Here is a 139,033-nt window from a genome sequence, read left to right on the forward strand (position 1 = left end):
AAACAAGCCGTGCGCAGAGCATAAGGAGAGCCGATTGTCTGTGAGAGGAATCTGGAAACAAAAGTAGTGGGATGTGCTTGTGGGCGGTAACTTGAGTGCGACCAAGGCCGGGCCCAGGGTTACCGTGAAGCCTGCATTGATTGGCACAATAGGCTTTGGTAGAGGCCTCGAGGCTGGACGTAGTGGGAGGAACCTGGGGAGAAAGCACGCCTGGGGTAGGATCAAGGACTGCCCGCCTGGCCGAGGTTTGAGAGGGACCTGGGATATTCTTCCAGATTCCGCTGCAGCCCTCCGCGTGCCCTCCGCCCAGGATGAACACTTGGTCCCCCTCAACGCTGGATTCTCAGCAGGACTCCCTATTTCATGGTGGAGAGCTCTGGGTAAAGTGGAGCATACACAGAACCCCCTGCATCTGCAGGCGCGGCTCTCATTCTTAGCCATACCCGTCAGTCCTTGCGAAGTTTAGCAAATCTTGCGTACTACTGCAGGTAAGAAACTCCAAAATTAGACTGCAGGATGCCACAGGAGCTCAAACTGAATTAGAAAGCATCCTTTCTCGAGTAAGAGGAAGCATTGTAAATACGCATAATTCTGATCAGCTTGCAAAACCAGTGTAATTCCAAGTGAAATATCAACATGCTTAAAAAAAAAAACAAAACAAACTTGGAAAAAGCCAATTGTGTTGGTGCACAGCTTTCGTCCCAACGCTCAAGAGGCAGGAGCAGGTGGATCTCTGTGAGTTTGAGGCCAGCCTAACCTACAAAGGGCAGCCAGGGCTCTGTAAACACAGGGATAACCCTATCACAAACAAACAAACACAGAACTTGGAAGAGATCTCCTCAAAACATAGAAAAGGAAGGGTTAGCGAGATTGCTTGGCAAGTAAATGCCCATGCCAGACAAATCTGACTGTCTTGAGCTCGATCCCAAGAACTCAGGCAAAGGTGGACTGAGAGAATTTACTCTCAAATTACAAAGTTATCCTTTACCTTTCAACATCACACACACAATAAATCTTAAAGTCAAAATGGCACATGAAGGATTTGAAAGACTCTGGACAGCTGGACAGTTCCTGTGCTCTGGAGCCACCACAGGGATCCCAAACGAGCTCCTCCCTGAATGCTTCAGACATGGCTCAGTGGTTAAGAGCCCTGACTGCTCTTCCAGAGGTTCCTGAGTTCAGTTCCCAGCAACCACATGGTGGCTCACAACCATCTCTAATGGGATCCGATGCCCTCTTCTGGTGTGCTTGAGGACAGCTGCAGTGTACTCATATACATTAAATATTAAAAGGCAGAGAGACCCTGTCTCAGGGAAGACAAACACAGACAAAGCAATACTTTGTCTGAAGGCCAGAGAGAGGCACCTACAGGAGCACCTGGCTCCCCATACAGTTGGCCTCTTTAGGAGATAACCACAGGCAGGAATCCCAAGGTGGAGGACTAGGGTCCTTCAGACCTCCTCACAGATGTAGGGCACAGACGCCCCTGAGCCTTGTCTTTTCTCAGTGACCCCAACGTACATTCCAATAAGGCAAAGGCTAAGAAGGGAGCAGCGCCAGTCCTTCAGCCCCTACACAAGAACCAGGTTGAGCACTACCTTCTTTGGAGGGGCTGGGGGATGCTTCCCAACCCCTTTATCTCGGCATTTATAAGGCTCACCCTGTCTGGGTCTTAAAGAGCACGGCTATCTTGCTGCACAGGGAATAAACGTGAGAAGGTGAGTGTGTGCCTCTCGAATGCCGCCGTGCAGGGAGGAAACAGCTCAGAGCTGGGGTTGCTGTACCTCAGCAGGAAGTACCCCCAAACGCTTCATTACGGAGTATCAGACATACAGACATACGACAAAGGGAGAGAGTGCTTCTGTGAAACCCCTTACCCCCACCCCCCGCACAGATTCTGCCTCAGGGACCTATACACTGCTTTACCCACCCCCACCCCACACTCTGTCCTCCGACCCTTCTATCTCCAAGTTTGTGTGGCGTAGTCAAGCCCTTCCCACAAAACAGTCCAGCATACACATTTCCTTAAATCCAATTCTTCTGTCCCAATACAATTTGTACAGAGTATATTTGTTTGCTAGGGCTACCAAAGCAAAGTGCCCCAGACTCAGTGGCTTAAAACTTCCTGCTTCTTGGGATAAGAGAGATGGCTTAGGGGTTAAGAGCGCGGCCGTTTTTTCCACAGGTCTTGAGTTCAATTCCAGCTACAAGCATCTATAGTGAGATCTGGTGCCCTCTTCTGGCGCGCGGGTGTATATGCAGGCAGAATACAGTATACATGAAATAAACCTTCTAGAAAAAGTTCTTTTGTGATCTAAAGGCTGGGAGTCAAGGTGTGAGCAAAGTCGTTCTCCTGAGGCCCCATGCCTTCTGCCTCAAAGGGTACTCTGTGTGTGTCCTCATCTCTGGTTCTTTTAAGGACACAGCCATAGTATAGAAGATTTAGTGCCTTTCCTAATGACTCCATGCTACCATAACCACCTCTTTAAAGGCCACCTCTTTATAGGAGAGAGAGAGTCCTCCTTTAATTTTTTTTTTAAGATTTATTTATATGACTCCACTGTAGCTGTCTTCAGACACACCAGAAGAGGGCATCAGATCCCATTACAGATGGTCGTGAGCCACCATGTGGTTGCTGGGAATTGAACTCAGGACCTCCGGAAGAGCAGTCAGTGCTCTTAACCGTTGAGCCATCTCTCCAGTCCAAGGCCACCTTTTTGAACATGAACAGGGGCGGGGGCAATCCACAGTGGAAAGCTCAGGTCTTCCAGGAGCCCAGTGAGCACTGACAAATCAGCCCAAGGTGATGTGCTTGGTGCCCCAGTGATTCTGTGGCCATCGACCACCAGGTGAGCCTCTTCCTCAAACATCCAGCCGACTTCGGGATTTAAATCAGACAGAAACACCAGGTTCCTGTAGATGGAGTGGTCACCCTGGGTGACTGCACCTGAGCCCTTCCCTGAGGTTTTCAGTGAGAGAGGGAAGCTGCCTGCCCCTCAGGTGTCTCCAGTACATGCCCTGCTACTACAGTAACCTGTCAGAGTGAGCTGGGGGAAGACTATACATGGTGTGCCTCAGGTGTCCCGGCGACAGCATAATTAAAATGACTTTTCCAGGGTTGGGGATTTGGCTCAGTGGTAGAGCGTTTACCTAGGAAGCGCAAGGCCCTGGGTTCGGTCCCCAGCTCTGGAAAAAAAAAAAAAAAAAGAAACTGAGAGTAAAATGACTTTTCCTGCATTCCCAAACGCACAGACGACTTTGTTGGCCGCGTTTTGTGTCCCTTCCGTCTTTTTCACTTGGTGTCTCTCAGTTTCCAAACCTGAACTGGTTTTTTACTGCTCTCAACTGTCCCTCCACAGTTTACCATACCCCTGCCAAATAGCTCTTCCCAGTGGCTCTTGCCCACCTGGCACACTCCAGGGGAAAGGGAGACGACCTTTCCCGCAGCTCCTTTGCCTCTGTGGCTGGTGGCTCTACCAAGCTCCCCGCACCCTCCTTTTAAAGGCTTGGATTCTCTTTTACTCCAGAGCCTCTCCCACATTTCTGCTTGCTCCAGGTTGCAGCCTGGCATTGAAAGTCCACTCCATCTGGCCTGTGATCATCTGAAAGTCCCCAATTTCTGTTAAATCCCAGTGCTCAGTGTAAGAGTATCAAGCAGAAATACTGGCTCAGAACTGTAATCCCAGCAACTGAGAGGATCATGGGCTTAAAGCCTGCCTCCACTACATACAGAGTTTGAGACCTACGGTACTTATGACCCTGTTTCAGGAACCATTAAATCGTTGCTTTCAGATTGGGGGGATCATTTTCGTTAACAATAAAACTTTGGAAAAGTAAAATAACCCCACAGAAAAGCTGTTCTTTCACTTACTCTGAAGAAACAGGATTGAACACATATGTGTTGTCAGTGCTATTGTGTCCTTTATGACTGCCATTGGCTGTCCCCTGTATGGTATTAGGACCCTGATATTTCCCATATTTTATCTATGCACTTGCTCATAGCATCATTATTTCTATTGTGATCAACACAGAGGATCGTGCAGCATTACAACATATACCCAAAGGTTCCTCTGATTCTTTTTTGTTTTGTTTTGTTTTGTTTTTTTGACCAGGCTGGCCTTGAACTCTCAGAGATCTGCCTGCCCCTGGCTCCCCTGAATGTTAGAATTAAAGGTGTGTACCACCACGTCTGGCCTTCCCTCTGACTCTTTTTTCTGAAAAAGATTTATTTATTTATTTTATGTATATAAGTAGCTGTCTTCAGACACAGCCGGAAGAGGCCATCAGATCCCATTACAGATGGTTGCGAGCCACCATGGGGTTGCTAGAAACTGAACTCAGGACCTTTAGAAAAGCAGCCATCCCTCCAGCCCATTCCCTCTGATTCTTAAGCCTATGTTAACAGTGATCAGTAAGCTAACAGTCATGGTGTCTCAGACATTTTATCCCAGCACTCGGGAGGCAGAAGCAGGCAGATCTCTGTGGGTTTGAGGCTAGACTAGTCTACATACACAGTGACTTCCAGAACAGCCAGGAATGCATACAGAAACCCTGTCTCAAAAAAAAAAAAAAAAGACATAAAATAAGGTAACAAGATGATGCCTGCTTGGGGTTGGAGAGATGGCTCAGTGGTTAAGAGCACTGGCTGCTATTCCAGAGGTCCTGAGTTCAAATCCCAGCAACCACATGGTGGCTCACAACCATCTGTAATGGGATCCCATGCCCTCTTCTGGTGTAGACAGCTACAGTGTACTTATATAATAAATAAATAAATCTTAAAAATGATGCCTGGTGGGCCTCTGCCCATGCTGCTCGCCAACTTTAGCTCCTGGCTTTTCGTATCATGGATGCTCCTGGAGAACAACACTGAGAGCTCCTCTCCTTTGCATGTCCAGTGAGTAACTATGTCGTGGCTGATCCATCATTTCCCAGTTATCAGACATACCCTCCATAAGCTCTCCCTTTGAAATACCACACACACACACACACACACACACACACACACACACACACACACACACACACACCTCCAATGCCACAGACCAAGTGCAAACCCCCAACATAGCTGCCAACCAGAAGAGGGCAGTGCAGCGCTGCCACCCTAAGGTGCAGGGTGAGGGAGCCCACACTCCTGAGCAGAGTAGACCAGGAGGGGGCGCCCGCCTCTGAGCAAATTCAGATCACGGGGATAGCATCCGCCTGTATCAAACGGGCAATAGAAAGGGGCATCTCGGTTTACAAAGACAACGAAAGCTGATTTTGTTCTTGACACTTGTATTTTTTCACAGTCCTACAGACATGTACGGTTTCCCAGGGTTGTAAGGATATCACCTACTAAATGAATTAAATGAATGTCTATTTCCATAATGCCGGTGCTTAGCTGGTAAGGAGGAAGTGCTGAGGCTGCCCTTTGCTTGCTTTTCCAGGGTACCTGGCTCACCCCTGTCAGCTAGTCCAGCCACAGTCTATCTTGACTTATCTGACATGAGACATTTTTATTTTTCTGGCTGTCTTGGAACTTGCTCTATAGACCAGGCTGGCCCCAGACTCACAGAGATCTGAATGCCTCTGCCTCTGGAATGCTGGGATTAAAGGCGTGTGCCACCACAACTCCACAGCCGGCTTGCCTCAGAACATCCTTATTTCCCATCTCAATAGTCTTCTCGGAGTTAAAGACCATGACAGAAGATAAGAGAAAGGAAAACAATGGAGCCACCTGCATTGGGAGCACAGAGGTAATAATCTCTTAGCATTAGCACAGTTTATGATACTTCCTTATGGCAACTTGAACTCTCCTTCGAGTTGGCATTTCTGAGAAAAACGTACTTGGTGCACATAATCACATATGGATAGATACTTTTTTTTATATTGATAGATAGTTTGTTTTTTTTTTTTTAATTTTTATTAGATATATTTCTTTCCTTACACTTCAAATGCTATTCCCCTTCCCGGTTTTCTGTCCATAAGCCCCCATCCCCTGCTCCTCCCCGATATGGGTATTCCCCCCATACATCCCCCTTACTGCCCCCCCATAATCCCCTGCACTGGGGGTCCAACCTTGGCAGGACCAAGGGGTTCCCCTTCCACTGGTTCCCCAACAAGGCTATTCTCTGCTACATATGCAGTTGGAGCCCTGGGTCAGTCCATGTATAGTCTTTCGGTAGTGGTTTAGGATAGATACTTTCATATACACGCATTGACATATTTGTTCTTTTTTATAAAGATTTATTTATTATATATAAGTACACCATCGCTCCCTTCAGACATACCGGAAGACGGCACCAGATCTCATCAGAGATGGTTGTGAGCCACCATGTGGTTGCTGGGAATTGAAATCAGGACCTCTGGAAGAGCAATCACTGCTCTTACCCTCTGAGCCATCATCTCTCCAACCCTGGCAGGTTCTTTCAATGTCTGTTCTCAGACCTTGAGGTTTTAGTTACCGACGTCCTTCCAGACACATTGGAAGATGCCTCTTCTTTTTCCCAGTGCATCAATAGAAATGGCACTGTTACTTCTAGCCTCTCAGAGAGCAACTGGCCTCTCAGCGCTAGCATCTAAGTTTTAGCATCTTAGCTCATGATGAGGGGCAGGGGGATGTATTACGGCTGTTTTCAATGTCAATTCGACACAAACTGGAGAGCCTCACCTGAAGAACTGTCCTGATTGCTTTGACTGATGTGGGAAGACCCACATGGGCAGCACCTTCTGGGGCAGCCCAGATACGAAGGACGCTTCAGAAGGAAGGCAGGCCGTCTGGCTTTTACCCCTTGACCACCTCTGGTGCAGCTGGGTTAATCTGCCCTATTGTGGCTGCTGCAGGTTCCCTCTCTGATATCAGAACAAGCTCTCATCTCAGACTAGGGCCTGGGGTTCATGAGATACCCACCTTGTGAACTGAGAGAGTACAGGGTATCTGACAGCCATTGTGGAGTTACTCCTACTGCAGAAGCACCCAGCCTCATGGAACAAGTACCTACCTGGTTCTCAGCTCTCAGGTGAGTCTCTGCTAGTGCTACTATTTTAAGCTGACTTAAATTCTTGCTTGCTTGTGTGCATGCGTGTGTCTGTGTGCCTTATCCCATTGGTTATGCCCCTCTAGAGAGCACTGTCTGTGCAGAGTTTAAGAGTGGAGGCAGTTTCAACAGGCGCGATGGCATTGCCCTCCTTCTAGGAGGCTTTTCTGCCTCCATTTGAACTTCCACAGGTGTGCTTGGGAATGCTGGGTGCAGAGAACAGGGCTGGTGTCATTTCCTACACATCCCAGCATCCTTTGCAACCTCGCCACAGGCTCTCTGCAGATGCAGGAGAAAAGCTAAGGAAGTTGATTCTCCTTCCAGAGGGCCTGGAACTCAAGCCAAGTTGGAAGCTCTGTTCCTATTCCTGTGGAAGACAGGCCCTGGGGCCCACTAGTAACTGTTTCTGATGTGTGGATGCTGACGTCTCCCAAATTCATATTGGCCTCCAACCCCAAAGTGATGGTATCGGGAGGCAGGGTTGCTAGGAGTACTCATGGTTGGGATCATGCTGATATGAGAGGGCCCTGGGAAGCTAGTTTTTCCTCACCAATATGGGAAGACTCAACGAGAAAGTTCTATGAACCAGGAAGGAGCCTCTTTGATCTTGGAACACCTCAGCCCCCAGTACAGTAGGCAGCATGTTTCTATTCTCTATTTTTTTAAAGATTTATTTATTATATATAAGTACACTTTAGCTGTCTTCAGACACACCAGAAGAGGGCATCAGATCTCATTACAGATGGTTGTGAGCCACCGTGTGGTTGCTGGGATTTGAACTCAGAACCTCTGGAAGAGCAGTCAGTGCTCTTAACCACTAAGCCATCTCTCCAGCCCGCATGTTTCTATTCTCAACCAGCCAGTTTGTGGTGTGTTCTTAAAGTTTTTTGAGAAAACCTGCTGGGCAGTGGTACTGCACACCTTTAATCCCAGCGCTCAGGAGGCAGAGGCAGGAGGATCTCTGGGTTTGAGGCTAGCCTGGTCTACAGAGTGCGTTCTTGACAGACAGGGCTACGCAGAGAAACCCTGTCTCAGAAAACAAAATGAAACAAACAAACAAACAAACAAAAAACAACAACAACAAAAAAAGCAAACACAAGAGAGACAAAGAAGCAGGGAGAGACACAGAGAGACAGAGACAGAGAAAACCTATATGGGTATTTTGCCTGCAATGTATGTTTCTATACCACATTTATGTGTGTTATCTACAGAGTCTGATTCCCTAAACTGTAGTGGCAGATGGTTGAAAGATGCTTTGTGGGTCCTGGGAATTGAACCCAGGTCCTGTGTAAGAGCAACCAGTGCGGGGTTGGGGATTTAGTTCAGTGGTAGAGTGCTTGCCTAGCAAGCGCAAGGCCCTGGGTTCGAAAAAAAAAGAAAAGAAAAAAGAAAAAAAGAGCAACCAGTGCTATTAACCCCTCAGCAACTCCTTCAGCCCCTGTGGCATTTTCTTGGGGCAGCTTGACTTATGACTTATGTGCTAAGTGTTTGTTTCATTGTTGGTGGTGTAGGGCAGAGACTCCTCTGTATCCTGACTCTGCTGTTTACTGTGACTAGGTTTATCATGTTTCCAGGTGTTCCCCTGGCATTTCACTGGCTTATTAAATTCTGTCCACAATGACAACATTGTCTCCTCCTCTGCTTTAAAGATTTTAATGGCATAGGCTAATGTAGCACATGAGCCTGGTCTGAATGCCCAGAGACAGAGGGCAGAGTAAGTTGGTTATGGTTCATCCAGATTATGGGATGAGAGAAAGCTACTGTACCTGCACTCCAGAAAACGTTAAGGGTTTGAGGGTTCGCGGCATCCCGACAAGCGGTGAATACAGTATGTGGACCCCAATCCAGATTTCATAAGAAAAACAAAAGTACATGCACTTTGGACAAAAAGGTGAAACCCAGGCGTGGCAGCACCATTTTACTGTGATCCCAGGAGTATGTGGGATGGGGAAATGGAGACAAGAAATTTTACGTTCTAGTCCAGACTGGGTGAGGTGTTGAGAGACTTGGGGAAGGAGAGGGGAGGAGGAAGATTGAAAAGAATACCTGTGTGGTGGGTGGGGCCTGGGGCCAAGTGAGTCTCCCCTTCCCTCCTTGTTCCTTTCAGTTCACTCTGGGCCTCCAATACCTAGGACGGACTGCACTTGCCTCCCCTGGTCTTCATGTGCCTTCAGAAACTATTACCTATTGTCCACCAACAAAACCATGACCTATTGTTCAGCCTCGGAAGGAGGCAATACACCATAAAGATCACAGGATCGAAATGCAGAAATTCCCAAAGGGCCCGCACAGAAGCACCCAGAACTAACTACCATCCCTATGACCTTGGGTCTGGCAGAGAGCTCGAATATACAAATTGTAAAGACACCAGCTGGTAAGCAGAACTAGCAGAATACAAAACCAGGCCTTTCTTCTCTTTCTTTCTTCTTCTTCCCCTTCTTTCGTTTCAAGGCAAGGTTTTTCTCTGTGTAGCCCAGGCTGTCCTGGAACTCGCTCTGTATACTAGGCTGGTCTCCAACTTCAGGTCTGCCTGCCTCTGCCCCCTGAGTGCTGGCGTTAAAGGCGTGTGCCACTACGGCCCTTCTTCTGCTCGGTTTTCATTCTGAGCTGTCTCACCTAGGCCTTTCAGTGATCCAAAAGTAATCAGGTTCCTGGAATGCAGCTTCCTGGGGATAATGTTGTGGTTTAAGAGCTGCTAAGGTAAAGGGAGGCCTGACATACATCTTTAGGGACACTGACCTTCCACACCTTGTTAGTACTGCTTTCCCTGTGACAATTCCACACGGTCCTTTGGCTCCCTCAGAACTCCTCCATGACCTACCCTCTTCCTGCTTCCCGCACAGTACCTGTCAGCATACCTCTGTTCTAGTTCCTGAGGAATACCAAACCCTCTAGGGCAAACAGTCCATTCCTGCATCTCCAGGATTTGACAAACATTTGAGAATAACTTACTGAATGAGTCAATGAGTGCATCTCTGAACCTTGCACTTCCAGGGGCTATCAGGTCTTGGAGATGCCTTCAGTGGGGGCTCCTGGTAGGAGTTCTGGGAGCAGTCAGCATTAGTGGTTTTGGCCCTGCTCCATGCCAGTCACCCAGCAGGGCATCCACATTGATGACTCCATTGATCAAACTGATTCACAATGCTCAGGCTCTTGCCTAACTAGGTCAGACATAATATAACCAGGAAATGTCTAGATACAGTAGTGCCTGTGAACTTCTAACCTCTTGGTTTCCAAAGGACAGTCCTCCAACTACTGTACAAGCAGCTCGTTCATGTTCCAAAACACTATTCAGGAGGAGAAGAGGACCTAAAAGGCTACTCTGTTAAGATTAACAGATGAGGCGTTGTAGAGATGGCTCAGTGGTTAAGAGCACTGAATACTCTTCCAGAGGTCCTGAGTTCAATTCCCAGCAACCACATGGTGGCTCACAACCATCTGTAATGGGATCTGATGCCCTCTTCTGGTGTGTCTGAAGACAGCTACAGTGTGTGTGTGTGTGTGTGTGTGTGTGTGTGTGTGTGTGTACAAGAAGATCCCGATGGAGCACACACACGCAGACACACACACACACACACACACACACACACAAATCTTTTTTAAAAAAAGATTAACAGATGGGCTGGGCATGGAGGTACACCCCTTTAATCCTGGCACTCAGGAGGCAGAAGCAGACTGATCTCTGTGAATTCCAGGCCTGCCTATCTTACACAGAGCGTTCAGGACAGCCAGGGCTACACAGAGAAGCTCTGTCTCAAGAACAAACCAGCAAGCAAGCAACAACAATAGAAAAACATGGAAGAGGCCACGGAGGAAGACGGGAACCCTTCCCTTCTCTTCCCTGAGGAATAGGGTATGAGACAAAAGCGTGAAACACAGCCGAGAGCAGGGTGGGCGCCATAAAGGGGCACATGATGTGTGGCCAGGGAATCTTTGCTCACTAGTTCATTTTTATTCTTGGGAGTCCCTTTTCTTCTTTTTAAAATTGTGCGCGCGCGTGTGTGTGTGTGTGTGCACACGCGCACGCGCAAGAAGATCCCGATGGAGCTGGATGTGGATGTTGGGAACTGAACTGTCCTCTACAAGAACTGAGCCTTTCTTCCAGCCATCTTCTCTCCTGTAAGCTGTTTCTGCTCCATGTATAACTTAAAAAGGCATACCTTTTTCACGTCCTCCTGGTAGTTGCCAGGATTTTTATCCAACCTGTACTATGTTTTCTCTTAAATGCCAATAAAAGTGCTTTTGAGTTTCTTTCTGAATTTTCTCTCTCTCTCTCTCTCTCTCTCTCTCTCTCTTTTCTTTTTTCTTTTTTTCGGAGCTGGGGACCGAACCCAGGGCCTTGCACTTGCTAGGCAAGCGCTCTACCACTGAGCTAAATCCCCAACCCCTCTCTCTCTCTTTTTTAATGAGAGCTCACTTTTGTTTTGTTTTGTTTTTTTTAATTTGTTTTATTTATTAAGTACACTGTAGCTGTCTTCAGACACACCAGAAGAGGCATCGGATCCCATTACAGATGGTTGTGGGCTACCATGTGGTTGCTGGGAATCGAACTCAGGAGCTCTGGAAGAGCAGTCAGTGCTCTTGACCCTTGAGCCATCTCTCCAGTCTCCTGAATTCTCTTATTTATTTTTTTTTCTTTTTTTTTTTAGGAGCTGGGGACCGAACCCAGGGCCTTGCGCTTGCTAGGCAAGCGCTCTACCACTGAGCTAAATCCCCAACCCCCCTGAATTCTCTTATTAATGAGATTAAGGACATTACAAGAGAACCCCCATTCCCTTGATAACATCTACATCCCTTTTTACTTTTCTAGACTATGTCTGCAACACTGCACTCAGCTCAGAAAGACCCAAGGTCTGGAGCTCTGCCATGAGCCTCGAGGCTCACAGCCTCTCCCTGCACACCCACTTGGCTTCAGAAAGTTACCTGGGTTCCTGGACACAACATTCCTTTCCCTGAAGCAGGCATGCATGACCCGCACTCCATGCGACCAGTGTATCTTCCGTGTGTGAAATTTCTGTTTCTGCCTCCTCGATAGTGGCTCAACTATGGAGGCCAGAGCTAAGTCTGAGACCCTGTCTCTGCCACAGCAAGGCTGACAGGGACACAGAATGTGAACTACGTTAACACAGAACCACAAGTCACCTTGGGGTCTTAGCAACTCATCAGATGGACTGGAGCTCAAGGTTAACAGAGCAGAGGAAGACGGACCAGAGAACACTGAAAGACTCAGTGCCTCGTGTCCACCAGAGCTCATTCACTAAACACAGACAGGTGAGTCTGGTGTGCCCCAGCATGGTCAGAGGCCTGGAGTCCCTGTGGCTCCTGTGCCTTAGACTCATTGCAAGGTCCCTGGACTCTGAGGGAGCTCCTTCAGGCATGGGTCAGGCCTACACAACTGTATCATCTTCATGCCAGGTTCATGTCCTTTTAACTCAAGCTAACCAGATCAGGAGTTTCCAAGAAATGCATGGATCAGGTCTCCAATGGGCAGGCTGGGGGAAACCCAGTTGAAATCTGTGGGCCTGTAGGACGGTGGCTACAACTTCTACTTCTTGCCATGGCCCGAGGTCTTTTCTGGAGCCCAACATTTAATTACTACCCACAAACCCAGCCTGCTGCTGAGAAGACAGCTTGTCCAGTCTTCACAGTGGTTTATGTGTGCTGACTCAGGACTAGAGGGCTCCGAAGGTCCCCCTCCTCGGGCCCTCTCCCCAGTCACCCCGGTTGTCCACAGAGGCTCGTCCTGAACTGAGTTCCCACTTTAAAGGAAAAGTTAGTGTAGGAAAAATGCTACAAATGTGGAAGTGTAATGTAGGTTGGATGTGTACAGGGCTTTGTATGTCTAGATGGGCAAATTATATCTTATCAATTGGATCAGAGGTTATTGTGTGGTGTGTCCTTTCATGTGGCGACTTAATTGAGTTCAAGAGAAGGTGCGGTGGCGGGACGCACCAAGCTTGCCATGGAATTGGGATCTGTATGCCTGGTGTGGTAACAACTCGACAAGGGAACTGTGAGTGAAAGCAAAGCAGTGTGGCAAGGTGCCACGCTGGAAGGGCTGGAGGACCACCCGGGTTAGAGAGTACCATGGGGGCCAGCATGGAGCTGCTGAGATAAATTAATGCTAGCTCCTATGGCCCACTGGAGCCGGAACTAGTGAGAGAGCGATCACCCCCCTCCCCCCGGCGTTTACGGGAACCGGTCGTGCCGCATTATTTTTTATTTACCACAACAAGGTAAAGAGTCACATCACACCTAGTTCATAGGATGATGCATTTTCCAGCTTTCAAGGAAGCTGTCTGGGAACCTACAGTCTTCAAAAAGGAGAATGGAGACAGCAGAATTTTCAAACACAGGGGTCAAAGATCCAAATAACAGTTTTGGTGAAACAGATTCAAAGTGCCACCTACTCACTCAGAAATCACTGGTCACCACGAACCTGTCCCCATGACCTACCTTAACAGAGACAGCCCCCCCCCCTCTCTCTCTCGCGCTCTCTCTCTCTCTCTCTCTCTCACACACACACACACACACACACACACACACACACACACACACACACCCCTACACCTTAGAAAGTGCAGAATGGTATCTCACTTTCCTCCCATTTAAAGTGAGAACCGGCAGACATATGTCACATTCATTGAGAGCTTACAATGGTGTCTAGTACAAGACGGCACAGCTCAACCAAGGCCACTGGTGCCAAGCCCCAGTGTGCTCAGCTTGGTCACTCTCATTTCCTCCCTTGACCCTAGCCGCAATGCCTGCCTGGCGCACACAGACACTACTCATCAGGCAGCCCATTCTTCTGCCTGCAAATGTACCCTCGGTCTGTCCCCAGCACTGTATGCCAACTGCTGAGGTCAGTGGATGCTTGTCCTTTGCTTCCAATCAAAGGCAGCCTGTCCACCAAGGCTGATGAAGCTCAGTGAACACAGCCTCCGGTTTCCTAGGTACAAGCCTCACCACTGGCCCCAATAGGGCTGCAGTGTCAGACAATATTCACTTCAGCTGGCCACAGACTGACAGACCCTCTGGACTTTGTTTTACCACCCCAACGAGTGAGGAACATGAGGAAAACACAGGTCCCCTTGTTCTCTTCAAAGCGGGTCTCTGGCTTTAAGCAGCTGCAGCTGTTTGCAGCTCCCATCCTGGAGTTATAGCAGGAGGCTGCCCCTGGCAGAGGAGCTCCAAATGTAGTTGGCAGGGGGTGGGGTGTCATAGCAGAGGAAGGACCACCCCCACCCACAGGGCCTTCCTGGGGTGCAGAAAGCAGGACCACTGGGAAAACCTGAAGGGCAAGGAGGGACAAGCCAAGTCAGATTGGTCTGAGTTAGAATTGTTTTAATAGACTTAATCGTAGGTAGTAAGACAGGGGACCTAGAGGGCGAAAGGCAATTGTGTAAAACTGTGGATACAAAGAAACAAGACATGCCAGAAAAGCTTTTTCCTAAATTTGTTGACTTTGACCAAAGACAGCCAAAAAGAGGGGGAGGGACATCTGCCTCTTTGAGTTTCTTCCTGAGCCCCAGAGCCTAGCCGGCCTTCCCAAGGCCGTGCCTGGAATCTCCTGCCTGTTGGGCCCTGCAGTCTGATCCGTCCATCTGCCCCTCCTATTGGCCCAAGTTCACTGGGAACAAGGCAGAATGCGCCCTGTACCAAATATTTGTTGTGATGGGTTTTGAGAAAAACTTCAAAATAACTAAGCACTGCTGAATGTAGGAGGAGGCTGCATGGGAGGAGGTTGCTGCAACTGGGCAGCTAGAGAGGACAGATGGTGGCTGAAACTCCTCAAGGGATAAGGGTGGGTGGGGCCTACAGAGTATGAGTGCGAGCCCGGAGGCCTTAGGGGCCGGTGCCGGGGCACACAGGATGGCAACGGGATAAGAGTCACCGGGTACAGGGGAATGTCCCTAGGCCTGCGGTCCGCCGCAGGGAGCGTAAGGGCTTGTAGACCTGGCCACTCCCGCAGCCATAGCGTCGCTCGCCTAAGTCCCTGAGAGGGCACAGCCTGTGCGCAGCCGCGCGCGCTCGCTCCCGCGGCTGGGCGCCGGAGACGCCCTGGGGCGCGCGCCTCACTTCCGGTAGGCAGTGATTGGGTGCGCCGCGCGAGCCCTGCCCTGTCGGCCAATAGGCGTTGTGGTGCGGTAGGGGGCGGGGCGCGGGCGCAGCCTGGACACCGCCCGCGGGCCTGCCGGACTCCCGCCGCCCGCCGGCGCCATGTGACCGCGCCGCCGCCCTCCGCGCGCCCGGCCCGCCCGCCCGCCGCGCTCCCGCGGCCCGGCGCAGCCCCAGGCCGCCGAGGGACGGCGGGGCCGGCGCCATGGCCGAGCGGGGCCGCCTCGGCCTGCCCGGCGCGCCCGGAGCGCTCAACACTCCGGTGCCCATGAACCTGTTTGCCACCTGGGAGGTGGACGGCTCCAGCCCCAGCTGCGTGCCCAGGTACGCCCCCGCGCTGCGCTTTGTCCGCGCGCACCTGCCCGCGAGCCGGGACCCCGAGCGCGCGCGGGCCACTGCAAGGCGAGGGCCGGGGCGGGGCAGCGGGCCTGTGGCTCTCCGGGCCAGTGTTCTGCCCCGCACCTTGACACCTGCGTCCGGGCTGGGCTGCGCAGCGGACCTCAGGCGGTCGAGCCCTCGGCTAGTGCCACAGCTCTCCTCCCGCGTGCAGCGGCACTGTCACACCCCAGAGGCCTGGGCCTGAGGCTCACGGGACACGCCACTGTCGCCTCTCCGTCTACCCTGCGGGTGAGGTCTGCTCTCTCTTCACCTGTCGGCCTTGCGTCGGGCGGGCGCTGTGGCAAGAGCTCCCGAGACCGTTGTACTCTTTGCTTGGAGCTGTTAATTTTGCCATTGCACAAGCCTGGCTTTTCTCCCCTGGGCAAGCGACCTTCTCCTCCTCGCCCCATGGAAAGGGTTAGACAAGATTTACTCACTGGGCGGACGCTGTGGCCACCCATCCCTGTGTGGACCTATGGCTTCCCATTCTACTGCCCAACTTGAAACTTTTGTGATTTCTTGACTTGGATCCTACTCAGGAGCTTCAGCTAGTGAAGGAAAAGAGGAACTCTAGATACCAGGCTGAGGGCGCTCCAGGCTTCCCTCTGGGGAGACAGGGAAAGTGGGCTTATCACCAAAGAGCCTTCCAGGCATAGAACTTGGACATGGTGTCCTGGAGGGGGCTCTGAGTAAAGAGATGCTAGGGAGGAGAGATACCTCTGTCACTGCAAGTGAACTTCCAGCAGGCCTCTGAGTGTGGTGTTGGGGTACAGAGGCCACTAGATAGTAGCTTCTCCCTTTCAGAATGCACAAGGCCCTCTAGGTCTGGCTGTGATTTTGGGAAGGGAAGGATGGATCTGAACACAATTCCTAGTCCGGTGGGGCATCTGGAGAACTGAGGCCCGAGGGTCAGTGTTTGCCTCAATGGGAGCATCTCCTGGCCCCCAGAGCTGGGCGGGGGATGGAGGAAGGATGTGTTATACCCTCACACTCTAATTCTGGCTCTCTACATCATGGCCCCGAGACCCCACTTCACACTGTCCCGTGTATTCCTTTAGCAGCCTCTGGGTTCCCTAAGAGAGAGCCCAGGGTCTTCCCTTTCCACCGTCTCTCTCCCTCTCTTACTCCCTCTCTCCCTCCCTCTTCTATCCCCCCTTTCCTTTAAGAACAAACAAACAAACAAACAAACCAGAATCTCATTATGTTGCTGAGGCTGTTCTTGAACTCCTGTGCTCTTGTGATCCACATCCCCAACACACATGAACTTCTTTTATAGTTAGAACTACAGACACAAGTACCTAAGACACACCCACCTAAGACTGAAGCATAAACCTAGTAAGGAAGGGGAAAGAGGCCGTTTCTTTTGTTTGTTTGTTTGTTTGTTTGTTTTTTCGGAGCTGGGGACCGAACCCAGGGCCTTGCGTTTCCTAGGCAAGCGCTCTACCACTGAGCTAAATCCCCAACCCCAAGAGGCCGTTTCTTAAAGGTGGAATGGCCTTGAATTTGTTTTGTAGCCCAGGGTGGCCTTGAACTCTCAGCCCTCCTGCCCCTGCCTCCAGTGTACAGGGATTATAGGCACGCTCAGTCATGCCTGCTCTGGCCTCTGTTCTTGTAGATCCTGGAAGACCCTCTTTCTACAGGAGAAGGTAGGGTCACGAGAGGCTGGTTGAGGGCAGGCTTGCACACAGGGAAAGATAACACTTCTGGGGTGAGCAGCAGCAGGTATCAGGGTGCTCTGGGCATTGGGTTGGACAGAGGGAAGAGGCTTTCTCTGGAGGGGTGAGGGCCTTGGTCAAGTGGAGCAGATGCTCTGTGTGAAAAAGCATGCAGTCTCAGGACAGTGCTGCCTGTTCTCTGACCTGTGTTCTTCCCTGCTCTGCTGCCAGAGGTGAGGCGCTCGCCCTCGTCTGGTCACTTGCTCTGTAGTGCTGTTCCTTGGGCACTGTCTGCAGACCGGATCAGGATTGTGTTCTCTGGTTCTTTTCAGTCTTCGCTGCTGGCTTTGGTCAGTCCTTTCCTGAGCTATGTCTGGGCTGGCGGCTGATGCACCATTGCAGCATGTGCTCCTCAGAATGGTAACACCTGAACTTCCGCTGAGGGGTGCTGTCAGGTTTTGCCTGATTACAAAATCTGCCGTTGCCACCTCAGAGACGGCCGTCATATGTATATCCCATGTGCATGCCCGTCTCTGAGGCAGGCAGGACCGCCTTGTCAAGCAGGAGGATTTAGGGGTGTGGGTGTGTGTTCTCTTAGTGTTACTATCCGGTTGCTTCCCAAAACAGTTGTGCCAGCTCCAACCCCAGCATCAGGGTGAGAATCCTCACTGTCCTGCATTCTTGCCAAGCTGATGGGTGTGAAATAGTGTTGTGGTTTCAGTTTGAATTTCTCTGATTATGAATCTAGACTGTACTTCCTTGTTAGTGAAATTCCGTCATGTCTCTTGCCAATTTTTCTTTCTCCTTTTTTCCCCCCAACTTGAGTCTCAGCAGTTTCTATAGGGGACAGCAGTTTCTGTAGGGGATAGTATTCTTTTTCCACACAAAACTGCTGAGATGCCCCCTTTCAATTAAGTGATTGCACGTCTCCCTCAGGGTGGGCCTGGTGCGTGGGGCAGTGAGGTGGGGGTGGTATCCACCCTTGTCATTTGGCACTGCCTGAGTTTCAGTTCTCTCCCCTTCCTTCCTTCCTTCCTTCCTTCCTTCCTCCCTCCCTCCCTCCCTTCCTTCCTTCCTTCGTTCCTTCCTTCCTTCCTTCCTTCCTTCCCGGGAGTGATGAGACAGCTCTTTGTCCTGTGGAGAGCTGGGTGCTAGGCATCCTGGGGCTAGTGGGAGGGAGGACCAAACTCCTGACATTCAGTGGTGACCCGGCCATGTTGATCCTCAGCCTTCCCAGCCACTGTTCAGCAGGGTCTTTAGCACTTTGGACCTTTGCCCTTCCCACTTGAACTCCTTTCTGGCTGAGGTTTACTAAGACATTGCCAAGCTCTGTGCACCTGCTCACTTCCGCAAGCTTCTGTTCTTATGGCTGCTGACTTCTCACCCACGTCTGGCTCACTCGAGGAAAGGTGGTGCTCTTGGTGTCTGGACAGCCGTTTCTGAGTGCTCGCCAGTGTAGGTGTGTGTTTGTGGAAGGCACAAACATCTCTGTCATCCCATCCTTCTTTGGTCCTCCATGATGCTGCCAGCTTGAATTCTCACGCAGTCCTCTCCCCAGAAGGCCACGTGGATGGAGTGAGGTCGTCTTTGGTGCATCCTGTGCTTTTTTTTTTTTTTTTTTGTCAGGAGACTTTCTCCTTTGTTGTTACATAGTATTCCCTTGTAAGAATGAACCCACATTGGATGTGGACTTTGGATTCTTTGTAGCTTGGGGCTGTCTTTTGGTTACTATTGTCACAGGGTTCACTGTGGACCTGTGTGGCTGATAGCAGCAGTGGAGGGGAGATGGTGTGTACAATTTCATAAGAAAGCTCCAGTTTAAGGTAAGGGCACACTCTTCCACTCTCCCAATGGTCCTGGACAGTGTGGTGGATTTTTCTTAGACTCCCTTTGGGGATGGTTCCTCCCAAGAGTTTTCCCACGAGCGGTTGCGTTTCTGAGGTGGAGGCTGTCTCCTGGATTCTACTGGGCAGGATCTGTTTTCCTCATGAGGCTGAAGTGTCCTTCATGCAGTGGACGTGGATGCACATTGCCAGTGTTCCTGCCCTTCTACACGGGTGCACTCTGTGATTTCACTTGACACTGGTCTCACTGTGCTGCTCATACTGGCCTCCTGAGCTCAAGTGACACTCCTGCCTCAGCTTCCTGAGTGGCTGGGACCACAGATGTGTGTGTGCCCAGCTCTGGGCAGCGGTTTTGACTTTGGTAAAGCCCGGTGTTGTATTTGCTTCTGTATCCTGCCTTAGAAACTTCGAGAGTGCGAATGGTCTTTATGTCTGGCTTTGGCACCAGCTGGGTTGATTGTGACTGTGGCTTCAGATGGGCTTCGAAACGCCCATGCAGTCTCCTGTGCTGTACTCAGCAGCATGCAGTTGTCAGAGAACGGCTCCAGACTTCTCTTCAGGCATGCGCCTGCCTTGGCTGAGGTCTGTGATGCATCCTGAGGAATGTGTGGCTTCTGCTGACAAGTCATATGTGCGTGTGTCAGACTCATTCCTTAATGTTCATATTGTGGACATCACAGTGAGAGCTATCTGCTGTTGCTCCAGTTTAAGGCGAAGACACACTTCACTCTCCCTGTGGTCCTGAACAGCATGGTGAATTTTCCTTAGACTCTTCCTGGGAATGGATAGCATCAAGAGTTTTTTCATATGCCGATCAGATACAGATATAAAGAAATGGAGTGTTCTATCACTGAGCTGTGTATCTGGTACCCAACTTACATGGGTTGGTCTGGGTCCTGCCTGAACAGCTGTTTTAACTTTTTCTTTCTTTTTTTTTCCCCAGACAAGATTTCTCTGTATAGTCCTGGCTGTCCTGAAACTCAGCCTGTAGACCAGGCTAGCCTCGAACTCAGTAAGGCACGTGCCACCACTGTCTGTCTATGTAGCTCAGGCTGGTTTCTACTTGTCCTCTCCTTGCCTCAGCCTTCTAAGTGTTGGGATTATAGATGAGCCTCAGTACCCATTGCCACGCTCATCGAGAGATTTGCTGTCGTTAAAGAGACAGTAGGAAAGTCAAGAGACTCATTCCATTATGGCCGAATATGACTTTTCAAAACATCATTAGCTGCAATGGCGAGGTGGCTCAGTACGGAGAGGTGCCAAGCCTGGTGGCCTGGGACACACACTTGATTAAAGGGAAAACCCACTCCACAAGTTGTCCTCCTGTCTGCACATGCCCCCCTGGCATAGACTTACAAGAAATGGGGAGGTGGTGTTGCTTGCCTTTAATCCCAACATTCAGGAGGCAGAGGCCAGCCTGCTCTACAGAGTGAGCTCTAGGACAGCCTGAGCGACATGGAGAAACCCTGTCTGGAAAAACAAAAGCCAACAAAAATAACAACAGCACCCCCGTGTGTGTGTGAGTGTGTGTGTGTGTGTGAGTGTGTGTGTGTGTGAGTGTGTGTGTGTGTGAGTGTGTGTGTGTGAGTGTGTGTGTGTGTGGTATGTATTCATTCAATCAAATCCTTGTCACTTTTTACCCTCCCACCTTTGTGTTTGTTTGTTTCTTTGTAACCTGGCCTTTCTTGTATAGGTAGGCCATCTTCTACCGAGCTGTCCCCAGCCCCACTGATGTAGTGTGGTAAGTTATATAGATTGTCTTTTATTCTTTACTGTAAAGTTTGTTTATTTAGTTTTAGGATTAAATTCACCACAATTCTCGGAGTGAAATCCCAGCATAGTCAAAGTGTGATGGCTTTTGCGTGTTGGTCTTTTAGACTGCGCCAGCCTTGGCTCAAGGTAACGTGCTTTGAGGCAACTCACGATAAAGTAAGACTTGCAGTCTCCTGGCAGAGAGATATGGTGCTTTGGTTTTTTTTTGGGAGACAAAGTCTCTCTCCGTGCGCCCCCCCCACTCCTCCCCCACACAAAGTCTTATGATGCAGCCCAGACAGGCCTGGAGCTTGGGATCCTCCTGCAGTAGTTTCCCCAGTGTGGGGATTACAGGTGGGCACCACTGTATCAGGTCTTCTCTGTACAAAGTCTAGCTTCTGACTTATAAAGCCCCCTTTCTCCTTCAGTTTTGGAAAGCTGTATTTTTTTTTTTTAAAGATTTATTTATTTATTATATATAAGTACACTGTAGCTGTCTTCAGATACACCAGAAGAGGGCATCGGATCTCTTTACAGATGGTTGTGAGCCACCATGTGGTTGCTGGGAATTGAACTCATGACCTCTGGAAGAGCAGTCGGGTGCTCTTAACCGCTGAGCCATCTCTCCAGCCCGGAAAGCTGTATTTTTATGAGAATGCTTGTCCTTCATCTAGAATATTACAGTATGTTGAGATGACGTTTATAGGGCTCTGTTGTTTTCTGCCTGCATGGGATGTATAATGATGTCTCCTTCAGTCTTTCAGTTCTGTTTTTGAGACAGGATTTCACCGTCTCCCTGCCTGGCCTGGAACTCACCCTGTAACTTAGGCTGGCCTTGGGCTCATAGAGATCTGCCTGCCTCTGCCTCCCAAGTCCTGGGATTAAAGGTGTACACTACTGTCTGGGAGGATGGTTCAGCCATTAAGAGCACTGTGTGCTCTTCTGGAGGTCCTGCGTTCAATTCCCACCACCACTTGGTGGCTCATAGCCGTCTGTACTAGGATCTGATGTCCTCTTCTGGCCTGCAGGTTTACATGCAGATAAAACACTCATACATTAAATAAATAAGTCTTAAAAAAGTACACTACCGCCCTGGGTTCGGTCCCCAGCTCCGAAAAAAAGAACCAAAAAAAAAAAAAAAAAAAAAAAGAAGTCCATACCACATACACAAATGTGGTAGTGTACTTTTTTTTTTTTTTTTTTTTTTTTGGTTCTTTTTTTTTTCGGAGCTGGGGACCGAACCCAGGGCCTTGCGCTTCCTAGGTAAGCGCTCTACCACTGAGCTAAATCCCCAGCCCGTGGTATGGACTTCTGATCCCTCTCATCCAAGGGTCTGGTGGCTTTTAAAAGCGGTCATGGAAGGGGTTGGGGATTTAGCTCAGTGGTAGAGCGCTTGCCTAGGAAGCACAAGGCCCTGGGTTCAGTCCCCAGCTCCGGGGGGGGGGGGGGACAAAAAAAAAAGCGGTCATGGAGATTGTGTTTCCCACCACTCGTAGTCCTTGGGTTTATGTCATTGTTTCTAAGTGTTTCTGCCTTCCTTTTTTTTTTCTTCCTGTTGGGGACAGAAATCCAGGGGCTGTGCATGCTGAGCACCCTTCTACTGAGGTACACCCCAGCCCCTTGTTCCTAGTGTCCTAAACACACAGCTGATTGCTTTTCCTTTCTTTTCCTATAAGCATTTGTAGGTATAAATTTTCTTTGAAGTGAGGCTTTAGTGCTTTTGTGTACAGCATCTCTCAGATTAAAGTATTTACAGTGTTTTCGTCATTCCTGGTTTAAGCTTATATAATATATTTAAGGGTCTTAATATCCAAGCACCTATTTTCATACTTTTTTTAATCCCGCTGTCTTCTCGTTTTCTGTGACTCCTTTCTCGTTTGTTTAATCCACATCCATGAAAGTGGTCAGTCTGACGCCAAGCCATTAAAATGCTTTTGGAATTCACTTTACGGCTCAGGATGTGGTCGACTGTCACGCATGGTTCTTTTGCGACAGAGGTGTATGTATCTGGCAGCGGAGAGGGCATGGCTTTCTGGGTGCCCACTGGGGCGACCTTGATTTGGTACAGTCCTCAAATCTGTCTGCTTTTGGGATGCTTCAGACATTAATTAACATGTAACCTGAGAAAGTGTTTCCCATTTCTCTTACTTTATGAGTCTTCGTTCTGTTCATCTTTGGAGTGTGTTGTTATATAAGTGTGCGTTTAGAGTTAGGACGCCTTCTGGGTGCTGTGAGCCTCTTAGTTATGCTTCTGTTTGTATGACGATTCGGGTGGTGGAGTGGCGAGAGAAGCTTTGGTTTGGGTGGTAGAGTTTGCCCGTTAAGTCTTCCTTTTCTCTTTAAGGACATCTTTTTATTCATTGTGTATGTGTTAGAGTGCACGTTGGTGCGCGTGTGGAGATCAGAAGATAGCTTGCGGAGTCGGTTTTCTCCTCTCAACTCGAGGGATGAGGGTGTGATCATTGGCCCTCAGGCTTTTCAGCAAGCACCTTAACCAACTCAGTAGCTCAGCTTTGAAAACAGAACAAAAGCAACACTGTAGGTGTCTCAGACACAGCAGAGGAGGGCATCGGATCCCATCACGGATGGATCTCTCTGGCCCCAAATTCTTCCTCCCCCTCCTCTTCTTCCTCTTCCTCCTCCTCCCCTTCCTCTTCTTCCTCCTTCTCTTCTTCCTTCTTTCTTTTTTTGAGACAGGGCTTCATGTATCTCAAGCTGGCCCAGAACTCACTGTATAGCTCTGGATGACCTTTAACTAAGGCAGCTGTGTTCACATCCAGGTGCTGAGATCACAGGCGTGCCATCTCACCTCTTTTCTATTGCTTAGTTTCTCTCCCTCCCCCCACCCCCCGCCTGGTTTTTTGGGTTTTTTTTTTCTTTCTTTTTTTTTTTTTTTTTTTCCCCGGAGCTGGGGATCGAACCCAGGGCCTTGCGCTTGCTAGGCAAGTGCTCTACCACTGAGCTAAATCCTCAACCCCTTTTTTTATTTTCAAGACAAAGTTTCTCTGGCTTTTCTAGAACTCACGCTATAGAGCAGGCTGGCTTTGAACTCAGAGATCTGCCAGTGTCTGCCTCCCAGTGCTGAGATTAAAGGTATTCTTGGTAGCTTTAGACTTAATCACTCCCCTTTGTCCTTGCACCTCAAGACCCTGGGGCCCTCCTTCCTGTAATGGAAAGACATCCTGAGGCTCTCCTCTGGGGAGGGTCTGATAACCATGAGGTGCTCTTTATCCAATGGTGTCTTGTCTCTTTCTCATCCCCCAGGGCCTAGTGCTTGCTCCAGGGACAGCATCTCCCTCAGGGCAGAGGCCTGGTAACTGACTGTGGCTTCTGGTATTGCTGTCATCAAGCCATGACTCACTGGAGGGAGGTATGTTGAGGTGGCTTTGTGGTTATCTCCTCGTTGTGACAGCTTGTCTGATGACGTGTCCTGTCGTATGTTTCTTTTGTGCTGGCCCCTGTTGGGGTTGTGGACTTTCTGGATTGGTGGTTTTCTTTAGTTGTGAGCATTCTCAGTACTTCTCTCCTTGGTTGTTGTTACTTCCCTTTACTTAGCTCTCAGTCCTGGAAGGACATGTGACAGGTTAGCTTTCCCTCTAGACATTTGATGTTAGTAAGGAGGTGTGATGGACAGCAAGCCATGGACCTCTGGCAATTGCCTGTTGTGTCCATATGCTGACACAGTTCTTCCAGACCTGTTCCTCTTCTCCCCGCTTGCTACACACTCAGCTCGCTGCATTGGTACCCTGTCTGTCTTATTAAGTCCACTCCAGGCTTGTCCAAGTAACTGGCTGTTGGTGAAAGCCGTAATTGACCACGATGCCATGCTAAAGAATATAAGTTTCACTGAGTAAGGGGTTAATCTGGATTATTTTGAAGGTTTCTTTGGGAGCCTGAACTGATGTAAGTTTATTGATGGCTTCAGGGTGGGCTTGAAGTAGGCAGAGGAGGAGTGTGTGGGGTTTGAGAAGTAGGGCTCCGTTGGAGAGGGTTACTGAGGAAGGCATTGTAGAGACTGACTTGGGTTGACTGGGCTGTGGGCTCGGCATCTCTTGACACAGCTCAGTGGGAAGATGGGTGCAACTACACCTTGGAGAGGCCCCGTGAATTCAGAATGGGGCTGGCACATTGCTGGGCTCTGCATGGCTCTGATCTCCTACCCTGCCCAGGCACCGCCTTTAGGACATGGGCCAGAAAAGTTGCCTGTGGTCACTTCTCTGTCCTGGTGTAGGGTATTGTGTGGTATACTCTTTTATCTAAGCAGGCCGACTCCTATGGGGCTTGGTGCTGTGACAGCTTCATTTCCCTCCAGTGGCTTCATGCAAAAGCTGTGGCCTGCACTGCCTTGGATAATAGGCATTATTGAATACCTCATGACCTGAGAACTAGGCAAACCAGGGTCCTGTCTATTGTCCCCTGTCCACCCACTGTTTCCTGGGCCTCAGGAAGGTTTACTGAAGCAGGTTGTCAGTGAAGCGGGGGTCAGGGTAAGAGGGGAGAGAGAGGCCTGCTGCTTCCTACGCACAACAGTCACTGATGCAGTGCTATGCTAATGGAGGTGGCAGAGCCCCATCGCATGGAGAGAGCTTTAGGGCTCCAGCTTCAGCTGAGGGCTGTGCCCTCCCTCAGGGGCAGATGAGAGGAGACCTGGAAGGAAAGCCCAGGGGCTATGGTCAGAGCTCCTTGCTCATTCTAGCCCGGTGCTCCAGGGCTGCCAGTCTCTCTGGGAGGTAGCTGGCTCAGGAGACACCTCCACTAACAGTGTGCGTGAACCTCTGGTTCCACTCCACAAATACCCGGTTGCCTGCGGTGGTACTGAAAGATTGGCCTTAAACATAGTATGGGATTGTATCTAGGGCTGAGTCCACTCTGCTGTGGAGGTGGGTGCTCTAGAGCAGAGGCGGGCTTTTACAGGCCTCTAGGGATGGCAGGTGCCATACGTGGCCTCTGGGAATAAAGCTCGAAGCAGCAGTCCTGGATTCAGGCAATGTTCCAAGTGCCTCCAAGAGCCTGTGCAGGGAGTCGGGTGTCTCAGGAACCCTTGGGGCTGCTGGAGTCTGAGGTTGCGGCCTTGGATCTCTTGAGTAGTCTGCTCTGGTGCCGAGGGCTACCAAACAGAGGTTTCTAAAGCTCCAAGAAGGAGAGATGGGCAATGGGAGGTCCAGAGAAAGCAGCAAATTGGCATTCTTCCTGCTGGTGCCCACAGGTTTGGTCGTCCATCCCTGCTGCCTCACTGTCCTGTCAGAACCAAGGGTACTCACTCCCCTCCTACTTACGCTCCTAGTCAAGCACTAAGGTCTTGAACTGGAAGTGCTTCGGCCCCTGGTCCAGCCCCAGGGGTATCATTGCCTGAATGGGGATCTGTGCCCAAGGTGTTGGGTTCTTCCTGCATTTTTATAACCCACATGAATGCACACAGGTTCAGTGAACTTTAGCCCTGAGAACGGGGTGCCTAGGCAGGACAGGCTTGGATCCCCACGCATCCCTCTCTCTGCAACACCTTTCTACTTCTGACATCTTCTTACTTTAGGCAGAAGAAACTATATTGTCATAGCAGGAGAATCTGAATTCTGGCAGGCCCCAACTAGCTGTCAGATCTCTTGTTCATCTCTCTGAAAGTTCCCAAAGTTCTGTGTCCCATCCAGCCTGTGCTTCCTGTAATAGTAGCTTTTTGTCAGAGCTGTACACCTACATGCAGAGTTGGCCACCAAAGTAAACAGTGTAGTGGGTGCCTTTGGACACCGTGGAGCTGGCCAGGGCCTTTGGAAGGTTCTTCTGGTAGGAGAGTGCCTGGAGGCCAGAGGCTCTCTTGTGCTGAGAGGAGGCTTGGCTGGGTCTGACCTCAGGCGGTACCTGCTGGAGCTCTGTGCACCTTTGCGATGGAGTCTGTGGGCCTTGTCCTTCTCCATCCTTGGCTCATCCGCTGGGGGCAGGCAGGCAGGCAGGCAGGCAGGCAGGCAGGCAGGCAGGCAGGCAGGCAGGCAGGCAGGCAGGGAGGGAGGGAGGGAGGGAGGGAGGGAGGGAGGGAGGGAGGCAGGCAGGCAGGCAGGCAGGCAGGCAGGCAGGCAGGCAGGCAGGCAGGCAGGGAGGGAGGGAGGGAGGGAGGCAGGCAGGCAGGCAGGCAGGCAGGCAGGGAGGCAGGCAGGGAGGCAGGCAGGCAGGGAGGCAGGCAGGCAGGCAGGCAGGCAGGCAAGGAGGCAGGCAGGGAGGCAGGCAGGCAGGCAGGGAGGCAGGCAGGCAGGGAGGCAGGCAGGCAGGCAGGCAGGCAGGCAGGCAGGCAGGCAGGCAGGCAGGCAGGCAGGGAGGCAGGCAGGCAGGCAGGCAGGCAGGCAGGCAGGCAGGCAGGCAGGCAGGGAGGGAAGCAGGCAGGGAAGCAGGCAGGGAAGCAGGCAGGCAGGCAGGCAGGGAAGCAGGCAGGCAGGCAGGCAGGCAGGCACTGAAAGTCCTCTACGCCCCACTCACCGTAAGTCTGTGCCATAGCCAGGTCTGCCAGGGGAGCTTCGGCTGTGGTTTAGGCTTGACCTGGGGGTCTGGGTAGACTGTCATGGACATTGTTCACCCGGCAGCTAGACTTGCTGTCTGGCTTTGGTCAAGGTCTATAGGGTCCCATGCTGACTAGCATGCTGCTGTCCCCATGCCTTCCTTACTCTGTGGTGGGACTGCCATTCCTTCAGCTCTGCTGGTTTCAAGCCTTTTGTCTTAAGGTCTTTTCATTTGGCTTTGCTTTGTTTACGTTGGGGTGTGGTGGCACACTCCTTTAATTCCGGTTCTCAGAGGTAGAGGCAGGCAGGTCTCTGTATGTTCAAGGCCACTTTGGACTAATAGGGAACCCCCAAGTCAGCCAGAGTTACATAGGGAGACCTTGCTGAAGAAAAAATAAAATAGTTTTTGTACTGTGCAGGTCCTGGGGACCATCTCAGGTCATGAGGGTTGTCAGCAGCTGCCTTTATCCACTGACCCACCTTTCTCTCTCTCTCTCTCTTTCTTTCCTTCTTTAATTGTTTTCTGTGTATGGGTGTTTTGCCTCAATGTCTGTGCACCATGTGAATGCAGTATTCTTGTGGGCCAGAAGAGGGCACCAGATTCCCTGGAACTAGAGTTACCGACAGTTGTGAGACATTATGCGGGTGCTGGGGATGTAACCTGGGTCCTCTGGAAGAAACAGCCAGTGCTCTTAACTGCAGAGACATTGCTCCAGGCCCTGGACTTGTTTTAACCACCAAATGCCTCTCTTCAACATGACTGGATTGTCACTCTTTGAAAAACTAAAGAGAGAATACACAGGGGTCGCCATACCCCAACTGTACACTCTGTTCTCTTCCAGCCTGGGCAGGAAGTTGAACCAAAAGTAGCTTGGGAGGCAGGGTGTGATGGGTGCATGCTTCTAATCCCACTGCTCAGGAGGCAGAGGCAGGGGGATCTCTGAGTTCAAGGACAGCCAGGGCTACACAGAGAAACACTGTCTTGAAAAAACAAAATAAAGAAAGAAAAGCAAGCAAGCAAGCTGCCTTAATTTGTAAATGTAAGAATGATTGAACCTCGGAATGGGGCAGCTTGTTTGTGGGTGTAGGTGGTGTTTGCTTTGGCTAGAGAAACAGCGAAAGGAGCGGATTTAGGGGACAGCAGAGGGTTGGGAGATGCTGGGCCTGGGGTCACACAGTATCTTGAGTGTTGCTATTAGAAGCAGGGAGCATGGTGCCTGGGCTGAGCTAGGCTGGGCAGGGCAGCCTTGGCCAGGGACTGTCCTTTGAAACCTGGTGAGGCGCTAAGAAGCCATGAGAGGAACACTGGGATGGTGGGCCAGCTCCCCTGCAGGACTCCTGGTTTTGCAGGCTCTCTCTAGTGGTATTGTGAAAACCAGAACTGTCATCTGCCTACTTGTAATGTCCTGCATAGTTATGCCTCAGTGGAGGTCTGGGGTTGGGGCAGGATCTCTGACTAACATTGGGGTGGGACCTGAGACTGTGCCAGGTAGGGAGGAGTGGATGCCGCTGTTCAGCTACTCCTGAGCACACACCCAGAGAGCATGGCAGACTGGCAAGGCAGAACAACTGCTGGATACATTTTGACTCATGTCTGGTATGTCAGGGGAGCATTGAGATGCTTACACTGGCAAAGGGATGCCCAGAGATGGAAAGCTGGGCCCTCACAGGCTCTGGCCTCTATCGTGTAAAAGGTCTCTTTCCAGGCCCCTGACTTCTCAACAACCAGGTGACACTTCTGGGAGGTGCTTTGAAGGCTGGTTTGGGGGACCTCCAGCATTGAGGAAGAGCGGCTCTGGACAGTGGAGAGCCTGCCCACAATGGAGAGTTATGTACACAAGAAGATGAAGGCAGCATCTTCCCATAGCTCATAGAGCAGTCCCTGAGACCAAGGTCCCGCAGGACGGAAGGGTGTCCTGCTCTTCTTTGAGCGTCTGGCCCTTGACTCGAGAGGCAACCCATGCAGCAATCCTTACCTTCCTTTCACTACATCCTGCTTTGCTTCCTGGAAAATACTTCTCCACCTCCAGAAAAGGGTAGTGGTAACCCCAGGAGGACACTACTTCCCAGGGTCCTTCCAGGTTGTGCGTGTCTGAGACAACCCCACTCAATGCACAAGTTACAGCTGCCTTTATGGGACATTGTGTCTTAGCCCTGTTACCAGTCTACATGGCCACCAGTACACAAAGGCCTGAGGCAGGGGACTGGCTGGCCAGCAGGAACAGCTGCAGCGTCAGCTGGGAAGTGCTGTGCTCTGACACTCACTACTCAAGGGTATGGGGAGGGGTTCTGCCTGGGATCATCAGAACCACACATGCTCTGCACTTAAAATAGAAGCCAAGGCTGCCTTGCCAAGTGGGATGTGCTCTGTTTGGGGGCTTCCTTTTATGATTCCTCCTCCGGCCTGGTGGGGTGAGACACCTTTCTGTGGATTGCGAATTGCCTTCCACACAGGGAAGACATTATAGCTAGATATCCCAATAAAGTTGATTTTGTTCAGAACTGTAAGAAATGCATGTCTGACTGGGTATAGGAGTTCCTTATGAGTTTCCCTTTCAGCATGGTCTGGCTGCTTTAAGGAGAATAAATGGGGACGGGCATCACTGCTTTCACTGAGGTGGGGCTGGCGTGAGGCGTCATTGGAACCACAGTCATGCAGTCGGGAGCATCAGGCATTGCTTCAGTTTTCTCCACCTGCATTCTCGTGGGCAGAGGGAGAGCAGGATGGAAGCTACCCTGGCCTATCTGCCGCGGTGCCGCTGGGCCACCAGCAGCTCTGCTTGGCTGTAGCTGGTACTCAGCAAGCTGTGCCAATCAGAGTGTCAGCTGCTGACACTGGGGTTTGTTCTTTGCGGACTCTGTTTGCCGCATCTGAACTTAGCTTTTCCTGTTGTGGTTTAAGCATTTTTTCCCTTTGCTGCTCCGTCCCCGCCTGGATGGAAGCTGCTGGGTCACTCCCCTGGAGGCCTCATGCAGCAGCAAGCCCAGGCCAGGCCATCTGTCCGTTAGGCTGCACATTTCACCTTTGCACTCTGGCGTCCAGCTGCTTGTGTGCAGTTGTTGCCTCCATCCCAGGAGCTCTGCTTGAGAAGTGCGGTCATTGTTCTCAAAATCCTCAGCCCTGAGCACAGCCAGCTCTGCCTGCCCACTCTGAGCGTGAGGGTCTTGGCTCCGTGGACATCATTACAGCGAGTGGGACGCCCTCATACTCACGCTTATCCACCACATCCAGGATCTGCTCATGTGGAGGTTAGGGGGAGGCAGCTGGGCACTGGGGCCTCCCTGGAGGGAAGCTTAGACATTTGCTGTGAAGCCCTTACAGATCCCACTCTGTGGCTGTAACAGCTGGGGCAGGACGTGCAGTGGGGTGTGGGGCCTAGCTGAGCCCTGACGGATTGTGGGGTCTCTCTGGCTCAGCCTCAGACAGGTGCAGGGGAAATCGTGGTCCTGCATTTTTTCCCTGGTGGCCCTGGAGTAGTGTGAGTCTTTTACTACCCAGTGGTTCACCCCACCCATCTACTTACCCCTCCTCCTATGTCCAAGCAGGAGCAGATCTGGGTCTTAACAATGCCCATCCTAAGTATCTTTCTGCTGCGGGATCAGGAAGAAATCCAAGACAGTCTCACGGTCCAGCACCAACATTCCCCCTATTTTCAGGGGATGCCTGGAGTGTGTGCACCTTCTGTTGCCTTTGGATCCACTTCCATACCCCACACCCATGGGCAGGGCAGCATTGCAGTGCCTTACCTCTGTTGACCCCTGACCCCTAGCAAACAACTGGAAGACACACACCTGGCCCTTCTTTGCTCCTAGCTTCTCAACCACCTACTGGTAATGTCGAGGCTCACCTGGTACCACAGGCACCTCCACTTTGTCCTCCACAGTGTCTTGTATCCAGCAGGTGTTGGTCTGTCTTACCAGGGGTACTGCCCTGGTATTGGAGGTATTCCTATATGGCCCCACATTGGAAGCTACAGTGTGGAACTGCTCTGTGGTCAACTGAGAGGGCCGGTCAGGCCCTGGGGAAACTGTCATTATGAACCGTTCTGCCTCGACTGGTGCCAGCCAATTGTGGAGGCGTTGTTAAAGCAGCCTGGGACACACCTGGGACATAGCTTTGGGTGACTCCTTAGAGAGCTGAGTATCTGAGTTATTCAGACCCTTTGATAAGACAGGAGCCTGAGAACAGCCGTTTACGGGTTTGAAAGAACGGTTTGGTTTGCTCAGCTTCAGAGGTTCCAGCCCTTGGCAGCTGAGAGGACAATTTAGAGCACAGATGTCTGCCTCATGACGGATGGACGGAGGGGAAGAAAGAGCACACCTGTGCTGCAGGCTCTCTCCTTTTCCTCCCTGTTCCACCTGCTTCCTGCTGCATATGGTACCGGCCTCTCACACTCTGTGTGTGTGTCTTTCTGCCCTAACACCCTCACAGCAAACCTAGAGGTACACTAGTCTCTTAGGGACTTTTCCACAGTCAGTAGGGAGATGTTGGAGAGTAGTTGCTACAATGTTGAAGGCACAGGAAACAGTATCCATCTCACTCACACAGTGTGTCCCATGCAGCATCCACCCCCCCACTCACACAGTGTGTCCCATGCAGTGTCCATCTCACTCACACACACACAGTGTGTCCCATGCAGTATCCACCTCACCCATGCACAGGGTGCTCCATTCTTTTTGATTGTTTTTGAGACAGGCTGTTACATAGTATGGTCTGTCCTGGAACTGAATATATTGGAGCTTGGCCTTGAACTCCTGGCCCTAGGTACTGGGATTACAGATGTGTGCTACCACACATGGCTTGTATTCCCATTATTATCTATCCTTTACCCCCAGTCCTGTAAACCGCTGTGGGAGGGACAGGAGGAAAAAGGTGCTGGCACTTAGGTCTAGATGTTCCCAGGATGGTGGCTCCCAAACTCTCACCTTCCTGGTTGGAGACATCGCTTGTGCTGAAGATTTTAGTGTAGCTGCTACAAGATGGTTGCTCAGGCCAGAGGCCTGCTGTGTGAGGCCCAGCAGACCTTGTAGGAGGGCTAATGAGGCGGCCCCATTGCCTGTCCAGCAGCTTAGATCCTTGTACCAGATGAACATTTCAGACACTTGCACTCGCAGCATTCGTCCATGAAGAGCGTGGAGGTTGTGGGTGACTTTGAGGTGAATGTGGCTTTGGGCCTGGCCCACACAGAGCCTGGCCTGTCTTCTGGTATGACAGTTGCAGGGCAGGGCTCCCTGCATAGTGTGCTGTAGCAGGACTCTGTGTATCTTCTTCCTTCCCGGGGCTTGTCTTCTATCCCTCTGTAGTGCCTCCTGAAAGCTGGGCCCCAGACCACAGATCAGCTGAGTGCGAGACTCCTGCAGCCTGCCTCCTCACGAAACCCCAGGAAGCCTGGTCAGGCAGACTAGAAGGAAGACAGCTGTCCTCACCACAAGGCCAACTGCAGGTTCGGCCGGCCTCTGTGCTGTAAGACCCCCAGTCTCCATGTTAACTGTCACTGACAGACACTTGAAGAAACATTTCTAAGGAGGAAACTTGTTTTCAGGTTTCAGACGTTTCAGTTCCTAGTCGCTGGCTTTTACAGCTGTGGGGAAGCAGAGCCTAAGGGCAGAGGGTGAGGTAGAAGAAGACCTACTCACCTCATGGAAGACAGGAAGGGCGCAGTCAAGACGGACTCTCCAGGGCCACCTCTTTCCTCCCACCATGCCCCCTCCTGTTAGAGTTCCATAGTCTTCCAACTTTGAATCTATCATTGGTTCATTGATTAGATCAGCACTCTCATGATCAGCAGTCACTGGAAATACCTCACGGGCACTCCAGAGCTGTGCTGTAATAGTCTTTCAGGCATCTCAGTCCAGTCAGGCTAACCGTTAGGTCAGGACAGTCAACCTCACAATGGCATGCATGTGTGTGACACAGGAGATAGGAGTAGAGGGAGAGACACCCCCCTTCTGTCAGCCGTCATGTGCACAGCACGTCTGCACACCTGGGGCGTCTGGGTTGTGATAGAAGAACGGGAAGGTCCCCGAGCTGAGGATCCAGGCCCTGTTGATCTGAGGGCGCAGCCTCCTTATGTGATGCTGGTGGCTCCGGTGGGATGGTAGAGCACATGGCCAGGGTAGTCCCACTTTGAGTTCTGTGTGTATTTCCGGCCTCATCCACAGAGCCCCTTTGGAGCTTGCTGCATTCCCAGCAGATGTTACACAAATGGCCCCTCCTTGTTGACTGTGCTGTCTTCTCTCACCTGCTGTCTTCTGCGCCCTGGTCCCAGGACTGAGTGGCACTATCCATCCCCCTCTCTCTACTACTTGCCTTGATGGGGCTGGCCTCTGATGGAGTGAGGTGGGAATGTATCGCCTTCTGCAGAAGCTGCCCTCCCTGAGTGCTGGCCAGTGGGGGATATTGAGAAGGCAGCCCTGAACTTCTTTTCTCATTAACCAGGGGCACCCATGTCCAGTTAAGGTCCAGGCACTGTGGAGAAAACTGAGCTGAGCCGGCGAGGCTGGCAGCTGCCCCAGGCCACACAGGTACATTTCTGGCTCCAGGAGGTTAGCAGGTGCCCAGGGTTCAGTGAGTGAGCCCGTAGCCTCTCGTAGAACCTACTCCCCTAGGACTGTCACACTGTGCCTCCCCTAGGACCGTCTCACTGTGCCTTTTAACAGGAAACCTCTCCTGAGATGCTCACTGCAGTGAGAAGTGGCAGAGCTGCATATACGGTCTTGACATGCGGACCCACACAGGGGTAGGCACCACCCTGCCTAGCCTCCAGGGTGCTGGCATGTGGCATTTCTCTGCCTGCAGGGCATGAGAACAAACAGCCAGCTGCCACCACAGGCCCAGCTCCCACGTGGCCAGGCATGCACGAGGGGGCTGTGCCTGGAACAAAAGGTCCTTCAGTTTTTCCTCCAACAAACACAGGGTCAGCAGGTTTGGGGCCCCCAGACTTCGTCCTTTGTGAGACAGAGCTCATAGCCTCTTGTGTGCCATCACATGCCTGCAGGAAAAGGGTGGGAGTCACAGTTCCTAGAGGGCTGCCAAGGTGCTCTCCACGGCCGGCGCCATCGGGGCCGTGCAAAGTGGCCGGCCATCCATCACCTGCTCTGGGCCAGGCTACTCTGCACACTTTGATGGAGGGGATCCTGGTCATGGCTGTGTGGAGAATGCTTCTGTAAAGTATCCCCTGGTGAGAGTTTAGGCAGTAGGGAATGAGAGCTAAGAGAGACTGGCCAGTCTCAGGACACCGTGGAGAGAGGCAGCGAGGCTGCTGAGGATTTCTCTGTCGCCGGCTGTCCTGTGAGAATCCGCAGTAATGCCCAGGGTGTGGCAGTACCCTTTGCATGGTGCCTTCTAGAAGCGCTGCCTGTGGTCTTTGTCCTGGGGACTGGATATGCGTGTGCTTTGGATCACAAACCCGAGCTGCTTGCTTGTCTCAGGAGCTCTCTGGGGCATCACAGCGGCAGGTGTGGCATCTACGTGCCACTTGAGCTGACCAGCCCCTGAGGTGATGGCCCTGCCTGCTTTGTCCCTCATTTTTCTACTTGGTTTGTTCTTCTTTCTTTCCCACACAGGCCTTTCAACTGAGTGTCGCCTGAGGCAGCATTTCCTTGCGTAGCCTGGGATGACGCCATGTTGCAGGGACTTGGTACTTCACCACTAGGAGCCTGTTGCATGAGGATCAGCCCAGGGGTTTGCTCCCTGCGCCTTGTAGACCGAGAGTAGCTCAGGAGCCTTCCCGGGCCATTCTGCCCACTGCTTGCCTCGTTTTCAAGGGTCATTGGCCAGGCCTTTGCTTGCTCTATATTTAGCCCTTACAGAGGACTGAGCAATGAAGTTCTGGTCACCAAGTTTCCTATCCTCTGATACTGGGTTCTCAACACCCCTGTGTGTGAACCTCCCATACCTGCTTGCCCTTTCCAGCACATTCCTGAGCATGTCTCCCCTCAGGGCCTTTGTCCATTGATTCCGTCGCTAGACAGTAGAGCCCCAGGGAGAACTGGTGATCTGACTGCAGTGATTTGGAGCTGCAGGTTAGAGCACCCTCTGGGCAGACAGGATGGGGGAGGGAGGTCCAGGGATCATCCAGAGGGTGGAGAGGTAAGGGCAGTAGGAACCTGGGGTGGACCTTGGTGGTCAGGACGCTGTTCTTCAGGCCTGTGGAACATAGTTTTAGCAACTTTGAGATGAGGGCCTACAGGGCCAGGATGGATTTTCTGGTTGGTTTTCCTTGGTCAACAGCCAAGGAGACCCCAGCTTTAAGATTCCTAGAGGAGCCAAGCCAGGTGCCTGGGTGCAGAGACGGCGGGGTTAGTTTCTTGGTCCCCATGTGAGTGCAAACAGACCCTGAGCCCTCATCCATTGATAGGGGATAGATGAGAAAGGATAGGTGGTTCCGGGACAGGTACACTCCAGGAACTCTGCAGTGAGCCTGTGCTGGCCATTGTCACTGCTCTGCCTGGGTACATGCCAGCTCCAAGGCCCAGGACTGCTGAGGTCTGCCTTGGCCTTTGCTGCAGCCCTACACCCTCCATCCCAGATGGGCTCACCTTACTGGGTAGACAGCTCGCTGAGAAGTCTTGCCCTGGTGATGGGTTTGTCTTCTCTCAACAAATTATGTGTCCCAAGTTTGCCAGTGGGGTGTGTGTGTGTGTGTATGTGTGTGTGTGTCCGTCCATCCTATACTCTCTTTCTGACCAGAGTCACCTCATGAATGAGTATGGTGAGTGGGAACCATGTGTGCCTGCACTCTAGGTGAATGAGAATGCGCTGTGAGGTAAGAGCCCTGTTTCTTGTGTGGCTGTAGTGCCCTGTAAATGGAAGGTGAAAACTATAGGCTAACTGTATTCACTAGAGGGTCTTTGTGTGTGTGTGTGTGTGTGTGTGTGTGTGTGTGTGTGTGTGTGTGTATTTTGCAGATTTTCATTTGTATGCACTTGTGTACATCTGTGTGCCATATGCACATGCAGGTGCCCATGGAGGCCAGAAGAGGGCATCAGATCCCCTGGAGCTGCAGTTCCAGGCAGCTGTGAGCATCTTGAAGTGGTAAATCAGGTGCCCTAGAAGAGCAGGTCATGTTGTTAACCATTGAGCTCTCTCTCCAGCTGCACCGAAGATACTCATTGGTGTACAGCCAAGCCCCTTTGCACTGTTGGTGGGACTGTAAACTAGCAGGGTGGTTCTTTGGAAGATAGTATGCAGATGCCTCAGAATTAAGCTTAGAATTACCCTTTGACCTAGTAATTCCTTTCAAATAAATAAATAGATAAATAAATAAATAAATAAATAAATAACAAACAAACAAACAGGCTGGGAGATAGCTGTGCATGTGTGGTCATTAGCCAAGACATTCACAGCAGCCAAGAGGCAGAATGGCTCACATGCCAGACAGATGACAGATAGACAAATGTGGCCCAGCTACACCATACATAGAACATTCTGTCACATACTATAACTTGGCTGAGCCTGAGGACAGTCTAACCAGTTGGTGAGCTTCAGATGCAGTGAGAAACCCTGTCTCAAAATAAAAGGTGGAGGGGTTGGGGATTTAGCTCAGTGGTAGAGCGCTTGCCTAGCAAGCGCAAGGCCCTGGGTTCGGTCCCCAGCTCCGAAAAAAAAAGAAAAAAGAAAAAAAAAAAGGTGGAAATAATAAAAAATAGCTGATGTTGACCTGTGGCCTCCCTATACCTGTCTGCACACACATGGACATGTGTACGCATACACCACACACAATAAACAAAGACACCTTTAATCCCAATACTCGGGAGACAGAAGCAGGCTGATCTCCATGTGTTCAAGGCTGGTGTAGTCTACAAAGAGAATTTAGGCCAGCCAGTATATCAAAATGAGACCGTGTCTAAAAACAAAATCCAAAATACCAATATAACATTGCCAATACATATGAGAACTTTGATGATTTTTCAGGAAAAGCGTGAATTGCCAGTTCAGTATCCACAGCCCCAAGTCCAAATGTTCAAGTTCAAAACACTTTGAGCATCCTGATGCGCCGGGTGGGATAGACCAACTAAAACTGTGAGCGCACCTTACCTTCCAAGTCCCATCCCCAAGACACCGTCTGTGAGCATTTGGGGGCGGGGGCTGCGTGTGCACATATGTGTGGGCATGCGTGTGTGAATATTCCAGAACGCTTGGCTACAGGCATTTCAGACAAAGGAAACTTGAGCTCTTCTCAGTTATGGATCCCTAAAGTGGAAGCCTGAAGAAGTCAAGCTGAAGATAGAGAAGGTGTTGAGGCCGTTTCCTGAGCTGTGATGTCAGGAAGGGCACAGACTCAAGTGGAAGGGCACAGGCTCAAATGGAAATGTACAGCCTCAAGTGGAAGGGCACAGCCTCAAACGGAAATGCACAGGCTCAAAGGGAAATGCACAGGCTCAGACGGAAATGCACAGGCTCAAACGGAAATGCACAGGCTCAAAGGGAAATGCACAGGCTCAAACGGAAATGCACAGCCTCAAAGGGAAATGCACAGGCTCAAATGGAAATGCACAGGCTCAGACGGAAATGCACAGGCTCAGACGGAAATGCACAGGCTCAAACGGAAATGCACAGCCTCAAGTGGAAGGGCACAGCCTCAAATGGAAATGCACAGCCTCAAACGGAAATGCACAGGCTCAAACGGAAATGCACAGGCTCAAGTGGAAGGGCATAGCCTCAAACGGAAATGCACAGCCTCAAAGGGAAATGCACAGCCTCAAAGGGAAATGCACAGGCTCAAACGGAAATGCACAGGCTCAGACGGAAGGGCAGGCACATGTATGTCACCCATCACGTGGTGGGTTCCCAGTGCTGAAGCTTGTAAGGCTCAGCATGGTCCAGATGGCACGAGGGGAAGCCGGGTTAACTACATACGTGTACACGTGGATGGCAGTACATCAGCATGTCTCTTTTTTTTTTTTTTTTTTTTTTGTTCTTTTTTTCGGAGCTGGGGACCGAACCCAGGGCCTTGCGCTTCCTAGGCAAGCACTCTACCACTGAGCTAAATCCCCAACCCCAGCATGTCTCTTAATGTACAGTATTCATGGGAAGAGAAACTGTTGATTGGGAAAAAAAAAATTGGTGATGGTGCCTTTAAGACCATAGAACTGGGGCCAGCGAGAAGGCTGCAGGGTACAGTGGCGAGCGACCACACCTGCTGACCTGAGTTCAGTCCCTGTGACCTGAGCTGGAAGCTTCCCTCTGACCCATTAACATGTGACTGTGGCATATGGATGTCCCCCATACATAAATAAAACTGCAATTTTATTTTAAATTATGTGTATTTGTCTTACTCTGTGTGGGTATGTGCATGTGAGCACAAGTTCCTGCAGAGGCCAGCAGTTGTCGGGTCTCCTGGAGCTCCAGTTACAGATGCTTGTGACCACCCTGGTAGGTGCTAGGAACCAAATTCAGGTCTTCTGCAAGACAGCGTGTGCTCTTAAACCGGAACCACCTCCTGTTTGTTTGTTTGTTTGTTTGTTTGTTTTAAAAGAACAGAAATAAATATAGTTTGTTATCCGATTCCTACCAGAGTTTGGAGGCCCCACCATCCAGTATGGCAATGCACATCTAATTGTGAGTTGAAATCTGTAACTCAGCTTTGTGAATGTGGAGATGGAAGATTTCTGTCTCTGCAGAAAGTTCCAGAAGATAGTGTTGCATCAGCACATAGTTCTCACTGCACACATCAGATGTAGTATGCTTGAAGCCAGAAGAGGGAGAGCCATTAAACCATTCTCTTGATTGATTGATTGATTGATTGATTGATTGATTGATTGATGTGTATATGTGCATCAGTGTGTGGGTTCTCTTGCCTGTGCACTGGGGAAGCCCAGAAGAGGGCGTCAGCTTGCGTGAAGCTGGAGTTACAGGCGTGTTTACACACATGCTGCTTATACACATGTGCACACTCATTGTTTATACACGTGCTGGGATCTGAACTCTGGTCCTTGTGATTATGCAGCACATGCCCTTAACCACCAAGCTATCTCTCCAGTTCTTATCAAAACAGCTCTGGAAGTACGGGACAGTGCGGTGAGACTCTGAATCAGATGGCTGCCTTCTAACTCCGCTCCACCTGCAGACAGCCAAGCAGGATGACGCATGCCTGGAAACCTAGGTACTCAGGAGGCTGAGGCAGGAGGATTGAAAGTTCAAGGTCTGCCCAGGAAGCTTAGTGAGCTTCCAGGGGTTACTTCCTGATATACTTTACCTTGATATAAAGTAAAAAAAGGATGAGGGCATAGTTCAGGGGTGGACCAGTTGTCTAGCATGCTCCGGGTAGGAGGGCACATAGAAGAAAAAGGCTTGTGGGGGGAATCTCAGGTGTGAAACAGGGAAACAGACTCAGGGTCATTAAGTGTCACTTGTCCCTAAATACAGTTTGATCTCATAAGATTCCACACACTTTTTAACCGTAGCAAGCTTGTTTTAGGATGTATATGAAATAGACATACGGGGGCTGGAGAGATGGCTCAGTGGTTAAGAGCACTGACTGCTCTTCCAGAGGTCCTGAGTTCAAATCCCAGCAAGCACATGGTGACTCACAACCATCTGTAATGGGATCTGATGCCCTCTTCTGGTGTGTCTGAAGAGAGTTACAGTGTACTTATATATAATAAATGAATCTAAAAAAAGAAAAAGAAATAGACATATGGCTTTGAAGACAGGGTGGTGTGTGTGAGTTAAGGGAGTTTCAGTGTTTTTAATGTGATGGATGACTAGGTGGAAGCCTAAAGCCAGTCCTCACCCTCATGAGCAATACACCCAGGATCGGGGTGCCATATCCACTGTCTGCTGGGGTTACTTCCTGAGTCACTAGTCAGCTTTTTGTGTCCTCTCCTGGCAGAAAGAGCAGTGGCTGTAGGCTCCTTATAGTCTCTAAAGAGACTCCTTCTTGACCTCGTAGGTCTGTCACCTTGGGAGTTAGGATTTCAACCTGGATTTGGGGAGAAAGCCAACATTTCTCTACTTAACTGGTATTCCCATGGCCTCCTAGCAGTCAGATGCCTTCCTGTGAGTGGTCAGGTCCAATCTAGGTCCAGCTCAACCTACAGGTAGCGTGCCTGCCCAGGCCATCCCTGGTCATCTAGGGTCCACAGTGTTTCTGTAACTGGAAGCCAAAGCGAAGCTTTGAGTTAGGCTGCTCTTCCTTCTTCGATATGTACTGTGGTAGGTGGACGGCCGGGTATGTGGTTCTTCATTTTCGGTGCTGGCTTCTACTTCTGGGTTCAAGTTGGTTGCCTGGGTTCTGTCCTTGCAGACAGAAGGAAGGGAGTGAACAAGGGCCCTGCCACCAAAAAGCGACATGGCTTACCTCTGCTTGGGTCTTCCCCAAAGCTGACCTGTTGTTAACCAGCTTTCCACAGAGGGGACACCGTCATCCAGCCGGCATGGGAGGCAGCCCACAGTTAGGGAAGTGCAGAGTTTGAGTACAAGCACAACCTCCTCAGGGCAGTGTGACGGGGGCTGGGGTGAGCTTTGTTTCTAAGCAAACCCTCCATCCTCCATGCAAAGAACATGTGCTGACTCATACATGAGCAGGCTGCTGGACCTCTGCCACCTCACACTATTCCCGAAACCAAAGAAGGCTCTAGGATTGGGCACCAAGCCCATCGGTTTTTTTTGAGACAGGAGATAGGGTCTCACACTGGCCCAGTCTGACCTTGAACTCTATTCTGAACTGATCCTTTTTTTCCCCTCCCTCCCTCCCTCCCTCCCTCCCTCCCTCCTTCCTTCCCTCTCTCCCTCCTTTTTTACATATTTTACAGAACACAGGGTTTTTTGCATCCATGTTTGTGCAAGTGCATGTAGAGGTCAGAGGTTGTGCTGGGTGCCTTCCGTCATAACTCATCATCTTACAGATCAGGCAGAGTGTCTCGTTTGAACCCAGAGCTCACCAATTTGCCTACTCTAGCTAGCTCCTTCCCTCCAGGGATCCCCTCCCCCTCCCATGGGCATCGAGTAGACTCTGGGGATCCAAGTGACAGCCTCCCCCTCTTGAGCTGGTTCTTTAGTCACGGGTGGGGTGTCGAGCAGATGCAGTGAAAGAGGAGGTGTGTAACACTTGGCACTTGGCAGATCCCCTGTGGATGTGGACATGTCCCACCTGCCAGTGAAATTGCATCTTACGATGATGTTGCCTTTAAAGTGCACAGCTCCTCACTGATGCTTCGGGAATGTCCTTACTCCTAAGTGCCATGCGACAGCAACTGGTTCCCTGACTGGTTGAATCCTGATGCCTTTTTAGAACATACCATAGGCCCACCTGTGCCTCTAGTCTCTGTCTTTTCAGACCTGTATTTTTCAGAGCTAATGGGCACAGTGCTGTCCTCCTGATGGTGGGCTCCGTTGTCCAGGACTACAGAAGTGCCTTACCCCTATAGTCAACCATAACCAACTTGCAAGTCCTTCTTAAACACATATTTAAAATTATTGTTATTTTCATTTTATCTGTGTGGTGTTTAGCTCTCATGTATGCCTGTTCACCAACTACATGCATAACTGGTGCCTACATACCAGAAGAGGGTGTCAGATCCCTTGGACCTGGAGTTACAGATAGTCATAGGCCACCTTGTAGGTGTTGGGAATTGAATTTGGGTCCTCTGGAAGAGCAACAGGCACCCTTAACTGCTGTCCCATCTCTTGAGCCCCCTAGACTGTGGTTTATTAGTGTTTATGGAAAGGACATCCGTGTTGTTGAACAGAGCTCATGTTGTGAGTGTGCGTGTGTGCGTCTTTTTGCAAACTCAGATGCATTTTCCCTGGGGTTGCAGTGCTGTGCTGAGAGCTGTGTGTGGCCTCATGGAAACTGACAAACTGACAAACTGACAAACCGACCTCTGCCTCCTGCCCCATGCTGGGTGTTGGTGCTTTTTGCTCTTTCTGAGTAGCTCTGGGGTAGTTTCTGCGTATGACTGTGACTTGTACTTAACGTCACTCGTCACTCGGGACTAATGATGTCGGTTACCTTCCTGTGCCGAGTCTCCTGTCTTTCCAGGCGAAGGAGCTGTTCAAAGACTTCACTCCTCTATTTTTTTTTTGTTTGTTTTTAATTTGTATTTTATGTGTTGCAGGTCTTTTGCCTGTATGTATTTCTGTGCCCCACATGTGTGCCTTGTGCCCAAGGATGCCCAGAGAGGGCATCCGAGCCCCTGGAGTGAAAAACGTCTTTTAGACCAGTTTCTCCCTGATCTGGAGTGTGCCGGTTGTTCTGGACTGCAGAGCCTGAGCTCCTCCTCTGCCTGCACAGTGCTGAGATTACAGGCGTGTGGCGTTTTTCATGGAGTCTGAGGATGGAACTCTGGTGCATGGCAAGCACTTTGCCAACTGATCCGGCTCTCTGTCCATAAGGCCTGTCGTAATAACAGTTTTGCAGAGGAAAGTTATTTTCATTTTGTTTTGTTTTGTTTTTGTGGTCTCAGACAGCTTCTCACTATGTAGCCCTGGCTGGCCTGAAACTCACTGTGTAGACCAGGCTGGGCTCAGAGTCACAGAGATCTGCTCACCTTTGCCTCCAAGGGCTGGGGTCATAGGTATGAGCCACCATTCCAGCCAGAGCCTTCCATTTTGGTGGAGTCCGATTTTACTTTCTCTGGTCATTCATCCCTGCTTCCCTTGCTATGGGCCGCACATGAGCAGCTCTTGGGGTCAGGGTGAGGAAGCCTGTTTTCCTGTAGGCTCTGTTTTCCTTTCTTCTCGTGGGAGGGGTAAAGTCAGCACGTTGACAGAGCCACACACCGTTCTTGTGATTCTACTGGGGTAGTACTAAACTGATAGGCTAGTTTGGGGAGAATTGGCACGCAGTCCGCAGCCTGGCTCTCCGCTTCCTTCTGTTGTGAGCTCCTCCATCAGCATTAGAGCTCCCTTTAAACTCACGTGCTTATTGTTGTGTGTGTTTGCATAGGTGATGGGGGCAGATGCGTGAGTGGGGGTCAGAGGACAGTTTCATGAAGCCGGTTCCTCCTGCCTCTTTTGTGTGTGTCCCAGGTCAAACGCAGGGTGCTGGGCTTGTGCAGTGAGCACTTTCCTGGCCAGCTGAGCACTGGAGTTCTAGCCTGCATTTACTTTAGATACAGTTTCTCTGTTTGGAGGTCATTTGAGCGGATGTGGTTCACAGTTGCTCTTTATAGGCAACCTGGTCTGTGGGAGCTTGTCTTGACTCTTCTGCATTCCTCAGATTTCTCTATGCACAATCCTGGTATCTGTAGACAATGTTGGTTTGCTTCTCCCTTCCCTGACCCCATGTCTTTGGTTACCTTGCTTTGCCTGTCCACCTGGGCAAGGCAGGGCCACGTGAGGCACAGGGGTGAGAGCAGTCAAGCCAGCCCCCATCCTGTCTTTAGGGAAACAAGTCTCCACGAGTTTCCGCTACTCCCATGACAGGTGCAGACCGAGGGATTCCTTCTCTTCCTGTCTTGCTGAGAGGTCTAGCATGAATGTCAGAACTGCCTGGTGAGCTCCTGCAGACTACCACCTTCCTCCTGCGCAGTCCAAGAGGCTGCACACATGCTCAGTTGTCGCCATAGCAACCGCACTTGCTGCCAGCTTCCTGTGTCAGTTGTAGGCTAGCTAACAGTCAAAGAATCAGCCCGAGGGCTCAGCGTTACAGGGATTGCTTTCAGTCTGTGGCGCAGTGCGACATCATGATGGCAACATGGGTGTAATGACAGCCGCACACCTGACAGTCGGCAGCACAACCAAAACAAACCTAGGGAGGGTCTGCGGGCCACAGTCCTCCACTGGGGCCTCCTCCTAAAGCCTCTACTACTCAATAGGCACTAAGCCTGAAATACATGGTCCCCTGAGGAAACGGAACCAAATTGAGGGTACAAATGTTCTTTTCTCATTTAGCTTATTGATATGGTAAATTAAATGATTTCCAGATGCTGAACCAGCATTTCATTCCTGAGCATCCCCACTGGCTGTGTGTATTAATGAGTGTCTTTGTGTCTTGCTAGATTTAGCTTGCAAAACCAGTGGGAGAGCTTTGCCTCTGTGCTCATGACAGACCCTGGTCTCTAGTGTGCGTCCCCTTCTCTTCTCACCTCTGTCCTGCACCTCATCTTCTATCTTCTTTTAACAAGGTCTGGCTGAATAGCCCAGGCTGGCCCAGGTCATCTTATCTCGGCCCCCTGAGTGCTGGTACTGTGGGCGAATGCCAGTCACCACACCCAGTTTTTGTGGATTTCTTTTTGGTGCTGTTTCTGTCAGTGTTGATAGAAAGAGGCGATGCTAATCCCATGAGCTGAGGCAGCCCTTTCTCTTCTGCTTTCTGGAAGGTTATGTGGATGTGGGTTTTTCCCTCTGCCCTGAGCTGGGGATGGAGTCCTGGGTGTCAGGCGTGCGTGCTCAGCAAGCTGTACTCCATGCCTCTGAGTTTGCTGGATTTTCTTCTTCAGATCATTTGTGCCTCATTAACTTGACTTAATATACAGCCCTGCTCTGTTATCAGTTTCAGCTCGTTAGGCTTGGGAGGCTGAGGGCAGTAAGAGTTGTTACATTTTATCTGTTTGTGGGGCGGTATCCAAGGTCTTTAGTGCTCTTTTATTCTGATAAAGAGAATTTTCTCTCTCTCTTTTTTAATCTTTGTTTGGCTGGAGGTTTTATGAATTTTCTGTCTTTGCAAAAGAGTAACATCTGGTTTTTATTGTCTCTATTTCAAGTTATTTCTGAGTGGATCTCTGTTGTCTCCTGATGCTTTGTTGGCGTTCAGTTTACACTCTCCCTCTTCTGGTTTCTTATTGTTTTATGCAGCTTAGCCCGTTCAGTGGGAATCTTTCCACTGAAACACTAATGCCCACACCAATCCTGACATACTGTCTTTGTATTGTTCCATTCCTAAGGCTTTCGAGTTTCCTTTGAGAAAGTCTGTTTCCGTAGGTGCATTTGCCAGCTAACTGTGTTTTCTAGTCGTGGTGTCTCGGTAGCCGCACCTCAACTGTGGCTTCATTCCCGTACTTCTCCAAGTTTATTTATTTATTTACTTAATATTTATGTATTGTATCTGAGCACACTGTCACTGTCTTCCGACACACCAGAAGAGGGCATCAGATCCCATCACAGATGGTTGTGAGCCACCATGTGGTTGCTGGGAATTGAACTCAGGACCTCTGGAAGAGCAGTCAGTTCCCTTAACCGCTGAGCTGTCTCTCCAGCCCCCTTCTCCAAGTTTTGCTCTGGTATGAAAGTATTACATAAATAAATTCCAGAAAGAGACGCTTACGTTTTCGATGTGTACCAGCCGTCCCAGAGGGATGTTGTGACACACAGAGCTGTGCACAGAGCCCACTGGTGACCCTGGTGGCCCGTCAGGAGCTGCTTCTCAGTAGGCAGAATGTGTCTCCATTACCTCAAAGACCTTAGAGCAGAATGTTGAGGCGAAGCTGCCTGCTTCATGGAGGTGGCAGCATGGGATGGGGGCAGCCAGACCTGCTGGGAGGCCATCTTCCCATAGCTAAAAACTGCACTGCTGTGTTGGTGTCAGCGCCCTGGCCTTTGGGAGCCTCCTGCTCTTCAGTGTCACATGAGCAGCTTTCTTTTGTCTCTTCTCTGGTTGGTGCCTCTCATAGGGACACCCAGAGTGTCTGGTGTCTTTGCGGGTTTCTAGGTACCTGGGCAGTGGACCTGGGAAGTATGCTACAGTCTGAGCCCTGTGTCTTGCAGGTTGTGTAGCCTGACCCTGAAGAAGCTGGCAGTGCTCCGGGAACTGGAAAAGGAACTCTTGTCCGTGGTGATTGCTGTCAAGATGCAGGTAACTCTCACTGCACACACACAGGTGTGGCCAGCTCACTTCTCACTCGGTCCCTGAACCATTCTCGAAGACCCTCACCACTGAGCCACTACCCAGGGCCTTTTTCATGCCTCCCCCAGGGTAATAGGCTTGAGTAGGAACAAGAAGAGACAGGACATGGGGCTCTCTGGAGTAGAACCTGCTCCAGTGTTTTGCCCTGTTCTTTGGAGATCCTGTGATGGGATGAGCTTGGATCCCACCCTTCTTGGGCAGAGCATCCCTGGTCCTCCCTTTGGGCTGCCTCTGCTGTGTTGAGAACTGCCCGGTTACAGGTCAGCTCTCAGGACAGGATGTGGGTTTTGACTCCTGGCTGCTCAGATGCAGCTCGGGGCGCCCCTCTGTGGATGACCTTCACAGGTGGGGGGCATATGCAGGGCAGGTGGCAGGCAGCCTCATACAAGGCCTGTGTGTGCCTGGGTAAAGGGGACAAGTGTTTATTACTTACCCCTGACCCTGTGCCAGGAGTACCTGGGCCCTGCTGAGGTAACCCACATCCGACACTCCCCCCCCCCCATACTGCCTATGGTATTGGACACACCATTGACCTGTTGTAATTGTGTGCTAAGCCTTAGCACTGGGCAAGGCTTTCCTCTGCCATTCAGGGTCCCCTCTGTCACACAGAACCCTCCCATCCATGCTGGACCCTCCCATTTTGCCCTGAGATGTGTGGTTGGAGTTCAAGGAGGCCTGGCCTGTTTATGGTAAAGGTCTGGGAGACCACTCTTCCTTGATGTGCTGTGGATTCTTGGCATCTAAGCAGGCAGGCAAGTCTCCACCAGCTTGGCTCTGGGCCAGACTGTCCTGTATCACCTGCACAGTGACTCTGTCGTCAGCGTCTCCGCCTCTTCCTGTCCCTGTGGCAGTATCTTTTTTAAATGGCCTATCTTGTTGACCCCACATACCATACCTGTGCCCTGGCCTTCAGAAGCCGTCGGTGGGCTGTGCTGTGCTGTGCTGTGCTGTGCTTTGGTGGCTTCCTCTGGCAGGAGCTGTTCTTGGTCTTCCACTTCCGTTTCCTGGGCAGAACCTATTGGTGGAATCAGGTTTTAGTCCTTGTGCCTCCCCACCCAGTGAGGTCTTTGTCATGGCAGTTCAGAGTGCTGGCTGGTGTGAGGATGCTCTCTGCTAGTTCACTTCAGCATGCTCTAGATTAGAAGGCTGTCTCCTTCCAGGGTTCCAAACGTGTCCTGAGATCACATGAGATTGTGCTGCCTCCCAGTGGACAAGTGGAGACCGACCTGGCTCTGACCTTCTCTCTTCAGGTAAGTGGGACACCTGGGTAGTGCTGAGTCTCCAGTCAGTGCTTTGGACAGTGAACTCTCCTTCCCTTGGAGCCCTGGGACTATGGACACATTTCCTCTGAAATGCCCTGAGTGACAGGTGTGCCCTGGTTAATTCCTTGGGTGTGAGGGACACACTCCTCATCAGTCCCTGAGTCCCCTGGGTGCTGGTTAGCCTTGTCAGAGCTACCCGTGCTCTAACTTTAATCTTTTCTTGATCAAAGGTTATTCTTAAACAATTAGAGAATCTTATCTGATTTACTTCCTCCCCTCCTTCTCCTAATAAAACGGAATGATGCCATCTTTGTTAGTTGTCTCATTGCTGGGATAAAATACCTGGTAAGAGCTGAACTTATGGGTGGAGGGGCTTGTATGGGCTCACAGTTTAAGGTACAGTTCATCATGGTGGAAACGTGGAGGCTGCAGGAGGTAGGTCGCTGGTCACACTGCATCCGCGGTCAGGATACAGAGAGCAATGATTGCTAATGCTTAGCTAACTCCCTCCAGCCCCGGCCAGTGATTTCCCATTCAGGGTGGGTCTTTCCACCTCAGGTAACCCAGTCTGCATGACCCCTCACAGGTGTGTCCCAGGGATAACCTACTCTAGGCAGTCCTGACTGGAGCACCTCAGGGCCTGCCTCCTAGGTGATCCTAGATCCTTAAAGCTGACAATCAATGTCAAGCATCACATTGACGAATATATTATCAAGACAGGGTCGTCTTATTCTCTTGTTTAGCAAAGATTGGCAAGACTGTGGAAACAATGTATTAAGTTGAGAGTCCTTGTGGAGGAGGTAGCCTGTCAGCCCAGATCATCTGCTTCTGGGTCTGGTGTACCACTGTGGAGAATCCAGTTTATTGAAGTATAATTTACCCATTTACACACTACACACTTGTGTCAAGTACATGGTCCCAATGGCTTCTGAGAAGTGTGTGTGGATAAACAGCCTGCTTGCACACTAGAGTTTAACCTTGTTTCTAGAACTTATACCAGGCTCTGGTTGTTAGCTCTGAGGACCCCGTGGGAACTGTTTTCTCTGAGTGAAGCCCCTGTCACAAGTGCAGGTCTGAAGCATGTGCAACCTACAGCAGATGGGACAGTGTTGTCTGGTAGCCAAGGAGTACTCAGGGTCTTCCACAGAAGGCCCCCAGCTACTCCCACATATAGGAGACTATCAGAAATTCAGGGCCATGTTGTGTATTGAGAAGGTGCCAGGCCGTCTTCAGATGACCCTAAGCACGATAACTCATCCCTAATAGTTTGGCAGACATGTTCCTCTAGTGTGATCTAAAGAGAGGGTGGCCTCTCGGATGTTGCAGGTGGTGGATTGATGAAGGGCCCTGAGGACCAAGACCCTGGGAGGTCTCAGCGTGTTAGCAGGTGCTCCTCAGGGACCTTGCTGATTGTGTGGTCAGCATGCCATGCTGCACCAGGATCCGAGCAAACTTGCTTGTGTCCACAGTACCCCCACTTCCTGAAGAGAGAAGGCAACAAGCTACAGATCATGCTGCAGCGCAGAAAGCGGTACAAGAACAGGACAATCCTGGGCTATAAGACGCTGGCTGCAGGTTCTATCAACATGGCTGAGGTAGGTTTGTGGACAGGTGTCCAGGGCTCCAGAGCACTGTGAACAGATTTCTTTTATGCATCTGATAGACTGTTCTTCAAGTTATCAGAGGATCCACGAGTTTGGACTCTACTGTGGCATCACTCTGTGGATGCTTCCTGTGTCCCCAGTCCTGTGCTACATAGTGTGGCTGCTCTAGTACTGAAGCCAGCTGTACCCTACTTCCCAGAAGGGTGCCTCAAGCTGTCTGTCCTGGACTCCTTCCTTAGACAGGTTCTCCCCAATGTCCCCTTAGTCTCAGATGAGCACATGAGCTATGCTAATAGAAGTACCTCAGAAAGACAAAAGCCGGAAACTCCCATGTCTCCTGGAGGCCTGCTACTCCGCAGAGACTGAGGAGACAGGATGGTCTCCTAGGTAGATGAGCCCAACACTGGCCATTTTGTCCCTAAGCTAAAGGGCTTTCCTCTTTTGGAGTTCCATTCTGTGTCTGCCACAAGTGCAGCTGTGTTGGTGGCCGCCTGAGGCTGGACTGTTGACTGCAAGCCAGGCTGTGACATTGTCCTTAACCTGAGCTACTCAAGGCTTCTGGGCTACCCAGTGCTTGGTCAGTCACAGGGCGTTCAGGTCTCTCCATCCCAGCCTAAGCACCCAAGCCTGCTAGTCCTGTCTCTTGGAACCTCCACTGCCCTCCTGGCCTAAGGGGAAGTTTCCTCTGATTCCATAGGCGGTTGCTGGAGTGACCATCCCCAAAGTACACCTAAAGACTGCACACTTCTTGTGTCCTGTCACTCCTGAGGTTCCTTACTCAGTATCTGTAGTTCCCAAAGGCCACTGGTCACACTTCCTACCACCTTCCTCTACTCTGTGCCCCCCCAGCTACCTTAACTTTGAAAACGAGAGGAGCTGTGCGGAGTTGAGAGGAGGAGGTGCCGCAGAGTAACTTGGCTTTAGCCCTTCCTGTGCCAACTCAGTGTCACCAGCTCCTGCTGGGCCACAGGTTCCCGGGTGCTGAACTACAGAGCTATTGAAGCAGGAACTGCTACTGTCCAGGACCTGTCTAGCCAGCCAGTACCAATCTAAGATATTTCCAGAAGCCCAGCTGTATCCTGGGGAGCCAGGAGTTCTGGGCCAGGGAAGCCAAAGGGAATGTGAAGAAAAGGGCTGTCAGCAAAGCAGGGTTGAGAGAGGCACAAGCCCTGGCTAGGACCTTGTCTGTGTGTGTGTCTGTGCAAACTCTGTGCTCACATCCTAGTGCTCACTGCCTGGGACCCTACCTGGACCAAAAGGCCTTTTCAGGGGAAGCAGCTGGCACAGGAATGCTTCTGACTGTACAGGAGGGCCAGTCCCTGAGCTACCTGTGGCTCCTTGTCAGGAGGTTGCAGAGAGCAGGAGCCTGCTGAGGTCAGAGCAGGCACACAGGCCTGTCTTCAGCAGAAGTCCCTTTTGTTCCCTACCCTCCCAGTAGAGGAAGCCAGAGAATAGGTTTTCTAGCTAAGGAGACTCCACCTTATCTTGGCTCGCGTGTTTGTGTGTGTGTGTGTGTGTGTGTGTGTGTGTGTGTGTGTCTGTGTGTGTGTCTGTGTGTGTGTCTGTGTGTGTGTCTGTGTGTCTGTGTGTGTGTCTGTGTGTCTGTGTGTCTGTGTGGCTCGCGTGTTTGTGTGTGTGTGTGTGTGTGTGTGTCTGTGTGTGTGTCTGTGTGTGTGTCTGTGTGACCTACACTGCATTGCCCCATTTGACCCAAGCCTGGGTGTCCCTATGGTGGGCACACTGGTGCTGTGAGATCAGCTTCCTACGAGATACTCATTTTTGAGCTTCTGTTCTCACTTGAATCTGAGGTCACCTTAGGGAGGTGACAAGCACTTAGTGCCCCTGTAGAGCCAGGTGAGAGTGGTTTCTCTCCATGTATCTCCTGTGTGTGTTTTGTACATGAAGGCCTCAGTGTCTAGTATGGAGCGGCTAGCCTGCCTTCCCGACTCAGTTTCTGAAATGTTGGTTAAAAAAAAAAAGTGAGCATCCTTTAAATTTATTTTCTACCGACTAGAATTGTCATCCTAAATCAGTTCCCAGTTAAAAAAAATTACCTGTTTATTTATACATGTGTGCATGTGTGTGCTCATGTGTGTTGAGGTCAGAGGACAATTGTGGCGGTGGATTTCTTTCCCACCATGTGGCTTTTGAGATTGAAATGAGGTCGTTGTGTGGTAGCAGTGCCTTTACCTGATGAGACATCTCGTTGACTCAGGTACCAATCTATAAAATTCTAACATCTGAATCTGATCAAGAGGCCCCAAAGCAGCTGTTTGTGCTCTGTCAGGGACAGGCCTAGCATCTGTGCCTAGCTTTTGAGGCAGCGTCAGGGCCAGGACAAACACTAAGTCAGTACTGGTCCCTGCTGCCTTTGCTTGCTCAGTCCGATAGTCCCATGTTGGTAGCTGTTCTCCTTGACTTCTGTACTTATGAGTCTTTAGACATGTTTCTCCAAAGTTGTGGCCCCCACTGTCACACACTGTGGCTGCTACTGACAGGCTGACAGTAGACAGTGGTGAGTGGGGCTGGGAGTGATCTGAGTGATGTCCACGGGGCAGAACTGACGAGTCTACAGATACACTCCTGTCTGTAGTCAGAAATGCTGAACCCGGTGCTGACCTCCCTACTCAGCCAATCTGCCCTGCCCCTGGGCTTCCTCTGGTTTCCTGACCAGCCTTCTACTGGGTGTGCCCTGCTCCTGGATATTGGAGCTCTCTGGGGGTGGAAGCCCTCCTGATATCTGGAACCATGTTCCATAGGTGATGCAGCACCCCTCTGAGGGTGGCCAGGTTCTGAGCCTCTGCAGCAGCATCAAAGAGGCCTCTGTGAAGGTGGCCGAGATCTGGATCGTCTCCCTGTCCAGTCAGCCCATTGACCATGAGGACAGTGCGATGCAGGCTGGCCCCAAGGCCAAGTCCACAGGTGAGTGACTGCCCTCCTTCCTCCGCCCTGCTCTGCTCTGCCACTTCCTGCCACATGTGTGGGAGGCTGTCCTAGTGTGGTTGGAATAGGTACGGTCTTTTCGGTTTTCCTCTAGCTAGAAGCTTTTGGGGAGTCATGGGTTCTGTTGAAGTCCATTTGTAAGTTCTGTGAACCCTCACTATGTAGGTGCTGTGGGTCCATCCTGTAGTCTTTGACGCTATGAATACCGGGTTTCTGGTGTGGGAAGGTGCTTGGTCCCTGTCATCTGCTACTACTGTCACAGTCGGGTCGCTCTGTTTCCCCTGCCCTCTCCCTCCACCAGCATGTCAGCAGGCATGTACCATGAGGCACAGCTCTGCTGTCTCAAGTTCCCTTGGTGTATGTGGGTCTGTCTCCCGATAGCTTCCTCTGCTCCCACGGGACACCTGTGGTTCTGTTGCCAACTCATTGCCATGGCATCGGGTGGAATCTAAAGGCACTCTCCCTTCTGTGTGCTCATTCCACAGATAACTACTCTGAGGAGGAGTATGAGAGCTTCTCCTCTGAGCAGGAAGCCAGTGATGACGCCGTACAAGGGCAGGTAACAGAGGTCCCTGACACCTCCCTCAGAGCAGGGCACTGAAGGGGGCTGACCGGAGTTAGCCCATTTGAGGTCCGCGGGTCTCACGTGCCACGTGGGATGAGAAGGGTAGAGGGACTGTATGTGCCGTACCTGTTTGCTTCCTCCCTGGGGCTAGAACACGTTAGTAGACAACTCTGCAGGGTTTGGGGCTGTTAGTAGCAGGTGATGGCCTCCCTCACACTGTGGTGGGGTGGGCCTGCAGTGTAGACGCTGTAGCCTCAGGCTCTCTGCGTGTCTACACAGGATCTTGACGAGGATGACTTTGATGTGGGAAAACCCAAGAAGCAGCGGCGCTCGATAGTAAGAACGACGTCCATGACCAGGGTCGGTGGAAACTGGTTTTACTAACACTGGGGAAGGGGGAGGAGGGCGGGCAATGGCTGGGAGGCTGTGGGAAAGAGGTCAGGCACTGCAGCCAACAGTGTGAACAGCTTGACTGAGCTCAGAGCTTACAGGATCCATTGTCTCATCCACCCTGAGCTCTCCTGAGCCCCCCACAGGGTGGCAGTTTCCTCCTCAGGTTGAGGCCAGCACCTTGCCTGGGAGGTGGAGCTGTGGGTAGGTGCTAGAGAGCCAGGATAGGGCTGCTGAAGCTTCTGGGACTGCAGAGCCACCCTGTGGCTGTCCTAGGTTGCCCTCGGTGGGTGTGGACTATCAACTCCCGCTGGTGTTTCTGAATCTGGCCTCAGTTTGTGCTTTCCAACACTAAGAATGGGCACATGACTGTATGTGAAAGCTGCGTCCAGTTCATACTATTATAGTGTGCGAGCTGTGTCTCGTCCTGTCTCTCGTTGCTGAGAGGCCAGAGTGCAGTTCTTTGCTATGTCCCAGGAATGCAGCCCCTCCCGTCATCCTTCCTTATGTGCGCTTCCTGTGCTTCTTGTCTTACAGCAACAGAACTTCAAGCAGAAGGTGGTGGCGCTACTGCGCAGGTTTAAAGTGTCGGAGGAGGTGAGTGGGTCAGGGCTCTGTGTCCTGTCTGCCAGCTCTGGTTCTGAACTTCCCATCCATGGTGTGGGTACTGCCTCTGCCTGCCAGCCTGGATGGCAGCTGTGAGAGGCCAGCAACTGAACTCCCAAGTGGTAGTGTGCCGACCCAACAAGGCTGAGCATTGGTTTATATAAACAGTATTTTGGGGAGCAGTTTCAGGTTCACAGAAAAAATAAGTAAAAGAAATAAGACTGCCCATGCCCTAGTTCCCGCCATACACCCTCTTCTGGGCATACCATGACTCTTTGGTTTCTTAGTTTTCTTTCAATCCCAGTCTGAGGTATTGAATTTGTTCATAATCCAAAGAAAATCACAGAACACTCCAGATTCTGTGCCCACAGTAGAGAGGGGACATTTGGATGTTTGATCCCTAAAACATGCCCCCACCTCACCCTGCATCCCTGTGTGCAAGGGCCACACGCAGAGCAGCTCGGTCCCAATTCAGCCCTAGCATCAACACTTAGCCGTGGCTCTTCACACGGGCGGGTGTTGGGAGTGGCGCTTCCCAGCTGTGGGCTCTCCTTGGGCAGCGCATACCCTGGGACTCCGTCAGCCTGGTTCGGTGGAGTAGCCTCTGGGCCCCTCTGTCTTGAGGCTTGCATCTCTTCGTGAGGCAGACCCAGAGCAGCGGAAGGCACAGACATGGAAGCTGCCTGGCCTAGGACCGTTGTAGGCTTGCAGTCGGAGGCAGTTGGACTTGACCATGGAGTTCCATGTTTACCAAGCAACAGGGCTAAGTCTCAAAAGAAACCTGACCTACACAGCTTTTGTTCTAGACTCAGCCTGAAGTTTGGAAAGTTTAGCCAATATCCTGGACATTGGTCAGGGCAAGAACTTTTTGTTTTCATAGAAATAATCTCCCAAATTGTGTAGAATTCATGCAGGTTACCAAGCCATGTGATGTTTCATATCTGTCTGTCCCATTCCCTTTTATGTGAGGAGAAGAGTGTCCAGCCATGGCTCCACCTCTGTGTGGAGCACCCCTCACTACTAGAAGCTGTGGCTCGGCACTGACTCTCTCACAACCCACTAGCTGTTCTGGAGTACGTGGTCACCCGTGTGGGACTGTAGATTAAACAGCCATTATTGTGCTGGAATTAAACTTCGAGGTCTGTGTAACCAGACAGAGGCAGGAGCTGTTGAGACAGCCCAGCAGTTAAGAGCACTGATTGACTGTCTTACAGAGGAGCTAGGTACAATTCCCAGCACATACATGGTAACTTACAACCACCTGTAACTCCAGTTCCAATGCCCCCTTCTGCCCTCTCTCTATCTCTATCTCTATCTGTATCTCTATCTATATCTCTCTCTGTGTGTGTGTGTGTGTGTGTGTGTGTGTGTGTGTGTGTGTGTGTGTGTATTTTGTAAAGTACATCCAAAAGATGCCTTTCATAATATAGTTTGCGGGACTGAAAGGCCAAAGTCGAGGTGTTGGCAGATTCTTCTGTGGAGAGGGCTGGATCTTCCTGGACAGTGGCAGCATCCTCATGTCCTCACACAGTGATGAGAGCAGCACTATCAAAAGGCCTCTTACTGAATCACCTTGAGGGTTGGGTTTCAACATAATTTTGGGGGACACAGCATTCAGATCAAAACCTTTTGTTCCTAGGTCTCAAATTCCATTTCCTTCCCACACACAAAATGTATGCATTCTATCCCAGCATCCCTTAAAGTCTTAACTCACTCTAGCATCAACCAGATTCTTAGATACTAGAGTGTCTGCAACTGTCTGCATCAGATGTGGCTGGGCAGGACTTGTCCAGGTGTGTGAGCAGGAGATCAGTCTGTGCAGAGAAGTTGTCAGCCTGGGGCAGAGATTCTGTTCAAAAAGGGGAAAAGGAAACGGATGCAACTGCTCCCCAAAGTCCAGCACTCAGCAGGGCAAGACGTTCTGCACATTTATTTACTTAGTTACTTACTCTGTGTGTGTGTGTCTGTGTCTGTGTGTGTGTGCCTGTGTCTGTGTGTGTGTGCCTGTGTGTGTGTGTCTGTGTGTGTGTGCCTGTGTGTGTGTCTGTGTGTGTGTGCCTGTGTGTGTGTCTGTGTGTGTGTGCCTGTGTGTGTATGTCTGTGTCTGTGTGTGTGCCTGTGTGTCTGTGTGTGTGCCTGTGTGTCTGTGTGTGTGCCTGTGTGTGTGTCTGTGTGTGTGCCTGTGTGTGTGTGTGTGCCTGTGTGTGTATATCTGTGTCTGTGTGTACGCGCTTCTGCCTATTTCTCACTCCACCATGTGAGATCCAGGGATCAAACTCAGGACCTTAGACTTGACCAAAGTATTCATTATTCTCATTGACCTCAAACATTGAATCTTTAAAGAAAAAAAGGATTGATTTTCCTAGGTATGAGCACTTTGCCTGTATGTGTCTAAGTGCATGCCTGGGGCCCACAGAGGTGAGTAGGGGCATCAGATCCCCTACAACTGGAGTTACAGATGGTTGTGAGCCGCCGTGTGGTGCTGGGAGCCAAACTCTGTCCTCTCTGCCTTTCTGTTCCTCAAACACTGAGTCCTAAGGCTAGAAAACCCTTCTTTGGTTCGGTACTCTCCTCTCGGACATATTGACTCAGAGCTGGGGTTCTAGGACCTGGTGCTGCACCGCAGTGCTGCTGGGTGCAGCCTACAGGATCTCAGATGGCAGCTCGGACCTTATGGCTCTCCTGGGCTGGCGCTGTGGCCTTTCTGAGCATCCCTGCCAGGGATAGGCATCCTGTGACAACCAGTGTAAATGATTACATTTTTGCGAACATGGAGAGTTGGCACTTAGAGTGGCTGTGAAGATTGGCCTGCTGTGCCGTCTGAGGGATTGTTCCTGCTGCCTGGGCCCTGTGACTGAGGAGCAGCTATTTGATCCTGCCCGTCCTCAGGCCATCAGCAGGGAGGCATTTGGTCATCTCCATCCTGTTGGACAGCCCTGGCTCCCTCTACCCATCACCAGTCTCTTCAGACTTTAAGTTTCAAAAGTACTTCATTTTTTTTTTTTTTTTTTTGGTTCTTTTTTTCGGAGCTGGGGACCGAACCCAGGGCCTTGTGCTTCCTAGGCAAGCGCTCTACCACTGAGCTAAATCCCCAACCCCAAGTACTTCATTTTTAATCGTGAGCACATATGGACATCTGTGGGGGTTGTGCACTGACTGCAGTGCCCACAGAAGGTAGAACGGGGCCCTGCATTCCCTGAAGCCGGAGTTAACAGGAGCCTTCAACTACCTGGCTTGGGTGCTGGGAACTTACGCTGGTTCTCTGTGAGAGCAGTACACACTGTAAACCACTGAGCCATCTCTGCAGCTCCTCCTTGATTCTTTACAACCTGGTCTAGCAGGGACCTTTCCAAATCTTTGAAATCCATCCCCCTTGATTTTTATCTCATGTTCCCCTTGCATTTCATTACGAGCTGTCAAGAGAGTTGGAGGTTTATTTCACAGATGCCTCATGTCATCACTTAGGAGCTTTGTTCCCTGAACTCCCGGATCTACCGTGCATTTCTGCTTCTCATAGGTGACCTTTGCTCCGGTTCCCAGAGCCACACTTTTCCCTTTGGGCTCTGCTGTTTTTATCAGGATCCTGGTCTATTACTGCGTACAGTAGCTCCCTGCTGCTCTGTGCCGGTGAAAGCCTTCAGTGATCATCTCAGGAGGCTGTGTAATGGAACAGCCAGTGTGTTGTGCTCCTGGTTCTGGGCTGGAAGTCTAAGGTCAGGGCTGAGCAGATTCAGAGTCCCGTGAAGACCTGTTCTTCCAGGACAGTCTTCACCCTCACGTGACGTACAAAAGGAGCCCACTCCCCCAACTCTTTTTCAGTGGTTACTGATCTTATCAGAGTTCACCCTCTTTCCTGAATCACTCCCTGGAGTCCTTTAACATGACGTTAGGAGTTCCTCTTGGTAGACGCCCTGGCACCATCTCTGATCAGAGTTTGCCTGGGGGAATATAATGTGACTCTGCCAGGCCAAGAGGACTTTCTGGGAGAGAAGAACTCTATATATTGGGTGAGGGGACAGGATCTCAGGCACTGTCCAAGTTCCACTATCTGTATGTTTTACAAAGTGTGAGCACTGTGTTCTAAACACCCTTGACAAGCCATAGAAGGATAATCACACCATGAGGTGGTCCCAGTCCCTAGGTTAGAGTAGTGGACAGAAGGTGTTGGAAAGCGTCCCAGCGAGCAGAGTGTCACTGCACAAGCATGAGGACCCGCACCTGGGTCCCCAGCGTTCCTCAGAAGCTAGTGTGGCTGTGCACACCTGTAACCACAGTGCTAGAGGAGGAGACAGGAAGATCGCTGGGGCTTGTGGTCCAGCTAGTTCACTATGGTTCAGTGAGAGACTCTGTCTGAAAAAATAATGTAGAGAGAGATAGAGGAGGATATTTGATGTCAACTTCGGTCCTGTGATACACAGAGGAGGAGAGAGGGAGAAGAAAGGCAAACATGTAGGATGTTTTGTCAAGTGAGTGTGTGTGGCACTGTTTGCCCTCCTGCTCCTGTTCCTGCACATCCCTCTTTGTTAGCCTTCAGCTGTTAGCCAAGTAGTGGCACAGGCCTCTGTGGGCCCTCATACATGTCAGCATCACTTTAGGTCTTAGATTCGGAGCAGGACCCCGCAGAACATGTTCCTGAGGCAGAGGAGGACCTGGATCTTCTCTATGACACGCTGGACGTGGAGAACCCCAGCGACAGTGGCCCTGACATGGATGATGATGACAGTGTCCTTAGCACCCCCAAGCCCAAGCTCAGGTAAGCCATACCAAGTTGAAACTGTCACTTCCAATAAGCCTTAGCCTAGGTAGAGCTTTCGAGCTGCCTGGTAGTCGTGTTCTAGAATGGTCTGAGGTGGTTTGGGTTGACCTGTTGTTATGACCCATGTTTTACCTTGGGGCACCAAGGGCTTGGACAGCTCTCAGAGGGTAGACCAGGACATGCTGAGAGGAGGTAGGACAGAAGGAGTCCAGGTTAGTGGGTAGACAGAGCCAGGCAGCTTCCCGATGGCCAGAAGCTAAGGATGCCTTTGTGGAAAGGCAGGGGTGGAAGGGCATAACTACTCCTGACCCTCTGGAGCTGGGTCAGGCATCTTCTCACAGGACCACAGGGCTTGCTGTCCATTGGGATCTAGAGACAGGCAGAACCATCTGGAATGGGGAGGGGGAGCAGCAGGGGACGAGTGTGAGCTGGAAGGTTCTCTGTGGGCCAGAACTTGGTCCCTGAGGCAGGCTCCCTGAAAGGCCCCAGAGTGTTCCCTCTCCTGCCCCGCCCCCCTCACCAACAGCCCTGAGGTATAGTAGGGTCTGCTGTAGAGGCATCAGAGGGAAGCCCCCTAATGCCCCTCCTTAGTTTGGCTGAGAGGACAGATGAGCAAGCCTCGCCTAGAGCAGAGGGCGAGAAAGGAGAGCAGGCTGGTCTGCACACGTGACATATGGATATGCGGGCCCTGGAAAAGCTAAGCCCTCATGACAGATAGTGTGCAGACTTCAGTCTCCGCGTAGCTACTGAGGACAGGAAAACTCAGGATGTTCCAAAAAAAATTAAAGATCCTTCATAAGCTTTTTACAGAGAAGCACACACAAGACACTTGGATTTCTCGTGTCTTGAAGTTGATTAACCAGAACTCTCAGTATGCCAACACTGTGCTTCTGCAGGGCTCGGCTTCTCACACCTGTAGTCTCAGCATTCAGGAAACCTGGACCTGGAAAACTTAAGTAACTGAGTTTGAGGGCGGCTTGGGCTGTAGAATGAGACATCGTTCCAAAAATAAACTCCCAACACCTATTATGTCCTGCTTCTGGGGTGGCATCCTCAGCCTGACTTCTTTTTTTTTTTTTGGTTCTTTTTTTCGGAGCTGGGGACCGAACCCAGGGCCTTGTGCTTCCTAGGTAAGCGCTCTACCACTGAGCTAAATCCCCAGCCCCCTCAGCCTGACTTCTTTTTTGACCTTGTCTTGCTGGGCTCAGGTCAGGGTGTTAAACTGATGTCTTAGGGGATGTCCTGTGAGTCAAGCAAGCCAGTATTCCCGTGCTCCTCCATCTCAGTCCTCCGTGTCTCAGCACTGCTCCTTCTTGTCTTAGATCTTCTCTTTTGGGCGTGAGTGTGTCCTCTGCTGTAGTGTGACCTCTGCTGGGCCACATTGTGTTCACCGACAGAGACAGGATCCTCCCCATCATGAGCCCCATGACACCATGATGGCGCAGTCCCTGGCCAGCTAATGCCTGTAGTTCTGGGGTGATGTGTGATCACTGTGGTACCATGATCCTAAGTAGTCACAGACGACACCCTGCACCTGCAGGTCTCTGCGTAGCCTTCTCAGCCACATGGACCAGCAGCAGATATCCCGCCAGTGATTTTAGCCTGAGTTCTGTAACCTCCCTTGGTTTTCTGCTTTCCTCGTCTCCTTATCTTCACTCACACTTAATCTGTTGAAGATAGATACATTCGTCCAGGTTGATCTGATTGTCAAGAGTTGGCCTGGCTGATCTAGAGTCATGACTATTCTGGATTAGTCTAAAATGGCTTTGTCAGGCTTGGTCTGATGTAGCCTAGTTGGTGTCAGATCATGGGTGTTGGTCCAGAATAGTCCGGATGTGTCTAGGATGGCTTAGTTGTTCTGGACCTGCCCGTGATATCCTTGTGCTGTTGAAAATGTTCTTCTGAGTCCTGTAGTCTGGTTGTAGATCTCAGCGTTCTCAACAGGGCTATCTTAGTTACGATCTCATTGCTGTGAAGAGACAGACACCATGACCACAGCAAGTCTTATAAAAGGAAAACATTTAGCTGGGGCTGCTGACAGAGGCTTAGTCCGCAGGAAGCATGGCAGCATGCAGGCAGACATGTGCTGGGGAAGGAGCTGGAGGTTCTGCAGGAGGAGGTCGTCTGCAGGAGGAGATAGTCTGCATTAGGCGTAGCTTGAGTATGAGAGACCTCAAGCAGAAGGAGAAACCTGTCCCCACAGTGACACACTCCTTCATCGAGGCCCACCTCCTGATAGTGCCACTCCCTGTGGGCCAAGCATTGGCACTCATGAGTCTATGAGGGCCACATCTATTCAAACCACCACAAGGGACATCCAGAGTGACAGCCACTCTCCTTGAGCTGTTGGCTGCCCCACCTGGGGTGAGCACCACAAGCAGAGGGGTTTTCTTGTTTTAAATTACATTTTACCATGGTGGGAGGCATGTGTGCACAGCACAGGAATGAAGGCCAGACGACAGATTGCTAGGGTTGCTTCACCCCTTCCCACCTTGTGGGTCCGAGGATCAAACTCAGTGTTAAGGGCTAGCAGGTGCTTTTACTCACTGAGGCGTCGCAGCTCTGGAACACATTTTCCACTGCTGACTCCAGAGCCAGCGCAGGAGCTCTGCCCACCTGGAGTTGAGTCACTGCAGACTCCTACCCTGTGTTCGGTTTCCTCAGGAGCAGGCGTTCAGTCATACAGTTCTGCCGCACTGTATCTTCAGATGTCACTCTCCTCTGTTGCTGAGGTCTATGCTGCCGGCCCTTCTGTGCAGTGGATTGAACCTCATTTTCAATGTATAAGGGACCTTGGGAATTAATGTCTACCCCTCCTTTCCCCAGGCCTTACTTCGAAGGCCTGTCCCACTCCAGCTCACAGACAGAGATAGGAAGCATCCACAGCGCCCGGAGCCATAGGGAGCCTCCAAGCCCGGTGAGTAGGCCATTCCGGGCAGTGCTGAGACCCTTAGACTGTGCTGGCCGTCCTCAGCCTTCCCTGAAGTGAGTCCTGATGCCAGCCAGCCTGTACCTAGCTGTTGTGTCCTGGGCTCAGAGTGCTGCCCAGTACAGGTGCATCGTGTACATGTAATTCGGAGCTCACAGTCTCTGAAATTCCCAGCTAGTCTCCTGGGCTTCCTCCCACCCAGAAGTAGACATCCTGGTTCTGCAGCACTGGCCAATTCCTGTCTCATCACCCCCAGGCTGATGTCCCTGAGAAGACAAGATCCCTGGGAGGCAAGCAGCCCAGCGACAGCATTTCTGACACGGTGGCCCTTGTAAGCAGGCATGGGGGCATTCATCTATATGACCATGTGCAGCAGACCTCAATGTACAGACCTGCACGTGGAGGGTTTTGTGTTTGCATACTCTGAAAACATGTACCACCCTCAGGGGTGCCCAAGCTGCCCAGTGACCCTAGGTTCATCCTGTGTGAATATTGGCTGGGAGGCTCAAGTGGATAGCTGTGTCCCTAGCCTTGCTATCAGACCCACGCCCTCACGGAGTCTCTGATAATGTTCTGGTGGGTGGGGTTCCCAGCAGGTTTGGTGCTGATCATAGTTGGTCCAAGAGCTACTTGTAGGAGAGGAGTACCTCTCCCCTTGCACGTGACTGTGCCTTATGCAAGACCTGAGGTTAGAGGAAGCCCAGAGCCTTACCCTAACCAGGGGCACAGGGACCGGAGAGGCACAGAGAATGCACATATTTCTGCATTTGGTGCTTACGGCTCCTTCTCAATCCATCAGAGTATGCCAGTCCCCCGGGAACCACCAGGGCAACCTGAGGAGAGCCCAGAGGCTGAGACCTCTACCTTAGATGTGTTCACGGAGAAGCTGCCACCCAGTGGAAGAATCATCAAGACTGAGTCACTTGTCATCCCCTCCACCAGGTGTGGGCTTTGTGCTAAAAGACTTGGCGCACCTTCAGGACAGGGTCGTAGGAAGCCATTTGGACACTAGCAGTTCTGGCCATCTGCTGGCCCACAAACCTAAGGCCACAGTGCCCCAGAGGGACCACTATGTCCATGCCGCTGGGGGTTTGGGTTGCTGGGGAGATTGCAATGCCACCTCAGAGGGTCCGCCAGGTGGGGATGGTGGCAGCTGTCGTGGGGCAGCACAGTGTGCAACCTGCAGTGAACATATGGCTTCCACCCCAGCTGTTCTCTGCCATTCCTGGTCTCTAACAGGTCAGAGTCAAAGCCAGCTGGCCGCCGGGGCCGGAGCACATCCCTGAAGGAGCGGCAGGCTGCTCGTCCCCAGAATGAACGGGCCAACAGCCTAGACAATGAGCGCTGTCCAGACACGAGGAGCCAGCTGCAGGTTAGGGGAGGAGCTGCCCAGGCAGAGCAGAGAGAGGCCTAGGGGCCATGAGAACTGGGCAGACCTGGAGGGCCTGCTGTGAGAAGACAGGTTAGGTCCTCTTGTCAGGAAGCCTGTTGATCCTGGGGCTAGTTGTAGCCATCCTATTGTTCTCCCGCCACCCAAAGTCTGGGCCAGTCCAGACTTAGGGAGCTCCGTGTTAGTTAGGCACCTCCTTAGTAGCCTCCATGTCTGTGGGTGGTATGGAGTATGAGGCTCAGGGTTGGGAGTTGAAAGACCTGGGTGCTGCATTTCCCTGGGTGGACACCTCGGTGTCTCTAGATTCCCAGGAAAACTGTGTATGACCAACTGAACCACATCCTCATCTCCGATGACCAACTCCCTGAGAATATCATTCTCGTCAACACCTCTGACTGGCAGGGACAGGTAAGGGACAGCCATGTGCCCTGCCCTCTCCTGGGCAATGGGACGTTTCTGTGGCCTGTGGAACAGCAGTCTGTGCTGGGGGAGGGGGTTTGGGGGTGGTGATCAGCACTGCCTGGATATCTGGGGACTACCAGGTGCCGTGCCAAGGTCACCGTCCCTTTCTAGTTCCTCTCAGATGTGCTGCAGAAGCACACGCTTCCTGTGGTGTGCACGTGCTCTGCTGCTGATGTGCAGGCTGCCTTCAGCACCATTGTGTCCCGGATACAGCGATAGTGAGTCTGCCGCTCCTTCCTCACCCGGGGCCCTGTCCACCCTTGGCACCCCTGCCCGAGGATTTCCTGGGGCCCCACGTCCCAGCCCTGCCTGCCACTTGAAGACAGGGAATGTTTGGTCCTGACTGTCGTGGATGGTTCCAGATGTGCTGCCCATAGACCTCAGGCAGCTTCACGTGGATCCCAGTGGATATCTTGAAGCTCGTGTAGGGGTGATGAGGGGCTCCACGTGCAGTTGTCCCAGCAGAGGTCTCGAGCACAGGTCTTCTGGCCCAGACAGACATTCAGCTCCCCACCCCACAAACGCAAGCTCAGAACTCCTGTTGGCGGGGCGTCCTGGGTTCGGGGCTCCCTTGGGATCGTGTGGCAAGAGCAGCTGTACCTCAGGGGCACAGGCTTCCCAGACCTCAGCAGGGTGATCCTGGGACAGAGACAGTGAGGCATCTGTCCCTCTCTGCCCCACCCTCTTGGGACCGCAGCTGCAACTGCAATTCTCAGCCACCAACCCCTGTGAAGATCGCTGTGGCGGGGGCACAGCATTACCTCAGCGCCATCCTGCGGCTCTTCGTGGAGCAGCTGTCTCACAAGACACCGGACTGGCTCGGCTACATGCGCTTCCTCATCATCCCCCTGGGTGAGCGGCCGTGGGCCACTGCACCTGTGGCTAAACCTGGGCGACCTCAGAGACAGGCCCAGCCTGGTGAGGGTGGGGGTACCAACATGACATCTTTCTGTTTAAAACTTCACAGTTATTTTCATTGTATTGGAAACCCATGTGTGCCAGGCATCACCACCTAGCACTTGGAAGCAAAGGCACCAGGCTGGGTAGTAAGACCTGTTCTTACGGTCATGTTCTTTCCCTCTCCTTGACCAACGTCTTTATTATCATACGGAATGTGTTAGAGGGCAAACTAGTTTCCGGGATGGTCCATGCTGGTGCCCATCACAGATCGCTCCACATGAGCTTTGGTTGTGTCATTAGAAAGTCCAGTCGGGGGGCTGGGGATTTAGCTCAGTGGTAGAGCGCTTGCCTAGGAAGCGCAAGGCCCTGGGTTCGATCCCCAGCTCCGAAAAAAAGAACCAAAAAAAAAAAAAAAGAAAGAAAGTCCAGTCGGCCTTTAGAGGTTGGCATGGTCCTGTGGGCTTGGACGGCAGGAGCCTTTTGGCTTGTGCAGATCCTCTAACTATAAAACACAGCTGCTCGGGGCCTCGCTCGTTGACCAGTCGTGACGTTTAAAGGCGGTGTCTCACCTGAAGGCCGTGTCATATCACCGTCCTTGGTCTTCCTGCCTTCGCCATGGCTTCCTTTCATTTTATTCCCCTTCCCTGGGAGAGCGGCAGGAAGGGGGAACTTTGTCGTTGCTCTTCCTGCAGACCTACGGTAGCCTACTGCAGAGGGGCTCAGGGCAGCAGGGTTGTCTGGGGTTGGGCAACTCCACGTGGTGATGGCTTTCCTGGGGTTCCCAGGCTCCCACCCTGTGGCCAGGTACCTGGGCTCTGTGGACTACCGCTACAACAACTTCTTCCAGGATCTGGCCTGGAGAGACCTGTTCAACAAGCTGGAAGCCCAGAGCAGTGGTGAGGCCTGGGCACTGTGTTGGTGAGGGGGGCTGCTCGTGCATCCACAGCCCCTGCCCCTGGAGACCTTCCATCACAAGAGACCCCATTTCTCAGGCTCAGCTGTGGGACGGGAGGGGGAGTTACGGGGCTTCACTCACCCAGCCTGAGGTTTTACCCTGCCCTACTGGTAAAATGGCGTGGGGCAGGTGCGGGGTGGAACAAGCCTTCAGCATGTGAGAAGGAACCTGCGCCCCGAGTCAGAGGCTGCTGGGAGGGCAGAGGTAGAAGAGAGCCTGGGACTCCGCCCAGAGCTGCTCCTGGTCACGGTCGCCGTGCTGACCCTCTGCCGCCTCTGCCTTGTGCAGTGCAGGACACACCAGACATCGTGTCACGCATCACCCAGTACATCTCAGGAGCCAACTGTGCTCACCAGCTCCCCATCGCAGAGGCCATGCTCACCTACAAGCAGAAGAGGTAACATGGCGGGCCAGGCGGGGCTGGGGACCTAGAGAGGTGCCTGGACCCTCTGTTCTCTGTAGGCTGTGGGTTATACCCCTCCAGGGTCCAGGATGAGAAAGCCGAGTGTGGCAGGACCTACAGTGAGTGCTTGTCAGATCAGTGTAGCAGGTTGGGTTTTCAGAGCTGCTCCTTTTGTGCACGTTGGCATTCTACAGGCTGTGGTAAAAGGCACTGGTTCTGTTGTCCTTCTCTCTGGCCATGTTCCTTCCTTATGGCTCCTTCCCCACAGGTCCCCTGACCCTGGCTTTGGCTTTTAGGTGAACAGTTAGATCATGATCCCATCTGCCCGGAATTGGGCAGTGCTCAGAAGTTCTGTGTGAAAGATTGGGCAGAGTGGGTCTGAGCCTGGGCCTAGACCCTTCCTCCCAAAAAGCTGAGGGGCCCTGGGCAGGACCTCCTCAACTCAGGGAACTAAACATATCTGCCTTGGCTCAGACCTCTGGACATTGTAGCCTGCATGCAGTCAAGGAGAGTTCAGTACCCAGAGCCTAAGGTAGCCTCCTCCTTGGTGTCCAGAGTGGGCCCAACAGCCCTGCTCAGGAGAAGCAGAGACCCTGCAGCCAATGACAACAAGGTTCACAATCTCTTTAAGTTGTGTGTGTGCCACACACTGCCTGCCCCAGACCAAAAGGTAGTTGAATTGGAGGCTCATCTGGTGTGGTAGGTCAGCAGAGGCCAGCCTTGCTTCTTGACTGCCTGAGGCTCAGGGCAGATCCACTACACAGATCCTCCAGGAGCCCTTCTGCCCCTCCTGAGTATGTGGATGACTTGTTGCTGTTCCTGGGTGTCCTAACATGTGTGTTTTCTCTCTTGGTGGCTTTCCAATAAAGGAAAAAGCATTTTCACTTTGACTTTACCCTGAGGTACATTTCTGGCCTATACCCCATCTGTCTCCAGGCTGGTCTTTGGGGCTTGTTTAGCAGGGTCATTGGCCAAGTGCATGTCCTGGTGCCCCAGGCAGGGTCTCCGTCTCTGGAAGGGCACCTATGAACCCCTTTCTCGGAGAGTTGCTGCTAGACCCTGTTAGGGGGGTTGTGCTTCTAAAGCCTCTTGTTAAACTAAGCACTGCTGCTGGTGTCTGGACAACCCCACGATGCCCTTGCTCCTAACAATAGCAGAAGTCTGGCCACCCACACGGCCTCAGACAGGCAACACCGCCGGTGCTGCTTTCTGTGTGCGAGTGTGGAGGTAGGAGGTCAAGGAGCTGGCCCGGTATGGCAGGTGCCGTAGCTGCTCCCTGCACTATAGAATCAGCTCCTAGGGCCAGCAGGGACACAGATGAGTTTGTCATGTCTTCTCTAATTTCTCTGGGGTGGCAGCCAGGCTTCTGAGGCCCTGAATAGGAATGAAGTGTCTGTCTTCCCTGTTGAGGCCTCACTCTGGAAACTTGAGCTACTCTCGTTACCCCGAGAGTTGCCCTTCTCAGTACTGACAGGGTCCTGCCCACTGTCTGCCACAATGGCCTCAGGGTTTCTGTCTCCTGGAAAGAGTGCTGGGGACAGAGACGTGGGTCCAGGTTCCTTATTGCTGGTAGTGCTGCTACCCATTACCCAAGCCAACTGGACACAGGAAGGTCCTTGAGCACCAGTTTTCCCTGCTAAACAAGCCCCTAAGTGAAGAGAAAGACCAGCCTTCATACCTCTCTCCTGCCTTGAGGCTTGGCCCATGCCACCGGCTGTGACAGGAGGAGCCTGCAGCATGCTCTCCTGTGCTGTATAAGTACAGAAAAACCAGGCTTGAGGAGGCGCTCTCTGTGCCCCATAACTCCCTCTGCCTGTGATACAGTAGTGACACCAGCACTAGGTAGGCACAGGTACCTGCAAGGAACCAGTGAGGACCCAGACTTGCCTGGCCTTCCTTGTGAGTGAGAGAGCTCTGGCAGGGAGGTGCCTGCCCCTGCTTGCCTCTGAACTGAAGCTGGGAATGGAGCTCACCCTCTGATTGCCATCAGATTGCTAAGCTCTGGGGTCAAACTGGGATAGCACAAGCTCCAGGCTGCCGTTCTGGTGTGTGTGGGTGAGCTAGGTCCTCAGACCTCGGCTCTGTGTCTTTGGTATCGTGGCAGGTCTTGGGAACAGATCAAGGACATGGTTTCTAGACTGCCAACCACTTGACTTCCACGAGTACCTGTGCTGCAGGCCCTGGCCGCCTCTGCTGTCAGTTAGCCAGCTAGTGTCACTGCTGGTGCACCCATCCTGGTGCCTCTGCATGGCCTAAGACGCAATGTGGCACTGCTGTCATGGTCGCTGTACCTATGCTGGTTCTGTCTGCATGGCCCTGACACAGCTTGGCTTTGAGAAGCTTCTCCATGTTGCAGTGTCTCCTGTGTCTTGTCACAGATGGCCTTGTCAGCTGCACTCTGTCCCCAAGTGTCTTAGAGGATAAGCGGCTGCCCTGCCATGGTCCTAGAGGGCCCTGCAGAATGACTGTGGGTGGCTGGGATGTGGTGGGTTAGAGCCACTGCCCTGGGAACCTCCATGCTTGCCTGCTTTCTAAAACCTTCTGGGTCTGAAGTGGATGGACACAGGTAGTGCAGATCTGGGCCAGGAGTAAAATAATTTACAAGGGATAACAGGTTTCTTTTTTCAAAACTGCCCTCCTTAGAAAGGAAAGGGAGGCTGGGAGTTAAGTCATCTCCAGTGGGCTGGCCAAGACCCCTGCCAGGTCTCTATAGCCCACTGGTCTATCGTGTGGGTGCGCTGTGAGTCGGAGCACTGGGAACAAGCCTCTGCCCTACCAGGGAGATGACTGCCAATCCTGAAAGCTCATGTCCAGAACAGGCCACTGGTTGGCCACACACCTCCCAAGTGTTGTTGCCCACAAGGCACCTCCCTGAAAACTGTGTTAGGCATCACATGCTTCACTGCAACACCTGCGGTGCACCACAGCCCCCGGCCTACATACAGGGAGAAGCCCTGTCTCCCTCGGGATACCCCCACACCTAAATACAGGGAGATCTATCTCATTCATCCATCCATCTCAGCGCTTGGTCTGGTATACATGCACATCTCTGTGACAGATGCACTAGCATCCAGTATCCATGTGAGGAAACAAAATAGAGTCTTGAACTACGCACAAGGGACTCCAGCTGGTGTCATGCTCTTCAGACCAGGAAGCTACTGGAGGAGGACAGGAAGGTAGCTGTGGAAGACAGAGGCTCAGCCCAGCATCAGAGCCAGCCCTTCCAAGAGATGCAGAAGGCCACCCTCTGCCTGCTGAGGGAGCCGTGTGCTCCGGGCTAAGACTAGCCAGCCACTGGGGACCAGCCCGGTTGTCAGGGAGCCTCGTCAGAGAGGAACATGGTTAGCCCTGGTGGGCAGTGCGTGGAAGGAGAAAGACAAGACTTTTCTTTTTTTTTTGGTTCTTTTTTGGTTCTTTTTTTCGGAGCTGGGGACCGAACCCAGGGCCTTGTGCTTCCTAGGCAAGCGCTCTACCACTGAGCTAAATCCCCAACCCCTCCAGGGGCCTTTCTGTAGCAACTGTGGGCAGGTGATGTGGCTGAGGACTGGGGTTCGGGATGAAGTAGTACAGCCAGGGTCAAATGCTCCAGGAGGGAGTGTAACTATCTGTTTTTACTCCCAGCCCTGATGAAGAATCCTCTCAGCGGTTCATTCCTTTTGTCGGGGTGAGTATCACCAGCTTCACTCACTGGGAACATGAACCTGCCAAGATTGCGGTCTCAATAGAGCACTTTTGTATTAGCTTACATGTACAGAACCTTGGGGTGAGTCAACCAAGGGCTGCCTAATTCCTCCTTATAAATCCCTGTTTCCTTCCTGCATTTTTTTTAGTTGGGGCTTTTGGTTTGCACAGTGAACACATAAAAGTGTGCCCTTTTCTGTGGAGATGGATCAGGCTGTCAGGGTTATCTCAGCGCTAAGGAGAGGAGTCTCAGACCTGTTTGCTAGAACATAAAGACAAGCCTTGGGCATGTATGCCCAGTCAGGGCTGTACCTCCTGGCACAGGCGAGCTGTGACTGAAATGTGAGGTCCCATTTTCACAGCCCATTTGTCTCGATAGCATCCTGTTCAGGGCCCCTTCTATAGTGACAAAAGTGCCCTATGGTCATGTGACATGGCTGAGACTCTGAATTTGGTGTTGTGATTTGCTCTGAATTGACACAGGTTCTTGTAGCTAAAGGCCCATGCTCGATAGATAGCTCATGCCTGAGGCACTTTCCCCACTGGCCCAGTGGCCCCCACACAGTGAACAGTGCCCACTTCTGCAGCGGCCTTCTCATGCCAGCATCCTAGTCTAAGGGACTGGCAAGTCACATGCACCAGAGCTGAGCCTTGCCCACAGGTGGGAGGATGCTGGGACCTGTTCCCTTTTGTGTGGACACACAAGCTTGGCAGCAGCAGGACCATAGAAGCCTACCAGAGATTAGCTCCAAGGCGGGTGCCTAAGTAGGGCAGTAGAGCTCCCCCACCTCCCTCCTTGTCTCTAGCCAGCATCTATTGCTTCCCAGGTTGTGAAGGTTGGAATTGTGGAACCATCTTCAGCCACGTCAGGTAACCTCATCCTTCTCTGAGGACGGTTAGAATGGCCCTCTGGGTAGGTAATCCCTCTGATCTTAAGGACCAGCACGTTTCTGCTGATTCTTCTTTACTCACAAAGCCTCAGATCAAGGCAAACTGAGCAGTTCTCCTAGACAAGAGAGAATATCCTGCCCCCCGCCCCACACCCACACACATAAGCTCCTCTGCCTACCAACTTACCCCAAGAGCTGCCCCTCCAGTCCTAGTCCAGGCTCCAGCCAGCTGTGGGGCCCGAACAGAATGGTGTCTGACTGCTGGCCTATGACCCTTCTCCAAAGGAGACTCTGATGACGCAGCCCCCTCAGGCTCCAGTGTACTCTCGTCAACCCCACCGTCTGCATCTACATCTCCTGCGGCCAAGGAGGCTTCGCCTACCCCACCCTCCTCCCCTTCAGTGAGTGGAGGCCTCTCCTCCCCCAGGTAAACAGCGTGGCTCCTTATTTGTTCTCCAGTGACGTCACCCTCTGTGTTGCCCATCTTGTCAGAGCAATGTGGGCAGATGCTAGTGAAGCTAGTGGGGGTCCTGTGAGGGATACTTGAGGATGGCCAGTCACCATAGAGCAGGGTAGGAGGTAGCCGAAGTCTTCAGTGAGCACGCCTAGGGACAGGAGCTACCCTAAATGAGCACAGGGCTCGCTGAGCCCGAAAGCTCCTTTGTACAGAGTGTGTTGTTCGAAGAGGAGCTGAGGGAGGAGGTGCCTCACACAAGGGAGGCAAGTCCTACCTGCCCCCTGCAGGGTCTTGAACAGAACTCAGGCAACAAGGCTGGACTGGGGAGTTTGAGTCCGTGGTGCCACCTGCTCTCGCCAGCCATTACACCTCGGATGAAGCCACTCTTCTAGATCCTAGGAGAATGGGTATACAAGTTGCTGGGGCATGGCCACAGGTACTAACAGAACCCCAGCAGACAAGTGGGCAGTCAGCTCTGCAGAGCTTCTCACAGTTTACTGGCCCCAGCCAGCAAGTTAGGGCAGATGCCGGCCATGTCTCCTTGCCTACGATGTCACAGCGACATCATGAATGAGCGCACTTCCCTCTGCCTTCCACAGCCAGGGTGTCGGCGCTGAGCTCATGGGGCTGCAGGTGGACTACTGGACAGCGGCACAGCCTGCGGACAGGAAGAGAGACGTGGAGAAGAAGGACATGCCCACCACCAAAAACACGCTCAAGTGCACTTTCCGGTCCCTCCAGGTCAGCAGGCTGCCCGGCAGTGGTGAGGCTGCAGCCACACCCACCATGTCCATGACCGTGGTCACCAAGGAGAAGAACAAGAAGGGTGAGGTGGGAGAGGACTGAGCAGGACTGCACAGTGGGAGGGGCCTCTGGTGACAGTTGGTGATAGCGATACCATCCCCCACCCCCTAGCAAGTTCCCAGTAGAGTCATGATATGCTGGCCCCACAGCTCACAAGGGGCTGTCAGTCAGACACAGTGTGACAGCTTGGCCCCTGAGCTTTGAGGACACAGGTTCTGGGCAGCCTCTGGCTTCAGATGGAGTAGCAGCAGGCGGTGTTGTATGTGGGCCCAGGTGAGCAGGGGCCAGCCATGTCCCGTAGCCACTATTCTACCATCCTGGCTGCTGTTAGGGCTCTGGCTAACTTGGGCCTGAAGGAACAGTAGGCCAACGGTAGAGCTTTTCTCTTCCCAGTGATGTTTTTGCCCAAGAAAACGAAGGACAAGGATGTGGAATCCAAAAGCCAGTGCATCGAAGGCATCAGCCGGCTGATCTGCACGGCTAAGCACCAACAGAACATGCTTCGGGGTGAGCATGGGCCAGGGCTGCTCCGTAGGGTGCTGGGGGCTCAATCCACGGCCCAGGTCCTAGTTGGTTCTGTTTGAAACTGATGGCTGGCCTTTCAAACCCACGTGGCCGCCAGCTGTTTTGCTATGAAAGGTGTATTTACCGAGTCACACTTGGAGCACATTTGGATAAGGCTCCTCCATGCGACCAACAGCCTTTCAAGTTCAAGTAATTTTTCAACACTTCCTGTTTTTATCGATAGGGGTTTGGGAGGTATTGCTAAAGATTGAACCCAGGGTCTCGTGAGTGCTAGGCAAATGCTGTACCGTAGAGCTGTATTCCCAGCCCTGTCTTCATCTTACCGAGCTCCTCTGTAAGCAGTCGTTCAAGGCGTAGGGCTCTTGGGTCCCTTGGGTCTCCTAAGGAACCTCTGGAAATGCAGCTGTTGTAAGTCAGACCAGATGGATGTGGCTTAAATGGGCCATGCCTGCCAGAGGTGTGGCTTAGACTGCTCTTGCCAGACCCCTCAGACCCCCTGGGAGGTGGACCCACCGTTGCACTAAGTACTGGGAGGGCAGATGGTAGGAAGGGTCTGTTAAGCGGGGCTTCCTCCAGCTTCCGAATTACCCTGCTTCCTGGCAGCACCCCACCGTCTCAGGTGGCTGCCTTGCCAGGCAGGCAGATGGTCAGGTAACCCTCTCCCACAGTCCTCATTGACGGCGTGGAATGCAGCGATGTCAAGTTCTTCCAGCTGGCTGCCCAGTGGTCTTCCCACGTGAAGCACTTCCCTATCTGCATCTTTGGACACTCCAAGGCCACCTTCTAGCCCCACCCATGGAAGGGCTGACACCGGACAGTGGAGGGACGTATGTCCTGCTCTGTGTCAGCCACTGACGGAAGGACAGCTGTGTTTCTGTTAAGGTTACTACAGAGACAGACTCTTAAAAACACAAAGAAACAGTCTTAAGTATGAATGTGCTCATAGCCCAGCTAGCTCCCTGTGGGCCACTGAGTCCCTTGGCTCTGCTTATTAACCAGAATATGTGGAGAGGCTGGTAAGAAAGGAGGGGAACTCTGGTCCCATGAGACAGACCCCAGACCACAAGCAAGAAGCGTTCTTGCTTTGTATCCTGCCCTTTGCTGAAGTGGGGAGGAGGGAGCACAGGGAGCTTTGGAGTTTAGTGGCCAGAAGCTGAAGGTCAGGGCATGTTTGGTCTCCTAGCATGAGATGTCGGTCCCTGGCACCCATGCGTGGTTCCCAATAAACTCCAGCCTCATGGCGGAGGTTTTATAGTAGCAGATCTTTCTAATGCTCTCATATACATTTGACAACGTAGCTGCCAAGCAGATGTTGCTCTTGTGAAGTCCCCTTGTGTGGGGCAGAGCCAGCAGGAGCTGCATTCCCACCCCTACCCCTGTGGCTCCCATTCCAGAGGCACCTCCAGGCTTCTGTGGATCCTGCTGCTCAGATCAGGCGGTCCTTTCAAATGTTCCAGTGTCTGTCCTGGGAACGGGAAACACTTCTGGGGTTTGTCTGAGCCCTTCCCTATATTCTGCTTGCTGGACAGGGACTTCCAGGACTGGTCATGTGGGATCTGAGATGAGAATCAAGGTTGTGAACTGGAAACAAACAACCAGAGGTGGTGTGGTGTGGTGTGGTGTGGTGTGGTGTGTGTGTGTGTGTGTGTGTGTGTGTGTGTGTGTGTGTGTGTGTGTGGTGTCAATGAAGGCTTCAGCAGGCTAGTCTGATGACAAAGGCCACCTCCCTCCTCCCTTACGGGACTGAGTCTAGCCAAGTCAAGCTTCTTATAGCCACCATTTCCCCCATCCAGCAGGAGAGGGGTGTGCTGGTGGCCTACAGCAAGGGTCACCCTAGCTGTACGTGCTCCACCAGACTCATGAAGGGGTCACTGCCTCAGTCCTAACTTTCTCACGAATCCTTTCTCCCCTGGGTTGTCTGATTAGAAGAGTGCCTGTTGCCCTGGAAGCTGGGGCTCTCTTGGGGACCCTGGTGGTCCACTTGGGAGCTTTAAAGCTTGGTGTCTGGACCTTGAGACCTTCCCAAGAGTATGTTCAGAAAATTGCCAAGAGCAGGACAGGCTGAGTTTGAGGACCCTTCCTGGAGTGAAAGATGGCGTGTTTTTTATTTACTTACTTCCCCTGCCTTGACTTGCCGAACAGGGTCTATTTGTCCTAGATAACAGGACCCCAGGACCTGGGTATAGGGCTTCTTAGTGGAATTCCTGGTGAGGTATACTCTGAAAAGATCCTGTGTTGGGTCAGGCCACTGTAATCCTTGGAGTTTAAGAACCTAGTTTACCTGCCCCTTGAGGTTTTTCCCAAAGGTCAACCTTCATAGGAAACATTTGGCCTGATTTCTAGCCTAGAGGCCACCAGTGGGTTCAAGCTTTTGCCTCAGGGCAGTCCCTTTTCAGGACCCTCCCTGTACTTGCCCCTTGATGGGTTCCTGGAGCCTCACTACCTACATGGGAGGAGGGTGTAGGCAGGGCCTCTGTCCAGCAGCAGCCCCGGGTGGAGTCAGAGAAGCCTAGCACCTGAGCACCATACACCCACCACCTACCTACCCACAAACCTAGACGGCAGTCCTCCCCACGCCTCACTTACCCAGTTGGTTAGAGAGAGATGGTCCATTTTCCTTGCCTACCTCATGGAGCTGTAATGAGGATTCCTGGAGAAGCACTTTGTCCCTTGGAAGGATGACACCAAAGCCCCCATGACAGGCAGTTGCAGTGGTAAGAACAGCAGAGTGTGTTTGCATCCCAACAGGCCTTAGCTCTGAGGCATCACCCTTAGAGCCTGCCAGTCTTAGAGGTCACTGTCAGGCAATACCAGTTGCCATTGCTCATTGCCGTCAGTTGGGGGCTCTGCCTCTACCTTCAAGTTGGTTCCTGCCCCCACCCTCTGAGTATGCTCGCTATCACTGTGTAGGTACCAGAGGTGGGAGGAACTAGGGGGAGGCTCAGCCCTCGTGCAATGGCTTGCCCTAGCCTTATCCTGCAAGCCTCACTTCCTCTAGCCTCCATCTCAAATGAATTCTGCATAAAAACATCCTGGCACTTCTCCCCAGGGCCAGGGTACTGGACCCTCACTTGCTCCCTAAATCTCTACGCCCTTCAGAGACTGCTCTGTCCTGGAAGGGGGGCCAGCAGAGGCTGACAGCCTTGCGTGAGGATGACTCTGTCCGCTTCTGCAGACTGCCCAGCGCGCTGTGACTGATTTCTAGAGTGTATATGTGTTGCTAGTTTTGTTTTTGTTTTTTAATAAAAAGCAAGATTCATGTAAATAGCTTTTTTGGGAGCAGATGCTGATCTGTCCCATGCGACCATGTGGACGATTTCAAGGTGCTGAAGCGACACTAATAAACTGACGGCGCTCGGGCCGCCCACTGCTGTGATTTCTCTCAATGTATTGGGGCCATGCGGCTTGAGCGCTGGGGCGCACGCGTCGACGAGGGGCGGAAGCGGCCGCGGAGGGCGGGGTCTGTAGGACGGAAGCTCCGGGTCGGCTCCGTTCCTCTTCCTTAGAGTTCTGTCCCTGGATCCAGCTCAGCTTTCTCAGTCCGGTGCTGGAGGTTCTACGAAGTCAGCCGCAACCTGGTTTACCTAGACCCAAATGAGCATTCACAGGCCACGCGACCCTCCACTCCCGGTGCAGACCCTTCTAAGCTTGGTCTCGCCAGCTGATCCATTGTTAACCGGAGTTTATTAAGCCCACCTCATCTGTCCCGAGTTTACCTAGCCCTTACCGGAACCTTCTGGGCGAGCTCTGCCTCCGCGTGGGAGCGGGTGACCCAACTCCCCACATCTCTTCACTGCTGCCCTTCAACTGACTTCCACAGTTCAGACCCTTGGAGAGGGTGGGAGATGAGAGCTCAGGTTGGTCCTGAGCTTGGGTCTTGTGTGTTGTAGGGCCGTCTAAGTTAAAGAAGGGAGGCCTACTGAGGGTAGGACCCTAGGATTGAGGAACAGACAAAGTGCCCCCCTGCGAGGAAAGGCCGACCAGGAAGGTGGTCCAGTGAGAGCAGAGAAGGGCAGCATCTGCTTATGCTAGGCTACTGCTTTCCCTCAGGGGACTCTGCTGTGGAGGATAGTGGCCACAAGACCTGGGAGAGAGTCATTTAAGGGACCCTGCTGTTTGGCAAGAGTAGTCACTGGGTAGAAGGCGGCTTTAGCAGGGCCTGACATCATCTGCTTTAGAGATCTGTCGTGGTAGCAGGACACGTTCAGCAGTTCAGTTCCCTTTCTGCACCTTGCCCCACAGCCCTAGATGTGGGAACTGCAACCTGCTGTATGTAGAGATGGACAGCAGACAGCAGCGCCCCCAGAGGAAGACGCTACAGTGGCAGCTTGCTCAAGAGCAAAGGCAACAGTCTCCCCAGCAGGGGCTTTCAGCAGCCTCCAGCCAGCCAGACACCAAGAGCAAGCCTCCGGAGGACCTGCAGACCCAAGACTGGGTAAGCAGTAGGAGGCTCTTCTGAAAACCCAGGCTTTTAGGTGGACTGGTTGGATAGGACATAGAGAATGGACCTCTGGGACAAGAGGAGAGGAGTGAATGGGGCTGGCAGAAACATTCAGTTTCTCGGGCTTGCTTCTCCAACCACTCAGGCTAGGCTCGAAGGTAGACTTCCTCTGGTGGATGCCAATCAGGGAGGAGTTGCCTGAGGTCAGGAGGAGGGTGCCACACATATCCACCTCAGCTCTCCCAGTGTCCCTGACCCTTGGACAAGAGGATGTCACTAAGTGGGAGGGAGAATGAAGTCCCCAGAGCAGGGCAGTGTCCTTTTTGGGCAGGTCTCAGCCATCACTGAAGTGTACACAGCAGCTGCATTTGTGACAGCCTCAAACAGAAGGCATACCCTGATCATCACCGGACAGCAAGCACTGAATTGTGTGCGGACCCTAGAGCATTCCCTGAGCAGAGGATATCACACTCCCTGTGGTATAGTTTTCACTGAGAGGAAGTGCAAAGCTAGCCCGCACCAGTCAAGACCGTGCCAGAACTCATGCTGGCAGATCTTCAGTGCTTCCACTATGTGGCCGGCCACTGAGCCAGGCACATGTGTCCACCTCCGGACCTGCTGAGGTCAAAGGTGACAAATAAAGGAAGTGAGCTCCCAAGCCTGGTGTGGTGGTTCACACTTCTAATCCCAGGACTAAGGAGGTGGGAGCGTTGCAAGTTCAAGGCCAGGCTGAGTAACAAAACACTCAAAAGAACTAGCAGCAGCAACAAAGAAGAATGGGGTTCCAGAGCTATGTGCATGGCTCTCTGGTCCTCCTCAGCATGTCCTCCCGAGTCCCGTGCTTTGAGGTCCCTCCAAGGTGCAGCTGCCCTACAGGGCTGACCAGTAGACCCCCAGCTCTCATGAGGCAGGGCATTCTAGATGGTCAAGATGCTAAAGTGTTATCACTTGGGAGAGGCTTGCTCAGGAACAGGCACAGATGCATGCATTTATATAGACGACATAATGGGGATGAACCAGAGTCCTGTGACTGAAGGGACACCATGCTCCTAGTTGGGGACAGAGAAGAATCCTGCCACACCTCGACTTCATTTGGACTTGGCTCCCATTTCAAGTTCCTTTGCCTCTTCCCTCCACAGTTTTCAGGCCCTGCTAGTAACTCTGGCCTTGAGGGATGCCCAGGCTGCCTTCCCTAACCTTGTCCTGTGTCACTTCTCTCCTTTGTGTCCGTCCCCTCAGTATGGAGTGTGGTTCCTCTGGTTCTTCCCTCAGCCAGCTCCGTCTCGTGTTTCCTCCCAAGGACTCCTGGCCTGGCTAACATGAGTTCTTCGTTCCTCCCTCCCCAGCCTGAGCTTTAGCGTCCCTTTCTCTGCAGGTCATCTTCAGCCCACAGTGCCACCCATGGTACCTCACTGAATGCAGTAACCTTGGCCTGAGGCAACGGTTGGAGAAAACTATCCTAGCACAAGGTCCTTAGGCACCCGGTTTAGCCACTGTGCAGACAGTACTTCCTGACGGTCCGGCCAGCGTGCTCTGAACACTGGAGAGGAGCAGGGAGGAGGCTTGGGATGGCTCCAGGCTGAATCACGATAAGGGATACCTTCCTCACCCTCCCTGGCCTGCCAAGGAGCACAGACATGCAAAACCAGCCTCATGTGGAGACTTTGTGATCGTCCTCGTCAGTCCGAAAGAGTCTTCTGGAATCTTACACAGTACAGTGACCATAAGTCAGTAGCCTCTGGAGCCACAACAGCAGATAGGATCGGGAGGGAAGATGACCCTCACTCTTTGGGACAGCAGTAAAATTTAGGGAATAGGCAAAACCACTTAGGGAGATGAACTTTAACCACCAGTTCCCGAAAAGAGCTGCAGAGGCCTGAATAGTAGGAGAGAGACACTGGGTTCCTGCAGGGCAATGCTGGATTAGATGGGCGCTCCCCAAGACATCTCAGAGCTCAGCGTTTAAATAAAACCACTACATGCTGCTGGGCATAGCAGTGTGCTGATTCCCAGCACGTGGGAAGCAGGGGCAGGAAGGTTCTGTGAGTTCAAGGCCAGCCTGGTCTACATAGAGACTTCCAGGCCAGCTAGGGTTACATAGTAATACCCTGTCTTAAAGCAATAACAACAAACAAAGCCAAGTAACAATAAAATATGAGCCGATGTGTCTCTGTCTTGGAGCTGAGCTCATACAGAAAAAAGAGTAGCAGGGCTGGCTTTAACCTGGGAAACAGGAATTCATAGTGTAAGGCTTTGCTGTAGTCAAGAAAAAAAGCTCAAATAGTTGGATAGGAAAAACAACAACAAAACAAACAAAAACCAAAAATGGTTGATATTGGAACAATATAATATCTGCCTAGAAAACCCACAAAGCAGATAAAACTAAGAGAGAAAGGTTGGTTCTATGACTATTGTAGCATATGCGTCTCAATACACTAAACTGGGAAATATCATGAAAAGATCCCACTCGCTTTGGCAACAGGCACCATGAGGTCCCTCTGATTTTGTGTTGCTTTTTATGAGGAACACTGCAGGTTTTGCCAGATGCAGACACGAAGTTCCCCTATGGAACCAGATCGTGTTACTGTATGGACATATATAATGTTTTAACTCTGCCAGTTTGCCCTAAAATAATTAAGTGACACCCCCGTTTGGGAGGAGGGGCATTGGTGTAGGGTTTGGATTTTTGAAAGGTCTCCTGTAGCCCAGGTTGGCTTTGAACTTGCTATTCAAACCAACGATAACTTTGAACTCCTGATTCTCCTGCCTCCACCTCACAAGTTCAGGAATTATAGCTGTACCCCACGCCTCTGGGCCATGTGCTTTGCCTAGGTGGCCCTTGTTTGGTCTCAGGAGGTCATGGTCAAGGGTTCAGTCAAGGATGGCAGCGGCTTCTACGGAGCTCGCATCCAGAGGGTAAGTCAGTGGTAGGGAGTAAAGAGACGTTGTTGGGAGGCTCTAGACCCTTATCACAGGCTCCCTCTTAGGTGAGCTTCACAGGGTAGCCCAGGACCCTTACACAGGCAGGGCATCCAGACACTGGCTCCCCCCAGTGAGAAATGGAAAGAAGGAGGAGCAGCTCAGAGTGGCTAAGACTCTTATAGTCTACCCTGGGAATATAAGTGTTCTGCTTCGGTCTTTTGTTTCTGTGGGGGAGATTACACTAGTCACCCCTACTTTGTGTGTGAGAGTGAGAGCTGGGGGTAACACCATCAGGAGCTGATAGTCACTGGGTTCTACCACTCTGGAGGCTGGCTGTTTATGCAATAATTTAAATGTCTGTAGGGCCCTTGGCCAGGCAGTGGTGTCCCATGCCTTCAATCCCAGCACTTGGGAGGCATGGGCAGGCGGATCTCTTGAATTTGAGGCCAGCCTGGTCTATAGAACGAGTTCCAGGACAGCCAGGGCTACACAAAGAAACCCTGTCTCAAAAAAAAAAAAAATGTCTGTAGGTAGGGCTCAAGCAGGGTAAACAGAAGGACTGTCTGCAGAGCACATTCACAGCAGACGTGTAGACGACCAGAAATGACTTTGACATGGACTAAGACAGAGAGCACAGGGACCTCCGTATCCAGTGCTGTAGAAGCTCATTACAGAGAAGGGTAGTGCATGTGTGCTGACAGGAAATAACATCCCGGTTTATTTAGTTGTTTTGAGACAGGCTCTCAAGTCCAGGTTGGCCTTGAAATTATTCATAACCCTTAGGCCTCAGCCTTCCAGACACTACAATCACAGGTGTCATGACACCTAGTGGCATAGTCATAATTCTGTGAGCTGAGTGAGCTTATGTGCGCCGTGTGGACGCAGGAGACAGAGGCCAGAAGAGGTTGTTAGAGGGAGTGTGAGCAGTCATATAGGTGCTGGGGACATAACTGAGGTCCTGTGGGAGAGCAGTACGTCCTCTTAACCTCTGAGCCATCTCTCCAGCCCAACACTTTTAATTCAATGCCAAGAAAAGAATGTCTGGCATCAAGAAAAATGAAACGAGTGTTGGGGATTTAGCTCAGTGGTAGAGCGCTTGCCTAGCAAGCACAAGGCCCTGGGTTCGGTCCCCAGCTCTGAAAAAAAGAAAAAGAAAAAAAAAGAAAAATGAAACGATAAACAGAATTTACCCCATCAGAGTCTCTCACCCCAGTTCCAAGAGCACACCTCTAACAGCCAGAGTATAATCTCAGAACACACAGACAAGGAAGCATGTGGGCAGGTAAACTGAGGCAAGGCAGAAGGGTGCAGTCAGGGTCACAATCCAAGGCAAGGCTACTGCTTTGCTCCCACAGGAAGCACAAAGAGGTCCAGGCCAGCTAGGACTGTGCAGTGAGACTCTGTGTCACAAAAGAGCGAGGAATTGTGAGCAGTCTGGTGCCCATGTGTTCACGAACATACAAGCTGAAAAGCAAATGTATCTGAAAGCTTTACTCTGAAAAGAAGCCATGCAGCATGCTGATTTAAAAAACCAAGAACAAGGCTTCATCATCCCTAAACCTTACTCCAGAAAGCTGGTTTGGAATCAGGAAAGTTGGGCAGATGTACCTGCTGCTCCAGACAAATGCTGAGAAGTTGGCCCCAAGTAACTCTAGAGGGTTAATTTTTGCTTGCCATGCAGTTTCAAACCAGTAGTAAAAGGTTTTCAACAAACAGCGCTGGACTGGTTGGCTGACCATTTACTGGACGGTAACGGAACACAGCCGTACCTTTTGCCACACAAGTACAAGTACACCAAACTCAAACTGAAACTGCTTTGCAAGAGTCTGTATTTAGAATCCCAAAGGAGAAATGCTCACCTTAGTCCAAACATAAAAGAAGGCAGGACCCAACAGTTTTAAAAAGCATAGCACAGGAGTTGGGGATTTAGCTAAGTGGTAGAGCACTTGCCTAGCAAGCGCAAGGCCCTGGGTTCAGTCCCCAGCTCCAAAAAAAGAAAAAGGAAAAAAAAAAAAAAAAGCATAGCACAATCAGAGATAGAAACTGTACGGTGACGGTCCGCAAGGCATGCTTATAATAGTATATCATTGAATATTATTGGAGAGATGGTTAGGAATGAGAAAGCCAGGACATCAGCCTCCGCCTGTGATCCCAGTGCTCGGACGCTGAGGCAGGATTGTGAGTTCAGGAGCAGCCTAGGCTACACGCCAAGATTCTATCTACAAAACAGCAGTGAGAAAACCGTTTTCCAAGTTGAGTGGTGATGGCAACGAGGGCTAGAGAGATAACTTGGTGATTCAGAGCACTTGTTGCTGGGCAGGAGGGATGGCTCAGCAGTTAAGAGCACTGACTGCTCTTCCAGAGGTCCTGAGTTCAAATCCCAGCAACCACATGGTGGCTCACAACCATCTGTGATGGGATCCGATGCCCTCTAGTGGTGTGTCTGAAGACAGTGACAGTGTACTCATAGACTTAAAGTTTCAAAACAAACAAAAAGAAAAAAAAAACAAAAAAAGGGGGGGGGATGGGGATTTAGCTCAGTGGTAGAGCGCTTGCCTAGCAAGTGCAAGGCCCTGGGTTCCGTCCCCAGCTCCAAAAAAAAAATTTTTTTTTTTCAAAAAACCAGAAAATCCTTGCTCCTGCTGCAGAGGACCTAGGTCCAGTTCCCAGCAGTCACATTAAACCCTCCTGTAACTGTAACTACGGCTCTAGGAGTTCTGATCCCTCTGGCATCCACCAGCACAGACATATATTTGGCATAGCATACACATACATGCAAGCGAACACTCACGATTTTTTTAAGTTGAGTGGTGGGCTGGGACTCCCCAGCACCACAAAGCGAACATGGAGGGAAAGAAAGTGCCCGAAGTCGGCGCTTTCAGTTCTGAAACAAGCAAAAGGCACCCGAATGAACACCAAGCACGAATACACCAGTAAGAACCATTAAGAGTTTTTACAATCACTTTATGTGTATGAGGGTTTGGTCTTCGTGTATGTTCATTCATGACTGGTGCCCACAGAAGCCAGAAGAAAGTATCAGACCCAGGAGCTGGAGTTAGACGGTTGGCAGCCATTGTGTGCGTGCTGGGAATCAGATCTGGGTGCCCCAGAGGGGAAGGACCTCTTGTTTGTGTGTTTTATGAGATAGGGTTTCTCTGTGTAGCCCTGACTGTCCTAAAGCTCACCGTGTAGACCAGGCTGGCCTCCAACTCAGAGATCCCCCTGCCTCTGCCTCCTGAGGGCTGGAACTAAAGACTCGCGCCATCAATTCTTAACTGGTTTGTTTGATGATTGTTGGGGCCGCCGCCACCTCCTCCTCCTCCTTCTCTTCCTCCTCCTCCTCTTCCTTCTCCTCACCACCATCATCATCACTGCCACCATTATCATCATCATCATCACCATCATCATCATCATTTTCTTCTTTCATTTTTGACACAGACCTTTCTATGTAGCCCTAGCTTCCTGGACGTCCTGGAATTTGCTATGTAGATCAGGCTGACCTAGAGCTCAGAGATCTGCCTGTTCTGCCTCCTGAGTGCTGGGATTAAAGTGGTGGATTTAAACCGCAGGTTGTCCTCAGAGTGCAGGTCTGCCCACACTCTGGAGCTCTGGTATGGCTTGCTCTCATATTCTAGCTAAAAACAGATCTGCACTTCAAGCTGGGCATGGTAGCACATTAATCCCAGCACTGGTCCACAGAGTGAGTCTGGGCGATTACACAGAGAAACCCTGTCTACAAACAAACAAACAAACAAACAAACAAACATTCATTTCATTCTCTTTCTTTGCACTCACATGTTGGATTAGAACGGGTATTCATTACAATAATTATCTCTGATTGTCAATCCCAGTTGTGCTGCCTCAAAATTGTGAGCTCCAGAGACTCGGTGTGGGTCCATCTTGTCTGTGGCCTAGGTCCGTCTGTTTGATGAGAACATGACTTAGAGCTCTGAGTATGCTCTCCCACATCGGTTACTTAAATCCTCATCTTTAACTCTTTGGGTTACTTTTCTTAAAGCATCCTGCACGCTGTTGGACAGTCATCCCAAAGCCCTTGCTGTCAGCTCTCTCGCTGAGGGTCTGGTCAGTGATGTTTGCAGAATGTGCACATGAAGTTAACGCTGCTCCCTCCTGCCCCTCCATTTTAGAGTCTGCTGATTCCTGCCGTAAAAATTGAGGGTTTGGTATCCTACCTCCACCTCTTCTCTTTTCCCATCTTCCCAAGGAGTTATATTTGTTTTGTTTAGGCACCGGGGAGATGGCTCAGCAGTTAAGAGCACTGGCTGCTCTTCCAAAGGTCCAGAGTTCAATTCCCAGCAACCACATGGTGTCTCACAACTAACTGTAATGGGATCTGATGCCCTCTTCTGGTGTGCATGAAGACAAACTGTTCATCTACATAAAATACATAGATATTTGTTGGTTTGTATGTGTGCCTGTGCATATGTGCATGTTTATGTGTGTATGCGTGGTCTGTGGGTGCCTGTGTGTGTATGTATTCATGCGTGCATGTATGTATATATGTAGGTATGTGGATATGAGTATGTGTATGTGTGAGCATTTTTGTGTATATATATGTGTGTGTGTATACATGTTTATGTGTGTGTACATTTATGCATGTGCACATTGTGTGTGTGTATGCACATTTATGTGTGTGTGTGTGAATGTCTGTGTGGTTGTGCACACATCTTTGTGTATGTGTGTAAATGTGTTTATGTGTGTGAGTATGTGTGTGCATAGGCCAGAGGTCCGTGACAGATGTTTTTCTCTGTTGCTGTCTACCTTATCTTTGTCACTGAACACAGGTAAGTCAGTAGTTCTGCCTGGCAGGCTGACTAGGAAGACTCGGGTGCTTTCCTGTTTCTGCTGGTCCAGCCCCAAATCATGCTCCTTACCCCCACCTCCAGCGTCGTTACAACTCTCCTTTCTTGAGACAAGGTCTCATTAGGCAGCCCTGGCTAGCCCGGCACTCACAGAGATTCCCCTGCTTCTGTGTCAGATATGCCGGGATTACAGGCACGCGTTATCACGCTTGGCTCCAGTGGACACACCGTGACGTTCCTTCTTTCCTCCTTTTAAAAATGATTTATTTATTTTCATATTTTTAGTTTTTCAAGACAGGATCTCTCTGTGTAAAAGCCTTGAAACTCACTTTGCAGACCAGGTCAGCCCCAAACTCACAAACATCTGCTTCTCTGGTGCTGAGGTCAAATTTGTGCACTGCCACAGTGGCTCCTTCTTTCTCCTTTAAGGTTTATGTTGCCTTATGTATATGAATGCTTTGTTTGGATGATGAGTGCACGCTGCATGTGCGCCTGCTACACCCCCTGGAACTGGTGTTACCAATGGTTGTGAGTTACCGTGTGGGAATCGAACCTGGGACCTCTGCAAGAACAGCAAGTGCTTTCTGAACCACAGTCAAGCCATCTCCCCCAGCTCTCTGATGCTTGTCCGCCCTTTTGCCTTTCCTTGGAGATGATAGTTGAGACTGATGAACCTTTCCTGAACCTTCTACCACATCTGGACTCCTCTCAGTACATCAGATCATCTAGAAGCTCAATTTTCTCCTGGGTGGGGGGGGGGTCGTCCTGGGTTCCTGTTCCTGCTGGTCCCCCGTCCTCAGGGCCCCTTGTCTGTCTTAGGAGTCCCTGTTTCCTTGGCCCTTGATTTTTCTATTTCTCCATTTCCTTCCAGAGCATGCCATCTAGCCACTTCATTCAAAAGACTCACAGGGTGAGGAAGCTGTAGGACCTTAAAGACTCAAAGGCGCCAGGCTGTGGTGCACACCTTCAGCCAGGACTCAGGAGACCGAAGCAGGCAGATCTTTAGTTCCAGGATAGCCTGGTCTAAAGTGGTCCAGGACCACACACAGAGAGGCCACACAGAGAAAGACACACACACACACACACACACACACACACACACACACTCAAAAGTGTGGAAATGACTCTGCACACTTGTGCAGCACTTTGGTAAAAGTTCTAGTTTCCTTCTGGCCTTTTAAAGCCTCTCTCCATTAGCCCCCAGTGCTCTTGTATGACGCCACAGATCGTGCAGGCTTCTGATTGTCTCGCATGCTCTGGTCTTTCTGTGCGTTGCTAGGCACCTGCGTTCAGCACCACGCCTGTGCCAGTTTTATCTTTGCAAGGTTTTTTTTTTTTTTTAAGATTTGTGTATTTTATTCGTATGTTTGGCCCGTGTGTATGGTGGGTCACCGTGTGTGTGCCCGGTGCCTGGGAAAGCCAGAAGAGAAGCCTTGGACCTCCTGGGACTGGAGTCAACAGGCAGTTGTGAGCCACTGTGTGGGTGCCGGGAACTGAACCCAAGCTCTCTAAACCACTGAGCCACCTACTCAACGTCAGCTTCGAAAACCTTTCAGATCTTTGCCCTCTTGCCAGTGTTCAGAAATGTCAGCACAACACACTCTGCTAAGGCTGCTCCTCGGTCTCCGGGGACGGATGCGTGCGTGTCTGTCTGGATATGTCTGTCTTTGTGTTCTCCCCTTTCACTTCACTGCAAGCTGATCCAACAGGAATGATTGATTCCCTGGCTTTCTCCTGGTCTCCTGCTTTGTTTGTTTTGTTTTAGCCTTTGCCGTGGTGCTTTGCTTTCAAGCCTGTATTTCGTACTGGAGGTGGTGATGCTGCATAATGAGTATCTCCAAACGAATACTGAACTTGTATTTTCTCTTTCCTTGGTCTGAGGTGGTTGGGTTGGAAGTCCCGTGCGTGTCTCTCACTCTCAAACGTCTTTTTCCCCCACTCTTCCCGGACTTGCCACATAAACACAAGGGGTCCCGGTGCGTGGCCTCACGTCCATGTGCCGTGTGTAGAACATGTACTCTGTCAGCCAGTGTCACGTCAGAAGCTGCCCCGACAAGTACTGTGACAGCAGCACGGGGTGACAGGGAGGTGTGCAGTTCTGCCACACGAAGTGGGTTGAGAATAGGAACAGCTCTGCACCAGCCTCCCACTGAGTTTCCGTCTTGCCAAGTCACACTATCCAAATCCAAGGTCAGTCCCGTCCCCTGGATGGCCCACCTCCATGTGCTTCTGCTCCTGTTTCATGTACTCTGTATCCTACGACTGAGCACCTCAACGAGAGTAGAGCCCTGGGCTCTCTTGATTGTTTCTAAAGAAAAAAAAAAAAAGCTCTATTCTCTCTTTCCCTTGGGTTTGTGCACACATTGGTGACTTCGGGTGTGGATGTGTTAGCATGGCCTTTGTTAACCATCAGCTTTGTTGTGGCCCGTGGGCATCTTGTTTTCAGTAGCTACAGGCCTCTGCTCTTCAACAGAAGGGAACTTCTCTGGCCTGGGGCAGGGCGAAATAGGGTGAGCCCGGCTGCAGAAGGGGATGAGGGGCTGTGGACTTCCACCCTCTCCTTTTTTTCTGATTCAGACCGCAGAAGTGTATTGTCTCAAACTTCTGTCTCTAAAGAGAAGGGATCAGAAACACTGATGTATGTACCTTTGGGGCTGCCCATCAGTTGGGGCTGCCACAGCAAATGACCAGAGCTTAGGCGGTGTGGAATGGTGCCTCTCCGCTCGGAGGCAGGCAGGTCAGGCCCAGGTCCCTAACGAATTGGAGCGGGCGCACATGTTGGCTCACAAGTTGCCTGTTCCTGTGTTTTAATGTGTGCAGCATGAGTGCTTCCATTTCTGACTTGAGAGGACAGTGCTGTGAAGGGGAAGACATCAGCCTGAAAACCTAGCGGGGGACACATCCCTGGCCTGGCTTCTGAGGTTTGCAGGAGGACCTGGAGGGCTCCCTTCTTGGCTCACAGACCACCATCTCTGTATATATCTTCTCCCCCCAGTATGTCTTAGAATCAAGAGCTCACTTAGCTTTCTCCTTCTTTCACCACCAAAACCACTTTTCCGTGTGTTGGTGCGGTTCTGGGGATGGGCACAGGGTGGTCTGTGTATGTGCCGAGTGTGTGTTCTCTCACGGAGACCACCCAGCATTTTGCTGAGTATGTTCACATTGTGGTGAAGCCGATACCCAGGGCTTTTCTCCGTTCAGTCTCCGTTATCTGCGTTACACATCTCCCTTTCCATCCCCAGTCCCCGGAGGCACCGCTCTCCCCTTTCTCTCAGCGAGTCTGTGTTTACCAGTTCCTCAGCCAGCAGGATCCTCAGGATCGTAGCCATTGTGGGCTGTGTGCTCCGGTGGCCGCTCCTTCACCAAGCAGTGCCCTCTGGCTTCACTCTTACCCACACCAAAGAATGTGTCAAACGTGTTTAAAAAATCATGTGTGTGTGTGTGTGTGTGAGAGAGAGAGAGAGAGAGAGAGAGAGAGAGAGAGAGAGAGAGAGAGAGAGAGAGAGAGAGAGAATAATGTGCATTCAGGTCAGAGGGTGTCCCGTCCCTTGGAATTAATTAGGCAGATGTAGGCTGCCTGACATGGGTGCTAGGAACTGAACCCAGGTCCTCAGCAAGAGCAGACGCACTGTTAACTTCTGAGCCACCTCTCCAGCTGCAAATTCCCTTTCTTTTTTCTTTTTTGAGTGAATGATGCTGCGTTGTCTGGGTGGGTCCATCCCTCTCCAGGCACTTGAGTTGCGTCCATGTTTTGAGCAAACAAATGAAGCTGCTGTGTGGACATGGCTGTGTGGACACCTTCCAAAGTCCCCGCTTTAAAGACTTCCGGGTCTATACCCAGGAATGGAGCCGTCGGATGGCTGTGTGTTAATTCTTACAAGATTTTTTCTGTGTATGGAGGTCCTTCACTTGGAGTTGTCTCATCCTCCTTTTTAGCCCCCTATCCAGAAGGTAGCTAGGTACGTCCCCTTAATGGGCAGTCTGGAAGGACTTCCATGGGCCACCCACCTGGGCGGGGGCATCCTGTGGCTACCATGTGTGGGTTTTCTCTACAAGCCTCTGCTGGCTTTCTTGTACGTTGCCGCCTTCCAGTCTCCTGTGTGGTGCTGGCTGATACCCCTCCTCGGGTCATGCCAGTTTCAATTTGTTCATGGGGTTTTGGTGTGTTAATTTTCCCCCTAAATCTATTTAGAGACAATTTATTGATTATTTTACTTGGATTTTGGTAACTGAAGCAGCCTTTAGGATTGCTTTCTAGGCCTCTTAAGGAGGAAGGCTGCCTGGGCTCGATGTCTGAAACTCACTTTCTGGGGACACACACAGGTTAGCTTTGTCATGCCTTTGGCCCAACCCCGCTGTCCACATTGAAGTACTTTGCCAGCACCACTCTAAGGCCTGCATCTGGGGACAGGTATGCCAGTGTGGGAGTGTTCCACATAGGGCTGTGTGAGAGGGTACTGCTTCCCTCACCAGGAGCTTGCCCTGAGGCAGAGTCTGGGCTACATACATAGTGAGACCCTGTCTCAAAAATAAATGAGGGCTAGAGACATAGCTCAGTTGGTAAGCTCCTCGCTCGCCATGCAGGCGTGAGGACCTGAGTCCAGTGGTGACCACGTTGGAAAGGAGCACCTGATGCTCTCTCCCCGCAGGTGTGTGAGCCTCAGGAGCACAGGCGCCCAGGTACCTCCTGGAATGTCAGCATCGATGAGCGCAGGCATCTGGCCATGCTGCGTATGGAGGAGAGGACAAACCCAGCCAGGGACCCATTCAGAAATGTGCTGGGCCTGCATCTGGAGGACCAGCAGACTGAGCCCTCCCCACCGACCCAGCCTGTCCCAGACCTTTCCTTCCAGGCCGGTGAAAATGTGGTGAGGGACATCACACAGCTGGTGGCAGAGATGATGTCCGAGGGTATAGAGAGAGACGTACTCCTCCCTCACCCCCTTAGACCTACAGAGTACTCCAACGCCTTACAGGACTTCTTGGCCCGGAATGCGCCCCCTTTGGAAGAATGAGAATTCTTCAAGGTTGCCCCACCCCTAAGAAGGATCTCGGCTTAGCCCTGCGTTATGTTGTCCGGTGTCTTTCTTTCTGGTGGGGCATAGCTTTGGCACGCCCTGTGCTCTCTCTGTGTCTCACTGTGGTCTTGACCCACCCTCAGAGAGCAAACAAGTCAGGGCAAAGGTCTCAGGACTCAGGCAAGCACCACTTCCTAGGAGGCCGGTTGGAAACTATGGGAGAGCCATGCAAGGGAGAGAGTCAGGGAAGACCTTCCAAAGGAACCCCTGCTCTGTGAGGCATACTGGTGACCAGACTTGTGGACCTCTGGAGGCGGGGGGGGGGGGCGAGGGGCTGGATTGCCACAGATACCCTCCTTCATGGCCCCTGCTTCACTGAGTAGCTGCTTGAGGAGGTGGTAAGATCCCTGCCACGTGCAGTTCCTCCAGTGGGGTGCTCATGTCATGAACCATCCTGGAGGGACTCTTAGATCCCGCCTCAAGGCCCTTATGGTATGTGTGACCTCAGAGATATGGGGGTAAGACTATGGCGGGGACAGCTCGAAGAAGTGACCCCTGGTGAGGTCCTAGACACTGGGAAGCTTCCAGGTGGCTGAGCTCATTCCAGCCAGTGACCTGAGAGTTGGACAGAGCCAGGAAGGCAGTGTACTCCGTGCAGCTTACGGTAACATAGGCAGCCCTGGGGCTACAGTTATGTTTCAGTTCATCTTGAGGTTGGGGATCCTGCAAAGGGTTTAGGACTGGGGTGATAACATGTCACATTTTGGGGATATCAAGCTGGAGGAGAGAAAGAAAAGTGGGGGAGTAACCCAACCTGTCAGGGTGGTTATGGAAGGTGACCCCAGACTCAGAGACTGGTGGTGGTGCCCTGGGTGTATGTGTGAGTGGGGCTGGGTACAGGGGATTTTGAGTCAAAAGGAAGTGATAGATCCTAGGTTCAAGTGTGGGCATGATCCAAGCCTGTACATGGGGCCTGAAGGAGTCAGCCAGCCTGGTAGTGGTGCACCACTGCCCAGAGCCCACCACTGCCCAGAGCCCACCACTGCCCAGAGCCCACCACTGCCCAGAGCCCACCACTGCCCAGAGCCCACCATTGCCCAGAGCCCACCGCTAAAGCATAAAGTTGCCCATGCTTGACACTGGGTCTCCAGCTAACTTGAATTCTCTGTTCTTGCTTCCCTCCCTCCCTCCCTCCTTCCCTCCCTCCCTCCCTCCCTCCCTCCCTCCCTCCCTCCCTCGCTTCTTTCTTTCCTTCCTAAGACTCAGTGAAATCTCTCCTCCTCCAGGAAGTCTGACTTCATCACCCTAGTTGTCCCCTGATATAATGTTTGTTGAATCCTAGACCTCTGTGTTCCTTAGGATACAAAGGGTTAAGGGAAGGCAGAGCGTGGTACCAGGAGGACTGGACTACAGCAGGGACAGTCCTGCAGTGTCTGTACAGGGCCCTGGGGCACATTCTGACCCCAAGCTCCTCAGGGGTCTGAAGATGACCTGAAGCAGAGCATGCAGTGGGCTAAGGCCTGTGCTGAGCAAGAAGACACACTTGAGTCCTGTTAATGGAGTGAGTTAAAATCGAAGGTCACCGAGTGCCGTGTGCTATGTGCATGTGAGCTATTCCACCTGTGCTCATGGCTGAGGGTTGACAGGGCTTCTCCTGACTGTGTGCTCTCACCCGGGCATCTGCTTCCGTTACAGCAAACACAAGCCGCATCAGTTAAGAGTATCAGGACTGAGGCCCAGAGCCCCCTGCCCACTGGCCACTCACTGGTGGTAGCGAATGTGGCTGCAGGGCCGGTGGATTTACGAGGGAACGAAGCCTGGTGTTGGAAGTGTTAGCAGTGACTGGAGACAGAGCTCCTGCAACACATAGTTTCCAGGGGCTGCTGCAACGAACCGTCCCAAGTTTAGCGTTTTAAAAGAATATAGGCTCATTCGGTTCCACAGCAGTTCACCAAGGGTCTCTACACTAGGATCAGGATATAGGCAGAGCTGTGTTCCTCCAGAAGCTTGGGTGGAGGAGAGGGCTTCAGCTTGCTTTCCTCAGCTGCCCGGGGTAAGTTGGATGGCATGTTCACCCTTCTGGCCCCATGTTCACCCTTCTTCCCTCCTTTTTCAGCTCCTATTTTTTTTTTAAATTTTTTTTTTATTTATTCATTTATTATATATAAGTACACTGTAGCTGTCTTCAGATACACCAGAAGAGGGCATCAGATCTCTTTACAGATGGTTGTGAGCCACCATGTGGTTGCTGGGAATTGAACTCATGACCTCTGGAAGAGCAGTCGGGTGCTCTTAACCGCTGAGCCATCTCTCCAGCCCCTATTTTTTTTTTTTAAAAAAAGATTTTATTTATTTACATGAGTACACTGTAGTTGCGTTCAGATGCACCAGAAGAGGGCATCAGATCTCATTACAGATGGTGTGAGCCACCATGTGGTTGCTGGGATTTGAACTCAGGACCTCTGGAAGCACAGTCAGTCCTCCTATCCGCTGAGCCATCTCTGCAGCCCCTGGTTACAGTCTCTTAAGACGACTCAGGGTCCACCCAAACGACCCATAAAATCTCCCAGCTCTAAGTTGAGATGTAGTCAGCGTCGTTTCCTGTGCCCCATCTGCACATTTGCAGGATCCCCTTCTTGGGAGGGGAGCATGGCACCTTCTCCAGGGTGCTGTTGGCCTATGGGGGCAGAGGGCCAGGTGCTGTTAAGGGGTATAAGACAGCTCCCCACCAACATGCATGTCCAGGGTGCTTTACTGGGAAAACTTGGAAACAGAGAAGGATGTGGGTAGATGGGGAGGCCTCGGAAGGAGACTGAGGTGAGTGAGGGGTTCACAGCAGACAGGTTGGCTCATCTTAGGATGAGAACAAAGGTCTTGGGGGAAGGGAACCTGGGCACCTCTGTCAAGGGGAGGCAGATGAAGGTGGGCAGGTTCCAGTTTTCTTGAGCTAACCACAGCCATGGGGTCTTACAGGTCCCTCAACTTTCTCATCCTGATACTCCAGCTCAGTGTGTGTTGCAGAAGAGACTCTGGATACCTAAAGCAGAAAGAGGCCTTTCCAACACCCGACCTTCACAGTGCAGGGCTGCTGGGATACCTGGGAGATGTAGTTCACAGCTGTCTGTGCGTGCCACCCACCACATAAAAAATGAGTTTGTTGGCTTGCAAAAACTCTTGCTCAAAATTAATAAAGGACTTAAAAACACGCACACGGTGATAACCCTTAACCTTGTGTAGAGGTCATTCCAACCACTTCTGGGACGTATGCTGTGACTCGATGATGAGAAATCGTTAGAACAGAGCTTCTGCTTACACATCTGAAGACACTTATGCTACAGAGAAAAAAATCTAAGTTTTGATTCTCTTATGTTTATGCACACAAGTGTTTTGCCTGTATGTACATGCACCATGAACTGAAGTGCCTGAGGAGGCCAGAAGGGACCATTGGGTTCCTGGAGACTGGAGTCACAGTTGTGGACAACCACCTGGCTGCTGGGGACTGAGCCACAGCTTCCTGCGAGGGTGGCTGGAGTCAAGCCTTTCTCCAGGCCTCTAAGTTTCACATAACCCAGGCTGGCCTTCAGTGCTGGGATTGCAGCTGTGCGTCACACACCTGGCCAGCGAAGGCCTTTTCCTCTTTGATATTATAACTGCATCATTTCCTCCTGCCCCTCTCTCCCTCTGGCCCTCCCATACATCCCACATTGCTTTCTTCCAGATTCACGGCCTCTTTTTTGCATTGATTGTTACATGCATATATGTATTATATACACAGATATTTCTAAATATAAACTACTTGTGCATGTTTTCAGGGCTAACCATTTGGTATTGGATAAACAATTGTGTGTTCTTTTTCTGGCTCTCAGGTCTCCTTCAGGTCTGGTGTAAGGTTGAGGCCTCTTGGTCATTCCTCTATTGACTTTTAGCCAATTGAGGTCTTTTTAAAGATTTATTTTTAGTATGTGTATGGGTTTGTGCCTGCATACACAGCTATGTGCATTCATTCATGCCTGGTGCCATGATTCATCTGGAACTGAGGTACAGGCAGTTGTGAGCCACCATGTGGTTGCTGGGAACTGAACTCAGGACCTCTGGAAGAGCAGTCGGTGCTCTTAACCACTGAGCCATCTCTCCTGGCCACTAGAGTTTTAAAAAACTTTCTTCTGTTCTCGTATAACTGAAAATGTTTTCTTAAGGGCTTTATATATGAAAGAAAATCTGTCTGGGTAAAAAAAAACTGTGGGTTACATTTTTTCCTTAAGAACTGTTTCTCTAAGCTTCAAGTGCTGCTGGGGGTGGGGGGAAGGTTGAGGGGGCGGGGGAGGGAAGAATGGGTTTACATTAGTTTATAATCCATTATCGAGGAAAGCCAGGGTAGGAAGCAGACACTGTGCTCTGTCTGCTTTTTTACACAAATGAGCATCACCTCCCAAGGGTGGCCCTATGCACTGGGCTGGGCCCGCCTACATCGATCATTAATGACATGCCCACTGGCCAATCTGATGAGCAATTCCTCAGTGAAGGTTCTTTCCAGATGACTCTGGTTTAAGTTGAAAAACAAAAACCCAGAAAAACCCCACACTTGGCTGTCAAGTTGACATCCAAACACAACACAAAACAATCTTCCTTGTTTGTCCCCAGGCTCGTGTTAATATACCGTATATCTGGGCTGGAGAGATGGCTCAGTGGTTAAGAGCACTGACTGCTCTTCCAGAGGTCCTGAGTTCAAATCCCAGCAACCACATGGTGGCTCACAACCATCTGTAATGGGATCTGACGCCCTCTTCTGGTGTGTCTGAAGACAGCTACAGTGTGCTCACACACATAAAATAAATATATCTTTAGAAAAAAAAGTTCTCTTTAAAAATCCAACGTTGGATTGGGGATTTAGCTCAGTGATAGAGCTCTTGCCTAGCAACCGCAAGGCCCTGGGTTTGGTCCCCAGCTTCGAAAAAAAGAAAAAAAAATCCAACGTTCCTTTGTTGTGGGCTGCTGTAATAAGTTACTTTCTTTCAATTAGCAATAATAGCGCCTCGGATAAACCTCATTGGCTACGATACTGCCACTGCGCAAAGCTATAAGTTACTTTCTTATTCCAGGGAAGAACCAGGACACAGGTATAGTCAGATCAAAGCAAAATTCAAACAGTGTGAAAATCTGACATCTGGGACCCGGTCATGACCTCTGGGTCCAAAAGACTCGGATGATTCCACTACTCCAGTTCTCTGTCCACAGAACACACAGCTTGTCTGGTAGGCTCAGGCCGGTTCCATTCCGCAGCTCAGCTGGGACCATGGAGGGAGGAATACTCCTTTTGGGGAAGGGAAGAGTCTCTGTATCTCTTGCTGGTTGTCCCAGAACTCACTATGTAGACCAGCCTGAACTCGAACTCACGGATCTGCCTCCCTCTGCCTCCCAGTGCTGACATCACCACCCATGGTGGTGCCTCCCATTGCCACCACCACCAAAGCTCCTTTTCCTTTTTGTCCTTATCTGTGATATTTTTTCTGAAAAGTGGTCTCGGTAATCCTTAACGTTCAATCACGTAGGACAGCCCTCAGTTGACTTGTGTTACTTACACTGATGCGCTGGAGCGTGGCATGGACGTCTCCCATACAGGCCTCAGGAAGATTTCCCTGCAGCTTAACTCTGAATGCTTTTGATTTCCTGCCCCTAGGGCCAGCTGTCACGGGTTGGTGCTCAGCCACCCTTCACTGCATGGCGGCCCTAGGCATGGTCTTCAACAGATCAGCTCAGGTCACCAGAGCAGCGGAGGAAGAACCCAAATCCCACACCAGAGACAGGATAGGGCCCCATGTACCCATCTCTGGACCTTGGCCCACTTGCATGGGACCCTCCTATACTGCTCTCCCTGACCTGTGAGACCCACTCACACGTGATAGGACTTTCTTTCTCTGGACACTTCTACATGGCCAGCTCTGCAGGCAGAGACTGTGTGACCCTCTGGTGTCTGACATGGTTGGTAGTGTGAAATAGGTACTTGGTAAGTTGAGTGGGTTCCATTGACAGTCTTATCTCCCTGAAATGGTATGATGCCTCCGTCCACCCCTCCTAGTTGGACGGTTCGCCTCTGAGGTGTACTGTGACCTGAAGGTGTTTCCTGGGGCTGAGTCTTCCCTCTTTTTGCTTTGTCACTGAGCACCTGAGCTCTCCTTGTCTCCTCATTGCTAGAAACCCAGAAGGCACAGCACTTCTGTGATGGCATCTTCTATCCTATTACATTTTCTTTTCTGCTGGATTTTACCTGCCCTGCTCCTCCCCCGGGAAAGGTATTCCTATCGTGGTCACCGTGCCACTTCCTAAGCCGGTGTTCTTTCCTGAACGAGCAGCTGTCTTGCCTGGTGGCTCTGCCACCGAGTGGATTCATTCTTCGAACCTTTGCCACTGAGATCTCGAATGCTCCTTGCTCCTGGACAAGGCCTGAGCTATGCAGTCTGCCTTCTCTAGCCTGTACAGGAGAAGGCAGTGAGCTGGGCTGCTGCTTTCTGAGGCACTCAGAACTCTATTCTGAGGGAATATGTTCTGTTCTGGAGAGCAATGGCTTTCTTGGAATTCAGAAACCTCCTCTAGAAGTCAGCCTTGGCCACCCATGCTTTGGTTGTCGTCTCTCCCCAAGAAAAAGGACTGAGGCCTGCAACCGGGGCTGGAGGGTTACCAGAGTGGAGGCAAACTGAGGCGCTCCAGAGTATGCCAAGTCTAGGCCCTCTGTCCTGACCACTGCCTAGATGTTATCTGGTGGCTTTTTTGAGACTGGGTCTATGTAGCTCTGGTTATCCTGGAATTCACTATGTAGATCAGGGTGGCTTCAAACTCAAGAGTTCTCATTGCTCGGGGTGGTGGCCTAGGCCCTGAGACCCATCCTTGCTTGGGCCCAAGCGTCACTGCAGATCTCTTGCCTGGTTATCTACAGCCCTGACCCCCCTCCCCACAGGCCCTAACCTCACAGTGGCTCACAGTGCTTTCCTGAGCTCCATTTACTCCACTCCTTCATGTTCCACAGAACACACCTCAAACGGGATGCCGATAGACTTCCATTGTCAAAGCAACTCACAGTGCTCAGGCTCAAGCAGGGCCCCCAATCAGCTCCTCCTGACTCCCCCAATTGTGGCAGGGCCAGGATTTCCATCAGGGACACCACCTTTTGTCCTCTGGCCTCCAGGTCATTTCTAAGCACTCCACTCTTCACAAATCTTAGACAAGCACAAAGGCAAGCCCATAGTCACAAATGCTTCTAAATGCTACAAAGAGGGGCCTTCGTCAACTGATGCTGAAAGATGAGGGACACACTGAGGACCCTTACAAGACTTGATGGGTGAAGGGAAGGGCTCACACAAGAAGGACTCAAGGGTACTTTGTAAGCAACTCCCAAGGAGCCCTAGGAGGGCTCACCTCAACAGGTTTGTGAGATCAATCAGGTGTGCTGAGGGTCATTCAGGAAGTTGTTCTCTGGAGGTCACCTGGGTTGCAGAAGACTAGGTGGGCATGGGGCTTGGGAGGGTCACCCATGGGTGCTGAGGGTCAGGAGGGAATGGGCCTGGAGAGGACACCTGGAGAATGCCAAGAGTCATTTGGGGGGCTGGGAGAGCCTCCCAGGTATGCGAAAGACCATATAAGAGGGCCATCCAGGGATCTGAGGAATACTGAGGGTTAAAGACCGGTCACCCAACGGGTGCTGAGGTCCAGGCAGGCTTGGGCCTGGAGAATGCCACTGGAGGAAGCCAAGTATCATTCCGGAGGGGTGGCAGAAGAGCCATCAGTGATGTCTAGGGCCACTCTGGACAGGTTGCAGGAGTACTTCCTAGGGAAACAGGGTGTGGGCCTCCTGAGGACCACCTGGGGATGCCAAGGGCCACTCCAGCGGAGGCTTCGAAGAACCTCCCGGGATGAGTAGCTGGATGCTGCGGGCCAGGTGGGAGAGCCACACGGGGATGTTGAGGACCACTTTGGAGAGGATACAGGAGGGCCACCCGGGATGCCAGGGCCAGGCGATGGCCACCCCGGGATGCTGAGAGATAGGCGGGAGGGGTCGTGGGAGGGCGATCAGGGGATGCCGAGGACCAGACGAGCGAAGGGCTCAGAAGGGCCACTCGGCCAGGGGCGCGCGGGCCGGCGCGGCGCGGGGTCGGGTAACGGCCCGCGCGGTGGGCGGCGGCGCCCGAGGCCCCTCCCCGCCGCCCGCGGCCGCTCCTCCTCTTCCTCTCCCGCCCGCGCCGCGGCCCTCCCGTCCCTGCGCGGCCTCGGCGGCCTCGGAGGCGGCGGCGGCGGCGGCGGCGGAGCAGCGCGGTCCCTTTAAACCGCCCGCCGGCGCCCCCGCGCCCGCCCCCGCCCCGGCCCGCGCCCGGCCCGCCGCCCGCGCCCGCGCCCCGCGCCCCGCGGCCCCGCCGCCGGCCCGGACATGGCCGCCAACATGTACAGGGTCGGAGGTAAGGCCCCGCCACGGCCTTTATGCGCCGCGGGCCCGCCGCCCGCGCCTCCCGGCCCCGCCGCGGCCTCCGCGCCTCCCCCACGCCGCCCTCGCGCGCGGCCCGCGCCCCTCCCCCCCGTCCCGCCCCCGTCGCGCTCGCGCCCCGCCCGCGAGGCTCGGTTCTGGTCTTCGGTGCTCGTCCCGGCCCAAAATGGCCCCTGGGCCGCCGGTGCCGGGGCGCGCGCGCGCGGGGGGAAGAGCGGCGCTGGGAGGGGGCTATGCCCACCTGTTGGGGGCCGGGGGTGGCCCGCGGAGTAGCGGCGAGTGGCCAGGGCATCCCCGTGGCCGGCGGGCCCGGCGGCGCGAGGCCTGGGCCTGGGTCCGGGCCGGAGCCCCTGAGCAGGAGCACGTGCCTCTGGAGCTCTGGCTGCGGTCCCGCGAGCAGGAGTTTGGGGGTCGGGGGGCGAGCGGTCTCCTCTGGGGCCGCACTGAACCCGCTAGGTGTGCAGGCACCGGGAACCTTGTTGCAGGGGCCACAAGCTCGCCCGGACCGAGGGGCTTTCCTTAGCAGGGATTCCTGGGAGGGGGGGTTGGCTACTGCAGGGGGCCTACATCCCAAGTGCAGGTCTGAGTCACCCCAAACTTTTCTCTGCCCTACTGCTCACCCTAGCCTAGCAAAGGAGGCACTTTACTAGCCTTTGGAAGGCCAGAGGTCCCTACTGACCTGGGGCCATGAGGGCCTTTCTGCCCGGGCTGGACCCCCTGTTGTTGGGCCCTAGGCAGCCCTTCCCCCAGTTTGTGTGTATGACCAGGACACTCTGGGATGGCCTTGCACACATCCAGTCCATGCTGACCCTTACAGTTACTTCATCCCATAGCCTTCTGCTCTTTGTGGACTTGGAGACCCTCCTTCTGGTCACAGCCTAAACGTGGATGGGTCCCTGCTCCCCCACTAGCAATGTTGGGCCCTGCTGTGTGTGTGCAGGAGTGGGAGACCACCCAGAAACACCCGTCACCACTCCTGCGGGTGACCCTGACCCTCCAAGTGCCTAGGTCTTTTCCTTCCATCTCACACCAGCGGGACCCAGCCAGCTCAGTTCTGTGGCTTTGGGCACGCAGATGGGTCATCCACCCACCCACAGCAGTCCCTCTCCTGCTACAGGGCACAGCCTAGGGTGTTGAGGCCCTGTGAGGAGGGGCTGGTCCTTGATGTTTCAGTCTTGCCAGTCCCGGAGGGAGTGGGCCACAGCACTGGATCCTGTAAGCTTTCTGGCCCGCTTTCGGGGGGGGGGGGGGGGGGGGCAGGGGTGTCTCTGCTTTGCTCCTGGCACCCCAGGTGGCCTTTTCCCAGGTGCTGCCCCTTACTGTGCCTGGGGAAACCATTTTTGCATTCAGATCCCCCCTTCCTGTTCACTGTGAAGTGCTGCTCCCTCAGCCTCTACCTCTGCTTCCCTCATTTCAAAGGTCCTCCTTTGCCTGTGAAAGGCTCCCATTATCCCGGTCCCTGGCTCTGTTCTTTCTCTGGATTTAGAGACCCTCCTTCTGGTCACAGCCTAAATGTAGATGAGTCTCTGCTCCCCCACTAGCAAAATTGGGCTCTGCCATGAGTGTGTTTTGGAGTGGGAGACCACCTAGGAACACCTGTCACCACTTCTGTGTAGGACCCTGACCACTGAGCCACCCCCACCTGCACCCCCAGTTCACAGCGTTTCTGGCCCATGATGGCATATGATGTGTTGAAGAAATGAATGAATAGCAGAAGTAGAGGTCTGGGCTCCTGCATCGGACTCAGGCAGTGGGAGGTGGTGAGAGCGAGGAAGATGGCCTGCAGGACACTGGGTTCTCAGCCCGTTTCTAAGAGTCCCACAGCTGCCTGCCAGCCTGACAGGGCTGTAGCCAGGGCCCTAGCAGGCTGGGAAGGAGGTCCCAGACTTTGGCTCACTTGTATCTGTTTGCCCACGGCATGGCTAGGGATCCACCCTTTTTTCATCCTGTGTCCTGCGGCTGCTCCTCCAGGGCATAACTGGTGTCCTGGCCTGTCCGAGGTCCCATGAGGGTAGGTGGCTGGACCCTGAGCCTCTGCTTATGTATGGTGGGAGCAGGGATAGGTCTGTATTTCTGTGTATGTTAGCTGGCAAGCATGGTCTGGGGTCCCACCTGTATTGCCTGGAGTGCCTTGCAGTGTAGCAGTCCCCGGAGGGTATCTATGGCAGATGAAGGCTCAGCCCCTATAGGCCTTTTGGATAGAGAACTCTAGTGCCATCCTGGGAGTCCCAGCAGGGCCTTGCGGTGGTGCTCTGGGTGTTGGCTGTTGGCTTCCTGCCCCAGTCACTGCTTGCCAGATTCTCAGGCCCCCAGACGAGAGGACACACTGTGGCTCTCTGAGCAGGCCTTGGTTCAGTCTGTTGTCTGGGCTCTGGCCCCCTGGGAAATCCGTTCAGAGGAGTGACTGGTGGGGACCTAGGTTGGGATTTCTCTCCCCCTGCCCTACCCTCTTGGCACATGCAGCAGAGAAAAGTACAGGATGCCCAGTCAGGTTTAGATTTCAGGAAAACTGCCGTGCCCTAGTGTGAGTGTGTCCCAGCTGTGGAGGCCATGTGGACACTGAGGACTGTGACTTGGAACACAATGTTGGGCGTCCTGTATTCTCTGGCAAGCTTGTCTGGAAGCCTTGTCAGGGTGGACTGGGCTGGGTGAAGCTATGGGAGAGGAGGTTGCAGGAGCCAGCAGAACACTTGGGCCAAGGGGTCAGCCAGGGAGGAAATACAGACTGCTTCTTAAGACGTGGCTTGTTGAATATTCAGGTTGGGCAAGGGTTTGGGAGGCTGTCCCTGCTGAGAGCTGGATGGAGGCTGAGGACATCCTACGGCACCTGTGTTTCATACCTGCTATAAAATTGGGTGGCATTTTTGAACAGAGGAGCAGACATCGCTTTGAGTCTCCTACGTAGGTGCCTTTCTCTTTAATTGCAGGGCTACTGCAAGTCCCTGTGCAGTATTCCCTCTTGCTAAGGAGTCACCCCTTGTCTTTGAGTGACTGTGCTTGTGGGATGTTACAGGAAGCAACAGCCTGCAGGCCACAGCCACATCACAGCTGTCCCTCCCTGGCCTGGGGTGTTGTGTCTTATGCCCAGAACCAGCCTCTTGCTTTCCCACCTTGGGTTTTTATTTAAGTCATCATTCGTATTTAATGACACTTTTGTTTTTTGCTTCATTAGTTTTCTCGAATTAATTATTTTATGTATATGAGTACACTGTAGCTGTCTTCAGACACGCCAGAAGAGGGCCTCAGATCCCATCACAGATGGTTGTGAGCCACCATGTGGTTGCTGGGATTTGAACTCAGGTCCTCTGGAAGAGCAGTCAGTGCTCTGAACCACTGAGCCATCTCTCCAGTCCTTATTTTGCTGTTTTGAGACAGGCTTTCTCTGTGTAGCCCTGGCTGTCCTGGAACTCACTCTGTAGACCAGTCTGGCCTCAAACTCAGAGGTCCTCCTCCTGCCTCTGCCTCCAGTTGATGTCAGAAGTGTGTGCCACCATTGCCCGACTTGTTTGTCTGTTTGAAGTACGTGGTACTGGGGATCATCCCTTGAGTGAGATGCTGATGGGCTGGACCACTGAACCATAGTTTCAGCCCCAGTGATTTTTATTCTTGAGCTATAACTGGTTTTTCAAGACAGGCTTTCTCTGTGTAGCCCTGGCTGTCCTGGAACTCACTCTGTAGACCAGGATGGCCTAGAACTCAGAGATCCACCTGCCTAGAGTCAGAGGAAGCAGGGGCCAAATCAGCAGGAACCATGTTGCACAGGGAAGGGTTGGAGTGCTGGTATTAAAGGCGTGCACCACCACTGCCTGGCCAGCTGAGACTTCCTGACTAAGACATTCCCATGGTTGAAAATTCCAGGGTTATAAGGGAATGCCTATATTGTGAGCTTAACCGTGTGCAATGTCCTAGTGTCTGTGCTATTTTGGGGAGCCCTGTGGAGGCTTCTGGGTCCTGCCCTTTGCCACAGCACTTGTTGTAGGGAAAACCCCACAAGTTTTGACTCTCTTCCCTCAAGCCTGCATCCATAGCAGGAGTTGTAGAAGTAGGCCAGACCCAAGGCTGTAGCCTGTCTATGGAGCAGCATGGGACCTCTCAGTCTCTTAAGCCACTGAGCCATCATTTGTGCTGGAGGGGTGTGGGGCAGTGCTCCTTCAGGCTTGGCCCACAGCACCCTACAGAGGCTTCCCCATCCTGTTTAGCCTACTGAGCATGGCCAGTCTGCCCCTGTGTGGGGCCAGAGGTGCGCTGTGTGCCTGCTACTGGCCTTGTGAATTATTGCGAGGAGGAAGATTTTAGCATTAAACTCCTGTATTAGCAACAACTAAAACAAGTAAATGGTCCAAAGTAACAGTCTTGTGGCTAAATCCCAGAACACGATGCTTCCCTCTATACAGGCTAATGGCACTGGCACCCATCTACAAGGACCTCCAAGATTGTCCTACTGAGCAGGGTGCTGGTGCCCTGTGAAGCAGAATTTCACTTGAACATGGCACGAGGGATGTTAGGGTGAGTTCCTGAGACAGGCACAGGCCCCTCTGTCCCAGCTTGGCACTGTTGAACACTTGGGTGCTCCTGGCCAAACATTAATCTTTGTCCCGCTTGGGGCCAGTTGCTCCTAATCCTTGTCCTGTCCCAGCATGCACCTGCTTCACGGCGAACCTGTTCTTAGGAAGTTTTAAGATTACAGAAAGCATCTTTCTTTGCTTCTCGGCCTAGAGTTGTCTCTCTGGGCCCTGGCCCTCTATAGAGTTCCTCAGGGTGCCCATAGAAAGTGCTGCAGCGTGGATCCCTGAATGGCAGTAGGCAAAGTCTTTGTGGACCCCATATCAGCTAGTGTGTGGAGGAGGGCTGCTGGGATTGCTTTTGTGGAAGGGGACCTGGGAAAGGCTCTGGCCCTGGCCATTAGCTTATGAGATCAGATGTGGTCCCTTTGCCTGCTCCTGGACAGGATTAGTCTACCTGTGTGCTTAATTTGGGCCCTTGGCATCCCTGGGCCTGGAAGACCTTATGTTCCCATAGGATGCCGCACCCCTGTAGTCCCTTCTGGCCCAGGCAGCTGACTTGTGATGCCTCTCTAGGGAGATGATCCGGAGCAGAACTGATCTACTTACAGCCACTGTGGAAGCTGTTACCCAGCGCCCTGCTCTGAGCCCCAGCTGTGCCCACAGGGTCTGTTCTTGAGATCTAGGGGGACTCTAAGGTTCTTATTATTTAGGGTGAGGTTCACAGGCAAGTTTGCTGTGTGCAGGGGTAGTGCGTGATATCCTGAAGAACCAGGGTCAGAGGCAAGGCTACCATGGTAGGCATGTTCTCAGTGTACCCCACACCCACTAGAAAATGAACCACGAGGCCACTGGTAGGTCAGTAGAAGCCAAGACAACCTGCTGGTTTATCTCCTGAAGCAGTCAGAACGTAGTAATGGGGCTATGTGGCCTTCCTGGGCCATTTGACTGCTTGTGTATACTGGGTGCCCCTACTGGGGATTGTAGGTCATTTGCTCCTGTAGGGTCTGGGCCTCTTTCCCATCTTAGATTTTGTGGGGCCAGTGTGGTCATCACCGTGTTACCAAAGGCCATCTGAGGTAGAGTGGAGGCCAAGCTGAGCTAGGAGACTCGGGAGTAGTCGGGTGCTGGCTGGGTGATGGACCATGGCCAGGGTGAAGTCTAATGAGTGCCCTTAGAAGTGGGACCTTCAACTACAGGGATGCCTAGGTCACTGGGCAGGGGGAGAGCATTGGAGAGCTGAGGGATTAGCATGCTTCCCGGAGGGTCCATTGGACAGGTCATCCATAAACTGGAGCTGAAAACCAACCCAGCCACAAACTCGGCTGGGCCTAGCTGAGAACAAGACAGACAGGTTCTGGGAATGGGTTGATGCTGCTGCAGGTGTTAATCCCTTCTGTGTCTGTAGGGGGAGGGGAGGGGTCAAAGGGCTCCTGGGGACCTTGCCTTTTGAATCAGAGAACAGTGTCAATATTTGGTCCGTGTCTGAGGTGACTGCAGGAGGTGTGGTTCTGTGCCCCCCCCCCACCAGCCAGGACAGCTGCCTCTGAACTCCTGTGTTTGTGTGATCCTCTTGCCTCGGCCTCCTCAGTGCTAGGACTGCAGGTGGGCACCATACCCAGTTAGGTCTGTGACTTTTGACAAATGTCACTGCAGACCTTTAGAACATTGCCATAGTCCTACCTGTTTCCTGGTGGGACGTCTCCCTTCTCCCAACTACTCCTGTGTCTGTCATGTAGACGGAACCCTCCTTTAAGATGGCTGCTCTACCACACAGTGTGGATATGGGAATTAGTACCTGCGACTGGCTCTCTCTGGCTGAGTAGTGCCCCTCTCCAGCTGTTCACCGCGAACCCCCAGATCCGTGAGCTTTGTGTGTACTTCAAGGGTTTTCATTTCTCCTGAATAAAAATGTACGATTGTACAGTGAACTCAGGCGTTCACGGGCAGCTGTCTGGCTAACATAGCCATTGCTTCACCCCTGGGGGCACCAGAACCTACCCCTGTGTCAACGCTGCCGCGCAGTGGTTGGAGGATGTGTGGGGTTTGATTCGAGCTCCCTGGTAAATGGTAAATTCGGCTTCTCATGAGTTCATATTGCCCGCAGTGTGCCGTCCCTGCCCCTGTCCCCGTCCCCGTCCCGTCCCCAGCTGTGTGTTCTGTTAGTTTGGCTCTTTGAGACCAGGTCTTGCTATTTAGCTCATGTTGCCTATCTTGATGCCTCTGCTATGTGGGATTAAAGATGTGGCTACCATGTTGTGCTGTTTGATTTTTGCTTTTTATTTGTGGTTTCTGGTTTTGTTTTTTTAAAAGACAGAGACTCTATGTATCCTTGATTGTCCTGGAACTCCCTATGTTAGACCAGGCTGGCCTTGGGTTCAGAGAGCAACTCGCCTGCCTCTGCCTCCTCAGTGCTGGGATTAAAGGCGTAACCATTCATTGCCCGGCATTTCCCTGTTTGTTTTTTTTTGTTTTTTTTTTTTTTTTTGGTCTTTTTTTCGGAGCTGGGGACCGAACCCAGGGCCTTGTGCTTCCTAGGCAAGCGCTCTACCACTGAGCTAAATCCCCAACCCCCATTTCCCTGGTTTTTAAGTTGGATTGTGTTCTTACTGTCATGAACTGTGAGGTGATTTTATTATTTTGTGACGTAGAAGTCTAACCAAGGGCCTGCTTATACTGGACAGTGCTGTTCTACCATCTCCCAGCCCCAAATGTTGGTTTATAGTCTGTTCAGACCCTTCAGAGGGCTGCGGTCGTGTTTTGTGTGTCTCTTAGAACACAAGATTGCAAAGTCTTTATCCTTCTTTATTACAGAGAAAAAGTTTGACTTTAGGATCCATCTTGTTAGTTTCTTTGTGAGGGTTAAGAGACTTTCTCCCACTGGGTCACCTTGACAGCACTGTTGGTGAGGATGTGGGATGCTGGGGTTAGGGTGGTTGACGGACAGTTGTTCGATGGTGATCTGATCTGGCAGCCTTTGCCAGTGCAAGTCCTGACCTGTAGCTCACGGTAGCATTGGGTCACTGTAGCTTTTACAGAGCAGTGCCAGCTTCCCTGTCAAAGTGGAGAACTGCCTGTTGGGCTTCGTTTTTGTCTGTGCAGCTCTGGCCGTCCTGGAATTCACTATGTAAACCAGGCTGGCCTCAACGGCACAGAGATCCACCTGCCTCTGCCTCAGGAGAACTGGGATTAAAGCCGTGTGCCACTAAGCCTGACTCTTGCTGATTTGTTTGGTTTGGTTTGGTTTGGTTTCTCGAGACAGGGTTTCTCTGTGTAGCCCTTGCCATCCTGAAACACACTGTGTAGACCAGGCTGGCCTCAGACTCATAGAGATCTGCCTGCCTCTGCCTCCTAAGTGCTAGGTTTAAAGACATGTGCTGCTACTGCTCAGACTGTGGCTGATTTTTAAAATATGATATTTTACATTTATATAAAGCACAGGCTTGTTCTCGTGTGTGTGTGTGTGTGTGTGTGTGTGTGTGTGTGTGTGTGTGCGTGCGTGCGTGCGCGTGCTCGCACATGTTTGCGGGAGTGCACACGTGGACAACTTAGGGGAACCTATTCTTCCCTTGGACCATCTGTGTTCTGTGTTCTGGGAAATGGAGGTCAGGTTTGGCTGCAAGGGTTCTTAGTTGCCGGCTCTGGCTTGTTGATTTCTACAAAGCAAACAAGTTAGTGAGATTTGGATGACCCTGGCTGATGGCAGGGCCTCTTGGAGACTGGCAAACTGTACTGGCAAACGGCACTGCCTAGGTTTGTGTGACTCATGAGCTAAGAATGGCGTTTACATTTTTATGTGGTTGAGGGAAAAAAATCACAAGAATACTTCATGACATGAGATTATATGAAATTCAAATTTCTTTACCCATAAATAAAGTTTTATTGGAACATGGCCACTGAAGCTAAAGTGTATATCCTGTGGCTGATTCTGAGCTGTAACTAAGGCGCTTGTCCTCCTCGGGCACAGTACAGAGCACTGTGGCTTTGCCATCCAACATGGTGGTGTGGGGCTCTCACAGTGGCAGCCATCCAGGTCTCTGTGGATGGGCTGGGTATGCTGTGATTCAATAGAGCTTTGATGCCATCTGCCTGCAGACCACACAGACCTGGAGCTGAGGGCTCGGCTCACCAGATCCCATGCTCACAGGCTGGTTGTGCACCCATGGCTGTGGCGGCTGTGCTCCTGGCTGAGCGCTTTGGACCAAGGCTCCCCTGACACTCTTCAGGTTCCACTAATTTGCTGGAACAGTTTGCAGGGTAAACACTTGCCATGTTTGCTGGCTCATGACATAGGACACGGCACACAGATGAGAAGCTGAAAGTCCCAACTCCCGACGGTGTGTGTGTGTGTGTGTGTGTGTGTGTGTGTGTGTGTGTCTGTCTGTCTGTGTCTGTCTGTCTGTCTGTCTGTCTGTCTGTCTGTCTGTCTGTCTGGTATAACCGTCTATGGGTGTCTTGGGTTAGTCAACTGTTTACTGCTGTCATAATTTGAGACTACCGGTTTGCGGGGAGGAAAGTTTGTCTTGGCTGACAGTTTCTGAGGTTCCGGTCTCTGTCAGTTGAGTTGCTGTCGGGCCTGTGACAGAACAGAGCATTTGGGTAGAAATGCAAGATGGCACAAAACTGGGCATTTTACGGTGGCTTGAAGCATTAAAAGCACAAAACAGGAAGGTATGCGGGCCCTACCCAACATGGCCAAGCTGGGGACCAAGCCTTCTGTCATGCATCTGTGGAGGCACCCCATATCTTATAATTGCACACACAAAAGACACTCTTATCTCCCTGAAGGTCCCCAGGGTTTTAGGAGCCATGTGCCAGGAAGTGAGGATGGAGACCAAATACGTATTTCCTCTGACAACAGTGTCACAGCGGCTGTTGGTTTTGTGTGTGCTTGACACACTGCAGGTCCTGTGGACATGGGGCCCTTACTGTTTTGAGCCCAGGCGTGTGCTGTGGATATACTTGTGATGCGAATCAGGGACTCTGCTGTGGTTTTTTTTTGTTTTTTTGTTTTTTTGTTTTTTTTTTTTTTTTGGTTCTTTTTTTCGGAGCTGGGGACCGAACCCAGGGCCTTGCGCTTCCTAGGTAAGCGCTCTACCACTGAGCTAAATCCCCAGCCCCTCTGCTGTGGTTTTAAGGCAGTGGCAGAGAGTGGCACCAGTCACTGATTACCTCGAATGGTAAAGTTTGTCCAATAGCCAGGACTCCGTTACTGTGTGGGAGAGAGACTTTCAGACCAAGGGAGCCTCCTCAGAAAATGAGGATGTGTCAAAAAGGAGTGTGCTGCACTGCCGTTGATTTCAGGGATCGGAAGAGCACGTGAGCCTCTGAAGCAGTCTGTAAGCTGGGAGAGCATGGGTGGTGCGTGCAGGAGAGGACTCTGCTAAGATGTGTGACGGGATGGCGCAGAAGGGTGGGGGGGGGGACAAATGAAGATCCAGAAAGGCAGCCACACCTCACTGAGCCTGTGCCGCAGACGGCTTCTGACTGCAGGGCCGTGGCTGGCCAGGGTTTGTGAACACTATGAAGCAGAGGGTGGGTGGACATTGTGATCTGACCCAGAGTACAGCTCAGCATGGTGTCTGCCCAGTGCTTAAACTTGGACCAGAGTGGAAGATTCCCAAAGCAAGACAGACCACTGACAATCACCATTATTAAGCAATGAATGACTTAGAGTTAGTTCCTGCTCCATGCTTGGTGGTGCTGTTTGAGTTCATTGTGACGTGATCCCGCCCAAGGCCACATGGCATTTGTTTGACCAGCTTAGACTGCGTTAAGTTCATCCTTACTGGGGAGAAATAAAATGGGAGGTCTAAGCAGAAATATTTCCTCTCTGGCAGACGCTCGTGTCTGTGCCAGGAGCTGGCCTCAGCAGCCCCAGAGAGGTTGGTCGGCACTGTAGTTCTTGCTGAGGGCTGGAGCATTCCTTAAACTGCCCTCGGGACCTTTGCTAGGAATACCAACTACAGTGACTACAGTGCTGTCCAGCTCGGGTTCTCGCTCCTTGAATAGAAGGGTGTGCCACCACTAGCCAAGGCCAGCACGTGGCACTAATGATTGGTCACTCAGTCTCTGTCCCTTTAGCAGTCAGGCTGTTGCCATGTAGCCTCAGCCTGGACTTTAATCCACGTTGGTACCAAGGATGATTTGACGTGGCCATAGCCCGGGAAGGAGACACTTGTAGGACTGTGTTCACAGCCTGACTTGCAGGGAGAACGCTTGCTCCGGCCACACTTGGAGTATGTAGCAGGCTCTGCATCCGCCAGTGTCTGTTCAGAGCAGTTTCTGCACACAGATCCCATGCCTGCTGTCTCACTGAGAGCTCGAGCAGAACAATGACCCTGAGCTGTTCACCCCCTAAACCGTTTTCTCATCGATCCATCTGTACATTTAAAACATTTTAATTTCAATAAAGCATTTGGAAGTTTTGTTGTGCCTGCGTGTTTTGCTCAGTTCAGGCTTCACCTGCCTGCCTAACTTCTACTGTCTGGATCTGCAGAAATGTGCGGATCTCTGTTGTAGTCTGTGGATACCTATTACAGTACCATTTCAATCATGCGTCTGTGTGGGCATGTGCACGAGCGCAAGTACCCGTGGAGGCCAGAAGAGGGCATCTGATCCTTGAGCTGGAATTACAGGCATGCATTTGTCTTATCACCGTCTGTGTGTGTGTGTATCAAGACCAGGCTCTTAGAGGCTGCCACTCCTGAGCTGCCACTGTTGGGAGGCGTGCATCACTGTTTCCCACAGGTGCAGGAGGCTCTCCGCTCCTTCTCCCGCCTCACAGCCCTGGACCTGGAGGGACGCTTCTGCCCTCATGGCGGGTGGTTTTTATCAATGTTTTAATCACTTCTTAGTTTCTTTGATTTTTTTTTTTTGTTCGTTTTTATTTTCTGTGTTCTTGGTTTTCCTACTGACGTATGCTGTGCATCTAGCATACCCCATCTTGTTGGGCAGGTACCTCTGAGATTCGCAAGCGGCATGTCGTTGGGCCACTGCTGCTGCTGAGCGTGCCCTGTGTGGCACCACCCCCTCCCCACTCCAGTGCCCATCTCCTGCTCCTGGGTGTCTATGTGCCTGCCCCGAGAGGAGCTATCTCAGTGCCTGCTTCTCAGGTGTCCCCCCCGGGCACCCTGCTTGTTTGCCTTTACTTGGGAGACGTTTGATTTTATTCCAGTTTTTGGCGAGTATGAATAGTTTGGGGTTTAATTTGCTGTGATTTGTAAAATTGAAATTTTAGAGTGTGGATGCCTTTTTTAAAAAACTAGTCTTATTAAGAAATTATCCAGATTGATGAAATTCATCAGGTTGCTATCACAGGGTGTTCTAGGAGGGTCCCACATCTGAGCCCAGAGACTTCCTCCAATCCCTACCCAGTGCTTCCTTGGGCCTTGCTTTTTCTTGGAGACCCTTCCCCGTCCTGAGCACTGGCAAGGGAGTTGTAAGAATGTGGCTGACCTGTTGGTAGTTGGCACAGCTCAGGAAACAATATGGTGACAGGCCTGTGCCTGCAAGAGTGTGCCTGAATGGGAGCAAGGAGCTGCAGTCACTGGCTCTGTCCAGGGCCCATTTCAACTGGAGGGACCTTCTAGTCAGCTCACTCAGGGAGGGGTTCGTTCCACGGAGTCCCAGCGTGACAGTGGGACAGTCTAGCCTGCTCTCTGCACTGGGGAGCCCTGTGGGAGTGGGGTAGTCTGAGCTGTCCAGACTGAGTCTGCCAGCTTTCACAAATGTTCATGTCTCTCTGTGGAGCTAGTGAGAAATTCGAAGGCCATGTCACCTCACCAAAATGCTGAAGTCTGTGCTGACCTGATAGTCCCAGGAGGCCTTGTAGGGTCATGGCGGTCCCCCTGGGACTATGCTCGTAGGCTCTGAGGCCCTATGTCTCTCTGACCCTAGAGGAGACATCTCGTACTTCTGAGGTGACTGCCCTGCTGGTGTGTATGATCTCCTAGAAGCCATGACCTGTGTTCTATGTGGTTGTTGTTTCTGCTTTGGAAGAGGCTGGGCATGTCCTGGGCTGCAACAGTCTTCGGTGGTGAAGGGTAGACACACTGTTCATTCAACAGCTACTTGGAAAGGTGCCTAGTAGCTTTGAGCAGGGCCTCAGGGTAGCTTTGTAGTTGGAATTTATGAGCGAAGCTGCAGTCAGTCCCCACTAAGACTTGTGCTCCTGAAGGCATTTGATACTGGATGTTTGAGGGCTGCGGACCCTCTCAGGCAGCCCCTCTCTCTTGCTTTTCCTTAGCCCCTCAACAGCTGTGATGTGGCCCAACATCCTCTCTGGGTTCTGTCCATCTAGTGCTCCAGTGGCATAGGGTTTGCCAAGGTCTGCCTGAGGCTCCAGTCAATTCCTTGGGGGGCTTTCTTTTTTTTTAAGATTTATTTAATGTAGAGTGCTCTATCTGCATGTACACTAGCGTGCCAGAAGAGGGCACCAGATCACATAGATGGTTGTGAGCCACCATGCGGCTGCTGGGCATTGAACTCAGGACCTCCAGAAGAGCAACCAGTGCTTTTAACCACTGAGCCAGCTCTCCAGCCCCTCAGGGATGGGGGTAGGGTGCCTTAAAAATGGTGGGAATGGTGCTATGTGTTTATGTAAAACACATATATGCAAATCTCTGTTTGCAGACTATGTCTACTTTGAGAACTCCTCCAGCAACCCGTACCTGATCCGCAGGATTGAAGAGCTCAATAAGGTAAGTGTACTCACTCAGCACCATGGGGCAGCAGTGGTCTGCCTGCCCTGTTTGGGGTCAGTGTCTTTCTGCCTAGATTTGGATGTCCCACCAGGAGAGGCTGGGAGTGAGTCCCTGTGACCTCTTGGGGGCCATGTCTAAACCATTTTTAAAAGATTGTTTTAGCGTATGTGTATGGATGTTTTGTCTGCACGTATGTCTGTGCACCATGTGGGAGGAGGCTGGAAGAGGACATTGGGTCCCCTGGACTTGATTGGAGTCACAGATGATTGTGAACTGGCATCGTGACTTGTGGGTGCTGGGAATTGAACCCAAGTCCCTGCACAGTGCTTTTAACTCTGTTCTCCAGCCCTAGCCTATGCTTCTTGAGGACGAGCTCAGGGTGGCCTTGGGGTCTTGCCAGTTCTCTGCCTCATCTCCCAGCACAAACTGGTCTGTCTGAGACAGGTGCCCTCATGGACCTGAGTGTACACCCAGGACTCAGAGGACACTGGTCACAGACCAGGGTAGTCAGTGGTCTTTGGTGCCACTAGTTCTACCTGTACGAAGTTCTCTCCTCCTCCTCCTCCTCTTCCTCTTCCTCTTCTTCCTCCTCTTCCTCTCATTTCCGTTAGCCTGGGTGGCTTCTTGGCCACAGGACTACAATGTAGAGCCATCTGCTCTGTCCATATAGCCTTGAGTGCACATGTACTATTGTATACTAGGGGTCTTGTTGGCCTCTTACCCCAGTAACTTCTTCTACCATGGCCTGTGTTTGCTGGGATGTTGGGAGTCTTTGGCAGATACTTGATCCTTGGTCTGGGGACTTGGTTGTTCCATTACTGGAACCCCAGGGGTACCTACATGCCACCTAGGGTGGAGGCTAAAAGTGTGGGGAAATGGATGTGTAAAATTCAAAAACTTGTCTCCATTCCACTCTCTGCTTGGGATGTCCCGGTACTTTGGGAGTGGGGTGTGTCAGGCCAGCCAAAGTCATACATAGCCTATATAGCCTATATACTAGGAACCTTCTTGTTCCTTCTGGATTTCTAGGAGCTCATGGCCATTCCCCTGCTATGAGCCTCAGTGTAGCTGCCCACTCTTGGCTCTAAAGCTAACACATGATTGGACACTTTGTTAGGGTTCTGGGGTAGGCAGGCATGTTCCTGCTTTGCTTCCTTCAATGCCAGGTGGATAACATGGTAGATCCCAGGCCCGTGTCTCTGAAAACCTGCTCATTTCTGCCAGACTGGGTGGATCTGGGGCTTCTGTAGCCTTCTTGAGTACACAGACCAGTGAGTCGTAGACCTTAGATCCTTGGGATCAGATGATACAGGGAGGACAAGGCTGGATGTTCCCCCACACATGGCCCTGCTGCGCCTGACTGGACCCTGCAGGCGGCTCCTAATGGAAGCATGGGTGTGGCCCTAGATTCTAGGGTTAGCCTTACCAGCTCCTTGGGTGCCATGTAGCTCAGGCTATGCTATCTGAGGCTGTGCTGCACTTACAGCATCTGCTGCCAGCCTGGGGACAAGCAGTTGTGTGTGCCTGTATGCACGTGGAGAGGGCAGAGCATGCTGGGAGTTCTGGAGGGCTGAGGCCTATCATGGCATATAGGTGAGCACTAGTGTTTACGCTGATGTACTTGACTGGCACCAGAGCCCTGATGTCCCCATGGGTGGCCCTGGCCACAGTTGGCAGTAGGCAGAGCACTCGGTTGAGTGGCTGGAGCTCTCAGTTTGAGCAGTAGGTTCTCGTTTAAACATCTCAGTTGCAGAAACTTGGACATGAGCAAACAGGCTCTTAGAGGAGTACCGCAGCTACGGTGGGTGGGCCAAGTCTCTGTACCTGTGTCTCCTGCAGTGAGCAGCAGCAGCTAGCAGACATCCCTTGGCCTAGCGTATGTAGCAGTGTCAACTCCATCTTTTTTTTTTTTTCTTTTCTTTTCTTTTCTTTTTTTCGGAGCTGGACACCGAACCCAGGGCCTTGCGCTTGCTAGGCAAGCGCTCTACCACTGAGCTAAATCCCCAACCCCAGCTCCATCTTTTTGATTGACAGTTTGGCATAAGCCTTGCCCACCTCCAAGCCATGTGCAGAGGACGTCATATACTGGGAAGGTGTGAGCTAGGCTGGCAGGCCCAGTTGTAGACCAACTTTGCTGTCTCTCTGTCAGACTCAGTTGCAGGGTGGGCTCCTGTCAGGGCTTGTGTTCTGACCTTGCCTTGGACCTCTATAGTGGCTTGCCTTGGATCTCCAGTCTGTGTGAGGGGCTCTAGGTTTCACTTTCAACACGAGATTAACAAAGCTGTAAGACTTGCCTGATATCCCTGGATGCCAGTCCCAACCACCATGTTCAACACAGAGGAAATTGTCTCAAGGCCCTGCTACAGAACGAAGACACCTTCAGTGCTGAGAAACTGCCGTGCAGTGGTTACGGCTATTTTCACGACAGCGCTGCCAGTAGAACACAGACCCAGACCCCTAGGATTTAGGAAGGGAACACCAAAGCTGTATGTAGACAGGCACAGGGTAGGAAGGGTTATGTGGGAGGAGGAGGAAGAAGAGGAGGAGGAAGAAGAGGAGGAGGAAGAAGAGGAGGAGGAAGAAGAGGAGGAGGGGGGGAAGAGGAGGAGGGGGAGGAGGAAGAGGAGGGAGAAGAGGAAGAAGAGGAGGAAGAATGATTCCCACCATGGCTGAACTCTGAACACTTGGAGCTGGATTGGCCAAAGCCCTACCTACCCTAGGCCAGGAGAGGAGCCACTGTACAATTCAGGGAAGGCCCTGCTGGGTTCAGGAAGGTGGCAAGGAGCGTCTGGGATGGGTGACAGTGCCACTGAGCGTGGGCCGTGCCAGTGCTCAGTGAGAGAGGCTCTGGAAAGTGAGTGGACTTCCAGAAGAGGAAGCAGAGGGAGGACGGCAGAGAGGGTGACAGTTGAGTATCCTTTCTAGGAAGGGAGTACAGAGCCTGGGACACAAGTCAGAAAGCTGGAGGTGGTCTCAGAGCCCAGCACCCACTTAGAGGGAGTTAGAGGAAACAAGTCCTGCCAACAGGTAGGAGTGGCTCAAGGACTTGTCTTTGGAGAGGAGCTTGACGGGTGGTGATTGGTGTTGTCAACCTGCCCTGGGGGCACACCTGTGGGGCTTATCTTGATTATGTTAATTGAGGGGGAAGGCCTGCCCACTGTTGGCAGCACCATTCCCTGGCTGGGCTCCTGGGCTGTGTGAGTGGAGAAAGGAGAGCTGAGCTGTAGTGACAAGCAGCACCACTGTGCTTCCTGACCGTGTGACTAGCTGTTTCAAGTTCTGATGCTGTGACTTCCCCGCCACGCGGACTGTAGCGTGAGGCTGTGAACCAGACTAAGTCCTTTTCTCCCGGAAGTCACTTCTGTCAAGTAACTTAGCCATGGCAACCGGAGAGAAGTAGACAGGAGTACAGATGTGAAGAACAGCAGAGGACTGAGGAACCGTATAATAGCACTGGGCTGTGTGCAGAGAGAGTTCTGGCCATGGCACTGCCAGGACCTGTGAAAGGTTGGACCCAAGAGGCTTTGTTTGCATGGGGGCTGTTGCCAGTGCAGGACTTAACTGAGTACTGGTGCTTCAGACTCTAAAGCTTCACCATGGTCCGATCTGACAGACAGACTCGGGAGCCACCCAGGAGATCCCAGCAGCCTTGGGAGGGAGGTCTGAGCACAGAAAGGATAGCATTCTGCTGGATGAGTGTTCTGGGTGTCCATAGACCATGCCAGCGTGAGTGAATGAACAGGGAGGATAGAAAGGACGCAAAGACAGATACCTCATGTAGAACTTAATTCATGCATTCTCCACTCAAGGCGGGAACACTAGTCAGGATTATAACCTTGCATAATTGCAACATTATTATTTTATTATTTTTAGTTTTTAGACAGGGTTCCATGGTGTGGTCCTGACTTGCCTGGAATTCACTATATGGCCCAGGATGGTCTTGAACACACAGCCATCTGTCTGCTCTTGCCTCTCAAATCTCACTGGGATTATAGGCGTGCCGTGCGTTATTTAGCTTGTATGTAGTTGTATAATATTCTCTGCTGGTGCCAGCATGCAGCTTGTCACAGGATTCCAGGTTGAGGCACACAGTTGAGATCTCCACTTGGTAGTTCTTGTTGGTATGTGCAGCACTGCTGGCTGCCTGGTGGAGGAGTGTTGGAGCCTGAGGTAGAAGGGAAGGAGGGTAGCTGCATTCTGTGTCAAGGCTGTCCTTAGGGTTTCTAATAAAGCAAACAGGGCTGCTTTAGGGCCACCGTCTTGTGGGGCCCCTGGAAGACAGTGTAGAACCTTGTGGGCCCAGGTTACTGGGTGACAGGAGTCTGCGTGTCTAGACTAAGTGTACTCCCTTCTGCTCATACTTACCTGGTTACTGGGTGACAGAAGTCTACGTGTCTAGACTAAATGTACTCCCTTCTGCTCACTTACCTGGCTTTGGATATGTCAGGCATGGTTGGGGACTAGGTCCTATCTGCAGGCCCTTTGGGAGCTTACATTGATAAGGTAACTCTCTCTTGCTGTTACAGACAGCCAACGGGAATGTGGAGGCCAAAGTGGTGTGTTTCTACAGAAGGCGGGACATTTCCAGCAGCCTCATCGCGCTGGCTGACAAGCATGCAAGTGAGTCTGTCTTCCCTGGGCGATGATGCCTGTCCCCTTCAGTACCTGCTCTTGAGTCCTGGCTTCACAGGCCCTTCTGCTGGCTTGCCTTCCCCGTCCGTGTGCAGCTGATTTCTGCTGGTTCACCTTTACAGCTCTGTGCATTTCATAGTCCCTCTCTGGTCTTGCTTACCCATGGGCTAGTGTGAAACGTCCCTCTTCGTGCTTCTTGCTAGTGTCCTATGCTCACAGTTAGGGCGAGCCTGGGATGTTGGTGTACCTGACTCTTGGCTTGAGCCCATAGGGCAGAGGGTAAGGAAGGTGCTGACTCAGAGCAGAGGCCGTGGTCACTGCCTGGCCCTCGAGACAGATGGTTTTAATGTTACTAGAAGATGTCTACTGTGCCCTCAGTAGTGTTTTCAGAAACAAAGACCTTTTTCCTTACTCGGGAAACTCAAGCCTGAGTCTGATAAGCGTGGCCCAAGGGCGCTTTGCCCACTGGACACTTGCCTGGTCCTCCTGCTTAGCGTCTGGTCTCTCACTGAAACAGGCCCTCATAGACTTGTGTGCTCTGTGTGCTTGGGCACATAGCTGGGGCAGGGCTGTGTGAACGTTGGACAGCTGCTGAGCTCTGGGGGGAGGTTCCCAGGAGCCACGCACTTCTGCTCACCTGGGAGTCCTACCTGAGCCTGAGAACTGAGGCTGTGGTCACTGGGGTGCTCTTGCAGCAGGTGAGGAGCACAGTTGCCTCAGCTGTCCACTCAGGGTAACATCCATCAAGAGTTCAGTAAGCACCATCCCTGACACTCGGTAGCTGGGTGGAGGGCTGAAGACCCAGTTGATAGCACACATGCACCAAGCACACACGCTCTCCATCGTCCCCATTCCTAACAGGCGGGGTAGGGTTGCAGGAGCCAGCATCTCTTTGTGGTGGCAGCCAGTCAAATGGGAACCCTAGAAACCTACCCTAAGCAGGAGTGCTTGAGAGGCAGGTCTAGAACTGGCCGTCCTCCCCAGCTCTGAGGCTGGGTTAGGGAGGGGCAAGAAGGAGCCAGAGCTGACTTTAGAGTAGGATTGGCTTTCTGATGAAGTCCCTGTCACCCTATAGGCAGCCCTGGGTAACTCGTGCTAGCACAGCATTATGCGCCTTTCACTTTATTTCCAAAATGGAAATGCAGCTCCCATCCTAGCCCAGGGCCTGTGTTCCCGACTGCTTTTGAATGCAAAGTTGGGTTCCTTGACCTCTGACCTCAAAGCCCATGCCCTGGCCTCTAGTTGCATGTGGTGGATGCTTCCTGAACCGACATGATGACATAATTGTAGCCCTGTAGGTGTGGTTCTCAAGTCTCCAGTAGTGTTGGGGCCATCTTGTGTCTACTGCAGTGGAGGGGTGAGTCTGCTGGAAGGGCAGTGACCTGCTTTAAGAATCAGTGCATGTCAGAACCTCACTGCTGTCCAGATCCACAGAGGCGCTGCTATGTCTGTGCAGGAGCATGTGCGCTGTGAAATCCCGGGCATGTTACCTCCCAGAACCAGGACCTTACACTGTGCTTCTGGAAAAACTGCTCAGAGCATCTCTGGCCGGGCCTCCTGAGAGCCTCAGTAAGCCAACAAGACAGGCAGTCAAGGGTGCCAGGGTTTGCAGGCTGACTCTTCTTGGCCTGTCTTGTGGTTCGTGGGTGCTCCATTCCATGGTGCTGCCTCCTGGTTACGTACAGCGTCCTATATCGGAGGCACACACCATTGATTGCACAGTAGGGCTCCTTACGCAGGAGCTGGAGACTGAGAGGGCTCCCAGTTGTTGACCTGCTAGGGTGTCCACCCCAGGCACTGCACCCAGATGGGAGACCAAGCACTGTAGCCTGTGATGCTTGTGTAGCAGGAGCCCCTTCCAAATGCCACAGAGGGAACTGTGGCCTGGCCTCTCTGAAGTACCCTTCAGAGTAAGGGTAGGGCTTAGCAGAGTGTCACGAAAGGTGGCCTGAGATGAGCCTTGGGTTGGGAGTATGGGTTGGGGCTGTCCCACCTGCCTTCAGGATTGATCCTTTGAAAGGTCTCTAGGGAGAGCTGGAGCAAGAGGCTGTGCATATGGCTAGAAGGTCTGGCCCTGCTGCAGGCCTAGAAGAGATGAGGGATCCTGAGTCAGGGTTGGTGGGTGACTGTACCTGAGGATCTGACACGTGCACAGTCTGCAGGCCCCTTTTCCAGTCCCCTAGATACGTAATAACAGAGTGGCGTGGTTGGTGGCCTCATGTAATTTTGATGTCTTAGGCCCCAGATGATGTGTGTGCTTAGCTCCTGACTGCTGGGCAGGAGCTGCTCTGGACAGACCTGCCTGCCTTGTGATTAGGAGGAAAATAGCTTAGTAGAGACGCCCCAGGCTTCTGAGACCCGGTCATGCTGAGAAGAAATCTACCTCCTCCTGGCTTCCGGCTAAGGGATAGCCCTTCCCAACATGCTTGGCAGTCACCACAGGGGGGCAACAGAGAGCAGCCATGTCTGTTAGGCTGTCACTCTGCTGGGCTGTCACAGTGCACACTATTCTATACTCCTGTTTTGGGATGTAGGCAAGGCTAAGGGGTATTTTGTTGATACAGGGAAGTGGGCAGTAGCCACGGTGCTAAAGCGTTTGCTATGACGTTGGTATACCCTGTGCTCTCCCTGTAGTCAGCATCCTTCCTGCTGGCCTGATGCTGTTCTCTTGCCCTTGTCTGGGCAATCTTGTCTGGAGGCTTGGACTCCTGTTCTTGCCTTTTAGGGAGGAGCTAGCTCCTGATTGGTGCAGTTTGTGTGAGCAGTCTGGCAGGGGCGGACAGCTGCACACACAGGGTGGGGGTCTCGGGCAGTAGTTGGAAGAGGGATGGGTTGCAGTCGGGTGGGCAGCCTGAATGCTGGAGCAGTCAGGGGACATAGATAGTGTTTGGCTGGGTGGTATCTGTCCTCCACTGGGAGGCCTGTGGCCCCCATGTCTCCTCGGTCCGGGCCCTGGGCAGGGAGCAAGCGCTGGCACTGGCCCTAACCTGCCATCTGGGCGCTGTCTGTCTGTTATGTAGCCCTGTCAGTCTGCTATAGAGCCGGACCGGGGGCGGACACCGGCGAGGAAGGTAAGAGCCGACCTCTGCAAGGAGGGCGTCCTCGCGTCTGTGTCCCTGGGCTGGGGCGGGCGATGCACAAGTGGATGTGTCCTGGATGGGCTGCCTGCGTGCCTATCCTTGCATCCCCTGCCAGCCGGCTGAGGGCTGCGATTCCCTATGTTTGGCCTATAGCCGGGCCTTGGCTGTGGCCCAGGCTTCAGGGGTTGTCCTGCCAGTGCAGGAGAGCTACTGTGTTTTGTGTGGACCCTCCGGCCTCAGGCTGGCGGGCGAAACCTCCTGTCCTGAACATGTAGTGTGCCCGTGTTTTTCCTGCCTCTCTCTGCCTGCTGCTTCTGAGGCCAGTCTGAGCACTGTCTTCATCTTCCCATCCTGACGGTTAGCCCTGTATTCCAGGGCTCTGGGGCATCTGTGGGGGCCTGCCCAGCACTCCTGAGCCACTCTGGAACGGCAGGAGATGTGCTAGGCAGGGAAGCGACCCTGCTGTGCTTGGTGCCCTGCACGAGGGAGAGCTAGCTTGGGCTGGGGCTGTCGGGTGCCGTCTTGAGAGATGACTGACAGGGTCTCTTTGTCCTCTAGGGGAAGTGGAGGAGGAGGTAGAAAACCCAGAGATGGTAGACCTGCCTGAGAAACTTAAGCACCAGCTGCGGCATCGGGAACTGTTCCTCTCTCGGCAGTTGGAGTCTCTGCCTGCCACCCACATCAGGTAGTTCTCGCAGCCCTACCTGGCACCGTGCTGCCTGCTCCTCCTCCACCTACCCATTCTCTCTTCCAGGGGCAAGTGCAGTGTTACCCTGCTCAATGAGACCGAGTCACTCAAGTCCTACCTGGAGCGTGAGGTAAGACCCGCCCTCTGGCCTGGACATGACGTCTGCCCTTTTCATTACAGCGCAACTCCTTCCCTACCCATAGGACCCTGTCACCAAGATTCAGAGGAGTTTGGGTCCTGTTGGTCAGCTCAGGTGTTCACAGGCATTCGTTCCTTCAAGGTGACCCCTATGTGGAGGTCTCCACTCTGGGGGAATAAATGTTGGAGTTGGTGAGCACTTTTGCCTCATCAGCCAGGACTATAGGGACAAGAGTTACCTTGTCTCCTACTTGGGTGCTTGCAAAAAAGCCCGTGGGTATCACATGGAAAACAAGCTTTCACCAGCCATCTCTGTCCACAGTCTACAGTGACCCCATGGCTGCCGGCCTTGTAGGACATTGCTGCATTGGGGTAGGTAGTTCTTCTGTAGGGTCACCTGGCACAGAGTTAGGTGTTACACATTAGATGTCACCCCCAAGAAACTAGCATCTCCTGGGAAGGAAAGTCCCCTGAGATGTTGTAGGATACCACTGCTGGGCAGGGCAGGTTTCTGAGGCCAGATGGCTGCAGTGCATGGCGTCGGGGATGGGGCAGTTGAAAGGAATACTAAGTCAAGTCCTCTCTCTCTCTCTCTCTCTCTCTCTCTCTCTCTCTCTCTCACTCGCACGCACGCACGCACGCACGCACGCACGCACGCAGGCACACACACGCACACACACACACACGCACACACACACTACGTCTGGCCTGGGACCTAGTCTTTAGAGCTCTGCTACCTTGTGGTCTGAGGCTCTGATACATATGCCTCAGGTTAGCCTATACAGGCCTTCCTCACTGTATGCCCACAGGGAGTGCCCGTGAGCTTGAGAGTACCAGAATGGCGGAATATGTCCTAAGCTCGGCTTACACCCCTCACACAGGAGTCATGTCTAAATACACAGCCCACTCTCAATATAGAGCCCACTCTATAGTGATACCAACCTGTGCTGTCAGCTGTAGACCCCACTCCTTGCCATACATAGCCCAGAAGTAGTTGGATGTGGCGGCTTAGCTCTTGCTACATGAGGCTCTTCAGGGCCACAAGCCTGAGCAACCATAGACATCTTGGTCTGGTGAGAGAGAGCTGCGTGCAGTCCTGCAGGCTAGGAATCTGAGCAGCCATGAGACGTGTGTGCACCCTCAGTTCTCCAGGCCGGCCGTGCCTTTGGAGAAGGCCATGAAGGTTGATTGGCTGACAGGAGTCTAGAGCAGAGGCTGTGATTGCTGCTTGGGAGTGTTTCTGCTGGGCGGAGATGGCTTTCGAAGGACCCGTGCTGACAGCTGTAGGGAAGGCTAAAACTGCAGAATGGGAAGAGTCTTCTCTGTGAGCCAGAGGCCAGCCGTGACGTGCAGACAGTGGCGATCCCCGTTGTACAGAGATGGCCTAGGCAGTTCCCAGGTGCTGTTGGCCTCCTGGTGTCAGGGCCCACGTGTTCTTTGATGTTTCTTATTTAGAGTTTAAGAACCATGCAGTACCTGAGTGATGAAAATGGCAGGTCCCTGCTTCTGCTGGCTTGGCATCTCCTTGCCCTCTGTATGCCTGAGCGTGCTTTTTCTACTTTTAATTCAGATGCTATGAACCAGTGAGTTGAGTAACCTCCTGGGTTCTGTATAGCTGTGATCTACCAGACATAACTCCCAGTCATACCTTCTTCTCGCAGTCATACCTTGCCTAGGCCTCAGCCCTCATAAGCAAAGTCTCAAGGAACAGGACCCCACCAAGAAGGTTATCCACATCTCAGACAGTAGCCAAGAGAAGGGATGCTTAGCACGATCGGGCCAGCCAGACCTTCCTCCTGGTGAAACTGGCTGAACAGTGACAGCACCTGAGTCAGCACCACCCCCCACCGGGTGGACTGACCCTAGAAAGGCAGCCGTCACCGACTGACATCTCCATGCAGTGGCGGAGAAGAGTCAGTCGCTTTCAGAGTGGAGCAGGAAGAAGAATGGAAGCTGGAAAGGGGGAATTGTAAGTCATGGGGTGGAGTGTCGAGGTTAGGACCAGCTGCCGAGGAGCCGTGGGAGAACTGAGCAGCAGGCCTGGGGGCAGGAGCATTGAGGGCTCAGACTACTGCTCAGGACTCATGCCATCCATGCTGATCATAAGGAATAGGACTGGGCCTCACGGTCAGCCACAGGATGCAGCCTGGTATGGTCGGTAGCTCTGTCTTGGTGCCTCTTCATGTGCCTGCCTGTCTGCCTGCAGCCCGTGGGTTCATTCCTGGGCACCATGGTTTTTGTTGCGCTCATAAGTTGGTCCCCCCCCAGGGGTAGTGGTGATGTTTGAGCTAAGTTCTCGTGTGGCTCTGGCTGTCCTGGAGCACACTGTGTAGGCTAGGCTGGCCTTACTCACAGAGCTCTGCTTGCTTCTGACTCTCAAGTGCTGAGATTACAGGTGTGTGCCACTGTGCCTGGCCTTCACAAGTTGACTTTCAAATGGTTGTTGTGACAGAAAGACAGTGAGTGGCTTTTGTGAGGTAGCCTTGGCAAGCTCATGGCTCATCCACTGTTAGTTCTTCACCAGACAAGCACCCTCTGAAGCAGTTTGATGAGGTCTCCCCTCACTTCATTCACTTCTGTTGTTGCAGGGCCTGCTGCCCTGGGGTCATGGCAGGCAGGCCACATCCCTCACCCTCAGAAGTAGCCTGGCTTGGTGGATGCAGTGGGAGACTCGTCTGACACCTCTGTCTTGTATGTGGTGTTTTTCAGGATTTCTTCTTCTACTCTCTAGTCTACGACCCACAGCAGAAGACCCTCCTGGCTGATAAAGGCGAAATTCGTGTAGGGAACCGGTACCAGGCTGACATCACTGATTTGCTGAAAGACGGTGAGGTTCAGGCTGGGCCAGCAGCATGGAGGAGGCTGGAGAATGCTCTCGGCTTTACCTAGGCTTCCGCCCTTCCAGGCCTCCTTCCTAGTGGACACTGGCCGACCTCTAGCTGCAAGTCTCAAACCCGACAGCTGCCTGCTCGGCCTGCGACTCCTCAGCCTCAGGTTTCTCTGGGGCAGCTCATTATGAATTCGATTTATACTGTTGCTGCCACATGCCACGCCCAGCCTCGTTCCTTACTTATTTTGTTCTTTTATTTATATTTTACGCGTATGGTATTTTGCCTACGTGCTCGTCAGTGCACCACGTCTGTGCGGGTGTGTGTGTGTGTGGTCAGAAGATAACTTGCTGGAGTCTGTTTGTTCATCCCCCAATGTGAGACTCAGGAGTTAAACTCAGGTCCTTAGTGTACTTTGGAGGTCAGAGAACAACTTGTAGGTTTGTCTCTGTCCTAGCATGTGGGTCTGGAGATTGCACTCAGGTTGTCAGGCTTAGCAGCAAGCACCTCTGCATACTGATCATCTCACCAGCCCCTCCCCCTTGGCGGAGTTAAAATTACATTCATCCGTTCATGCGTCTGTCTGTCCGTCCATCCATCCGTCCACCCACCCACCCATCCATCCACATGTAGGGGTTTGGTCAGAATTGAGTCTACCTAGGTGGGCAGCAGAGATCAGGTTGTCAGGTGGGTGGGAAGTGCCGAGCAGATTGACATCCAGGGCTGCAGGCCCCTCCCACATCTTCCCTCAGCAGCCCTGGCAGAATGATCTGATGAGCTCGAGACCCTGGTCTTTGCCTCCTGATAGGGCTCTCAGGCTCTGACCCAGTCAGGCCCCATATCCCACAGAGCTGTTAGCTCAGCTGGGACTGAAGGTTCTGAGAGAGCAGCACTTCTGTGCCCCAGTCTCAGGCACTGCTGTTTGGTGGTTTGGGGTGCCTCAGCTAGAACTGGCTTATGCTAGGGCAGCGTGCTGTCTTCAGAGTGGCTGGCCTGACACGGCACTTGTTTCCTGCTTTTCCCTGCCCTTCCTTCCCTTTTGCTTTATGGTTTCTGTTTGGTTTTCTGGTATTTATTGGACCTCAGAGTAAGGTGCTAAGCCCACTTGGGTGGCAGCTTGGTGGGTCCTGGCTTCCCTCTGAGCTGTGTATGGGAGGCTGCCCTTTGTTTGCTGACTTCTATTCAGTGCTTGAGCCTCATTACCCTGTCTCTAACACCTGGGCATCCTGATGCCCGTGCACAACCTCAGCCAGAGCCAGCCGACTGCTGCCTTCTTTAGCTTCTTCCTCAAATAGCCCCAGCCCTCAAGCTCTGTAGACAGGCCTGAACCATGTCCAGCCTCCTGGGCTAAAGCCATAGTGTCTGCTTTCTCAGCCTGGCTGAGGGGAAGGGTCAGAGGAAAGTCAGGCCTCGGCTGTCACAGTCACATGAACTTGCACAGGGACCAGAGAGGTGGGAGAGGTCTCAAAGGTCAGAGGACCTTGCTTTGAGCAAGGTCAAAATCAAGCAGTTCCTCAAAATCAAGCAGCTCCAAGAGTCCTAGACATTTGTGGGCTCATTGGCAAGTGCTAGAAGATCCCCAAGAGAGCCACACTTTGGCTGTAGGGCCTGTCTGTGGAAAAAAAGCAGGCTCCCAGAGGAGTCTCCGAACACCAGCATGGCCTTCTTTCCTAGTCTCTGTAGCCTCTTGACACAAAGGTCAGTGGCTTCCCCATAGTGAAAATTAAGTTTTTAGTCGTGTGTGTGTGTGTGTGTGTGTGTGTGTGTGTGTGTGTGTGTGTGTGTACACGTATCTCCTGTCTGGACAAGACCAGAAGTGTTGTATCTCCTGGAGCTAAAGATCCTGGTGTTTGTGAGCTGGTAGACAGGGGTACTGGAAATTGGAACTTGGGTCCTTTGGAAGTGCAATGCCTGCTCCTGACCGCTGAGCCATCTCTCCAGCCCCACAGTGTGTGTTTTGAATGATATAAACTGGAATGCTTGCCTTCGTTCACTGAGTTGGAAATTTCAAAGTGAGCGATGTGGGTTGGTTCCATAGGTGTTCTCTGCTCTCTGTTCCAAGCAATGGCAGGCCATTTGCTATGAACAGCATCTTGGTTTTGGAGACCTTGGAATTCCAAGGGCTGTCCTTGTGACCCCTGATTAAGCACGGTCCATATCAAGACTGAAACCCACCCACAGCATTGGGGGAAAATGCCACTGTACTGGGCCTGTGTAGGCTGGAGTTTATAGAGTCCGGCTGTGGTCCGAGAGCAGCAGAGGACCTGATGATTCAGGCTCCTCAGTTTCTGCCACAGTCCCTGCAGGGTCTTCTGCAGTGGTGGGCTTCCAACTCAGGACCCTCATCCCCTGTGACTAGCAGATCATAAGACTTGCCTTGCCTTGCTCTGTCCTGGATTTAGGACCCATAGATAGTAACTCTTCAAGAGGGTCAGGAATATCTCCTTGTAGACATCCAGTCCTTCTGTTAAAGAGCTTACTCAGTGCCCTGAACAGGAACCCAGTATTCTGTGGGGACTCAAGTGTAGGCTGTTCATGGCCACATGGTGGGTTGATGCCAAGGGTCAAAGGGGAGTTGATGGGATCTGATGCAAACTTCGAAGCTTGATACCTTCACTAAATTATGAATGTAGCCCTTGGCTAGAGAACCAGACAATGGATTACAGTGGGATTTCTCCTGGGGCATTTTCCCTAGAGTCATGCCTGGCCTGGCTTGTGACAAAATTCTCCTTAGGATCCTTGATCCTGCTGTATGCTCTTTATGTGTATATGGTTATTTCATCAGGAATTGTTCCCTAATTCCCAGAATAATAGAAATCCAAGAGCAGAGTACCTGACCTCCACCACAAGGGTTGGGTGTGTGTGCCAGCTTCCCCTCTAGGCCAGCATCTCCTGTCACCTAGGGAGAAGTGGTGCCATGAACCTGGGAACAAACAGACTTGTGGTTACACTGGACATTTCCACAGCCTTTGCTGTTCTCCCTAAACTACACTTGTTCCCCATAGGTGAGGAGGACGGCCGCGATCAGTCGAAGCTGGAGACCAAGGTGTGGGAAGCCCACAATCCACTTGTAGATAAGCAGATTGACCAGTTTCTGGTGGTGGCCCGGTGAGTCCAGTAATCAGGGGCCAGCAGGATGTTGCCTGGAGCAGTGTGGTGGGTCTTGGGGACATGGAGCCTTAATTTGTACATCCAGTATGGGGTCCATGGTCTTATCCTTGTTTTTTCTTCTTCTTTTTTTTTTTTTGGAAGCTGGGGACCGAACCCAGGGCCTTGTGCTTGCTAGGCAAGCGCTCTACCACTGAGCTAAATCCCCAACCCCTTTTTCCTTGTTTCTTGCTCAGACCTTTTCCTGAGTATGAATGCAGCCTGACAATGTCTGGGCTCCTGTGATAAGTGTTCCTAGGCATCTGGGCCTATATTCTCACTGTGTGTGCCCTGAGGGCTGTCCATCATAGGCAGGTGTTCCTCCCAGGGCTAGGCTAGGACCTGGCTAAAGAGCTCCTGGCTGGCTGAATGGGAGGCCCAAGGCTGCTTGAACAAAGGGGATAGGCCCTGAAGGCCCAGAATCAGCACTGAGCCTCCAGAGCAGTTGAGGCTCAGCCGATCCAGCATGGCCCAGGAGGGCCTGCCTGCCTTTGCTACGGACAGTGAGGCTTAGGGTTCCCAGGTCTGACGCAGTTCCCCATGTAGAGATCTCCAGCAGACACACATGGGTGGATAAGAGAATTCTCTCAACCAGCATTGAGGTATATTTTGTATATTGCTTGCCCCCTGATTGATTTACACACGGGGACTCATGCCACCAAGATGCAGCTACAGCTTCTACCTGTGCTCCTCTAGAACTGAGCCCCAGAGACCCTTTGGTGCATGTACCACCTGGGTCCTGGCCCTCACTAACTTGCTGGTGGAGGTCATCCCTCCAGGTCAGCTCTGGTGGTTAGTTTAGTGGATCTCCTTCTCCCTAGCTCTGTGGGTACCTTTGCACGGGCCCTGGATTGCAGCAGCTCCGTGCGGCAGCCTAGCCTGCACATGAGTGCCGCCGCAGCCTCCCGAGACATCACCCTGGTGAGTGGGCCGCTTGCCACCTCTTCTGCCTCCTTCTGGGGTCCAGCACCCACCTAGATAGAGAGAGGGTCCTAGCAAGGTGACTGAGGACTCAGGATTCCAGCCTCTCCTGGGACACCTTAGACTTATCTAACGTGTTAAGGGAGTTAGGTAGGGGTTCCCCCTAGGGGCCTCGGCGGCTACTAGATTGTCACCTTGAGACCTGAAGAGGTGGGTGTAGGGGTCACATCTCAGGTGCAGGAAGATCTCCTTCGAGCCTGGGGACAGCCTGGACCCAGGGAACCCTGCTGTCTTACAGTTTCATGCCATGGACACGCTGCACAAGAACATCTACGACATCTCCAAGGCCATCTCTGCCCTTGTGCCTCAGGGTGGGCCAGTGCTCTGCAGGGATGAGATGGAGGAGTGGTCAGCATCAGAAGCCAACCTTTTTGAGGAAGCTCTGGAAAAATATGGGAAAGATTTCACAGACATTCAGCAAGACTTTGTAAGTGCTTAAGTAGGCTGGGCTGGTTGCCAGGTCCCCTCTCACCCAGGCCAATGTGTGTGCCTATTGTGGCAAGGCCTCTGCCCTCTTGGTCGAGGACTGGGATGGCCACCAGTGAGCGCTCAGCAGCCGTAGGAGCTCACAGGAGCTGCGGTGCTATTGTGAACGAGGGTCTCTTAGACGCGTCCTCAAGACGTCACAGCTGCCCGAACTTGTTTTTGTTTTTGTTCTTTCTTTTTTTTTTTTTTTTGTTCTTTTTTTCGAAGCTGGGGACCGAACCCAGGGCCTTGCGCTTCCTAGGTAAGCGCTCTACCACTGAGCTAAATCCCCAGCCCCTTGTTTTTGTTCTTAACGAAGCTGCACCTCACTCCCGTGTGCAAGTCTGCAGGGTCTTTAACGTGGGAGGGCTGAGTTCTCAGAGCCCCCCAACCCCAAGAAAAACCTTCCCAAAAGCCTCAATAGTGTTAGAGTTGGTTAAAAGCCTTCAGGCCCTCTGAAAAAGCACGTTTGTATGAGGTGAGGCAGTTGCGCCACCATCATGACAGCTGTGAGGAGGTGGGGTTACGTGGAGCCAGGATATAGTAAATGTGGTATTATCTACTGGACTCCATCAAAATAATAACAAGACCGAGCATGGTGGTGCATGCCTGCAGTCCTAGTGCTGAGAGGGCTGAGGCCAGCTTGCAAAACAGTGAAACACTGCTACACACAAACAGACCCAGGGTGACAGCCAGGAGCATGCAGAATGCTAATATAGGCTGGAGGCCTGGGAGGCTTAGGTGCTGGTCATTCCCAGGGCCACAATACCCACGGTCTCTGCTTGACGGCCTGGCACATAACTGGATTAAAAAGTACCAACTAAATGAAGCGAGCAAAACCTTTTCAGACGAAAAGTAGATCTAGAAGAATTCAAGGGCTAGAGAGATGGCTCAGAGGTTTAAGAGCACTGTCTGATCCTCCAGAGGTCCTGAGTTCAATTCTTAACTCATCTCTGTATAGCTCGTGCCACAGAACGCTTTCCTGGGTCTGCTGTCAGGAACTTGTTTATGTAGGTAAAACTGATGAATCTAAAGAGACAAGATTGCAGGTGACATTCACCTGTCGTGCCAGCCTTGGCGTGTAGCTGGTGCTAGAACACATCCCTTGTATGTAGGAGACCCTTGGCGTGTAGCTGGTGCTAGAACACATCCCTTGTATGTAGGAGACCCTGGGTTTGATTCCTACCACTGCGAGAAGACAAACCAAGCAGTACCTGGAGGTGGGAGGACTAGTGATGTGGCTTGTGGCCAGGGAGCAGTGGGAAAGGGACAGTTAGGGGCTTGCAGCTGTGCTGAGAAAGACCTCAGGCAGGCGCTTAGTTAGCACTGAGACTGAACACTGTGGGAAGGACAAAGCACGTGTGGAAAGTAGCCCTGGAGCTCATTAACCCAGAGAGCCCCGGGTTTGGCTTTCCAGCCGAGGTGAAGTGCAGGGCTAAGACTGTGGCTAGTGCAGCGGCCTCTCCTTCAAGCACCTGAGAATGGGTAATGGCAACAAATGCATTGGTCTCTGGCTCTGGAAGCTGCTGCGTCCATGGTTGAGGGTCTGCCTTTGGCAACTGCTTTTGTGCTGCATTGTCTCATGGAAGGCAGAACGAATGGCAAGGCAGCAGGTTCTGCCGTCTTGTCCTTGCATCTCGGATCCTTGGTAAGAACAGAACCGAGCTACTGTCCTCTCCTTCAGGCATAATGGTAATTGTTTTAGCTTGGGGTTTCTGGGTAAGGGGAAGGCCAGCCACACACCCGCTGTGGGCTTGCCGTGTTGAACACTGGGGGACTTGAAGTGATACCCGCCCTGCCGCTGCCGTGCTCCTCCCTTGCCTGCTTGAGCTTGGCCCTGTTCCCGCCACCCATCAGACTGCCTTGTCACCGCAGCTCCCATGGAAGTCGCTCACCAGCATCATTGAGTATTACTACATGTGGAAGACCACCGACAGATACGTCCAGCAGGTGTGCCATCCCACTCTCCCGATCCCCATGTAGCCACATTATGTTTGTTCATTCTTTCCCAGTGACCTCCCCTTAAGCCCTAGAGAAAAGAGGAAGGACCTAGGGTCACTAGAGGACTCACAGACTGGGAGGAAGGGACATTCCTGACCCCTAGCCAGCCTGGTAGCCCCACTCTCTGGCCCCAGGCTGGCCAGGGAAGGTCATGCAAAATTTTCCCCAAGGATGCCAGTGATGGCGAAACAATAGCCTCTCCCTCCCTGTGTTCTCCCAGCTTCCCTGGCCAGCTTGGTGACCTCCCTAACCCTCTGTTTTGTTTAAAGAAACGTTTGAAAGCAGCTGAAGCAGAGAGCAAGTTAAAGCAGGTTTATATTCCCAACTAGTAAGTCCTACCTTTATATTCCTGGGGCCAGTGGAGGGTGGGAGGTGGGTGTGGGACACAGGCCAGGCGGCCTCCTGAGTGACCCTTTCATGAGCTTGCTCCACTGGGGAGGAGGGAGCAGGATTTAAACTTTTTTGGCCCAGGAGTCAAGCTGGGTTTAGTGCCGCATATTTTGGGATATGGCAGCCAGACTACAGTGGACCAGGGATATCTGTGGGGATACAGACACCCCAGGGCACCTGTGACTGATCCTTCTCCTCCATCAGTAACAAGCCAAACCCAAACCAGATCAGCGTCAACAGTGTCAAGGCCAGTGTAGTGAATGGCACAGGGACACCAGGCCAGAGCCCCGGGGCCGGTCGGGCCTGCGAGAGCTGTTACAGTAAGTGCTGTACCTGGCTGGCCCCCATCCTGGGCAGCAGGGCCACGGGAATGCTACTGCGTGGCTGTGGCGCTCAAGGGGCCCCTGAAGCCCCCGTGCCCAAACCCGGAATGACTCACCGTAATGGGGCTGCAGTGGTGGTGGGGTAGTTTGGAAGAGTTCCTCAGGAGTATAAGGTGGACCTACTATGGTCCTGAGCCAGGGGTGGGATGGCTGTGGTGGCGGTGGGGACACTGGGATGCTCTGCACCGTTGGTTCTGCTTAAGAATCCGTCTATTTCCAACTTTGTTGTCCGTAGCCACACAGTCTTACCAGTGGTATTCTTGGGGTCCCCCTAACATGCAGTGTCGCCTCTGCGCATCTTGTTGGACATATTGGAAGAAATATGGTGGCTTGAAAATGCCAACCCGGTTAGATGGAGAGAGGCCGGGACCAAACCGCAATAACATGGTAAGTGGGACACACCATACCTATCTGTCACCTGCTGCATGTCAACCTCAGGTCCTTGGCTTCCAGTCACAGTGCTATATTGGGGCGGTGTGCCCCATTCCACAGAGTCCCCATGGCATCCCAGCTCGGAGCAGTGGGAGCCCCAAGTTTGCCATGAAGACAAGGCAGGCCTTCTACCTGCATACTACCAAGTTGACACGCATTGCCCGGCGCTTGTGCCGTGAGATCCTACGCCCATGGCATGCCGCACGCCACCCCTACATGCCCATCAACAGTGCAGCAATCAAGGCTGAATGTGAGTCTTCTCCTGTTCTCTCTCTTGGGGCTAGCAGGAACCAGACTCAGGCAGGGTATCCAGCTTGGGGTACAGGTAGCCTGGCTCTTGGGGAACATAGGTCTTCATCGTCAGTCCCTTGTCCTCACGCAGGCACAGCACGGCTGCCCGAAGCTTCCCAGAGCCCACTGGTGCTGAAGCAGGTAGTACGGAAGCCCCTGGAGGCTGTGCTCCGGTATCTTGGTAAGCAGGATGGGTGGGACATAGGTTTCTAACTCTCATCCTAGCACCCCATCTAGGACACATGAAGTGATCACTAGGATACACTGTGCCAGGCTCAGGAGTGCCTGTGATCACTAGGATACACTGTGCCAGGCTCAGGAATGCCCGTGATCACTAGGATACACCATGTCAGGCTCAGGAATGCCCGTGATCACTAGGATACACCGTGCCAGGCTCAGGAGTGCCCGTGATCACTAGGATACACCGTGCCAGGCTCAGGAGTGCCCGTGATCACTAGGATACACCGTGCCAGGCTCAGGAATGCCCGTGATCACTAGGATACACTGTGCCAGGCTCAGGAATGCCCGTGATCACCTAGGATACACTGTGCCAGGCTCAGGAATGCCCGTGATCACCTAGGATACACTGTGCCAGGCTCAGGAATGCCCGTGATCACCAGGATACACCGTGCCAGGCTCAGGAATGCCCGTGATCACTAGGATACACTGTGCCAGGCTCAGGAATGCCCATGATCACCTAGGATACACTGTGCCAGGCTCAGGAATGCCCGTGATCACCAGGATACACCGTGCCAGGCTCAGGAATGCCCGTGATCACTAGGATACACCGTGCCAGGCTCAGGAATGCCCGTGATCACTAGGATACACTGTGCCAGGCTCAGGAATGCCCGTGATCACTAGGATACACTGTGCCAGACTTAGGAGTGCCCGTGATCACTAGGATACACCGTGCCAGGCTCAGGAATGCCCGTGATCACCAGGATACACTGTGCCAGGCTCAGGAATGCCCGTGATCACCAGGATACACCGTGCCAGGCTCAGGAATGCCCACGGAGAGCTGTGCTGTTTCCTTCTTCCTCCAGGCCCTGAGTTCCAGACACTCTGATTTTAACTTTCCTGGCATGCCCAGCAGCCCTGTGTCCTGGCTAAAGTTTTTGTTTGAGACAGGGTCTCTCACGTGGCCCTAGCTATCCTGGAACTATGTAAATCAGGCTGGCCTCAAACTGGAGATCCTCCCACCTCTTCTTCCAAAGTGTTGTGACTAGAGGCATGTGCTACCACTGATTTCTGACTAGGGTGTACACTAGGTATAACCTACCAACAAGTCCCTAGGGCAGGGTGGACACCTGCTGCTGCAAACAGGCCTCTCCCCAACATAGCACAGCATTGGAGGCTGCTGTGAGGCCTTGATGGGCAAGGTGCTTCTCTGGCTAGCAGCCGTGCAGGGATTTCTCCTTGCTTGTGTTTGTTTGGGGACTATTAATCTCTGGGCAGTGGCCATTTAGGAATGGCACGTCATGAGGTTGAGCCAGATGCGTGGGGTCACTTGTGTGCAGGGTTTGAGTGGACTTGAGTCGGTCCTCCACCATGGAGTCGACAGCTCCTCTAGAAAGGACATTCCAGAACCATAAGCTAAGTGCGTTCATTGCAGACACAGTGTCTGGCTTTGCTCCCTGGGTCCTGAGCCCCAGAAGCAGCCTCACCCAGGAGGGTGCCAGGATCTGCCTTTTGTGGGCAGGTCCTTGCTCGGGCCAGGCAGGCAGCTCAGTGTCTGGCCAGTAGCCAGCCTTCTGCCATCAGACCTGGTGGCCTGGGTGTGGACGCTGTCTGATGGAGCTGCTGTGTTTATGGGCTGTGTCTGGATCTTGTAAGCTCTTAGCACTTACCCAGCTGTCCTGTCCAAGGCATTGGGCGAGGCTCTACTTGGCTGTCACGCTTCCTGAACATACCCTAGGTAGCCTTCCTGCTCCAGTGCTTTGATCGCTGCTCCAGTGAGCTCTGGTAGCATAGGGACTGCCTCCTTCTAGCCTAATCAATCGATGGGCTCGGGGTAAGAAGGTGTTATTACTGCATGGAAGCTATGGTGCTGCTATTTCTGAACTACACCCTTACCTCTTCCATTCCCACAGAGACTCATCCCCGCCCGCCTAAGCCCGACCCTGTGAAGAGCTCATCCAGTGTGCTCAGCAGTCTGACCCCTGCCAAGTCAGCCCCTGTCATCAACAATGGCTCCCCTACCATCTTGGGCAAGAGGAGCTATGAGCAGCACAATGGGGTAGATGGTGAGTCTGAGCTTAAGGACTGGCCCTGTGAAGAGACCAAGGCAGGTCTGCTGGGAGCTGCAGGGCTGGCCCTCTAAGGAAGTCAGGCCTGAGGGCCAAGGGACTAGGGCTAGCCCTGGAGCTCCACGTGACCCTTATTCAACTGGCTGTCTTAGTTGATGGTGTTTTCTCTCCCTCTCTCTCCTGTTCCTGGGCACTGCCAGGCAACATGAAGAAGCGCCTCTTGATGCCCAGTAGGGGTAAGGCCTGGGGCGGCCGCTGGTGGGGTGCTGTGGCCAAGTCCTGTCGTGATGCCTGTGTGTACTGTCTGCTAGCAGACTGGGCGGTTCAGGGCACGTACAGGGGCAATCCACACAGACCCGGCCACAGCCCATACTTCCTGTAGACTCGTCTCTTGGAGGAGGGCCCAGGAACCCTGGGTCTCTGGCCGTGGCCTGTCTTGGCCTGAGCCATGGGTGGACTGTCCTTGGACGAGGCCCCTGGTGCCCCCACTGCTATCGCGCTGTGACTGCTCGCATGCCTTCAGCCTTGCTTGTAGGGCGGCTAGTGCTACCTGCAATTTTTGTGTGCCCTGCCTGATGGGGACATTAGGGATGGGTTGGTGGCTAAGCTTACATACGGCCCTTGTGTCTGCTGAGGATTAGCTTGGAGTCTGCTGATGGGGTAAGGGTTGTGGGGCACAAACCTGCTCTGGGGATGAGGGATAGCACCAAGTCTGGATGTCAGTGTGGGAAATACTAGCCAGCCAGCATGAGCCTGCTCAGGCCCCTCCCCAGCTATCAAGACAAGAGCCCAGGAGGTAGCAGTGGGCAGTGACTATCTCACATACCTTATTCCCTCAGGATACTCCCTCTCAAGGTTGCTTTGGAAGCTTGCCAGCTGTCAGGTACCCAAGCAGGCATATCCCTTTAGTGTGGCTATGAGACCGGCCATGCTATGTACACCTCAGTCCAGGGGCCCAGGCATGGCCTCCCAGACCTTGCTCTGGTTTCAACAAAGAGCTTTTCATTTTCACTGAACTTTTTTAAAGTCTGTCATGAAGACTTGGGTATAGAATGTAGTAGGAACTCATTGGCCCTGTGCGTGCTCTAGGCAGCTCCCATGTCAGGGGGCGTAGCCACAGAGAAGTGGCTGTTGTGAAATTGTAAAACTAGGCCTCAGTCCTGGAAGTAGCCTAGGAGCCACAGGCTAACAAGTGGTGCGCCTCAGGCCTGGCCTTGCGTAAATAAGCAGGGCACATGGGAACTCTGGGCAAGGTGCTAGCCCCTGGCACCCAGGGCTCTTAACTCACTAACCCCTGCCCCATACTGCCTGCTGCTCTGCCCTGCGGCTTAGCTGCCACGTGCATGCCGCTCACTCTAACCCTGGCCTGTGTCTTCTCTCTCTGCCGCCTCATCCCTCTGGCAGGCACTTACCTGGGTAAGTAGTCCCTGTGACAGGGCTTTGTGTGGGCACAGGGTTGGGGTCCCACTAGGTACTGTGAGCAGGCTGTCCCTGTCTGGGTGCCACAGACCAGGAAACGGTCCCTGGGAGCCAACGAGTTACTAGGGAAAGGCTGGAGCCAGGGTCCTGGAATAGGGCAGGTTGCAGGTAGAGGACATGGGGCAGACTGTTGCTTCTTAGAGACAGGCAGGCTGTAAATCTCACACTTGGGAAACTGAAGCCAGTAGGATCTTGGGTTCCAGGTAGCTGGGATACATGATAAGGCCCTGTCTCAAAATATTTTTTTAAAGAAGAGGGAGCTCTCCGATGAGTGTGTGGAACTTGGTGGATTGTCATGGGTCCAGTGGCATAGCCAGGCATGGTAGAGGAGTCCTGTCTTGTTCCCTGCCTGGGGCCAAGCCATCCAGGGACCTGTTTGGCATACATGCTTACACATGGCAGCAAAGCTGGGGTACAGCGCTTGCTGATGTGGACCGCAGCTGGCACTCCTGCTGGGGTGGGATGCGAGAGCCTCAAGTTTGCCCCTCTGCCTCATTCCAGTGACATCTCAGTGTCTTCTTAGACCCTCAGCCTACGAGTATGCTGCTGTCACCAGAGATCTGTTTCCTACCTAGCATCTGCTGTTAGTGTTTTGAGCAACCAGCAGACAATTGCTGCCCTAAGGATAGAGATGACAGCCTGCAGCTGCTCTCGATGTCCATAGACTTCACCTGTCTGTCATAGCCTGTGTCTGAGGCCTCTGGCCTCCTACCTGGAGCCCAAGTTGCCAAACTGCTGTACCTTCTGTGGCATATACATATATATGTGTGGTCCGTGGGGTTGGCAGGGCTGTGGGCCCACCTGGGCTAGCGAAGAGCATCTTACGGGCCCGTTGTGTGGGCTTTGGTTGGAGGGGTGGCTCATGAGGTACATGCCCACTTCCACTCTCATGGACTTGGAAGTGTTCCCAGTCAGTGTGGATGCTGAATGCCCTTCCCCTGTTCTGGCCTCACTTTGTGTTCTCTTTTATCAGGTCTGGCAAACCATGGACAGACCAGGCACATGGTAAGAATGGGTGACTGGAGACTTGGCATGCTTCTGTATGTGCACACATCCCTCAGGGTGTTGGGGAAGTGGCCCGGGTAGCTCCCACTCCTCACCAGGTACCATGGAGAGCATCTGGGAGCCCTAGCCAGACCTAACAGACAGTGTAGACCCACTGCATTCAGGTCTCTACAGCCCTCCAGGGGCTGCCTACCTGGGCTGTGGGTTAGCTATGGAACCTTGAGGCCTGGCTGCCCATGAGGCTGGGGGTCTTGGGCTGAGGGTTATAAGGTAAGGGCAGGGTACTGTCTTCCTGTGCTCATACATTTGTTTACCACAGGGACCAAGTCGGAATCTCCTGCTCAATGGGAAGTCCTACCCCACCAAAGTGCGCCTAATCCGAGGCGGCTCCCTGCCTCCAGTCAAGCGGCGGCGGATGAACTGGATTGACGCCCCAGATGATGTATTTTACATGGCCACCGAGGAGACCAGGTTGGAGCCTTTCCTGGGACAGGATGGGATGGGAGTCTTCAGCTGCCACCTTCTGGTTTTTACTGGCTTACCTCTTCCCACAGGAAAATCCGAAAGCTGCTCTCATCTTCAGAAACCAAGCGTGCTGCCCGCCGGCCCTACAAGCCTATTGCCCTGCGCCAGAGCCAGGCCCTGCCGCTGCGGCCACCCCCACCTGCACCAGTCAATGATGAGCCCATTGTTATTGAGGACTAGGCGGTCACCCACAGTGGCCTGCCTGGGCCCCTCCATCAGCCCCAGAGTATCCAGTGAGGCCTGCAGAGGCCAAGCGGCCTCCCTCCCCCACCAGACTGCTGCCCACCCCACCCTCTGTTTCCGTAGTGCCCCAACTCCCGCCCTCACATGCAGAGAAACTGCTCCTCTGGTGGACATGCGGGGGAAGAAGTGTGGTCTAACTTATTCCAAGACACCGAGGAGTCTTTTTTAGCTTTGTGTTTACTTTCTGGCTGGAGCAGAGATGAGGAGTGCCCTGGGCCGTGGGCTGCAGGGCTTCTCAGCTGGGGTGGGCTCTAAGGTTTTGTTGTGTTCTGTTGAAGGTGCCATTTTAAATTTTATTTTTATTACTTTTTTGTAGATGAACTTGAGCTCTGTAACTTACACCTGGAATGTTAGGATTGGTGCAGCCAGCAGCGGCCAAGCTGCCTGGCAGGGTTGGTCCCTTGTCTTTTCAAGTAATTTTCATATTAAACAAAAACAAAGAAAAAAATCTCATAAAAAGGAAAACCCCAGCAAGCCCTTCTGTGTCTTTTGTTCCTAGTCCCCCTCCTGGTTTAGGGGTCCCACCCTGCTCTAATACCCAGAATACCCAGGGCATCCCTTGGCTGATACACGGCCAGGCCCAGAAGGATGGGCAGTAGCCACAGGCTAGGGTCAGCCCAGTGCTGGGGTCTTACTCGGGCTGGCGGAGTGTACCACTCTGAGACCTGTTCCTGCAGGCCTTTGGCCCAGTGCCTGCTGCCCTTCCGAGAGGGTCTGGCCACCGAGGGCTACTTTAGATGAAGTTGTGCTGACAGTGTCTCACACAACACAAGGAGAGCCAGCCTCCCTGAGGTCCGGCAACTTCTCTCTAGCAGGGTTTTCTACCTGGGCTGGCTTGACGCAGACTGGTAAGGTCCAGGCCCACGCCCCCACCGCCCATGCCCAGCAGAACCCCCTCCCCCTGTGCCCAGCAGACCCTGTGCCCAGCTGTCAGGCTCGCCGCACTGCGCCGCCCTGGCAGGTGTCCTTTTCTCAAGAATTTGCTCACATTTCTGCCCAGAAATCCTATCTGTGCCTGCGCCTGCCCTTGCAGGCCTGGAGACAGGTGCGGGCGGGCCTGGCCAGCTACCGGCGGGAGGTGGGCGGGCGGTGGGCGGGCTCCGCAGACCATCATCCCTCAGGCTGGCCAAGAGAAGGGTCACAGACCCTTCTGGGAACAGTGGAGTCTTTCGTCCCCTGCCTCCCGCCTCTGCCTTACCCAGGTGCCTGTGATGTGTGAGAATCTCAGACGGGATTAAAATAGAAACCATTTATGCCCCCACTTGGGATAAAGATAAGGGGTATCTTGGATCCCCGGAGGGAGCTTGTGATGGGGCCTTATCGGGGACAGGCCAGGTGTCTGGGACAGTGTGATGACATATGCCCTACTCATGTCCCTAGGGTCGTTGGGTTTCTCCCAGTTGATCTGGCCTCTACCTTGTCCTCTGCTCCTCAAGGACTCTCCAGGCTTGAAGGGCCTCCTGTGAGTCCTGCTCCCATCTGGGAGTCTGCAGGGAGCTTGGCTCTAGCGAGGTGCACATGAGGCCCCTTCTGACCTAGTTCCCTCAGCTCCCCTCAGCCACAGGTCATTTCCCAAAGGCTGAGCCCGAGTACTGAGACTTCATTTGTAAGTGGGCTCCAGTACCCTGTGTGTCTTGGGCCATGTGTCTACCTTGGCTGATTGGACATCAAAGCCAAGGTGAAGAATGGGAAGCTGACATAGACCGGTGGCTTATGGGCCCAGGAAAGTAATCTACTCTACCCTGAAGCCTTTCAATGAGGAAAACGACTAGGACGGGTGCTGGCTTGAAGACCTGTCCTAGACTCGGTTTGCCTACCTGCCCAGGATATAGCTCAGAGCCTTCATTCCGGGCTCTGCCATACCTAGCCATGGGTTCCCTTCCAGTAGATGTGTGGCCCTGCCCTAGGTGACCGAGCACATGAAGATAGAACTCCAAGGTATTTCTTACCTTACTGGGGCCCTAGAGAAGACTGCTGCTGACCTGCCCCACACCACACCATCTACCATATGCATAGATGAGAGAGCCCACTAAGGGATGATCAGCTTGGGGGCCAAGACCCAGATGAGTCCGTCCTAGCTATAAAAGAAGGGACCCTGTCCAAAAGGCACTGTGGAAGCCTCTACCTACCTCTTCCCTTGGCTGGTGTGTCCAAATGTGCCTGCCCCTGTGATCCTGTTACTGCCCTTCTGCCCTCCACAGCCTTGGGAGTGGAGGCCAAGGCTACTGTTTGTCATCGACCCATGTGACTTCCCGCTGGGCTCACACAGTCCCGTAGCCCTCCTTGATTGTCCAGGGACCCAGCAGAGTGGGTCGGACAAAAGCTGCAATTAAGCCCTCTTACCGGGCCCTTCTCTGACCCCTTCTCTCCCTGGGCATCTAGCCAGTATCTCCTGTCATTCTTTTGTGGCTACCCACTGGCCTACTCCTACCTACTCTTTCATTAGGGCTGGGCACCCTTGAGGCCTTTCCAGAAGACTAGCTGTGCCTAGCCCAGTCAGCCCTGTCTTTCACTGCAAATATTAGTGGTGGGGTGGTCAAGCAGGCTGGTACCCAGGGTCCACAGGATTCCTAAGGTGGGAAGCTGGAGAGGGCACAATAATGAAGGCTTGGGTTGGAAGTCGTAGGACACCCATGAATTAATTCAGCCTGAACAGGAACCTCGCTATGAATGGTCTGTCCAGGAAGGCTTCCTTACTGGCCTCTCACCTTGGCTGGCATGTGTCCACAGGTGCCAGGGGGAGCTGGTCTGGCTGGTCAGTCAGGCTTGGAGGGGGCGGCACATGTTTCTGGGCTGTTGTCACCATGGAAATGGCAGTTACTGCAGGATATGTGTGCAACGGAAGGGCCACCACATGGAGCCAGAATAGTAGGCCGTGGATCGCCAATATGCCTGGCACCTGGGACCACTTGGCTCCCAGTGTATGGGCTGGACAGAGAAATGAAATATGGGTGTCCAGCACAGCATTGAGGAAACTTGGGTGGAGTATCTTGGAGTCAGCTGCCCAACCTGGGACGGATCAACAGAGTTTGGGACTTGTAGGGTGTTTGTTTCTCAGGCCCAGTGCCCAGGTTGGGTCAGGAGGCTCAAAGGAGAGGCCTGTGGTTCCATGGGAGTTGGTGGACGGCAAGCAAGCTCTTAGCGGGAAGGAAAATGGGAGGGGTCTATTCTGAGGACAAGGTGGGAGACCCTGTCTGGGAAGCAGGATTTCTGGCTCTGTTGCTCTACAGAATGCATTGGGGCCAGAATTCTGGGAGTCAGAGACCCTAGTCTGAGGAAGAGCTGCTGCCAGCAGCCTCACAGAAGGGTTTATTAGCCCACAACACGAGGCGGAGGAAATTCTCAGGTACCCAATTCCTCCAAGGATAGAAGTGCCTTAGAGGCCAGTGCACCTGCGGCCCTTTCAGAGCCTGCTCTGGCTGACTCCACTCCTCCCCCACTCATCCCAGTGGTTTCTTAAGCTGTTTTTGGAATTGGTGGCGCTTACAAGTGAGCCAGCCTCGCCCGCCCCTCCTTCAGCACCACAGACAGGACCGCGGCGCCCCGCCCGGAATCCGATGCTTCGTGCTTCTGTGCAGCGAGGCCGTTGCTATAGAAACGAAGCAACAAAGGGAGGCGGCGCCGGGAGGCGGGAATGGCG

At 52.3% G+C, this 139,033-nt stretch overlaps 3 protein-coding genes, 2 long non-coding RNA genes and 1 pseudogene across 20 annotated transcripts; 3 read left to right on the top strand and 3 right to left on the bottom strand.

Moving 5' to 3' along the window:
- Positions 1–15,206: 15,206 nt before the first annotated feature.
- Positions 15,207–74,934, top strand: Pacs2 (phosphofurin acidic cluster sorting protein 2). Of its 10 annotated transcripts, none has more exons than XM_006240668.5 (25): positions 15,207–15,458; positions 45,898–45,985; positions 47,197–47,286; positions 48,768–48,893; positions 51,662–51,824; positions 52,331–52,404; positions 52,690–52,770; positions 53,338–53,397; positions 58,002–58,159; positions 60,989–61,079; positions 61,348–61,422; positions 61,891–62,033; positions 62,331–62,463; positions 62,785–62,889; positions 63,055–63,161; positions 63,641–63,795; positions 64,629–64,739; positions 65,087–65,195; positions 66,071–66,103; positions 68,823–68,865; positions 69,710–69,752; positions 70,058–70,199; positions 70,829–71,055; positions 71,427–71,540; positions 72,227–74,934. In XM_006240668.5, exons 1-25 carry the CDS (start codon positions 15,340–15,342, stop codon positions 72,343–72,345), a joined length of 2,709 nt encoding a protein of 902 aa, XP_006240730.1. In that variant the 5' UTR covers positions 15,207–15,339; the 3' UTR covers positions 72,346–74,934. The 10 variants fall into 10 exon arrangements, 9 of the variants coding, with proteins under 9 accessions (XP_006240730.1, XP_063118599.1, NP_001414258.1 ...); XM_017594524.3 differs by having other exon boundaries at positions 15,219–15,458; positions 52,690–52,746; XM_017594526.2 differs by lacking the exon at positions 15,207–15,458 and adding an exon at positions 39,315–39,352.
- LOC134479482 (uncharacterized) lies at positions 42,781–52,362 on the bottom strand. Its single transcript, XR_010052865.1, has 2 exons — positions 52,166–52,362; positions 42,781–47,051 (listed from the first exon to the last, which is right to left on the bottom strand). It is a non-coding gene; the product is annotated as an uncharacterized LOC134479482 (long non-coding RNA).
- Positions 68,585–70,855, bottom strand: LOC134479483 (uncharacterized). Its single transcript, XR_010052866.1, has 2 exons — positions 70,721–70,855; positions 68,585–70,624 (listed from the first exon to the last, which is right to left on the bottom strand). It is a non-coding gene; the product is annotated as an uncharacterized LOC134479483 (long non-coding RNA).
- Positions 74,935–75,066: 132 nt separating the features above from the next.
- Positions 75,067–88,809, top strand: Tex22 (testis expressed 22). Its single transcript, XM_003750240.6, is given in 4 exon segments — positions 75,067–75,415; positions 75,801–75,993; positions 88,394–88,741; positions 88,743–88,809. Coding segments are annotated over 3 exon segments (549 nt in total). The 5' UTR covers positions 75,067–75,415; positions 75,801–75,837; the 3' UTR covers positions 88,788–88,809.
- A 4,898-nt stretch (positions 88,810–93,707) lies between these two features.
- On the bottom strand, positions 93,708–93,839 carry LOC120093499 (U4 spliceosomal RNA; annotated as a pseudogene).
- A 3,172-nt stretch (positions 93,840–97,011) lies between these two features.
- Mta1 (metastasis associated 1) lies at positions 97,012–135,863 on the top strand. Of its 7 annotated transcripts, none has more exons than XM_039112879.2 (21): positions 97,012–97,206; positions 110,369–110,436; positions 114,966–115,059; positions 118,092–118,142; positions 118,710–118,836; positions 118,906–118,969; positions 121,687–121,804; positions 124,811–124,913; positions 125,774–125,873; positions 126,172–126,360; positions 128,274–128,348; positions 128,669–128,727; positions 128,994–129,109; positions 129,408–129,559; positions 129,665–129,854; positions 129,987–130,076; positions 131,986–132,138; positions 132,294–132,377; positions 134,594–134,625; positions 134,945–135,096; positions 135,180–135,863. In XM_039112879.2, exons 1-21 carry the CDS (start codon positions 97,179–97,181, stop codon positions 135,328–135,330), a joined length of 2,196 nt encoding a protein of 731 aa, XP_038968807.1. In that variant the 5' UTR covers positions 97,012–97,178; the 3' UTR covers positions 135,331–135,863.
- Positions 135,864–139,033: the final 3,170 nt, after the last annotated feature.

Source organism: Rattus norvegicus, chromosome 6, assembly GCF_036323735.1.
Source record: "Rattus norvegicus strain BN/NHsdMcwi chromosome 6, GRCr8, whole genome shotgun sequence".
Taxonomy (NCBI): Eukaryota; Metazoa; Chordata; class Mammalia; order Rodentia; family Muridae; genus Rattus; species Rattus norvegicus.

Excerpts from the sequence above, each read along its gene's own strand:
- Pacs2 (XM_006240668.5), top strand. The coding sequence starts at position 15,340 with ATGGCCGAGCGGGGCCGCCTCGGCCTGCCCGGCGCGCCCGGAGCGCTC. Across the intron at positions 47,287-48,767 it reads CTCTGACCTTCTCTCTTCAG|TACCCCCACTTCCTGAAGAG; the intron begins GTAAGTGGGACA and ends TTGTGTCCACAG. Across the intron at positions 62,034-62,330 it reads CTTGTCATCCCCTCCACCAG|GTCAGAGTCAAAGCCAGCTG; the intron begins GTGTGGGCTTTG and ends GGTCTCTAACAG.
- Mta1 (XM_039112879.2), top strand. The coding sequence starts at position 97,179 with ATGGCCGCCAACATGTACAGGGTCGGAG. Across the intron at positions 128,349-128,668 it reads CCGACAGATACGTCCAGCAG|AAACGTTTGAAAGCAGCTGA; the intron begins GTGTGCCATCCC and ends TTTTGTTTAAAG. Across the intron at positions 128,728-128,993 it reads CAGGTTTATATTCCCAACTA|TAACAAGCCAAACCCAAACC; the intron begins GTAAGTCCTACC and ends CTCCTCCATCAG.